Below are 121896 nucleotides of genomic sequence, written 5' to 3'. Positions count from 1 at the left end.
TGTCGATTTATAATTGTGCCAATTCACCAAGATTTGCCGAAAAATTCATTAGCCAAAGTTGACCAACTCTTTAACAATTAATTAATCATGATTTGCCAAACAGGACAATGGCCAAGGAATTGCAAAACACGAGCGCAGCTACTATGTTTTGGACAACTTTTCCTGACATATTTTTCCAAGTATTCAAATGGCCCCAATATAGGGAGATCTATAATACCACTACCACAAAAGCACAACATGATACACGTAAAAGGAACCAGAATGAAAAAGAAACCGATATAGATGGGGAATAGCAAATCTCGCAGAGAAGATTATGAACCAAAGTTTTGGCCATGACATACAATAAACAATATTATCTTTGACATTACATAGATTATAAGGCTTGAAAAATTGGCCATGAAACAATCTGAGATGTTTCTCAATGTGATGAATGACAAACAAGTGTTGCATGAAAGATATAGGAATTTTCCCTTAATAACTCCAAAATAAATTCATCTCAAAGATGACCAAAAAATTCATCTTACAGATGATATACAGAACCCAATCACTATAAAAGTGACTGAAAGGCAAGTTGGCATGATCCATAGTTCCACCAATAATTATAAGGGATAAAGCTAGAGGGCCTGTTGAATCAAAGATTCTGTAAGAGCCTTGGGCAATCCCATCACACTATCAATCGTTCCAACCTGCAGAAATCATACAAAAGTAGTGCTTTCAGAATCATGGAAAAACGATGTCCTTTTTGGCCACTTCTATTGTGGTACCCTTTATTACCTTTACAAGTTTCAGAAATCAATGATAGCCTTAATGATACCAGGAAGATTTTTCTTTCAAAGAATACCAGAACAGTATTTTCATAGTCTAATATAGCGTTTATCAGGTTCTTATTATGGAATCCTTTTCTGGAAAATGCATTTTCTATATCTAAAAATGCATTTGTTACAACTCAAGATGAACCAATATAATACAATTTTGGAAGGCTCACTTTCAAAACGTACCCACTTATTTTTCATTACTCAAATCCATTTCAAATACGTTAACCAAAATATTAGTTAGGATTAGTTCCATAGATGACAGTTTCTATTTTCACACAAAATCTTGATTTTATACTGATTTAGAAAACTGAAATTTACTCTTGACAATAATATTTCTTGCGTTCTCCCATCTCATTTGCTTTTTCAATTCACAGTTTGTCAATACAAAACCATACCCATCAAAAGTCAAAACATAATATCAGGTCAGCATGATCCCACCAATATCTGACCTACTCACATCTCAGTCGTAGGATGTACGATGGAGTTCATTGAATGGAGAGAGAGAGAGAGAGGTAAAATGGGAAAAGGGAAGGAATCTTAGAGGGTAAAATCGCCATAGCTACCAAAATTCAGAAACATGCCCTGAGTACAAATTCATGAGACAGGATAAGATCAGATTTGATAGGAACCATGGACTAACCATTGCTGCAACAAAAGATGATGTAAGTGGATGCTCAACCAGCAAGCCACCTGCAACGTTTAGCACGGCACCCTCTTCAATCTGATCAGAGGTCCACCAACATTAACTTTCACAGATAAATATGATCTAACATACATGATGAAGAGTTTAAATGGATTAAGAAGAATGACTACCAAGTTATCAATAACTCCATCAGGTATCTCATGGAAATAAACCTGCAGGAAGGAATTGATAATCATGAAAGAGTTCCGAGGGGAAAAATAAGGAAAAGGAAAACTCAGAGGAGAGTAGTCTAGACCTCAGTTTTGTCACAGCCTCCCTTTCGGCACTGTGTTTTAAGGTTGGTTATGAGAACAGACCCCACTGTAGATGCATGTCCTCCAGAATAACCTGAAATATTCATCACACAGACATCAACAGGAACCTCCAAAAGCAAAGCAATTACAAGAGGCGTCACCACTTATTTCTACTACCTTTAATAAATTCACGTGCTTCTTCTTTGCTTGATGGCTTTTCTCTAATCACACCACCATGGACAACAACCTCCAAAAATGATCAATCCATAGAAAACAAAAGCTTTAGTATCTCAAATATTTCGAATATACATAATTCCAAATTAAGATACATAATGTCCTGCTTCAGGCAGATGTTCCCTATGAAAGAATATCATCTGCATTGATGGAGTGCATGCAATTAACAGACATATATGGGCCAGTACCTGTTCAGCAGGTTTTTAGGCTGTTCGTATAAATAGCGTCAGAGAAAATGAGAGGGAATTATGCAATCCACACTGTCTTCAGGAACAGCAGAGACACGGAGGAACTGACAATGGCACACCCTCCATCTCCTCATTTTCAATTTCTTTGCTGAGAAGAGCTATTTGCTCTTGTAATTCCATTTTCACCTTTTCTACCATGCACCTGGAATTCAGTAAGGAATTCCTCGGTTGCTCCCAAACAGTGAATTTCTCCACCTAATTCTTTGGCTCAAATGCAGCCGTGTGGAAGTTCAAACGTTTGTGAAGAATAAAAGTTTTATTATACCTTGGTAAAAGTAGGATGCCTTGAAAATAAAATTAAATACTATAAAGGTTATTAGAAAATAAGAATTATTGTTAAATCAAATGAATGATCACAAAAATAACATTAGTACTAAAAGGAGTCAAACAGAATTGGTTACAGGTTTTCACTACATTACGTTTCCTTTCATCCTTGGAATTTCAGCATAGTTTCAAGCAGTATAGCTATCAGTATGCTCCAAAGATGAGCCCATTCTATAACCTCTTCATTAATGAAATTCGAGGAAACAGAATTGTAATGCCAACACAGAGATAAAGAAAGGCTAAGTTGGTAGCCTTCCAAATAGTCTAAAAAGGATCTAGTTAGATCGAGTAATGGTAATGACAGAGAGCATAGATTTAGAGTTAAACAGCAACTTGTTACATTGATTAAGCACTCTGCAATTTTTCAAAAGTAATATGCAACTGCCAACTATTCTACAAAAGATATACTACTAATGAGATATAAAATAACTCTATGAAACTATTCTACATGAAAGAGAATAGTATATATATACTAAAGTATAAAAAAAAGGGAAAAAAAGTGCAGGTGCTTAACATAGCCAACTTTTATCACAAGCAGATGGAGATAACACAAAAGAAATCTTTGAACTCCAATAATACTTGATTTAGTTTCACAATTTACTAGCAAAATGATTAAATAAGGTGCGGGAAATGCATTATGACTACCTTGAAACTCTAGTCATATACATATCAGAGCTTACGTGGGAGTTCTCGCCTATGAGGTTAGACAAGGAGAATGACCGATTTTTGCAAGCCATTAATGTTTGGTATCCAAACCTCAATCTCTAGTTATTCTAAAGTCCATGTTTATGTGATTTACATTGATAATAATCATATTCTACATATAACATATATCTGTTAAGACAAGCTTCTAATATATATTTATATGCATATATATAGATATATACATATATATCTATATGAATATATTAATATGTATGTATGTCCATATTATGTAAACTGAAATACCCCTATGGGGTATTTCGGTCATTTCAGTCTGTAATAGAAGTCAGCCCACTAGGGGCTGACTGTATAATTATTATTTTTGCTGTTTTTTTTGTGTTTTTGCTTTGGTACTTTTGAATGGGACAGCTCCAACTAGCTGTTGGAGCTGCTCCCAACGGTCACAACCCAACAGCTAGTTGGGCTGCTCCCTATTCCTTGGTTGTTATAAATAGGGCTTCAAGCCAAGCATATTGTGGAATACAAAAACTTTTATTTTTTACCCGTGGGTAGGTGGTTGGATCAATCAATTAGTGTTCTTATTGGTTGATTGTGTTATTGTAAGTCTATAAGAGACACTTGTCTTGCTTTTGTTTTTATTTCATTTCATGGTATCAGAGCTTTGGTGCTCTTGGGTTGTTATTCATTCGGAAATACCAAGAGGAGGATCATGAGATTGGTGGAGCATCGGTTCGTGGGAGCATTGCATTGGGAAGCACCGCATCAAAGATCTCCTCAACAAAATTCTTGCTACCTTCTTTTTCATTTTTTTTCTCTCTCTCATTATTGTAAAAATAGAGGATGAAAGAGAAGTGATCGCCTCCATTCCCGTAAGACTCAAATGATACTAACTATGTGATATGGGCATCAATAGTGAAACATAAAATATGGGAAAACGGTCTATGGGGTTTGGTTGATGGGACCGAAAGAGAGCCCAAACTTATACTCACTAAGATTGAAAATGAAAAGTAAGTACCTCTTCAAAGAGAAGAGATGTTTAAGGCCGTCACCGAATATGAGAAAAAATGAAAAGAGTGGAGGATGGGTCATTCCAAAATAATTGGATGGCTCGTCAATAGTGTTGACATCAAAAAATGCTTTAGCTTCGCAAAATTTGACTTTGCTAGTAACGCATGGAACTATCTTAAAGATATGTATAGTCTCAAGGATATTGCTCACATATGCAATGTGCAAAATAAGGTGAGAACTATGACCTAAGGAGAGATGGGCATTAGGGAATATTATAATACCCTCTATCTTCTTTGGGATGAATTGACTCTTCGAGAGCCAAAATGACAGTGCACCCAAGATATAAAACTCTGTGAAAAATAAATAAGAACGGAGCATTCTCATCAGTTTGTTAATGGGCTTAGACTCGAATTTGAAGGGACCAAATCGGCCCTTCTTCATAGAGGAGGTATACCTACCATAGTTGAAACCGTTGAAGAGTTAATTATGGAAGAAAATAGGTTAAAAAAACCATCATCTTCATAAGATGAAGAATCCGTGAAGATTGCATCATTGGTTAAATGAAATCCTTAACCTTTGGACCTGGTCATTTTATATCTAAAAATCCATTTGAGTTGGTACATTCAGATGTATGGGGACCGACTCCGGTTATATCCAAAGGGGGAGTATCTTATTATGTTTGTGGATGATTACAATAGACACTCTTGGATATATTTTCTTAAACACAAATCCGAAGTATTTGATTGTTAAAAAACTATCATCATTGTACAAAGACTCAATTTAAAACCAATATTAAAATCTTTAGAATCGATTCCGGAGGAGAATTTGTGTCAAAGGAGTTAAAAAATTATCTTGACTTACATGGGATTATTCATAAAAAATTATGTCTTTATACTCCTCAACAAAATGGACTAGCCGAAAGAAAGCATAAACATATTATTCAGACTACTAGAACACTTCTTATATCAAGAAATGTTCCAAAAAATGTTTTGGGCCGAAGCCGCTCTTATGGCAGTTTACTTGTTAAATAGGATGCCTTCAAAAACCATTAAAAATATTTCTTCAATTAAAAAATTATTTAAAACATCTCTTGATTATAAAAGGTTGAGAGTCTTTGGTTGTAAATGCTTTGTTCTTACCAACAAAAACGACAAACTTTCCCCAAAAGCAATTCCTTGTGTTTTTCTAGGCTATGCCGAAAATCAAAAGGAACAAATTATATGTTTCAAGAAATGTTACTTTTCTTGAAAATGAAAATGGATTTAGTAAAGAGAAAATCCAAGAGCATTGTGACTATTCATTTCTCTTCGACCTTAACAATCAACATGAAAGATGTGCTAACATTCATGATATGGATGAGTGACAATATGGACACTCATGATACACATGGGAATGTGAATGAGGGTCTTGATAATATAGACCTATCACATAATGAAATTCAAACCTATACTCGACGTATTGGAGACCATCCACCATGTACTTTAGAAAGATATTCTCAAAATCAAGATATAGATTCCTCTAGTATTAAAAAATCCATGAGAATTTTGAAAGCTCCTAGTAGATTCATATCCTATGACTCTTTTGAACCTAAATATAGAGCTTGTCTAATGGATATATACTCATATGTAGAACCATCATCTTATCATGATGCTAAAAACCATCAAGAATGGATTAAAACAATGAATGATGAATTAGACGCTTTAGAAAAGGTAAAAACTTGAGAAATTCAAACATTACCTAAAGAAATGAAAACTATAGGATGTAGATGAGTCTATAAGATAAAAACTAAAAGTGATGGGACATTAGAAATATATAAAGCGAGGTTGGTAGGCAAAAGATATAGTCTAGAATACGAAATAGACTATGATGAGACATTTGCTCCAGTAGCTCAAATGACTACGGTTAGAACCCTTACTTCTATAACATCAATTAAAAAATGGTCAATCTTTCAAATGAATGTAAAAAATGCATTTTTGAATAATAATCTCAATGAGGAAGTTTGTTTCAAATATTTGGGATCTATCCTTCAAAAAGTATGGAGAAATTGATGGAGATATAAATCATAGGATAAAGGTTGGGTGGATGAAATGGAAAAGTGCAACTGGAGTGTTGTGCGATCGTAGAATGCCATTGCGGTTGAAGGAAAAGTTTTATAGGACGACTATTAGGCCCGCTTTACTATATGGTACGGAATGTTGGGCTGCCAAGAGACATCATATTCAAAAAATGAGTGTAGCTGAGATGCGTATGCTTAAATAGATGTGTGGAAAAACAATAAAAGATAAGATTCGAAATGAGGAGATACGTAAGAAGCTAGGCGCTGCACCCATTGAAAATAAGATGAGAGAGAATCGTTTACGGTGGTTTGGACATATTCAGCGAAGGCCTAATGATGCTCCAGTTAGAAGGATGGAGAAATGAGAAAATATATTAGTTAAAAGAGGTCGGGGTAGGCCTAGGAAGACTTGGATGGAGATGATAGGAAAGGATATGAATGCTTTGAACCTCACCGAGGACATGGCATTGGATAGAAATGATTGGAGGAGAAGGATTCATGTGGAAGACCCAGAATGATTTTCTTTGTTGGTTCATATCGCCGACCCCAATTGTTTTGGGATGTAGGCGTAGTTGTTGTTGTTGTAATCTCAATGAGGAAGTTTACATGGATCCCCTGCCAAGTTTTAATTTAGCATATGAAAAAATTCTTCGGTTACGAAAAGCATTGTATGGTTTAAAGCAAGCTCCCAAGGCTTGGTACAATCGATTTAGTAGTGTCATGACACAACTTCACTTTAAATCTTGTTATGCTGATACTGCATTATTTATTAAGTCTTCTAATACATGAATAGTGATATTACTTCTCTACGTTGATGATGTGATTATCACAGGAGGTGATAAGTAGAGAGTTAGTCATATCAAAGATGATCTTAAAGCTAACTTTAATATGATAGATATTGATTTTTTACGATATTTTCTTAGAATAGAAGTGGCTTACTCACCTCGTGGTTATTTGTTATAGTAAACTAAATATGCAACAAAGATCATTGAACGGTCAGGACTTTCAGCTGAAAAACAAATTGATACTTCAGAAGTCATCAATGCAAAGATGAACAAAGAAGATGGAGAACCGCTGAAGGATCCAACTCCATATAAACAAATGATTGGAGTTTTGTCTTATCTCTCTATTACTCGTCCTGATATGTTTCATGTTATTCATTCTGTTAGTCAATTTCAGCATGCTCCCACTACAGTACATATGAGTGTTGTAATGCGAATTATTAGATATATTAGAAATTCTATTAATTATGGGATATTGCTTTCATCCTCTTCCTCGTTAGAGTTATTGCATATTCTGATTCTAACTGAGGAGGGGATGTTAATGATAGACGCTCAACCACTGGTTCTTGTGTTTTTAGGAGATTTTCTAATTTCATGGAGATGCAAGAAACATCAGAAGGTGCCCCTCTCTTCCATTGAAGCAGAGTACCATACCATGGCGACAACTACGTCTGAGTTAATATGGTTGAGACAATTATTAGAAGATTTGAGAGTCCATATTGTAGAACCCTCAAGATTATGTTATGACAACAAGAGTGCAATATACATTGCAAGCAATCATACATTTCATGAAAGGACCAAACACATTGAAATGGATTGCCACTACGTCCATGAAGAATTTCTGAAGAAGACAATCACGTTACCTTATGTTCCATTTGAGTATCAACTGACGGATTTCTTTACTAAGGCGCTCCCGTCACCTAGATTTCACTTCCTACTTGGCAAACTCTTGGCTGTTATGCCGTGAGTTTGAAGGGGGGTGCTAAGACAAGTTTCTAATATATATTTATATGTATATATATACATATATATATGTATATATTAATATATATGTATGTCCATATTATGTAAACTGAAATACCCGATCATGGGTATTTTGATCATTTCAGTCTGTAATAGAAGTCAGCCCATTAAGGTTCGACTGTATAATTATTATTTTTATTGTTTTTTTGCTTTGGTACTTTTGAATGGGACAACTCTAACTAGCTGTTGGAGCTGCTCCCAACGGTCAGCCCAACAACTAGTTGGGTTGCTCCTTATTCCTTTGCAGTTGTAAATAGGGCTTCAAGCCCATGTAAAATGCATTGCTTTCTAAGCATATTGTGGAATACAAAAGCCTTTATTTTTTACCCTTGTGGGTGGTTGGATCAATCAATTAGTGTTCCTACTGGTTGATTGTGTTATTGTAAGTCCACAAGAGACACTTATTTTACTTTTGTTCTTATTTCATTTCAATATCTACTGCTCAAAGAAAAATATGAGGTGTCTGAAGCATGTCTACAATGAAGGAGTTCTATTAGAAAGCCCGATAATCTAATGGAAAGATCATATCTTTTGATTTGTGAATGGAAGTAGTTATACCAGAGTTACCGGAAGCATGCTTCCCCGAAGCGCGTTTCGAAAGCGCGAAACGTCGTGCTTCCGAAACATGCTAGGAAGCACACAAAAAAATTGGGTGCTTCCCCCTTTTTTATTTTTATTTTATTTTTATTTTTTTTCTCTTTTTCGCTTCTCCCTTGCTTTCGGTTCGCTTCCCAGGTCGCTTCTAAGTTGTCCCACGCTTCCCGCTTCCTAAAATATTGAAAGTGCCTCGCTTCCCGTTTTCACTTCCAGAATCGCTTCTTGCTCCCACTTCCTCGACTGGCAACTCTGAGCTATACTAACTAAACAGCATGGATGATAACCTCCCCTCTTCTATTTACAAAATTAGGAATAATTGAAATCCTAGAAATGGAGGATGAAAGCTCTGGCATTATTGTAGGTTTGCCCCTACCAATGCCAGTCCCAAGCCAAACAAAAGAGGAGGATTGGCATCAACTGCAACCAACCCTGAACTTTTGTCATGTCATATGGAAATGAGTTCTAAGACAAATGACCCATAAAGCAACCTCATGTAATTGGGATAAGATTTGTTGATAATGATGATGAGAAATGGGGGCAAAACAAAGCAGCATTTAATACAATGACAGAAATAGAGGTTTCCATTGAAAAAAACTCAGATCAAGGAAAATCCATTGAGCTACACTGAGGGTTAGCTAGGTATTATGTACTCCTCCGATAGAGATCAACCACTGCTTATAAGGTTGAAAACAGAGCAGCGTCACAGAATTCACTGGTATTCATGGATTGAGAAGAACAAAAGCCCTAAAAAAGATGGCTTCCCTCAGTTAAGAGAGAGCATATGGCAGGTGGAGGTGGGGAGGGGGAAGTGGCGAAGTAGGAAGCATGGTTGGTGGGCAGAGTTGTACTCGAGAAGGAAAATTTGATGGTCAATGGAATGTTTTGCTTAACTTTCCCAATTAGAGAAGAAGCAAATATAACAATACTCTAGTCTTACTCAAACATTTCATTCCTACAAAGAGGCAAACTTTTGGTATATCACTTTCCCTTTTGGTGTCTAAAAGCTTAAATGACGTTGGAAGAAAATAGTTTAATAAGCTCAATATTATAATGCATTGTGATGATGTCATGTTTCAGAATGCACTTCTATGAATTGCATAAAACTAGTTCTATAGACCTATCTCATCCACCAGTGGAGGTGAATATGCAAATGATACTTAAAAGAGGAAGAGGTTACACAGACACAAATGGAGCATAGTAAAAGCAGCAGCATATGCACCACCTACAAATATATGTTTAGATGCTCATAGTCAATAAATATCTGAGCAAAAAGAAAATTGCACTATATTGCCAACTTCTAGGATTAATTGATGTTCTAGTAGTTTTAGTGCTTAAATTTGTTTTCTTTTTTTAAATTTTATGATTTTATTCTAAGATTTCTTTTTTAATTTTCAAATACTTTTTATTTTTTAAAATCTTTTGGTGTCATATCCCATGTTATAATGCTGATAGTCTGATATGCCGGTATCTTTAACCCTTCCAATCTAGTTTCCCATACAATTTCTACAACACTGATTTTACATCAGCTATGGTTGATAACAAAACAAAATTAATGCCACAAATTTTTTGGTCTAAGCAACCATGGCATTACAGTAGATTATACAAAGAATGTAATATCTAGATTTTTTTTCTATAATTTTAAGCCCAAAAATATGATTTTTATTAAATAGTTATATTTAATATGTCAAATTTTTTGAAAATAATTAAATATGACTGACGTCAATGGGGGTCTGGACCTGGTCTAGGGCCCATTGAAGATATCTAAATATGATATGTAACACATGTGAATTTTATTTATTTTTTACTTTTAAATTCGAGCAAAATTTAAGTTAAAATCAGGCGAAATTCAGGAGTTAAATGGATCTAGGACCATTGTTAGATCCGTTATTGAACATAGAAATCGTAGAAGATCTGATTTGTCAAATTTAGATATGGGTTGGTTCAGAAAATGCGTTTTTCTAATTAGACCCACTTCTATTTTGGGTCTTTTTCCAATTCAGATTGGAGTAATCCAGTCTATATACATTTGGATTGACGTCAACATGGATCTGGATCTAATCCAGAATCCATATTGACTAGTGCCTTGTATGGACTGAAATCCAAATGGATATAGATTTGGATCATAGGTCCAACCCGAATCCATGCCTTTTTAAAATAAATGAATTTAAAACTTTAAAAAGAACATATATATATATATATATATATATAATAGAAGTTATGATAGGGTAGAGTTCTACCTTGGGTAGAACTCTACCCCAACCAAATCCCTCTAGAAGAGGCGTCACCCCCTAAGGAGAAAACCCCTTCATTAAAAAAAGAAGAAGAAGAAAGAATGTATATAAAGGTAGAGTTCTACCTTGGGTAGAACTCTACCCCCAACCAACTCTATCTAGAATTGGGCGTCACCCCTTAATGAGAGAGTCTATTATTAGAAAAAATAGAGAGATTAAACCTCTCTAAAAAATGTGAGATAAAAAAAAGAAGAGAAAAGAGAGAGAGAGAGAGGAAAAAGGAAACAAAAGAGAGAGAGAAAGAGGGAAGAAAAGAGAGAGAAAGAGAGGGTTCTAACTCCTTTTCCGCGAATCTTCAAGACAAGGTACGGGATTCTCTCTCTATTCCGATGAGTGGGAAGATTTGCGTGGACCCAATCAAGTATGGGTTTGAAAGAGAAATCAAATTTGCATATGTAAATCTGGAACTATGTTGATGGAGTCAATTTTCTTTTAGACATATATATATATATATATATATATATATATATATATATATATATATATATATCTGTTAGTTGTATATGTAATATATATATATATGCTGGTAGTTGTAACTGACGATTTTTTTTTAGTTAGCATAAACACGATTTTATTGTTAAGTCTGCGTGTTATTGAATCGAGTCCAAGACAAAGGTTTTATGATTGGTTAACTGATGCGTATAAATCTGGCTTTTATTCACCGTTAACGTTGATGTTCTAAAGTCAGATTTATTTTCAGTTTAATAAAAAGAAAACCTAATGTTTGCTGTTGTAAGTTTTGTAGTTAAAGCGCCAGCAAGAATATGATGTCTTGGATGTGTTAAATCCAATGCCTAGGTACAGAAATTTTGTTTCTTCTTGTTTCGTTTCATGCCCAGAATTTCTGTGGATTCAAAAGTTTAATTTGTTAAAATGTACCTATTATATATATATACATATATATATATATACATAAATTCTGTTTATTACATCAATACCCGATAGGGGTATTTTTGTAATTTCACAGTTGTTTTAGAAAACAACTATTTTTTCTTTTTTGAACAAATGTAATTTTTACTTTTTATTTTTTTCATTTCTTTTTTATTATTTTTGAGGACCTAAAGGGGCTCCAACATAAGAGTCGTTGGAGCCCCCAACGGTCACAAATGTGACCGTTGGGGGCTCCCAACGACTCTATGGGAGCCCCCTTTTGGCTCTCCTTTTGAGGCCCTTTGGCCCTCCTTTTTCCTCCTCCTTCTCTTGTATAAATAGGGGTGATCCCCTTGTGTATTATCATCTTGGAGAGCTCCTCTCTCTTTTCAATAAGAGGCTTTGTATATTGTTGCCTTCTTAAAGGCTTGTGCTTGTATTGTCCCTTCGTGGACTTGTGATATTTTCTCTTTTATTCATTGTTGTATGTGCTTGTATGCACTCTTTATATTTCCGCAATATCTCATTACATGGTATCAGAGCCACTCGATTCTTGAAGGAAAGGTGTGGTTCGTGTATCTCTTATTTTGGTGGACATCTTCTCACTTCTTGGCAACATCATGGAGACAAAGATTGATCTTTCTTTCAAATTCAATGGAAAGAACTATATGATGTGGGCATCGGCAATGGAGAATAATCTCAAAGGGAAGAAGCTTTGGGGTTATGTCATGGGGACCGTTCCGGAACCTAAGCTTATGCTCACAAAAATGGAAGAAGATCAAGAAAAAGCTCTTGAGGGAGATGCTCGTCTCAAGGCCATTGAAAATCATCAAAAGGAAGTAGAAGATTGGGAAAGCAATCACGCAAAAATCCTTGCGTGGTTTATGAACAATGTGGAGCTTAAGGTATGTGCTAATATAGCTAAATTTCGTAGAGCCAATGAGGCTTGGTCCTTTATGAGGGGTATGTATACCCAAAAGGATCTTGCAAGAGCATACTTCTTGCAAGAAAAAGTTAGAACCACCAAACAAGGTGATTCTAGCATTCAAGACTACTATAGTGCCCTTAACCCACTATGGGATGAATTGGCTCTTTTAGAGCCAAAGTGGTTTTCTATGGAAGATGTTGATTTAAGACAAAAACAAATGGAACAAGAGCGATTGTTTCAATTTCTTTTTGGGCTACGCCCCGAATTTGAGCAAGTGAGATCCTCACTTCTCTATAGATCTATTTTTCCTCCTATTGAGGATGCTATTGCCGAAATCACTCAAGAGGAGACAAGGTTTGGCATGAGTAAGCATGTTGATGAAGTCATTGCCGTATCCAAACCGGGTAACAATGTTAGAACCTATAAGCCTCCTCATTTTGGGAAACAAGGGAACTACAATGGAGGAAGAAAAATGATTGTTTGTCATTATTGCAATGAGCCGGGTCACATTAGACCCGTTTGTCCAAAGCTTATGGGAGCCTTCAAGCCTAAAGTAGCCTCTCTTGAAGAAACCACCTCCAAAGAAGATGAAGGCAAAAACAATGACATTAAAGAAACTCTTGGACAAATATCTATGGCTCTCCAACAAATGCTTAAAGTTTCTTCCTCCACATCGGGTGCGGCCATTGCTTCAACATCATCACCCGATACGTATTCTTGGATCCTTGATTCTGGAGCTTCTTTTCATATGACCCCTCATGAGAATGCACTTAGTGATGTTTGCATCAATTCAAAGGACTCTTGTGTCTCAACGGCCGATGGAACCTTTTTGAAAATTTCAAGTATTGGCTCTTTTAAAGATTCTCAAAATTTTTGTGTTCCAAAAGTAAGAGTTGTTCCCAAATTAAATTTAAACCTTTTTTCGGTTTCTCAAATTGCCGACCATGGATGTGAAATATCTTTCTCATCTAATGGTTGCTTTGTGCAGGATCTCCGGTCCGGGAAGCGGATTGGGCAAGGCCATAGAAAGGGAGACCTCTATTATATGGACCATCTTGATCTCCCTACAAACTTTTTTTGTTCTTATGTCCAAGAAAAAAATATGGAAACTTGGCATAAAAGACTTGGTCATCCAAGTTATTCCAAAATGTATCTCTTTCCTTTTGGAAACAAATTTTGTAAGGAAAAAGAAATTAATTGCAAAGATTGCATTTTTGGAAAAATGAAGTCTATTTCTTTTCCAACTAGATCTTTTTTCTCATCAAGGCCTTTTGAATTGGTGCATTCGGATGTTTGGGGTCCTTCTCCGGTTATGTCTAAAGGGGGTTATTCATATTATGTTACGTTTATTGATGACTTTACTCGGTATGTTTGGATTTATTTCCTTAGTCATAAGTCGGAAGTATTTACTTTCTTTAAAGATTTTCATAAAAAGGTTCAAAATCAATTTCAAAATAACATATCTATTTTAAGATCCGATTCCGGTGGTGAATACTTATCTCACGAATTCCAAAACTATTTAAACCAAAATGGCATTTGTCATCAAAAGTCATGTCCTAGGACTCCTCAACAAAATGGCCTAGCGGAAAGGAAACATAGGCACATTATAGAAACCGCTAGAACATTGCTTGTGTCTAGAAATATTCCAAAAAAATTTTGGGTGGAAGCCGTTCTTACCTCAACCTATCTAATCAATAGAATGCCCTCTTCTAAGTTAAAAAATGCTTCTCCCTATGAGAAACTCTTTAAGTTTTCACCCGATTTTAATCGACTTCGTATTTTTGGTTGCAAATGTTTTGTACTACTACATAAAAGGGATAAGTTATCTCCCAAAGCAATTGAATGTGTATTTTTTGGATATGGTGAAAATCAAAAAGGGTATAGATGTTATGATTTTAAGAATGATAAACTATATGTTTCAAAAGATGTAACATTTCTCGAAGAAGAAAACGGTTTTGATAAAATAGAAGAAACAAATGAAATCGATTATGTATTCTTATATGATCTTATTGATGACATACAAGAAGATTTTCTTGAAAACATAGATGACACTCACGAGGTATCCCCTCTTGACATAACACTCTCAAATGATAGTAATTCAAATACAAATGTTCATGATACCAATGCTAATATAAATGTTTACTCAAGAAGAAATCAAGAAAAACCTATTAGTAACCTCGAAAAATACTCTCAAATTTCCGAATCAATTGAGGAACCACAAGTTAGGCATTCTTCTAGAATATCAATACCCCCAAATAGGTTTGTCTCCTATGACTCTTTAACTCCCAACTATCGGGCATGTTTGATAACTCTACACTCTTATTTTGAACCAACTCACTATAATCAAGCTAAATCTATACCTCATTGGGTTGAAGCAATGAAAGTTGAACTAAATGCTTTAAAAAAGGCCAATACTTGGGAAGTAGTTGATCTACCCTCACACAAAAAACCTATTGGTTGTCGTTGGGTTTTCAAAGTTAAAACTAAAAGCGATGGCTCTTTGGAACGATATAAAGCAAGATTGGTTGCTAAGGGATACTCCCAAGAATATGGTATTGATTACGAAGAAACATTCGCCCCCGTAGCTCGTATGACAAGTGTCAGAACCTTAATAGCTGTCGCATCAACCAAAAAATGGCCTATTTATCAACTTGACGTAAAAAATGCTTTTTTAAATGGAAGTTTAAGTGAAGAAGTTTATATGGATCCACCACCCGGAATAAATATTAAGCAAGGTCAAACACTTCGGCTTTTAAAGGCATTATATGGTCTTAAACAAGCTCCTAAGGCTTGGTATGATCGTTTTAGTGATATCATGATAAAATTAGGATTTCATTCTTGTTATACTGACACTGCTCTTTTTGTTAAAAATGCAGGTTCTAGTATCGTAATTTTGTTGCTTTATGTTGATGATATGATTATCACTGGAAATGATCAAAATAGTATTATTAATGTTAAAAATATGTTAAAAGATAATTTTGATATGTCTGATTTAGGTTTTCTCAGATATTTTCTTGGAATTGAGGTTGCATATTCTCCTAGAGGATATATTTTGTCACAGATGAAGCTTGCTGCAGATATATGTTCTAAGTCTGGGATTTCTGATGATAAGAAGGTAGAGACTCCCGAGGTTATTAATGCCAAGTTGCGGTTAGAGGATGGGGTTCTTCTGGAAGATCCTACACCGTACAGACAACTCATTGGGTCTCTTACATATTTAACCATCACCAGACCAGATATCACTCATGCGGTTCACTCAGTCAGTCAATTTCAGCATGCTCCTACAACCGTGCATATGAGTGCGGTTCTCCGAATCATCCGCTACATTCGGAATACCATCAATAAAGGGCTATTTCTATCCTCCTCTTCCCCTTTGAATCTTCTTGCTTATACTGATGCAGATTGGAGAGGTAATCCCAATGATCGAGTCTCAACTACTGGTTTTTGTGTCTTTTTAGGGGACTCATTGATTGCCTGGCGATGCAAGAAGCAGCAGAAAGTTTCACTATCATCCACTGAAGCTGAGTACCGGGCAATGGCCACCACAACAATGGAACTTGTATGGCTTCGCAGTTTGCTTAAAAATATGGGAGTTGATATTACTGAAGCCTCAAAGCTGTGTTGCGACAATAAGAGTGCCATCTATATTGCAAGCAATCATACTTTTCATGAACGTACGAAACATTTCGAAATGGATTGCCACTATGTTCGTGACGAATTTTTACGAGGAACTATTGCTCTGCCATATGTCACTTCAGAATATCAATTGGCAGACTTCTTCACTAAAGCTCTTCCGGCTCCTCGGTTCATGTTTCTTCTCGGCAAACTTTTCGTCCTTCCCCCGTAAAGTTTGAGGGGGGGTGTTAAAATGTACCTATTATATATATATATATATATATATATATATATATATATATACATAAATTCTGTTTATTACATCAATACCCGATAGGGGTATTTTTGTAATTTCACAGTTGTTTTAGAAAACAACTATTTTTTCTTTTTTGAACAAATGTAATTTTTACTTTTTATTTTTTTCATTTCTTTTTTATTATTTTTGAGGACCTAAAGGGGCTCCAACATAAGAGTCGTTGGAGCCCCCAACGGTCACAAATGTGACCGTTGGGGGCTCCCAACGACTCTATGGGAGCCCCCTTTTGGCTCTCCTTTTGAGGCCCTTTGGCCCTCCTTTTTCCTCCTCCTTCTCTTGTATAAATAGGGGTGATCCCCTTGTGTATTATCATCTTGGAGAGCTCCTCTCTCTTTTCAATAAGAGGCTTTGTATATTGTTGCCTTCTTAAAGGCTTGTGCTTGTATTGTCCCTTCGTGGACTTGTGATATTTTCTCTTTTATTCATTGTTGTATGTGCTTGTATGCACTCTTTATATTTCCGCAATATCTCATTACATAATTGTTATGCCGGTATGAGATGTCTGCGTGAGTTTTTCAGATCTGTTTCAATCCTTGTTTCACAGCAAGGTGGGTCGAACAGCAAGTAAACACGTATAACTATCTGATAAGATAGATATATGTGCATATATATGACAGGCAGTACACACACACACACACACATATATATATATATATGTATGCCGAATAAAATATGCCAATATATATATATATATATATATATATATATATATATATCCAGATGCCGAATAAAATATGCCAATATATATACATCCAGATCAGTATATGTACATGCTTTTATATATATATATATATATATATATATATATATATATATATATATTAACAAGTTAGAAACATATATATACCAGTCCGCCTATATTTATGCTGATCTGGGTATATATATATATATATTTCCAAACATTGTGCAAGACATATATATTTACTGAGATATATATGTATTCACAACAGGCCCAGATTTAATTATACTTGAACCTTGAATCTGGTTCATGTGTCTGATAATGGGGATGCAGGTTCAACGCCGTGGTTGGGTGCAATACATCGTTAATTTAATGATGTATATTTGTAATGAAATAGAACAAATACAAATAAACGTCACTTATGGACTCACAAGAACACAACCAATCAAGAAGAACACTTGATTGATCAAGGCACACTACCCACACAAGGGTCAAAGTATTTCTTGTATTGGATGAAAATGCTCTCCAAAGCATTGAAGAATACATGGGCTTTAAAGCCCTATTTATAGGAGGCAAAAAGGGAGCAGCCCAACTAGTTAAAGCTGCCCAATCAGCTTACATCAAAAAAGAAAAACAAAAAATAAAGAAATAAAAGAGAACCTTAATGAGTTGATGCCTATTACATAGTTAAATGATGGGTATTCGTAACACCTCCTCTCAAACTCACGATGTAACAACCAAGAGTTTGCCAAGTAGGAAGTAAAACCTAATTGACGATAGCACTTTAGTGAAGAAATCTGCTAGTTGATACTAAGATACAACATAAGGCAATGTAATGGTCTTATTCAAAAATTCTTTACGAACGTAGTGACAATCCATTTCAATGTGTTTGGTACTCTCATGGAATGTATGATTGCTTGCAATATATACAACGCTCTTGTTGTCACAAAATAATCTTGAGGGTTCTGCCATGTGAACTCCTAAATCCTCTAATAATTGTCTCAACAATACTAACTTAGATGTAGTTGTTGTCATGACACGATACTCTGTTTCAGTGAAAGACAATGACACATTTTGTTGCTTTTGGGATCACCATGAAATTAGAGATCACCTACAAAAACACAGGAACCAGTGGTTGAGCCTCTATCATTCGCATCCCCCCAACAATCAGAATCAGAATATGCAATAACTTCTAATGAGGAAGAAGATGAAAGAAATAATCCATAATTAATAGAACTTTTAATATATCTAATAATTCTCATTACAACACTCATATGTACTGTAGTGGGAGCATGCTGAAATTGATTAACAGAATGAATAACATGAAACATATCAGGACGAGTAATAGAGAGATAAGACAAAACTCCAATCATTTGTTTATATGGAGTTGGATCCTTCAGAGGTTCTCCATCATCTTTCTTCAGCTTTGCATTGATGACTTCTGAAGTATCAACTTATTTTTCATCTGAAAATCCTGACCGTTCAATGATATATGTTGCATATTTAGTCTGCTATAACAAATAACCACGAGGTGAGTAAGTCACTTCTATTCTAAGAAAATATCGTAAAAACCCAAGATCTGTCATATCAAAGTTAGCTTTGAGTACATCTTTGATATGACGAACTCCCTACTTATCACCTTCAGTGATAATCATATCATCAACGTAGAGAAGTAATATCATCATTCCTGTATTAGAAAACTTAACAAATAATGCAATGTCAGTATAACAAGATTTAAAGTGAAGTTGTGTCATGACACTACTAAATCGATCATACCAAGCTTTGGAGGCTTGCTTTAGACCATACAATGCTTTTCGTAATCGAATTTTTTTTTCATGTGCTAAATTTAAACCTGGTGGAGGATCCATGTAAACTTCCTTATTGAGATTATCATTCAAAAAGGCATTTTTTACATCTATTTGAAAGATTGACTATTTTTTAATTGATGCTATAGAAATAAGGGTTTTAGCAGTGATCATTCGAGCGACAGGAGCAAATGTCTCGTTATAGTCTATCTCATATTCTTGCCTGTATCCCTTGGCTACTAACCTAGCTTTATATCTTTCTAATGTCCCATGCCATTTAGTTTTTATCTTGTAGACTCATCTACATCATATAGCTTCCCTTAAGGTAATGTTTGAATTTCTCAAGTTTTTTGCATTTTCTAAAGCTTCTAATTCATCATTCATCGCCTTAATTCATTCTTGATGATTTTTAGCATCATATGTAACGACCCTAACTCGTACCCATGAAAAAGTGTCATTTTTTTTTAAAACAAGTGCAAAAACATTCCAAAAAACCCGAGGCCCTTACAGTTAAACACAACTACCACCACAAGGGATCTTATACTCATCTTTCAAACCAAATCAAACCATACTTTATCTATTAAAATGCGTAGAGTCTGACACATAAGCAAATAAAATGTAAATAAAGCAAAGGAAGAGTCACGCTGTCCAAAGATATCTGTCAAGCAATCGTGTAGTCCCCTCGTAGCTCCTCTCAAAAAAGTCACCTCACTGGGTATCTGAGACTGTGAAAAACACAAAAGTAGGGGTGTCAGAATCAAAAGAATTTTGTGTACGAATCCCTCTAATGAAGCAAATAAGTAAAAAGAACATAAATAAGATTCATGCAATATTTTAGAGGGATGCAATTATAACAAATTTACAACTCAATTAACTATTTATGCAATCAGTCACAATTAATAAGCATGAGGGAACAATTAATAAACAACATGGACCACAATTTAAGCAATAAAGACATGAAATATAAATTAGGAAACAAATATCATCATTCATCCATATATCATAATTAAAGGAACAAATAAATATGCATGATCTAATGCATAGCAGGAATATGCATGATTTCAGTGCAATACATGAATAAATTATTATCTTTTATCAGAGTTTTCTTTTCATATACATGTCTATATTAAATGCACACAATTTAAGTTTCTTTTTTTAATTACCGTTGCCCGCAGATACTCCGAACAGGTAAAATCCCTGAGGTTAAGTTAGGTTCCTAGGATAGCTTAGCACACAATTTGTAGTTTATTACTGGGTTTCAAACTTAGCCCTCGACCAAAACAGCCTTCGGAACATTAGACATCAAAATCTAATGTCGGAAACACCAGGGATATCCAAATCCACAAGTGTCACTTTCTTGGTATACCAAAACAACAAGTTGTGTCTACACATCACCCCCAGGCAAAATGACGAATTCTTCCTAAAACCGTAGCCAGAAAAAGAACCTCGATATCAGGTTCAAGGGTAACAACAACATATACGAAGTTTTAGTATCATCACGGTTCCCCAAAACCACTAAGCCCAAGATTACCTTTTCACAGAAGGAACATCAAGAAAACGTAAATTGCACTGTTCTCTTTATTTATCTTGTTATTAATATCAATTTTCATTATTTGCAATTCACCATGCAAAATTAATAACATAAGTTCACATATCCACATGCGAAGTTCTTCACGGTCCACCCGTGGCATCAATAGAACAGTGTAATTAGAATCACAATGTCAAATGAGATATTTGCAATGCATAAACAAGTAAAGTAAGAAGCACACCGGCTCAAGGCTTCCACAACCTACAATGATCCATCTTGACCATCTATGCATTCATATGCAAAAATCTTAAGGAACACGCCAATGCATTCTTATGCAAAAATCATGAATCACATGTCACTCTGCATTCATTCCACATGCCTTTCAAATGCACACCCACACATGCTAAACAGGAATGTACATGAATAAAAAAATCCATATCCATGTGTTCACGTGATCATGCAACTACATGTTTCTTGTCATGAGTCATTTCATGCTCTAATGCAAACAACCATGTGACTATACATATGCAAAACACATAAAAGTTCAAGATTCGAACATGCCACAAGATGCATATGTAAGTAACATTGCATTAGAATTATTGACCATGCATAGTCAATCGATCATAAGTATGCGAAACTAAATTTTCGCATGCGTATAACCTAAGCATTCATAATAGGCAAAATCTGAAAATTTAGTGCACTAAACTGAATTTTCATCAACACATCCAATTGTTAAAATATGTGTACTCGTACACATATATGTTGAAATATAATCCTTAAATGTACATATATATATATATTTATATATATATAAAGATACGTATACATATATATATGTATACGTATCTCTATTTATATATATATATATATAAATATATATATTTTATCTTCCTAAAATACCCTCAAGGGTATTCTTGTAATTTGTCATTTTACGCATATTCAAATTGGAATATGCATTGTAATATTTCCTTTAATTTTCTGTTTTTTATTTTTTAATTTTCGTATTCGTACCATATTGGGGGCCTCCCAATAGAGACGTTGGGAGCCCCCAACGGTCACAAATGTGACCATTGGGGGCTCTCCAACGTCTCCTTTGGGAGCCCCCAAGGTGGTCCCTTTTGTGCTTATAAATAGGGGCAAGGAGGAGCTTATGCTCCATTGTATAGGGTTTTTACCCTCTTCTAACTTTTTCTTCAATAATATTCAACTTATGACTTTAAGTCATATTTACCCCTTTTATGGGTTTATGTATTAGCACATGATGTGCTTGTGTTGTTCCCTTGAGTGGGTATATTCGCACTTCATGTGCATGTGTATGGGTTCATTATCGAACCTAAAGTATTCAAAGCCACTTTCTAACATGGTATCAGAGCAAGGTCACGATGGGGTTGTCCTTTGATGCAACAGAAAGCGTATTGATCAAAAAATGGTGAAGTATTCATTGTCCTCTTTTTCTTAAGTTTTCGGTATGTATCTCTTTCTTAACATATTATGCATTATGAAACTATTTTTTGCATATGTAGTGTTTATAATAGTTGAATCATTTCTTTTCACATTTCGCATGTTCAAAAATTTTAAAATATCTCCTTTTAAATTTAGTAAACTTGTTTGCTATTCAAATATATAATTCTTGTTTATATGTTTATCGATTACTCATCACATATAAATAGTAATTTATGTTTTTTTAAAATTATCTTCAATTACGTGGGATTTATGATGTTTACATAAGTATTTCATGATTGACCTATAAATTAACTTTTAAAAATTATATATGATTTCTTGATTAATGATCTTTGTTTAAAAACTCTTTTCTCTCATATAAAGTCTAATTTGTTTTGAGTTCCTCTCTTGTTTATGGATTTTAGTGCATATTTTAATGTTTTTGGTTTATTTAAAGGATTTTTGAAAAATTGTTTGTGATAAATAGGTTGTTCGAACCATTGTAAAAGATCTTTTAAAAGAATTTCCCACACTATATAGAATGCATAGTGTATCTATTGCATCCTTTGGTATAAAAGATTTCATTTATTTTTTATTTTTCTTCTAATGATGCAACTTTATAAACGTATTTGTTTGTATTTTTCACATAAGGTTTCAAAAACCTCTTGATTGTATCTCTAAGGATGCCTACATTGGCCATAATATGGTCTTCTTTGTCTTAAATTGCATTTATCAAGCATATAATTGCATAATTAAAGCTTGAGAGTCTCAAGCATTTGCATTTTTTATGAAATACATGCATTATTGCATGTTTGATATTATTACGCTTTTTGCGTATTTTGTTCAAGTGTTGTGAGATTGTCTTCGTACACTTCTTTTATAAAGTATTCATGCTTGTATGCGTATTGTCTATTCATAGACATTTTCACATGGTACTATCTTTTCAATAAAGAGATGTTTTTATTGCCTTCTTTAGGGCTAGTGTTTCTTTTTTTTAATGGACTTGTAAGATTGTTTCTTTTATCATTCCGCAATATCTTGGTACATGTTGTCCTAAATTTACACATTTAAGATTATTGTCATTTTACATCTTGGTATACGTATACTTGCAAATTATAAAGGCTTGATTTGTTTCTTGGATTATTCCAATTCCTTTCTCACACATGACATAGCTTAAATATTTCATGTTGTGTTTATTAAAGTTTTTTTTGTATAATGATCATGATTGAACATAATTTCGTATATATGCAACATTATTGTTATATGGCATATTGTTGTGATTAATTATGTTGGACCTTTGAATCGACCCTCTTTGTAAAATCACATATTTGGAAAATGTTTTCCCTAAGAGTTCATTGTCTTTTTATGGCATTTTATCTTTTATCCATCACATGTTATATGATGCATCAATCCTTTTTTATGGCCTTATTATTGTATTAGAGATGATTGTTGAGGTGAGTTATGGGCACCTTGTGTTATGTCATTTTAGATTGTTCACTTGCCATATTATAGATGGTGATTGAGGTGAGTTATGGGCACCTTGGGACTCTAGAATGATTTGGTATATGATCTCTAATTATGAGTGTGTCACTCGTTTGTTTTTTGCCATTGATTTTATGGATGCTCTTATTTATATATAAATGTGATGGATATATGATGTTTGAAACCTTAAATGTTTTAAGGTATATTAAAATCAAGGTTTTTGGGATTATTTCCCAACCTTTTATTGTTTATGAATCTTATGAGTGCATTTGCACATTTGTGTTTTGTGCTTTTGTGCACAAGTATTCTTGGTGTGTGTATATTCACACATTTATTCCAAAGCATTGTTGTTATGGGTATTCTTTTTGAAGAATATTGTTCTATTGATTCAAGGTTTTATTTATATGTTTGTCATTACAAGTTTTATTGCCTCAAAAGTCTTCTCCTTTTATAACTCTTATCTAAGTGTTATCATATGTAGACAAGAATTTTATTACACCTTTGTGTGTTGGTAGCCCTTTGTTGGCTTTGTTTCTCTTGGTCTAGTAGCTAAACACACTTGTCTTGAGTATTATCATATGTAGATAAGGCACGTTGATTCACACCATGGTGTGTGATCTTTAGTCCATGTTGGTATTTGTGTCCTTGTTCTAGTCGCTGAGATGTATGCACATGGTTGGCTTGATACTCTTGTTCTAATAGCTGAACATACTTGGTCTTGAGTGTATTTTTACGTAGACAAGAGATTCTTTTGGTCCATGTTGGCGTGTATTCTCTTGTTCTTATCGTTGATACACTCATTTTAAGTATTATTACATGTAGACAAGAGGTTCTTTTGCACACCTTTGTGTGTGTTATTTGGCCTTTAATGACATTATATTTATATTCTTGATCTAGTAGCTTATACACTTGATTTATGGGTTTTGGAGGACTAATGAGATAGTTGCTTGTAGTGGATGAACTACTATTGAAAATTGCAAAAATTTCATTCATAACTTGTGTTTTTAAGTAAATCATATCCACGATATGTTTTTAAATCAAATTGATATTGTAGCATTTAATCTATATATTAAGTGCTTACAGTTTTTCAGTGACTTTTTGATATGCAAAATGAGTCTTTTGTCTCAAATGATATTCATTTTTGAATCTAGGGTGAATGTTTTAATATACTTAGTCAAATCATGCTTCTTATTTATGACATTTGTTTGACATAGATCTCCCTAAAGATGTGAAAAACTCTATTATGCGTGTTAAATATACCTTCATAAAGCCCCTCTTATTGAAGATCATATTCGTCATGCCTTTGGACATTTGTATCCGTGTTCTTTTAAAAACCTTTTGAACTCTTGTGTTTATTTTGACTAAATTATGTTTGGAGCATGTTCATTAATGATTTCTTTAAGTGTTAATTCATTTTATGATAGTAAATGCATATGCTCATTATGGCCTTTTAGGCCCTCATTCAATAAAGCATATGTAGCTTATGCCTCTTCGTAGGCTTATTGTGGTGTCCCTTAGTGGACCATTTTGTTATTCCCCATTATGGGGTTGTGTTTGTCCAATATTAGACCTTATGAATGCATTATGCATTCTTGCAATTCGTTTCCGCTCACTCTTTAGCATGATATTTGTTTTTTGGATCTTTGGTTTTCTAAATTTTCTTTTCATACTAAAGTAATTATCCTATTATGCATAAATTTTGCACCTTGTTAGGAATGTTCCATTTGAGTAAAGTGCAAAGATATTTTTTATTTGTTCTTTGTTGTTATTCCACAGGATCTTGGAGATAGGACAAAGAGAAGTACCCTGGATGGTTCGGGAAATGTGTTCACCATTAGAAGACAATTGGAGGAAGGCATTTTCAAGTTTCAATTGCATCCTTGCCAAAGCCTCTTGGAGTCTTACCCTTTTTTCAATCTTTTCGTTTCCCCGCAAAGATTGAGGGGGGGTGTTAAAATATGTGTACTCGTACACATATATGTTGAAATATAATCCTTAAATGTACATATATATATTTATATATATTTTATCTTCCTAAAATACCCTCAAGGGTATTATTGTAATTTGTCATTTTACACATATTCCAATTGGAATATGCATTGTAATTTTTCCCTTAATTTTCTATTTTTTTATTTTTTTATTTTCGTATTCGTACCATATTGGGGGGCTCCCAATAGAGACGTTGGGAGCCCCCAACGGTCACAAATGTGACCGTTGGGGGCTCTCCAACGTCTCCTTTGGGAGCCCCCAAGGTGGTCCCTTTTGTGCTTATAAATAGGGGCTTGCCCCTTTGTATTCTTCACTCCTTGGAGGAGCTTATGCTCCATTGTATAGGGTTTTTACCCTCTTCTTCCTTTTTCTTCAATAATATTCAACTTATGACTTTAAGTCATTTCAAATATTTGGGATCCATCATTCAAAAGTATGGAGAAATTGATGGAGATGTAAATCATAGGATAAAGGTTGGGTGGATGAAATGGAAAAGTGCAACTGGAGTGTTGTGCGATCGTAGAATGCCATTGCGGTTGAAGGGAAAGTTTTATAGGACGACTATTAGAACCGCTTTACTATATGGTACAGAATGTTGGGCTGCCAAGAGACATCATATTCAAAAAATGAGTGTAGCTGAGATGCGGATGCTTAGATGGATGTGTGGAAATACAATAAGAGATAAGATTCGGAACGAGGAGATACGTAAGAAGGTAGGTGTTGCACCCATTGAAAATAAGATGCGAGAGAATCGTTTACGGTGGTTTGGACATATTCGGCGAAGGCCTAATGATGATCCAGTTAGAAGGTTGGAGAAATGGGAAAATAGATTAGTTAAAAGAGGTCGGGGTAGGCCTAGGAAGACTTGAATGGAGATGATCGGAAAGGATATGAATGCTTTGAACCTCACCGAGGACATGGCATTGGATAGAAATGATTGGAGGAAAAGGATTCATGTGGAAGACCCAAAATGATTTTCTTTTTTGGTTCATATCGCTGACCCCAATTGTTTTGGGATGAAGGCGTAGTTGTTGTTTGTTTGTTTATGACTTTAAGTCATATTTACCCCTTTTATGGGTTTATGTATTAGCACATGATGTGCTTGTGTTGTTCCCTTGAGTGGGTATATTCGCACTTCATGTGCATGTGTATGGGTTCATTATCGAACCTAAAGTATTCAAAGCCAGTTTCTAACACCAATATGTACGAATCTGAATAATAAATCCACATAGTCCGATGCACGATCCTTAACAACATTTTTAAATACATAACAGTCAGTCATGAATTTACATGCAACACTTGTGAGAGAATTCCAAATTTTCTAATTCAGCAAAAACCCCAAATGTTTTATTTCTTGGTTAAGCACATATATATATATATATATATATATTGTTTGAATCTCTATAGGTGCTGTCAAGCTGCCCGGCTGAGCATTACCAGTTCCGGAATCTGCCTAGCTGATTGTCAGATGGGCCCTCTTTCATTATAGTTCAACCAGCCCAGCCGAGGCAGTTGGCTGGACCCCATTGTATAGGGTTTGTGATAGGTAAGCAGGGGTTGGCAGACTTCTACCAGTTATGCAGGTGTACCATTTGGTGTCAATCCTGCAACATCCCTACACAAGGTGACGAGCACCGGCTGTTCTTACCAGACAAACCGAAAAAATTTAGCATGTACAAGCATTTCTTTCATGGATGCCACTGATTGTACTGCAGCCCTCCATCATACAAACCTAAGAAAAACCCTTTTACTACCATGAGCTAATTCAAATAATTCATGGTCCTTCATTGGACAATTTAGAATAGCATCCCTGATACTATCCACTAACCTCAAAATCAGTTCAAAGTTCTAACATCTAAATATTACATGAACATTATCGATTTAACATTAATGGGTAACATTTACTGGCATGTACCCTCAATATCCATAGGAAAAGGTTTTTGGATCTATATCACAAGAAAAGTTGTTGGAACATCTGCAGTACCTGATCATATCTTATGAAGAAGATATCTGAGTATTATTTTTCAGAGACTATTTACTTAATGTGATAAAAAATAAGCTTATTCACTTAACAGATCAGCAAAGAAAAATGAAAGGAACATTACAAGAGAAGCACTTCATGCCCCCTTCTAGTAAATGGACGAAAATACAGGTTACAAGAGTAACATGAGAAACAAAATGCAAGCAAAGGCTATCACATTACGAAACCCAGCAGATCTGACCCACTACCATACTTTTTTTTTTGTAACAGGGACTGAACAACAAGCATCGGCTGGGACAGGACAAAATTCTATCCGATCCCATATATATATATATATATATATATATAGTTATACACTGCTGATCCCAAGCCCGGATAAAGGAGGAGGGTTGTTGTAGGCCAGTGACAGCCAACATAAAAACTTAGTCATACCCTATGAATATGAATCAATATGAGAATTTCGTTGGGGCGTTCCCTACTGAGCGACGTGTTGTACTCTATAGGCCCAGAGGTAGTGATAAATGGGCAAGGGTTGCTAGGTCGTCGCTCAGAAGCGACGCGTCACACTGATGCCCGAATGTGGTGTCAAATAGGGAAGGGTTCCCTCACTTTGTTGGACGGGTGGGGGTAAAGAAGTTAGTCCAAGACCATAAAATTAGGTTAGCCACTTGGAACATAGGGTCTTTAACTGGTAAGTTGGTAGAATTAGTAGATGTTATGTGTAGGAGAAAGATTGATATTTTATGTCTACAAGAGACCAAATGGGTAGGTGAGAAAGCAAAAGTGATAGAACCTTGGGGATATAAGATTTGGTATACAGGAATAAATAGGAATAGGAATGGAGTAGGTATTGTTATGAGTCGTGAGTTTTTAGATAATGTAGTTGAGGTCCATAGGAAGGGTGATAGGATTTTACTTATTAAATTAGTATTAGGTACGGATATTATTAATATTATTAGTGTTTATGCACCTCAAGTAGGTTTAGATGATTCCATTAAGCGTCAATTTTGGGAAGATTTAGATGGAGTAGTATAAGGGATATCTTATGGAGAAAAGCTTTTCATCGGCGGTGACCTTAATGGACATGTAGGCATTAGTAGGGATGGATTTAAGAGTATCCATGGAGGCTATGGTATAGGAGAAAGAAACGAAAGTGGAGAAAGGATTTTAGATTTTGGTTTGTCCTATGATATGATCTTAGCAAACACTTGGTTTAGGAAGAGGGAGTCTCACTTAGTAACATTTGAAAGTGGGGTTAATACGAGTCAGATAGATTTTTTTCTACTTAGAAAGAGAGATAGGGGTTGTTGTATCGATTGTAAGGTTTATACCGAGAGAAAGTGTAGCTACACAACATAGAGTCTTAATTTTAGATCTTAGAATTAGACAATGCCGCAAAAGGGATAGAGTCATAGACATAGGATAGATCCTAGAATTAAGTGGTGGGCACTGAAAGGAGCTAAACAAGGAATGTTTGTAGAGCAGGTAGTTAAGGAAGTTGATTGGTTTCTCGAGAAGGATTCAGAATCAATGTGGAATAAGATAGCGAGTGGGATGAGAAAAGTGGCTAAGGAGGTATTGGGTGAGTCTAAAGAAGGTGCATCGCTAGGTAAGGATACATCATGGTGGAACGAGGATGTCAAATTAGCTATTAAGGTTAAAAGAGAGTGTTATAGAAATCTAAGTAAGAGTCGTGATAATGAGAATTTGGAGAAGTATATGATAGCAAAGAAGGAAGCTAAAAAAGTAGTTCGAAACGCAAGGGATAAGGTATATAAGGAGGTTTATGACAAATTGGATACCAAAGAGGGCGAGAAGGATATTTATAGGCTTGCAAAGATGAGAGATAGGAAATCGAGGGATCTGGGTATGATTAGATGTATCAAAGATGAAACGCAAAGGGTTTTAGTCAAAGATGAGGAGATTAAGGACAGATGGAAAGATTATTTTGATAAGCTATTTAATGGAAGTCATGCTCAGGATCTTGGAGACTTCTCCATTCCTTTTCATGAGATGAATCGTGACTTCATGCGCAAGATTAAAAAGAAAGAAATTGCAGAGGCTTTGAAGAAAATGAAATCAAGAAGGGCAGTTGGCCCAGATGGTATACCTATTGAGGCTTGAAAATGCTTAGGAGAGAAAGGTTTAGAATGGTTGACAAATCTTTTTAACAAGATTTGGCGGACAAATAAGATGCCTAATGAGTGGAGGAAGAGTACTTTGGTGCCTCTATATAAGAATAAGGGTGATATACAAGATTACACAAACTATAGTGGTATAAAACTCATGAGTTATACTATGAAACTTTGGGAGAGGGTGATTGAGTCTAGGTTGAGGAAGGTTGTCATGATATCGGAGAATCAATTTGGTTTTATGCCTGGAAGATCAACTATGGAAGTTATACATCTTCTTAGACAACTTATTGAGAGATATAGAGAGAGGAACAAAGATTTGCATATGGTTTTTATTGATTTGGAGAAGGCATACGATAGAGTACCTAGGGACGTTCTCTGGTAGACAATGATGAAGAAAGGTGTTTCTCTCAAGTACATTAGTATAATTAAATATATGTATGAAGGAGTAGTAACCAATGTCTGCACTTGTGGAGGGGTGACAACCAATTTTCCTATAACGGTTGGATTACATCAAGGATCTGCTTTAAGCCCTTTCCTATTTACTATAGTGATGGATGAGCTTACGAGATCAATTCAAGAAAATGTGTCGTGGTGTATGTTGTTTGCTGAGCATATTGTTTTGATTGATGAGTCTAGAGCTGGGGTTAATGCTAAGTTAGAATTATGGAGACAGACATTGGAAGCAAGAGGTTTTAAGTTGAGTAAGAGTAAGACAGAATATATGGAATGCCGGTTTAGTAAGCAATGAAGTAGTGATGGGAGTGTAGTGAAGCTTGGTGAGCAAGAAATACCGGTGGATGATTGTTTCAAATATTTGGGATCTATCATTCAAAAAGTATGGAGAAATTGATGGAGATGTAAATCATAGGATAAAGGTTGGGTGGATGAAATGGAAAAGTGCAACTGGAGTGTTGTGCGATCGTAGAATGCCATTGCGGTTGAAGGGAAAGTTTTATAGGACGACTATTAGGCCCGCTTTACTATATGGTACGGAATGTTGGGCTGCCAAGAGACATCATATTCAAAAAATGAGTGTAGCTGAGATGCGTATGCTTAGATGGATGTGTGGATATACAATAAAAGATAAGATTCGGAACGAGGAGATACGTAAGAAGGTAGGCGTTGCACCCATTGAAAATAAGATGAGAGAGAATCGTTTACGGTGGTTTGGACATATTCGGCGAAGGCCCAATGATGCTCCAGTTAGAAGGATGGAGAAATGAGAAAATATATTAGTTAAAAGAGATCGGGGTAGGCCTAGAAAGACTTGGATGGAGATGATAGGAAATTATATGAATGCTTTGAACCTCACCGAGGACATGGCATTGGATAGAAATGACTGGAGGAGAAGGATTTATGTGGAAGACCCAGAATGATTTTCTTTTTTGGTTCATATCGCCGACCCCAATTGTTTTGGGATGAAGGCGTTGTTGTTGTTGTTGTTGTTGTTTCTTTCAAGATTCCCAATATATATATATATATATATATATATATATATTTTGGACAGGAGCCCAATCCCAGCTTGGATAGTCTGCTGGAACTGGACAGCAGACTGTCCTATCCCAGCCGACTGTTCAGGCTGGGACTAGATAGCTATCCATCCTGTCCCGAACAAAAAGCACCAAAACTAAAAAAAATTCAAACATATATATATATATATATATATATATATATATATATATATATATAAATTTTCTTCGCATGTACATATTCAAAATTTCAAGCACCGCAGTCCCTTGTCCACCTGTCCGAAATTGTCCACTCGTCCAGTGGACAGAATAGACAAGAGTTCAAATCTAGCCAAATATGCCCATCATCACGATGGCCAAGATCTGTCCACTAAACATATGGGACAGATCTGTCCAAATATATATGTAAATACATACGTTCCACATATGTATATATGTATATATATACATAAATATATAAATATGCATGTAAACTAACGTAGGAATCAAAAATATGTATTCTAACCATGCATACATCGATTCCCACGAATCATAACGGTGAAACCAAAATAAAATCCATGGTTTTCTTCAAAAATATTGCCTAAAACTTATTTAGGCTCCTTTTCTCATCTGAATCAAAAAAGAACACTCGTACCTTACGCAAAGATGAAAAAGAAATATGGATTTGATGGTGGAAACGATGGATGAACGGAGAAGAAGTTCCCTTCTTCCAATTCCTCCCCTTTTCTCTCTTTTTCCTTCTATTTCTCTTTCTTTCCCTTGTTTTTGACTTATTTATAAAGCGCTAGATGGGCTGGAGAAGAGAGTGCAGCCCCAGCTGAAACTCTCTTTTCTCTTAGAGTTTCGAAAATTTCGAAACTCTCCAAGTGTTGATTTTTTCGAACATTTTAATAGGCTTTCTAAAACCTTCTTAGATGCTCCTAGGTGTGTTTAAGGGCTCTACTAAGAGTCCTAAACACTCTAAAAAATTTAAATTTGGAATTAAATAAAATTATTTATTTATTTATTTATTATTTATAAATAAATAAATACCTAGAAGCTTCCAAAAATCATATTATTGAACAAAAACACTTCTAAAGTGATTTTATATGGGTTTAAGGGCTCTACTTAGAGTCTTAAATAATTGTCAAATTAAATTTCTGGAATTAAATTATTTATTTATTTATTTAATATTAAATAATAAATAAATTTTTAGAAGCTTCCAAAAATTGCCAATTTAACTTGGGAGGCTTCTTAACATTAATTAACTTTAATTTAAAGGTTTCTAATGAATTTAAAGTTGGAAAAATCGTTGGGCATGGATTTGAATCCGGATCCGGATTCAAGATCCAAATCCATCTAAAAAATCTAAATGGGTCTTGAGATGGATCAATACCAGATTAATATGGGTCATGGATAGAGTCCAAATCCATATTAATTTGGATCAAATCCATCAGATCCGATTCGATCCAAACTCGGATCCAAACCGACAAACTGCTAAATTTTTTAAAAAATGCGATTTTTGGGCCAACCATAGCTCGAATCAAAGAAAATAAAATATCGTTACGCTCAGAATTTCGACCCGCATCCAACGATATATAACTCAAATTTTGCTTCCGAAATTCGCCAAAAAAATAACCTGAATTTCGCTTGAATTTCACTTGAATTTAAAGGTTGAAAATAAAACTTTTTCCTACATTTTAAATGGCTCGTTTAGACTTAGTTACTAAGACCTGGGCTAAGCCCAGACTCAAAAGCATCGGTCTAATATCGAGGTTAAAACGATTTTTTTTCTATACTTTGCCAAAATTTTGAAAATCTCAAATTTAACTAAGTGTAAAAATACATGATATTACATCATGATAGGATGTTGGTTCTATATACGAGTGTATATCCATTAGACACAATCTATACCTAGGTTCAAAAGAATCATAGGATACAAATCTACTAGGAGTCTTTGAAATTCTTATAGATTTTCTAATATTAGAAAAATCTACATATTGATTTTGGGAATATCTTTTTAAAGCACATGGTGGATGGACTTCGGTACATCGAGTATAGGTTTGAATTTCATTATAAGATAGGTCTATACCACCAAGACCCTCATTCACATTCCCAGGTGCATCATGAGTGTCCTCGTTGTCACTCTCATGCACATCAAGAATGTTTTCATATCTTTCATGTTGATTGACAAGGTCAAAAAGAAATGAATAGTCACAATTCTCTTAGATTTTCTATTTACCAAACTCATTTTCGTTTTCAAGAAAAGTAACATTTTTTGAAACATATAATTTGTTCCTTTTAGTGCCATAACATCTATATCCCTTTTGATTTTCGACATAGCCTAAAAAAATACAAGGAATTGCTTTTGGGGAAAATTTATCATTTTTTAGCAAGGACAGAACATTTACAACCAAAGACTCTCAACCTTTTATAATCGGGAGATGTTTTAAATAATTTTTCAATAAGAGAAATGTTTTCAATGTTTTTTTAAGGCATTCTATTTATCAAATAAACCGCCGTAAGAGCGAGCTTCGGCCCAAAACATTTTTGGAACATTTTTTTATATAAGTGTTCTAGTGGTCTCAACAATATGTTATGCTTCCTTTCAGCTAGTCCATTTTGTTGAAGAATATAAGGACAAGATTTTTTATGGATAATTCCATGTAAGTCAAGATAATTTTTGAACTATTTTGACACAAATTCTCCACCAGAATCGGTTCTAAAGATTTGAATATTGGTTTTAAATTGAGTTTTTGTATAACAATGAATTTTTTTAAAACAATCAAATACTTCGGATCTGTGTTTGAGAAAAAATATCCAAGAGTGTCTACTATAATCATCCATAAACACAACATAATAAGAAATTCCTCCTTTGGATACAACCGGAGTCGGTCTCCATACATCCGAATGCACCAACTCAAATGAATTTTTAAATATAAAATGTCTTGGCCCAAAGGGTAAAGATTTCATTTTACCAATGATATAATCTTCACAAACAAAATCTCTTTTTTTTATAACTTGTAAGAAATGGAAACAAGTGTAATTTGGACATACTAGGATGTCTTAGTCTTTTGTGCCAATTTTTTATATCTTTCTTTTTCATAAAATTACAAAATGCATGTTTTGATCACTCAAGATTGTCCATAACATAGAGATCTCTCTTCTATGGCCTCGCCCAATCGGCTTCCCGGATCGGAGATCTTGTATTAAACAATCATTAGATGAAAATAAAATTTTACATCAATGATCCACAATTTGAGAAACGAATAAAAGGTTTAAATTCAATTTTAGTACTATAATATTTGGTATAAAGAAGGTTTGTTGTTTTTTAAAAACCCTAAAAATTTTAATTTTTAAGGCAGTTTCATCGGCGGTTGAAACATAAGAGTTATTTGGGTTAGTATGACATTCGGATAATATAAACTCATTTGGAGTCATATAGAAAGACGCATCGGAGTCAAGGATCTAAGAAGTCTTACCAGGGTCACCACTTGTGGATACGGCCACCCTCGAGAAGGAAGAAGTTTGATTTTTGAACATTGATTGTAGTGCCTCTATTAGTTGCGCCAAAAACAATAAGCCAATGCATTTGGAGTCGTATACACCATTTTTTTCAAAGGATGGTCCTACCGAAGCAACCCTTTTATCATCTCTTTGATCTTCTTTCATTCTTTTGAGGCAAAAAGGCTTGATGTGTCCTGGTTCATAGCAATGGTAACATATGATTTTGTCACCCTTCTTGTATTTATGATCACTTCTTTTATCACCTTTACTTCTTCCATAGTCATTGAAATTTCTTCCATTCTCATTTTTTACAAAGTGAGGAGGTTTATAACTCCTAGTATAATTTTTGAGATTTGACATAGCAAGCACGGATTCTTCATCCTTTGAGGCGGATGGTTTTTTCAACCTATTTTCTTTCATAGTTAACTCTTCAAGAGTTTCAACTATGGTAGGTACACCTCCTCTATGAAGGAGGGCCGACTTAGTCCCTTCAAATTCGGGTCTAAGCCCATTAACAAATTGGTAGAAATGTTATGTTCTAATTTGTTTTTCATGGAGTTCTACATCTTAAGGGCAATATCATTTTGGCTCTAAAAGATTCAATTCATCCCCCAAAAAAAAGAGAGCATTATAATATTCCCTAATGCCCATCTCTCCTTGGGTCATAGTTATCACTTTATTTTGCACATTGCATAATGTGAGCAATATCCTTGAGACTATACATATCTTTAAGATATTTTCATGCATCACTAGCGAAGTCAAATTTCGCTAAGCTAGAGCACTTGTAGATGTCAAAACTATTGATGAGCCATCCAATAATCTTGGAATGACCCATCCTCTACTCTTTTAATTTTTTCTCATATTCGGCGACGGCCTTAGACATCTCTTCGCTATGAAGAGTCACTTCTTTTCCATTTTCAATTTTGGTAAGAATAAGTTTAAGCTCTCTTTCGGTACCATCAACCGAACCCCATGGACCTTTTTCTTATATTTTGTGTTTCACTATAGATGCCCACATCACATAGTTAGTATCATTGAATCGCACGGGAATGGAGATGATCACTTCTCTTTCTTTATCCATGTTTTACAATAATGAGAGAAAGAAAGAGAGTGAAAGGAAGATAACACAAGATTTGTTGAAGAGCTTTTCGATAGTGCGCTTCGCAATGCAACGATCCACGAACCCATGCTCCACCAAGCTCACGATCCTCCTCTTGGTCCTTTCGAATGAATAACACCTCAAGAGCACCTAAGCTTTGATACCATGTAATGAAATAGAACAACAACAACAACAATGCCTTCATCCTAAAACAATTGGGGTCGGCGATATGAACCAAAAAAGAAAATCATTCTGGGTCTTCCACATGAATCCTTCTCCTCCAATCATTCTATCCAATGCCATGTCCTCGGTGAGGTTCAAAGCATTCATATCCTTTCCTATCATTTTCATCCAAGTCTTTCTAGGCCTACCCCGACCTCTTTTAACTAATATATTCTCTCATTTCTCCATCCTTCTAACTGGAGCATCATTAAGCCTTCGCCGAATATGTGCAAACCACCGTAAACGATTCTCTCTCATCTTATTTTCAATGGGTGCAACGCCTACCTTCTTACGTATCTCCTCGTTCTGAATCTTATCTTTTATTGTATTTCCACACATCCATCTAAGCATATGCATCTCAGCTACACTCATTTTTTGAATATGATGTCTCTTGGCAGCCCAACATTCCGTACCATACAGTAAAGCGGGCCTAATAGTCGTCCTATAAAACTTTCCCTTCAACCACAATGGCATTCTACGATCGCAGAACACTCCAGTTGCACTTTTCCATTTCATCCACCCAACTTTTATCCTATGATTTACATCTCCATCAATTTCTTCATACTTTTGAATGATAGATCCCAAATATTTGAAACAATCATCCACCAGTATTTCTTGCTCACCAAGCTTCACTACACACCCATCACTACTTCGTTGCTTACTAAACCGACATTCCATATATTCTGTCTTACTCTTACTCAACTTAAAACCTCTTGCTTCCAATGTCTGTCTCCATAATTCTAACTTAGCATTAACCCCAACTCTAGACTCATCAATCAAAACAATATCATCAGCAAACAACATACACCACGGCACATTTTCTTGAATTGATCTCATAAGTTCATCTATCACTATAGCAAATAGGAAAGGGCTTAAAGAAGATCCTTGATGTAACCCAACCGTTATAGTAAAATTGGTTGTCACCCCTCCACAAGTGCGGACATTGGTTACTACTTCATACATATCTTTAATTATACTAATGTACTTGAGAGAAACACATTTCTTCATCATTGTCTACCAGAGAACGTCCCTTATACTAATGAAATAGAACAAATACAAATAAATGTCACTTATGAACTTACAGGAACACAACCAATCAAGAACACTTGATTGATCAAGGCATACTACCCACACAAGGGTCAAAGTATTTCTTGTATTGCATGAAAATGCTCTCAAAAGCATTGAAGAATACATGGGCTTTGAAGCCCTATTTATAATACAAGGAGGCAAAAAGGGAGCAGCCCAACTAGCTGTTGGGCTGGAAAAAGCTCCAACAGCTAGTAGGAGCCTGCCCAATCAGCTTACATCAAAAAAGAAAAACAAAAAATAAAAAAATAAAAGGAAAATACAGTCAGCCCCTAATGGACTGATGCCTATTACATAGTGAAATGATCGGAATACCCTTGATGGGTATTCCGGTTTACATATAATATATATATATATATATATATATATATATATATATATATATATATATATATATATATATATATTAACAATATGCAGTGTAGACTACTTGAAAAATACAATTTGCTGGTGCTGTAAGTACCAGACTTTGATCAGAGATGCCCAGCCTATTGAGGGCCTTTGTTCGATGTTTTGGACTGCACCTAAGGAATCGGTCTGGGCCGATTCCCTGTTAGGTATGAACTTGCCTCAGATCTGTTCAAAACCAATTGACGTTGGGGTTGGACTGATCATAAAAAAAAAATGTGTTTTGGTGTCACGGTCAGAACAGTTTTAAACCAAAACCTTTTTTATTGAAAAATATGTTTGCTAATGCTATTTCTCTTTTGGGCTAACACCTTTGACAGCCAAACAAACCTTAATCATATATATATATATATAGAGAGAGAGAGAGAGAGTGCTGCAGTTAATACATGCACGAAACTTTTTGATGTATAATTCTTTATCCAATCATGTTATGCTTTACTTTCTGTTTTAGTTGAGTCATGCATAAATTCAAACATGTGAATTACTATGTTGCAATCTGATTTCAGTCTTTTTGTATGTCATGCCATTAGAAGCATGACTATAGTAATTGTGGCATTGCATACATGATGGGGTTGCTTCCTTATATACCAGTAAATTGTTTTGTTGAATGGATTAGAAATCAGATCTGAAGGGAGTTTTTAAAAAACTGAAATTTTACTTATGTTATCTCTAAAATATGATTTCTTTTCGAATCATGAAATCTGGTTGGTCATGGATATTTTATTGAATCTGAACCTAATGAGTGTCGAAAATGGTCGGTCTCAAAAAGTTTGGATTCTAGACCAATGTGGTAGATCTGATTGTATTTGCATTCGCTCACTAGACATAATATGTTTTGGTATTATGTCTTGCGAACTGTGAACATTGAATTATTCTCGCCTATGGATGATTGTTGTTACTGCGAGATGTGCAATGCTATTTAATTTACGTAGTGGTTATGCGTGAACCGTTGATAGGCTTTTGGAGGCCAAGGGCATGTGTTGCTCATACAATAGTAAATAAATTGTAAAATACATTGCAAAGCTATTTTGGTATTGCTTCTGAAATAATTACACTATTGAAATTGATAGTGCAAGGGCTCGAATTTGTTATTGCATGATGATTTGCATAATTGTTCTTGTTTAAAGAACTCTTAATTAATCAAGATGGTAAAAGATACTGAACAGTGTAATAATTTTCTTTAATGGTGTCCCTCTGAAAGAGTGGAAACCATGGATGGCGGTCGTGGGGGACCGTGGGGATACTAAACACTGTGTCAATCTGTTGTTACCAAAAACCCGATGTGTAGTTTGTATTCGTGGCCACGGTTGTGGGGAACTTTCAACCACTTTGCCTAGAGGTGGTGTTGTTGACTCAGTTGTAGTTATTAGTATACCAAGAAAGTAATATCAATGGATGATGATTTATTTGATGTCCCGGCATTAGGTGATGATTCTTAATGTTCTGATGGATGGTGATGATTCCTGATATCAGTCGAGGAACAGGTCTACAACCCAGTAATTAAAATATAAATTGTGTATTAAGATATAACTGGGAACTTCCTTGAACCTTGAAAAATTTGCTCGTTTTGAGTATCTGCGGGTTGGTAAGAAAGTAAAAATTAAATTTGTGTGCACTAAATAGGGACATGAATGCAAAAGCAATTCTGATAAATTGACTTAAAAAGTTATTCATCATGTTGCATTGATTCATGCATCCTTAAATGTTTAACATTAATTTCATACATCCCTGAATGTTTGCTCTAGCATGAAATTGTTGAATGCTTGCTTGAACTGCTTAAATGGTAAGTTAGTTCTGATGATATGCTACCTGTGATTTCTCTTAAACTTGTGTTTGATTTACTTTATGTTATTTTCTTTACTGTTGAAAACAGTGTTATCAAAAACACGCCTTGAGGTGCAAAAGGCGCGCCTCGCCTTGAGGCGAGGCCCTATGTGCCTCAAGGCGCAAGTCTGAGGCGCAAAAAAAAAAATTTACAACAAGATTTCTGAGACATAATCAACAAAGTTTTTGTAGGTAAATCTCATATATTTTCCAGTTATTTCAGTTATGTAATAAGTTTATTAGTATATTACTATATTTTAACTTTTGTTGGTTAATCTCGTATATTTTTCAGTTATTTCAGTCATGTAATTAGTTTTTTAATATATTTTAACTTTTGTTGGTTAATCTCATATATTTTTCAGTTATGTAATCAGTTTTTTAGTTAATTTTATATGTTAATCTCATATTTTTTAGAATAATCTCATATATTTTAACTTTTGTTGGTTAATCTCATATATTTTCCAGTTATGTAATCAGTTTTTAGTTACTTTTATATGTTAATCTCACATTTTTTAGAATAATCTCATATATTTTAACTTTTGTAGGTTAATCTTATATATTTTCTAGTTATTTCAGTTATGTGATCAGTTTCTTAGTATATTTTAACTTTTTTTGGTTAATCTCATGTATTTTCCAGTTATATAATCAGTTTTTAGTTACTTATGTTAATCTCATATTTTTTAGAATAATCTCATATATTTTAACTTTTGTTGGTTAATCTCATATATTTTCCAGTTATGTAATCGGTTTCTTAGTATATTTTATCTTTTGTTGGTTAATCTCATATATTTTCCAGTTATGTAATCATTTTTTTAGTTACTTTTATATGTTAATCTCATATTTTTTAGAATAATCTCATATATTTTAACTTTTGTAGGTTAATCTCATATATTTTCTAGTTATTTAAGTTATGTAATCAGTTTCTTAGTAAATTTTAACTTCTTTTGGTTAATCTCATATATTTTCCAGTTATATAATCAGTTTTTAGTTACTTTTATATGTTAATCTCATATTTTTTAGTACTTATTTGAGATTTTCTATTTCTTATTGGTTGTTATTTCATCAATAAAGCATTTCTTTATTTATTTTATTTTTAGATATTTGTTTATAATTTTTTTAAAGTTTTCAAAAAAAAATTTGAGGCTTACGCTTTACGCCTCGCCTCGGTTTTTGGTGGAGCGCCTCGCTACGCCTCAACGCTTTTCACAACACTGGTTGGAAAGTTAAGAGGATCTCGTACAAGAACTTTGGTTCTTACCCGTTTTTTAAAAATGTTTTTCAGGCACCGAGGCTTCGTGATGATAGGACTGGGTGGCTGGAGGACTCGAGGTTTATGGTTTAGTGGCCCGAGTTCTGATGTGCACAACATTGGCTACAGTGGATTTTTGAAATTATAAACTTTACTGACATATGATTGATTTAATAAATAAAGTTTAGTTAATGGTTTAAATTTACTCTATGTCGGAAATGGTTGATGGGTTATGAATATTAAATCTGAAATGCGCTCTCGGTCCTTGGGAGGTTTTCTGTAATTGTTTTAAAAAAAATATGCATTTTTCGAGAGTCAGTTTGGAGTCGTTACAAAGAATGGAAAAAGCAATAAGTAGGTTGACTAAAAACGATACAAGTCATACATGGATTGGTGAAGCGAGCATGCTTTGTGATTTAGACTGTAGAAGCCTACGCTGCATGAACTGTACGCTTATGTTTTGCAGCACAAGACACCAGATAAGGGAGAAAGGTAAAAAGTGGGCCTTACTTGATCTGCAGTTATGAGAAGTGTTGGTACAGTGTCATCTTCTTTGTAAACGTCTCTTTGAAGCTTGGAAATGATTGCCTCTGCCTGTTAAAAGATGCACACAGGAAACAGGTAAAATAGTTGGATGGAATAAAACCACACTGAAGAGATCCATAATTATTGGAAAAGATAAAATGTGAACAACAAAATTTTTCTAACATGAGACTAACTAAGACTAGGCAAGGCTCAGATTGGAAGAATGCTTTGCAGGCAGAACAACAAATACAAGAAAGTGAGTCCTAGGCAACAATGCAAAATAAGAAAAGGTGTCCAAAAAAAGTGATTACCAAGACATTTTTAGGATACAAAACAAACACATTTTGGGTATGTTGGTTGCATCTCATACGATTTGGAATCACATGAGATGGAATACAAAATGTGATTTGAAGTCATATGATTTCAAATCACATAGTCCACCATGTGATTTGGAATCACATAATATTTAACTCAAGTGTATTTTTGGTTGGGCCTCATGAGATTCGAAATCTCATCCAAACGAGATTTCAAATCTCATATGACTCGATAACCAAACAAAAACATTTGTTTTCCGTGAGAAAGAAAATCATATTTGATTTGGTTTCTCTCAACCCATGAGATTTCGAAGCTCACTGGTTCATGTGTGATTTCAAAGTGTATGATTCGAAATCACATTGTATTTTCCCATGCAAAAGCATGTGAACGTTGAGGCAAACCCCAAAGTTCATCCTCTCGCCCTTCTCTATAATAGAGGGTGGTTTGGGGACGATGCCAGAGGCGGCAAGCTTGCTAGAAATTGTTGTCGTTCAGGTACGATTTTTTTTCAAAAATATCGAGAATATATCGTGATATTTTTAAAATATCGCCAAAAACAATATCGCGATAATATCGCAATATTTTTTGAGAAAAAATCTTTTTTTTTTAAGTTTGCATTTACTATTTGTTTATTTCTTTTATATTTTAAAACCTTTAAAACATGTTTCTTTATATTTTTGAAAGAAAAATAATGCAAAACTTATTATTTTCTTAGCTTTTTATTGTTATTTATAATTTTTTTTCAATTTTTTAAACTCCCAAGATTTATCAACTTTTGAAAATCTCTCTAGGAAATATCCTCACCAAGAAATTACCTTTAACGATATAGGTGACTATGGTTGGAACAACCAACTTGTCGACACAACAATTCAGGCGAGGTAGAGCTTGCCCACAAGCTCTAACCCTTATTTTCTTAGGTGAGCTGAGGCCGGGTGGAGCCTGTCAAAGATCATCACCGGCGAGCTCCACCATCCCCCTATTGGGGCTTAAGGGGCCCCTTTTTTCCTAATTTTTTGGTGAGGTGGAGTTCGCCGGCAAGCTCCGCCTCCAACCTTGCTTCTTTCTCTCTTTTTTTCTTATTGATGGCAAGTTTGAGCTCGTCAACCAGTGAGCTCCACTCTCTTCCCTCCCTTGTTTTCTTGGGTGAGCTGGGGCAGGATGGGGCTAGCTGGAAATCATTGTTGGAGAGCTCCATGTTAAAAATAAAATTGTATTCAAATACCCGATAAGGGTATTTTTGTCTTTTATCATATAGTACAGTCCACTAGGGACTAAGATGTAATTTAGCATTGTAATAAATAAACTGCCCAACAACCATATTATGACTGTTAGGCACAACAGTCATATTTGTGACTGTTGGGCACAACAATCAAAATATGACTGTTGGGCACACTCTTGGAAGGCAGTCCAAAGAGCTGGATTGCCTCCCATGTGTTAGAGTGAGGCTCCCTTGTTATTCAACAATGCTCTTAGAAGCATTTGAGGGTTTTCTCTAGAGTTTTTCCCATCTTATAGGCTTGTATGCCTCTTGTGTTGTTTGATATTTTTATCTCTTTTGAAATTGTATTTGGTCCATTAGTGACCAACCTTAAGTGAGTTTATTAAAGCCCTTTGTTGGCATTGTGTTTGTTTCACTATTGTTTCATTGTACGTTGTTTCGTTACATGGTATCAGAGCTAGGCTCTTGAAAGGAGAATCTCGTGAAGGAAGTGTTCTTCGATCATTAATCATTCCCTATCTCCTCTATTGTAAACTCAAGTATTCATTATGGGAGAAAGAGAGTATGCCACCGTCATCATCTACAAACTCAATGAAAACAACTACTTGATGTGGGCGATGGCTATAGAGAATCATATCAAAGGAAAAAAAAATTGGGGTTTTGTTAGTGGTTCTACTAGTGAACTATAACTCAAATTGACTAGAAGAGAAGAAAATCAAGTCAAAGCCTTGTCCGAAGAAGAAAAAGAAAAAACCTTGAAAGAATACCAAAATAAATTGAAAGATTGAGAAGCAAGCAATGCACAAATACTCATGGTTTATGAATACCATGGAGTTCAAGATCGCCACCAATATCATTAAATTCAAGAAGGCATGTGACGCATGGAGCTTTCTAAGAAGTACCTTTATCCAAAAAGATATGGCTAGGCTTTATTATCATCAAGACAAGGTACGTAATTCAAAACAAGGAGATAAAAGTGTAAGATATTTTTACGGTATTTTATCTCCTATTTGGGATGAATTAGCCATGTTGGAACCAAAATTTGAAGGTTCGACTATTGATATGAGAAGGACCCAAATCGAAAGAGAAAAACTTTTCTCCTTTCTTTATGGCCTTCGACCGGAATTTGAGCAAGATCTTCCTTACTTCATAGGACCACTTCTCCTTCTATAAGTGAGGCCCTTGCTCAAATTTGTCAAGAAGAGACAAGACTTGGAATGTACAAGTCTAATGATGAGGTCCTTGTTAAAATATGTGTACTCGTACACATATATGTTGAAATATAATCCTTAAATGTATATATATATATTTATATATATATATATAAAGATACGTATACATATATATATATATATGTATATGTATCTCTATTTTTATATATATATATATAAATATATATATTTTATCTTCCTAAAATACCCTCAAGGGTATTCTTGTAATTTGTCATTTTACGCATATTCCAATTGGAATATGCATTGTAATTTTTCCCTTAATTTTCTGTTTTTTTATTTTTAATTTTCATATTTCGTACCACATTGGGGGCCTCCCAATAGAGACGTTGGAGAGCCCCCAACGGTCACATTTTCTCCAACGTCTCCCTTGGGAGCCCCCAAGGTGGTCCCTTTTATGCTTATAAATAGGGGCTTGCCCCTTTGTATTCTTTACTCCTTGTAGGAGCTTATGCTCCATTGTATAGGGTTTTTACCCTCTTCTTCCTATTTCTTCAATAATATTCAACTTATGACTTTCAGTCATATTTATCCCTTTTATGGGTTTATGTATTAGCACTTGATGTGCTTGTGTTGTTCCCTTAAGTGGGTATATTCGCACTTAATGTGCATGTGTATGGGTTCATTATCGAATCTAAAATATTCAAAGTCACTTTCTAACATGGTATCAGAGCCCGGTTACGATGGGGTTGTCTCTTGGCGCAACGGAAAGCGTGGTGCTCAAGAAATGGTGAAGTATTCATTGTTCCTTCTCTTTTTTAGAAGTTTTTCGGTATGTATCTCTTTTCTTAACATATTATGCATTATGAAACTATTTTTCTTGCACATTTAGTGTTTTTTGATAGTTGAATCATTTCCTTTCACATTTCGTGTGTTCGTATATTTTAAAATATCTATTTTTAAATTTAGTGAACTTGTTTATTGTTCAAATATATAATTCTTGGCTATCGATTCCTCATCACATATAATAGTAATTTATGTTGTTAAAATTGTATTCAATTATGTGGGATTTATGATGTTTACATAAGTATTTCATGATTGACCTATAAATTACCTTTTAAAAAAAAATTTATATATGATGTCTTGATTAATGATCGTTGTTTAAAACTCTTTTCTCTCATATAAAGTCTAATTTGTTTTGAGTTCCTCTCTAGTTTATGGATTTTAGTGCATGTTTTTTTGAAAAATCTTGATATAATTCTTATATAAGAATCTCTCACATCTTTATCTTTGTTATGAATCATAAATAGTTCTTGTTAATGATAACTATTTATGAGAACTCCTAAAGATGTTTCAATGTTTTTTGTTTATTTAAAGGATTTTTGAAAAATTGTTTGTGATAAATAGGTTGTTCGAACCATTGTAAAAGATCTTTTAAAAGAATTTCCACACTATATAGAATGCATAGTGTATCTATTGCATCCTTTGGTATAAAAGATTTCATTTATTTTTTGATTTTCTTCTAATGATGCAAACGTATTTGTTTGTATTTTTCACATAAGGTTTCAAAAATCTCTTGATTGTATCTCTAAGGATGCCTACATTGGCCATAATATGGTCTTCTTTGTCTTAAATTGCATTAAAGCTTGAGAGTCTCAAGCATTTGCATCTTTTATGAAATACATGCATTATTGCATGTTTGATATTATTACGTTTTTTTTTTCGTATTTTGTTCAAGTATTGTGAGAGTGTATTCGTACACTTCTTTTATAAAATATTTATGCTTGTATGTGTATTGTCTATTCATAGACATTTTCACATAGTACTCTCTTTTCAATAAAGAGATGTTCTTATTGCCTTCTTTAGGGCTTGTGTTTGTTTTTATCCCTTAATGGACTTGTAAGATTGTTTGTTTTAAAATGCTTTTGTAATATCTTAGTACATGTTGTCATAAATTTGCACGTTTAAGATTATTGTCATTTTGCATCTTGGTATACATATAATTGCAAATTATAAAGGCTTGATTTGTTTCTTAGATTATTCCAAATCCTTTCTCACACATGACATAGCTTAAATATTTCATGTTGTGTTTATTAAAGTTTTTTTTTGTATAATGATCATGATTGAACATAATTTAGTATATATGCATCATTATTGTTATATGGCATATTGTTGTGATTAATTATGTTGGACCTTTGAATCGGCCCTCTTTGTAAAAATCACATATTTGGAAAATGTTTTCCCTAAGAATTCATTGTCTTTTTATGGCATTTTATCTTCTATCCATCTTTTTTTTATGGCCTTATTGTTATATTAGAGATAGTTGTTAAGGTGAGTTATGGGCACCTTGTGTTATGACATTTTAGATTGTCCACTTGCCATATTATAGATGGTGGTTGAGGTGAGTTATGGGCACCTTGGGACTCTAAAATGATTTGGTATATGATCTCTAATTGTGAGTGTGTCACTCGTTTGTTTTTTGCCATTGATTTTATGGATGCTCTTATTTATATATAAATGTGATAGATATATGATGTTTAAAACCTTAAATGTTTTAAGGTATATTAAAATCAAGGTTTTGGGGATTATTGCCCAACCTTTTATTGTCTATGAATCATGTGAGTGCATTTGCACATTTATGTTTTGTGCTTTTGTGCACAAGTGTTCTTGGTGTGTGTATTTATTCCAAAATGATATTGTTATGGGTATTCTTTTTTAAGAATATTATTTCAATGTTTTATTTATATGTTTTTCATTACAAGTTTTATTGCATCAAAAGTCTTCTCCTTTTATGCCCCTTATCTAAGTGTCATCATATGTAGACAAGAATTTTATTACACCTTCGTGTGTTGGTAGCCCTTTGTTGGCTTTTGCTCTCTTGGTCTAGTAGCTGAACACACTTGTCTTGAGTGTTATTATATGTAGACAAGGCACGTTGATTCACACCATGGTGTGTGATTTTAGCCTATGTTGGTATTTGTGTCCTTGTTCTAGTCGCTGAGATGTATGCCCATGGTTGACTTATTTCACTCATTTCAAGTGTCATCTTATGTAGACAAGAGATGTATTGTGTTTTAGCTCATGGTTGACTTGTTACTCTTGTTCTAGTAGCTGAACATACTTGGTTTTGAGTGTATTTTTACGTAGACAAGAGATGCTTTTGGTCCATGTTGGCGTGTATTCTCTTGTTCTTGTCGTAGATGCATTCATTTCAAGTATTATTATATGTAGGCAAGAGGTTCTTTGGCACACCTTTGTGTGTGTCTTTGGCCTTTAATAGCATTATATTTATATTCTTGATCTAGTAGCTTATACACTTGATTTACGGGTTTTGGAGGACTAATGAGGTAGTTGCTTGTAGTGGATAAACTATTTTTGAAAATTGCAAAATTTTCTTGTGTTTTTTTTTTTGATACAAGTGAATCATATCTAGGATATGTTTTTTAAATCAAATTGATATTTTAGCATTTAATCTATATATTAAGTGTTTACAGTTTTTCGGCAACTTTTGTATTTGATATGCAAAATAAGTCTTTTGTCTCAAATGATATTCATTTTTGAATCTTGGGTGGATGCTTTAACATATTTAGTCAAATCATGCTTCTTATTTATGACATTTGTTTGACATAGATCTTCTCCCTAAAGATGTGAAAAACTCTATTGTCGATCTATGCATGTTAAATATACCTTTATAAAGCCTCTCTTATTGAAGATCATATTCGTCATGCTTTTGGACATTAGTATCCGTGCTCATTAAAAACTTTTTGGACTCTTGTGTTCATTTTGACTAAAGTATGTTTGAAGCATGTTCTTTGATGATTTCTTAAGCGTTAATTCATTTTTTATAGTATATGCATATGCTCATTATGGCCTTTTAGGCCCTCATTCAAATAAATCATATGTAGCTTATGCTTGTTCGTAGGCTTGTTGTGGTGTCCCTTAGTGGACCATTTTGTTATTTCCCATTATGGGGTTGTGTTTGTCCAATGTTGGACCTTATAAAAGCATTATGCATTTTTGCAATTCGTTTTCGCTCACTCTTTAATATGATATTTGGTTTTTGAAACTTTGGTTTTCTAAATTTTCTTTTCGTACTAAAGTAGTTATCCTATTATGCATAAATTTTGCACCTTGTTGGGAATGTTCCATTTGAGTAAAGTGCAAAGATATTTTTTACTTGTTCTTTGTTGTTATTCCACAGGATTTTGGAGATAGGACAAAGAGGAGTACCCTGGATGGTTCGGGAAATGTGTTCACCGTTAGAAGACAATTGGAGGAAGGCATTTTCAAGTTTCAATTGCATCCTTGCCGAAGCCTCTTGGAGTCTTGCCCTTATTGTTCAATCTTTTTGTTTCCCCGCAAAGATTGAGGGGGGTGTTAAAATATGTGTACTCGTACACATATATGTTGAAATATAATCCTTAAATGTACATATATATATATTTATATATATATAAAGATACGTATACATATATATATATGTATACGTATCTCTATTTATATATATAAATATATATATTTTATCTTCCTAAAATACCCTCAAGGGTATTCTTGTAATTTGTCATTTTACGCATATTCCAATTGGAATATGCATTGTAATTTTTCCCTTAATTTTCTGTTTTTTTATTTTTAATTTTCGTATTTCGTACCACATTGGGGGCCTCCCAATAGAGACGTTGGGAGCCCCCAAGGTGGTCCCTTTTATGCTTATAAATAGGGGCTTGCCCCTTTGTATTTTTTACTCCTTGGAGGAGCTTATGCTCCATTGTATAGGGTTTTTACCCTCTTCTTCCTATTTCTTCAATAATATTTAACTTATGACTTTAAGTCATATTTATCCCTTTTATGGGTTTATGTATTAGCACTTGATGTGCTTGTGTTGTTCCCTTAAGTGGGTATATTCGCACTTAATGTGCATGTGTATGGGTTCATTATCGAATCTAAAATATTCAAAGTCACTTTCTAACAGTCCTTGCCATGACAAGACCCGAAAATTTTGTGAAAACATATAAACCACCTCACTTCGAGAAGAATCTCAATGGGAAAGGACACAATGGAGGAGGATACAAGGAAGGATACAAAGGAAAAATTATTTGTCATCATTGTAAGGAACCCGGACATATAAGACCGGAATGTCCCAAATTTAAAAAGGTGGCCGCCTTAAGTGAAGAACCTCAAGAATCAAGAAAATGGGGCAACTTCAATGAATTAAATCTTGCTCAAATAGCATAAGTCGTCTCACAACTTCTCAAGACTACACCTTCTACATCCGGGGGTTGCCATCTCTTCCTCGTCTCCTCCCGGTAAGACCTCTTGGATTCTAGACTCGGGTGCTTCTTTCCACATGACTCATAATGTGTCTCTATTATCCGATTGCACTAAATCATATTTCTCATGTATGTCAACTGCCGATGGTACCTCTTTAAAAGTCAAAAGCTTAGGAAACCTTGATGGTATTTCAAAAAAAAATTTTGTTCCAAAAGTGAGAGTCATTCCCAAACTGGATTTAAATCTTTTTTCGGTCTCTCAAATTGTTGACTATGGTTATAAAGTATTCTTCTCATCTAAGGCGTGTTGGGTGCAGTATCTCCAGTCAGGGAAGCTGATTGGGCAAGGTCATAGACGAGAAGACCTTTACTACATGGATTTCCTGTGTTTACCAAAATACTCGTTTTGTAATCATGTCAAAGACATTAATATAGATCTTTGGCATAAAAGATTAGGACACCCAACCCAAGTATAACTAAATTATCTTTTTTTCCATTTTTGAAAAAATTTTGTAAAGATAAAAATTTTGTATGTGAAGATTGTATACTTGGAAAAATGCAAATGATACCTTTTGGGTCTAGAACCTCTCTGACACATAAAATTTTTGAATTAGTGCATTCGGATGTGTGGGGTCCCGCTCCTGTTATGTCAAAAGGTGGTTATTCGTACTATGTTACATTTATAGATGATTTTAGTAGACATACTTGGATTTACTTTCTAAAACTTAAATCCGAAGTTTTTTCATGTTTTAAAAACTTTAATAATCTAGTTAAAAATCAATTTAAAACAAATATTAAAGTCTTCCGCTGCGACTTTGGGGGAGAGTTTCTTTCAAATGAATTTCAATTATATTTAAAAAATCATGGAATTGTGCATCAAAAATCATGCCCTAGGTAACCTCAACTAAATGGGATTTCTGAAAGAAAACATCGTCATATCATTGAAACTACTAGAACCCTACTTATTTCAAAAGAAAATCCAAAGCAATTTTGGGTTGAAGCTGCCCTAACCGCAGTCTATCTAATAAATAGAATGTCTTCTCAAACTTTGGAAAACAAGTCTCCTATTGAAAAACTCTTTAAAATTTCTCATGATTTAAAAAGGCTAAGGGTATTTGGTTGTAAATGTTTCGTGCTTCTTGAAAAATATAGCAAACTCTCTCCTAAAGCCATAAAATGTGTCTTTCTTGGTTATGCTGATAATAAAAAAGGATATCGATGTTATGATAAAACAAATGATAAACTTTATGTTTATAGAAATGTTACTTTTCTAGAAAATGACAATGGATTTGATTTTGAAGTTCCTAAGAAAGAATCCGAGTATGCTTTCTTATTTGATTTGTTACCCAATAAAGGTATTAGTAATGATATTGAAACCTTCAAGTCTATTAATGACTCAAGTAGCGAACCATCTCAAGATCTTCTTCAATACTCTAGACGAAATACTGGGGAGCAACCATGTGCCCTTGACAGATATAATCAACTAACAAATACTGAAGAAACTAGTGTTAGAAGGTTAAAACGAATACATAGGCCTCCAAATAAGTTTGTCTCATACGAATCCTTCTTACCAAACTATAGGGCATGTCTTCTAGCCATTCATTCCTATCATGAACCATCCAACTATAACGAGGCCAAAAATATAAACGAATGGGTTGAAGCCATGGAAATTGAATTAGATGCATTACATAAGGCTCACACTTGGGCAATTCAAACTCTTTCTATCGGAAAGAAGACAATAGGGTGTAGATGGGTGTTTAAAATTAAAACAAAAAGTGACGGGTCTCTTGAGAGATATAAAGCAAGACTTGTTGCAAAAGGATATTCTCAAGAATATGGTATAGATTATGAAGAGACCTTTGCCCCAGTAGCTCGTACGACTACAGTTAGAACTCTAGTTGTTATATCATCCATTCGAAAATGGCCGATATATTAGTTAGATGTTAAAATTGCATTATTGAATAGAAACTTAAATGAAGAAGTATACATGGATCCTCCCCCAGGTCTGTCTATTGAAAAAAGCATGGTCCTTCATCTTCAAAAATCTCTATACGGGCTTAAACAAGCCCCTAAAGCATGGTATGATCGATTCAGTGGTACGATATTAAAACTTGGATTTAAATCTTGTTACACTGACACTGCTCTTTTTGTGAGATCTACAAGTACATCATTGATCATTCTTCTTTTGTATGTTGATGATATGATCATCACAAGGAATGATCAAAAGAAAATTGAATATATTAAAATTTTGCTTACAAAATCCTTTGATATGACTGATCTTGGTTTTTTAAGATACTTTTTAGAAATTGAAGTAGCCTACTCACCAAGAGGATACATTTTATCTCAAATCAAGTTTGCAGCTCATATTGTTAAGCGTTCAGGAATCACTGACACAAAATATGTTAATACTCCTGAAGTAATAAATGCAAAAATGCGAGCTGAAGATGGAGTATTATTAGATAATCCAGCCCCTTATCGACAACTTATTGGATCATTGATGTACATGTCCATTATAAGGCCAGATATTGCGCATGTCGTACATTCTGCAAGTTAATTTCAACATGCGCCCACAACCGTCCACATGAGTGCAGTATTAAGAATAGTTCGATACATCAAGAAAACTATATCTAAAAGACTATTCTTATCCTCTTCCTCATCCTTAAGTCTTATTTCTTACACTGATTCTGACTGGAGAGGAGATCCCAATAGTCATTACTCAACTACTGGCTTTTGTGTGTTTTTAGGTGATTCTCTCATTTCTTGGTGATGCAAAACACAACAGAATGTGTCTTTATCCTCTACGGAAGCTGAGTACAGGGCAATGGCTACCACAACCACTGAAGTTGTGTGGATGAGAGCACTATTGTCCGATATGGGTGTTGATGTGTCAGAACCTTCAAAGCTATGTTGTGATAATAAAAGTGTCATCTATATAGCCAGCAATCACACATTTCACGAGCAAACAAAACACATTGAGATGGATTGTCACTATGTTCGCGAAGAATATTTGAAGGGGACTATTACATTGCCATATGTCCAGTCTGAATTTCAGATTGCAGACTTCTTCACCAAAGCTCTTCCACTGCCTCAATTTTTGTATCTTCTTAGCAAACTTTCGGTGATTTCCCCATAAGTTTGAGGAGGAGTGTTAAAAATAAAATTGTATTCAAACACCCGATAAGGGTATTTTTGTCTTTTATCATATAGTACAGTCCACTAGGGAATGAAATGTAATTTAGCATTGTAATAAATAAACTGCCCAACAGTCATATTATGACTGTTGGGCACAACAGTCAAAATATGATTATTGGGCACAACAGCCCAACTAGACGTTGGACTGCCACCCAACAGTCATAATAATGATTGTTGGAAGGCAGTCCAAAGAGCTGGACTGCCTCCCATGTGCTGGAGTGAGCTCCCTTGTTATTCAACAATGCTCTTAGAAGCATTTGAGGGTTTTCTCTAGAGTTTTTCCCATCTTATAGGCTTGTATGCCTCTTGTGTTGTTTGATATTTTTATCTCTTTTGAGATTGTATTTGGTCCATTAGTGACCAACCTTAAGTGAGTTTATTAAAGCCCTTTGTTGGCATTGTGTTTGTTTCACTATTGTTTCATTGTACCTCGTTTCATTACACTCCACCCCCTCCATGTTGAGGCTCAAAGGGCCCCTTTTGTTTCCTTACCTTTTTTTGATGAGGTGGAGCTTGCCGAAAACCACCGCCCGCAAGCTCCACCCCCTCCTTGTTGACCGTCGAGCGCAAATCTCCTCCCTTATTTTTTTTTCATCCCTTCCATGCAGGTGCTCGAAGGGGCCCTTTTCCTCACACTAAACAAATATGAAAAAGCGAATCACATGAGAATTGGAAACATGTGATTCCTTTTCATTTTTGAAAAGAGCAGCCAAAGTGCCAAACATAACCCAATGTGATTTCAAATCACATTCAGTTTCTCATTTGCATGAGATTCCAAATCACATGTTTGGTTAGATGTGCAAATGAGATTCACTCTCATTTGCATGAGTTTCCCAATCACATGTTTGGTTAGTTGTGCAAAAGAGATTCATTCTCTCATTTGCATGAGATTCCAAATCACATTGAATGCAACCAAACATACCCTTCTTTACCAATTGCTTTTCCATTGGATCAGTTCTCACACAAGATTCCACTTCCCAGTTTCCACTTTCCAAATGATGTTGCAAACTTAAAACTCCTAATTTCACCATCAGAATTTAGGATAACAATTCTTGAAAAGAGAATCCTGATGTCTAAGAACATGCCAGAACAAGTTTTCTAAAAGGAGTGAGGCATGGAAAGGATTACATAGGTGTTCTTGATATAAATATCTGCCTACATATAGAACCAATTATTTGACTAAAAAACTGTTCTTCTTCAATGGCAGCTCCATAATCCTTGATGCTCCTTTTATGATTATTCTCTTTTTCAATGTGTGTCTGCTCCTAATGAGATATATTCCTTTTTAGTCACGCCTCTAATGTTTGAAATAACAATGGAACAACTTTACCGATAACATAAGCAACAAAATTTTGATGGAAAAGACGAAGTTGAAGAACAACAAAAATGATAAAAAAATATGAGGTTATGTTATGAGCAAGACATATTCAACATCAAAAAGTATGACTAACCTTTGCTTCAGCTAGTGTCATCACAAGCTCTTCCGGAGTTTCTTTACGGATTGCTTTTTCATTAATATCTGCAGTCTGCAACATGACCAATTAACCAATTACTCAAAAAAGCCAAAAGATATAAAAAAGGCATATAAAAGGGGAAGAAGAATAAGAAGATGAGCATGATGGAAAGAGAAAGGGTTATGCACAAACCATCACAGTAAATTCATATCCCATTTCTGTTAAAATCTGCCTGCGAGATGATGAGGAAGAGCCTAATATAATCTGCACCAAGGCCTCAACATGTCACAACCCAAAATGGATGTGAATCAATAGACAGGCGTAAACAGAAGACAGAAAGCAAGGATGAAGAGGAATCAATTGGATTATATTATTTGGTAGCATAATTAACTGGCTCTACGATCTCTTTTAATTATCTTATGATAGTAAATAAATATTTTTTGACAGACGGTAGAAACAAATCTAAGAACTAGCATTAGTGCATAAAAGAACTCCAAATGGAATATGAGAACAAGCCTTGCAATAGCAATGAAGAATAACACCCCAAAGTTATCAGAGAATACAGCTTCAACAGCGAAGAGAAGAAGGATCTAGAAAGAACGCATCAAACGAATTCTATGTTATGAAAAGAGCAAAAATATATTGTGAACGCTCAACCTGTTTTCACTTCAGAGCTCTTGAAACTTCAAGCCTAATATTTAGACACTCTTAGAAGCAAAGCAGATTTTGATCAGCAGAAAGGATTTGTGACAAACGACAACACTTATGTAAGGACAAATTCAAGGACACATAAATGCTTGAAATGGCGATCGAATTGGTGAATGGTGAGTCGTTAGCCAACAAAGGGAATTCTTAGAACAAGGCCCAGAGAGCCACAAGTTGTTGAAACCCATATTACATAGCATTAAAAATCAAAAAATAAATAAAAATAGAAAAAAAATGTCATTGAAAATTCATAATGTTCTCGTTTCCCGTCATCTGCATTCCTAATTGCACAAGAAACAAAAGTGTCTTCCAAAAGGAATCAGAGAGAAGGTTTCTGCGTCGAAATGAGCAAATCCTTTTTGTGAAGAATGTGATGGATTTGCAATTGTTGGTGCAGCCTTTACTAGTAAATGGCGGAAGGGGCATCCTACCAAACCAATTTGCCATGCAGTGAGTTGTTGGAAACTTGCATTTTGATTCAATTTCTTTCAATTTTCAATAGAAATCTTCACCACCCACGATTGATATTTTGGTTCTTACGGTGATTTTATGCATAAACTGATGGAATGGATGACCACCTTGGTGGCTTCGATGCGGGAAGAGAGTTGAACAAAGAAGAGATGCAAATAGTGTCCTACCTTGAAGGAAGAAGGATCTGAAGGGGACATCTTCGGATTCTTTCTACTCTTCTGGGGAGGCGGATTGCTTCCTTTGTCCTGATCTGCCCTCAAGGGAAGGGAGGAAAAGGAAGAGTGAACTCGAAGAAGGGTGGTACTGCAGTGATTGAAAGGCCCTCCTTCCCTCACGCATGCATGAGAGAGTGAGAGTGAGTGTGGGAGAGGAGCCCATCTCGTTTGGATGGCTTTTGTAAGCGTGAGCATTTATGTGCGAGTGGCGATACGGAAGAAAGGTCCAACTGGCTTGGACAAGAGACGAGGTTATCTTTGCACAGCGGGTGGTCTAAAGGCAAATTCATTTTAGTGTTTCAAATGGGTAAAAAGGTCTTGCTTTGTGGGTGCCCTTGCTGGCCAAGATGCTCACCTCAGCTTTACTATCCAGTGCTTTGAAGGCAACTCATTTAAGCGTTTTCAAGTAGGTAAAACGGTTTTGTCTTGTCTGCGTTTTTGTGGGTTAAGATGTAAAAATCATAATTTTTTGTTATTTTATGAAAAATAATATTGAATTAAGGTTAAAAATATTATTTAAAATTAAGATAAAAATTAATTTATAATTTAAACATTTATTAGGATTCAGAATAAATTTTTAGCAGGAAATTTATTCTGAATTAGGGTTTTGATTTTTAATCGAATTTGGATTTGAATTTAGATTTAATAAATATATCTCAAATTTTATAATTAGATTTAACTTTGATTCAAATCAAAAATAAGACTTAATCGAATATTAATTCAAGTTTAAAAAATAAAATAAATTATATTTTTATTGAAATTGAATCTATGATTTTAAATTTAGTTCAAAAATAATATATATGATTTTTTAAAATATTTCTAATAAATAAATAATAACTTTTATAAGAAAGAAGTGTAAAAATATAAATTAGTCTAAGAGAAATTATAAGAGATATCATATGAAATCTTAAAGTTTATTTTTATGAAATTCTCATTCAGAATCGATATTATGAAAAATATTAACATTTAATAAAATAACTAATAAATTTCACTGAAATAAAATTAAATATGGTTTCAAAAAAATTTAGAATAACTTGATATGTATGTAATATAAATTCAATAAATTTGAATTTAGTTTTACGAGTTTGAAATCTAATCTACAAAAAAAATAAAATAAAATTAAACACTCAGAATGACATTGGGTCGTGTCGACCCTAGTAAAGATCGCTTTCGAAGTACGTTTATGAGAAAATATTATTTTTAAAAAATAAATTAAACAGTCTAGATGATGATAATTTGTGTTGAGTATAGAGTATGTAGGACTTAGACAAAATTTTCTAAATGTAAGAAACACCTCTACATGCCCAAGGGCCTCATCGACCCTAGTGAGTTTCAATTTCTCAAAAAATATTTTTGAAAATTTTGAATTAACTTCTTAAGAAATATTTAAAATAAATAATTTAAATACATAAAAATTCAAAATTTTATAGACGAAATCTATTTACATTTAAGCCTAATTCAGAGTCATTTAATGTCATTTTATCTAATTTTGTATTTGAATTTGTAAAGAATTGAATTTTAATTTAATTAGATATAAAATTAGAATTTAATCATAAATAAAAAAAAATTATATGGATTTGGACCTTAAATTAGGTAGTAGATTTAACTAATAATATTTAGATCAAACCCAATTAAGTTGGATATAATCATGACATTTAGATCAATTTATGAGTAGATTAGATTGGATACTCAAGATATTTTGAATCATATATCATTGGATTTGACTCATAGGGTCGTACACTTTAAAAAATATCATTATTGTTTCGACAGAAATTTTGGTTGATAAGTGGCTTATCTATTAAATCAGAGTTAACCTTGACATTCCTCATTTCAAGGGCATCAAAATCGATTATTTACATGCCTAAATTGGTGTTGATTTGAGCATTTTATCATCAACTGAAGTTCATGCCTAATTGTAGGTCAAAATTTAACATTCTTCAATGTCGACTAAATTTTCTTACCGATGCATATGCGTATGATTAAATCTAAGATCATCACGACAATATATGTTTTGAGAGATATTGAATCGACTATTTAAACGTCAAATTTTGATAAGTCTTTGGGTTTGTATGCCTCCCAAAAAGTTATCATATCACTAAAGTCCAACCAAGGTAAGAAGTCCCTACTTTTCTTCTCTAACTTAGTTAATTTCAAAATTTAATAAGTTATGACCAATAATTTATTTAGTTAATTTATTAATAAAATATATTAATAGATATTAACCTCTTATATTGGAGATGAGACTCTTGTTTAAACTCATCTATAAATAGAGACCCTCATAAGGAGGATTAACAATGTTAGTTCTTCCTCTTTCTCCTATTCTTATTATTCTTTTTCGTTCCTATTTTTTTTCTTCTTTTTTTCTTTCTTCCTTCTTAGAGCTTTTTCAACAGCCATTGAAGCTCCTCTAAGGTTTGAATTGAGGAGATGAAGGCCGATCAACATTTGAGAACCTAATTAAGGTAGGAAGTTATGTACTCTACACATAATACAAAATTCATGGGTATGAATTTGTTCAATTTTTATAAGTACAAACCCTAAACCATACCTCCCACATGTGGGTTTGAGTTAAGGTTGTCTATTCATGTGATTGGAAGGGGTTTTCGAAAGAAAACCCCTCTAAAAATCATTTTCTCTCAAAACTGATCTTCTCATAATTAAATTTCATAAAGTTTATAAGTTGTTTTTTAAATCTTATCCTACCATATTTTCCAACATTGATATTAGAACTTAATTTGATAACCTATAAGAACCTTTTGTGATATTTCATATTTATTAAAATTAGCCTATGTTATTTATCTATAAGACAGGTTGTAAGAGGTAATTTTTTACTATATCTTAGTCAATTATGTCATGTAATGTATGTTGGATGATATTATGTCATCATCCTTTATCTTTTAAGGTTAATGAAATTTTTTCTTGTTATTAAAAAATATCTTATTTATTGAAACATCATTATCATTATAAAAAACGCAAGTCATCCTAATGCTTAAAGTTTTTTTATTTAAAAATTAGAGAAAAAACTTTTCTTGTAATCCTTCGTACATTTGTGCTCTATGGCAATAATAAGTTTATGATCTGATTGTCACTATAACATTTAATGAAATATGAATATATAAGAAAAAATATATTATGGATTTGTGTTCTCTTGTGCATATATCAAAGTTTTTTTCTTTAATTATTTGAAATATCTTGGAGTCATTACAATTAGTTTGAGCAACATGTCATAGTGATATTTTGACTACAATAATGCAATTATTGATGTTTTCACTTTATCATTAGAGTTAATAATAAATATCGTATTAAACTTGATTATATATGGGTTGCATATACATGGTTATTTATTTTTCAAAAATATCTCGAGAAAGAGATATTTTATTCTTATTTTTATTAGGTTGTATTAAATAATTTATTTATTTTTGCATCTCATTGAGTTGTGGATCATGACGTGTATGTTATTTCATCCAATTTTGTCAAATAATGCAATTATGTATGTATATTACCGACTTTTGTATCAATGATAATAATTTAGTAACAAATGTATTTGTTGTTAATATTGATTAAATTCATATCATATGTTCTTATATATTATATGAATGAGTAACATAACATGATCGAGTTTGTTACTTAATGATCTATTATTGAAACAAAATATTTATCAAGTTACTTAATTATCAATGCAAATTATTTTATTTTTATACTATAACAAGTAACATATTCTGAGATGGCTCATTTGATTGCAACTGTAGTTGGACCAGTACTAAGGCAAAATTTATGTAAAGTAATTTGGATAATTGTCCAAGTAGATTTTTTATCTCTCGATTATGCTTTATATGTTATAATATCTTATAAAGGTACAAATAAATCATGTATTTAGATCCAACTTAATAATTGTTTACTTGCTCTTACTTTGTTTTCTTTCTCTTTTTTATTTTGCTATAAGTTTTGGATTCAAAACTAAGGCAGATTATAAAACCCGAGATTTTTCTTTGGTAATTAAAGTGAATAAATGATGAATTATTGGTATATTTATGACTATATTGTAAATTCTTAATTTTCTTAATTTTGATTAACTATGAATTTCGGTCTCAAGTTATGAAGAATATTGCAAGAATAATTATAAAATTTAAAAGTAAGTGATTTTAGATTTTGGACTTTTGTTTTGGATCCAATATGGATCTGAGGTGACATTTGGATTGGATCCAATTGAAAATATTAATTTGATCCAATGGTAATGGATTGGACCCTTATAGGGGATGTCCTATGTGGACCCCATTTGGATCCAAGAGTACATATGGGTTAAAATCTTGTCTAGTTTTAACAAATAAATAAATGAATGAATAAAAGAGATAATTAAGATTTTAATTAGAAAATTAAATTAAATTATTAATTAAGATATTAAAGAGGGCGAGACATCTCACACCTATTGAATATATGAAAATTAGTTGGAATTGTTAGTGGTTAGATGTAACATAGTCAAACTTAAGAATCTTAATCAAATAAAAATGTAAGAAAAATCAAATAACTAATGATGAAAGAGTCTAGAAGATAGAGTTTTTCTAAAAAAGGACTCCTCTCCCCCTCCACACAATTTTGGAGGGGAGAGTCCCTCACCTCTCAGGAGTTTAGGCTGGTGAGAGGGTTATTTATACCCCCTCACACACACACCTTCATTTTTTTTTTCAGAAAACTCTCTCTCTCTCTCTCTCTCCTCTTTTTCTTTTTTTGTTGTTCTTATACCTCTTCTCTTAAAAATGTTTAGGAGGTCTGGAGTAGTAGTGAGCATCCATTAAATCTGCAAAACCTTTGGTAGTGGTGGTGGTGTAGAGATCATACTACATATTTTTTTTTTAGAGAAACTATCGATTTTTCAGGCAAGATTTACGTAGTAAATGCTTTGTACATACACCAAGCATGCATATATGTATAATATATTATTTCAGAAGTATATTTACATGTTTAGATCAGTTATACATGTTTTCTTTTATGAAGAAATTGTTATTTGGATTTACAAAGGGTGAATCATGGGTTTTTCATCAAAACGGTTTTGAAAAGCATGTCTAAATAGGGTTTCTTTGATGATTTGAGTTAGATTCAGTCATAATGTGTTAATTTTTTGTGATATTCATAAGTTAATCCTTATTAGAAGTGGTTAAATCTAAAATACTGAGATTTCAAAGGTTTTATGGTCTCAAGAAGATTTTTAGCAAAAATGTTTTTTTAGAAATCTAAGTTTGAGATGAATGATATATTATTCTTGACAAGTTTAAGAAATAATTTGGTATCTCTTTGAATATTAGTTCAAAAAATCTAAATAAAAATACTAGGTTAAACTACACATCTTGGGATTGATTTTAGAATCTTGTTTTACCTAATTTGGATCCATATTAAGGAAGAAATGTCCATCCTAATAGAGCCCCAGTTTCAGGCTCTGGTTACAGGACTGTTTCGACCTATCTCTTTTGAAAGGTATAAAAGCTCAAGCAAAATCACTTTGAATATTTTATAAAACTTTTGGGTTAATTCTAACACATAATAAAAGATTGTGTAAAAAGGGTTTGGTCAAAAACGTTTTCTATAAATTCCAAGAAAACCATTAATCGGATAAAAATCATGTAGTTTACATATTCTGGGTTGAAACTCTGCCAGAACAGTTGTCAATAGAAGATTTTTAATTATTTTTCACTCATTATTTTTAAGATCGGTTTGTTGTATTCTTGACAGGTACATACACCAGCTTAAAAAATATGGTGATTTTATATGCCATCTATTATTTTTGGTGAATTTTGTAAAAACAAGTTATCATGGATCTGAATTTTCCTGACGACTTGTATTTGGGATTAGACAGTACCGTGTTTGGATCTTATTATTTTATTGTTTTTCTGTTATATTCTGCATATTATCAATGTTAAGACACCTTATTAAATCATAAAAAAGGGTCAAACATTGAGAAAGATCTGAATTCAAATTTGTGCAAGTTGTAGTTGAAAGATATTGCCAAAGCTTAATTGTTATGCAAGTTAACTATTTTGGTTGATTTCGAAGAAGAGTATTTCCATTTATATAATTGTATTCAACATGTTTCGCTTGTTAAATATCTAAAATCATACTTGACTTAATGGAAATTGAATGGTTTGTGTTTAAGAGAATCAAAACCCTAATTTCTCATAAATCGATTTAGGGTTTTGGGCTCTTTCTTGAAATTCAATTCTTATAAATGCATATGTTGTTGAGATGTAGTTTTTCTAAGTTATGTACAACATGAACTGAATTAAATTATGTGTATTTACCTTAAGTAAGCATGTCTATAACTAAACATATTAAAAAACATATAAGCCTTCTAATTTGGGCTTATGGGGGCATGGATAAAAAAATTTGACTTGTGCGTTTTTGGTTATGGGTTAGTTGTAATAGATTCATTGATTCAATATGATATCATGAATATTTTAATTAGGTTTGATATGATTTGGAGTACTGAAAAATCAATACATTAATTAGTGTCATGTCAATTTTCTCGGTAAGGGTTTATGAGAGCTCTTGTTGGGAAAGTCGGGTTTCGTGCTCTAATTATGTTTTGATGTTTTCTTCAATTTTTTTATAAATTCAGTTTTAAATTATATCAAATTTGATATAAATATTTATGATAGAGATAGATTTGAGTTGGATCTCAATCGGTAAGTTATGGTTTTGGTGTAAGAATGCCTTGTTTATTAGAAATAGGCTCCTACACAAATTGTATTTGATATTCACGATTTAATCTATACATGGTAGCATAACTGTGTTTATTTTCATGATAAATTGAGCATGAACATGATCTTATTTGCAAAGAATATGAAATTTAAATATGGACATGTTTGATTGCATTGTGATTTGGCAAAACATATTTCAGTTGTACGATTTCGGGCTACTCTAGCCACGAGACCTAAATAACTTGACAATGATTTAGAACTGTGGTTTATAGAATTATTTATATTTGTAATAATGATGCATACTGATTTCTATTAAAATCATGTCATATTGCATAAATAAATTATTAAATAACATGTTGACATGATTCATTATTTATGAGAATGCATTTAATGCTATGAGATGCAATATTTGTGAAATACATGCAGGGTGATAGAAATTTCATAGGATTGCATGGGCGTTTAGGTGGTCAATAAAATGCTGATTAAGGTTCCAAAAGAGGGAACAATGAGATGACAATGCACTAACCTAAATGATAAATACATTTACCTATGACCTAATTAATAAGATAACCCTGAGTAGGATTCTGGGTATGCCTTTATCGATGTATGCTAAACCAAAATGGTCCTTGGTCTACCTTAGAGAAGGTAGACGATATGAAACTCTTTGAGCCTTTTGTTTCTTGTTATGCTGCGAGGGGTAATGCCTCGATGACCCCCCAACCCAGAGAATTTAGAGAGGCCAAGACTGCCTCTTTTGTCCTAGGTAGGCACGTCCCTGAGTCTTCTGTACGAAACTATTCTCGTAGATAGATTCTCTTTGAGCACGCCGCTACGTTTCACGACCTGACTCCACTCCTGGGGGGATGACTCAGTCAGTTACTTAGAAAATTAAAATATATAGCATATTAAACACCCAAGTAGTCTAGTCTGTTTCGTAGAGGGCCTACTTGAGTAGTCTAATATGTTTCATATACCTGATAGACTTTTTAATAATCAAGTGAAACTTAAATTACATGCTCACTTTACTTTTTCACACTTTTATTTATATTCATATGATTATGTAGAGTCTTGCATGTGATTAAATGTCGTGATTTCAATTATATTGAAGTTGTGCATGCCTGAAATTGTACTATTGTGATTGTGCATATTTAGATAATTATAAATGCATGAACTTTACTGTTTGATCAATTATCTACATATTAAATGTTAAATTCTATATACTGTTGGATACATGTTATGCAAGCTTAGTGTGTTGTATATTTGTGTTATCTATATGAATCTTACTGAGACTCTTCAAAGTCTCATGCTTTCAAAATAAAATATTTTCCAGGTAACATGTAATCTGAGGAGCGAATGCAAGATGTTGTGAGTGTGCGGTGAGACACTAATGATTTCCAGATCCTCGGGGCTATTTGTCAAATTTTAATTGATACTTATTTGACTATTTAATTATATGTTTTTGGACAAATGCTTGAATGGTTTGTTATTTAGTTAGACTGTTTAATATTTCAATTAATTTCTTTTATGGGTGGTTGAATGAAAATATTTTTTAAATATAATGTGTTCGAGAGGTTTAACAAAAAATTCAGCATATTAAATTGATTTAAAATCAATATTTTCTGTTGTGTTTACTCACATAAATAAAGTTATAAGGATTTTGTCATTTAGATGCCTTTATCTCAAACTTTGTTTTAAAGAATTATTAAATGTCAGTGTATGCATAGGCTGACTCCCTAGAGCTTAATTCAGTTAACGCAATGCCAATGATGAAATACTTAAATTAATAATAAAAAATTATGTAATGGTTCAATCAGATTTATTAACAGTAGTTTCGTACTAGATCTGGTACTAGGACGATAAGACACGCTCGTGCTTGTGCTCAGGCAGACCGTCTAGTACTTGATATGGTTGAAACATGTCTGTTGGTGAGACCGTTGCATTATTACATATTAGAAAAAAAATCAACAACGTATTACCTTAAAAAAAATCTAGTATTTTTTGGTTGAAATTTGTCGAGCCGTTACACAGATAAATGAGCCAAATAAATCAAATAGGGCATATTCGGGTTGGACTCATTTAATAGTGGATTAAACTCGTAGCTTGGCTCGTGTTGATGTTTAGCTGAGTCGAGCTCAAGCGCAACTCATCACTGAATGAGATGAGTTGAACATGAGATGGCTCGTGTAAAAACATTCCATGTTATTTATACATGGTATATATAGTTTTATATATTATTCTTAAGTATATATATAACTTTTTATAAATTACACTTAATAGTCAATATTTCATGTATATATTTTCATTCATCCTTCTTCCTTTTATATTTTACATAATATATATATATATATATACACACACACACACACACACACACACTATCAAGCCAAGCTGAGTTGAACAACTTGTGTTATGACTCGACTCATTTAAGCTAAACGAGTTGCTCGTGGATTGGTTTGTCAACTATTATTATTGAAATTGGCATGAGTTTTTTGTTATAAGTAACACTAGCAAATTGCTCAAGACAAAGTCTTTAATAACATATTGTTTTCTTATATATCATGATAGTAAATAATGAATTATTTGTATTATAATTACAAATGATTTATATGTGAAATATTTTCTCATTTTTTATAACCCTCTATAATATTCTTGCATATGCATGATAATATAAAAATGAATATTGTCTTGAATAACAAAATAAATATATATATTGAAAAATAGGTAACTCATATGTCAAATATAGCAGGATCAGAGACCTAGCCACACTGGCTCTGTCTGCCGTACTTACAATCAATATCCTAGCAGCGTAAAACTCCGTGGGCTTACCTCTTGCCCCCAGAGAGCCATAATATAACATATTTATAATTTTAAATTTCTTGCATCACTAAAAATTGTGTTGGTTAGTTGTAAATCATTAAAGGATTATATTATATGAAAGTTTGTTAGTGTATTTTTCTGCGAATATGATAATATAATAAATTTAATTATATTGTATAGTTACAAGATCATAAACTATTTATATTCTAATCATGTTTCAATGCATCTCATTATTAAGATGATGAGATGATTTTTATAATGTTATCTATCTCAAAATTTTCAATAAACCTTTCATAAAAAATATGCGCTAGTATTTTTGATTAAATTATAAAATTATAAAAAACTATATATTAAAAATTTCAAGATTTATAGATGTGATGTTTATATTTGATTTAATCTCATAAAAAGAAAGTGTGAAGCGTATAAATTCTATAAGTATATTATGTAGAAGATTATGAAGTATTTGAATTTAGAGTAACTTATTTTTAAAAATAATATTTATAATTTTAAAAGACAAATATTTAGTTGAATGTGTAAGAATCTACATAGGGGTAGTAGCATTTAGATTTGATATCCAAGTAATTTTAGTATCATTGATATGTTTAAATACAAGACTACTATATATGACAAGTTTATGAATTTGCTTAATGGTAAAGAGTAGTTGGATGCAATGAAGGACGTTCATAACCACATCAATATAATAATGTATAGTTATTGGATGTATTAAATATATATACTTTGGCTTACATATGTTAAAACATAAATGTAATTATTTTTTTAATATTTACATAGCAAAACTACCCCAATAGTGAGAGACCTAGCCACTCTCACTCTACCTATCATACTTATGGCCATTTTTCTGGCAGCATAAAACTCCGTGGGCTTGCCCCTTGCCCTCAAGGAGTCACCATGCAATATAAAGAAAATTATTACATTAAAAAAATGCAAAAATATCATTTAGTAAGCCACTAATTATAATGAGACATTCTTAGAGATGTAAAATTTACATCTCTTCAAAATTTATTGTTTCAATAATCACAAATTGCATACAAAGCATGTTGAAACTGTTTTTCCTAAGGATGATTTTAAATGAAGATGTTCATAGGGTAAGCCACAAGTAGAAGTTTGTTTAAACTATTCAACAAGCACACAAGGTGTGCAACTAAATTCTTTTGGATAAGGCAAACATTAACATATGTTTCTTGTGGATCATTATATAAACTAACATGAATATTTTATATACCACAAGGTTAGTGAGAGCAATATCAACTATCTTTGTTTTTATATTGATGAATTGTGATTAGTCATTTGAACCCTACTAATGAGAACAAGATTTAAAATCATTGTTTACTTTTATTAAAACTTTGCTAGAGCTTATTGCTTGTTGTTTCTTTGTATTGAAATTATTTTCTTTATTTTTATCCCAAAGAAGCTACTTGCATTGGGATTAAATAAATATGACATAACAATTTTAAAAATCTCATAATATAATAACAATAAAAGTTTTACTCCTAGTGATGAGATGAAACTAAAAATAAGGATGAAAGATAACTATGGACATGAGTTTCATATGTCAATATTGTGCTTTAACTCATATATTTCATGTTTTTGAATGAGACTAAGTGTTGTTAGCCAATAAGCTTCCTTGTAGTCAGCATGACATTTGTAACGAGTCTCAGTCCACTCTACCCAAGTGTCACAACTAAGATGACAGATTGATAAAATGCGATGAGGCCCTAACACAATGCGTTAGTTGCAGACAATGAGACATGACATTAACATGTTCATGGTAGGCGATCAAGATGGGTGTGACACCTAAAAGGGTATCGAAGACCTTTAATCGGTTTCACCTAGAATGAAAAAGAATGTTGATGGACTAAGTCGGTCGGTTCTATACATGTGTAAGATGTGAAAATTTTTCTATAAAAATAAAGTTTGTAGACCAATCATCAATCAATATTCAAGTAATATAAAGTTACAACATTTTATTGCAAACAAATAGTAATGCATTAAAGATATCATATCACATATTTTGTATATAATGTCTAAAATCTTTTCTTGCGTGATTAAATAAATGACAATGGTAAAGTCATTGAAATAAGTCTTTTACCATTTTGTTTATTATGTATATTTTTTGTGGTAGAGGCACATGCATTCTTGAAATTATAAAAGCATTTACTTGCATGAATTGAGAACCATATGATTGACATGAATATCTGAGATATATTTATATGCATTATTCTTTTGTAATGATTCATGTGAGATTTGCTCCCAAAAGGAAAATATGTGAACATCACCAAGTTTAAAGCATGTCACAAGTTTGAAATTTATAAGTGAATGCTCCTTGTTGTGTCACTAAAGTTGGGCATACTCCTTGATGGACAAACAACAAGAACTTGTAAATTTTTTCTGATAAGCTTGTGAATGAGCAAAATAGTATTTATGAAAATTTGTGATTGTATGTCAAAACATATGACAATCAACTATTCATGAATTAAATTTATGAAGTATAAGTTACCCTATTTTTTTTAATACAAAAGCAATGCTTACAATTTTGTTAACTATAGCAATTGAAACGTGTATTCTACATGTATGTGAAATTATGTTGGCTTGAAAAAGTTATTTAGACCAAGTGGGAGATGTTAGATATATTATATGGCCTTACATAACTTTTAATGAAATCCATAGATATTCAAATATGATTGTGATTATATTCATAAACTGCTATTCTCGTATTGCATGTAACTATGACTTATGCAAGATCTTATCATGATTTTACCCATTTTTTTTGCATGATGAGCTCATCAGAACACTTACATTAGTTATGTCAATTTGAACAAGGGAAAACCCCAGCCATAGACCTTCGAATACATTGCCTTTGATGTCTCACAAATCAGTTTAGGGGTATAGTGAGAGTGGGTTAGGGTGATGCATTGTATCTTTTTCTTTTTTTGAAGCAGGGTTTCTTGAAGATGATGACTACAAGAGATAAACCTACCCGACACCAGTATGGAAAAATCACTTGAGGACCCAACAAAGACCGCAGATCATGACACACATGCTTGCAGTAGGCATGATATTGTCTCTCAACTAGTCAGGCAATTTGATATGTGTGGTGTCAGGCAACCCTATTGAGAGGCAATGGTTAATAACCATAATCGTTAGAAGCCTTCGAGATATGATTGGCTACGTAAACTTTAGTCTTAGACAATCAGTGTATCCTAAATTATTACCGTATGTTTATGTATTGGGTGAACAATATTTTTTGATACTTGTAATGGTAACTAGCGTGAGCGCATTATATTAACGACATACCTCTAGTATGTCTTTCAATGTGGTCCAAATTAGTATATCGTAAATATGCAAATATTGAGTCAAATTCATGATTTGCCAAATACTTTTTTTTTGTAGATCTTATTTTTTTGATAATTTTATAATTATTATATTTGTTAAAATTTATTTTTTATATCCCTAAAATCTCTACAATTTTTATAGTTTTATATTAATTAAAAGTATTACCTAATAAGGGATAACTTTGTTAATTAAGAAAGTGTGGTTGATGTTGACATCAACTGTGACTCATTTTCTTAATGAGATTGAAGCCCTAATACTCTATAAATAAAAAGTCTCACCCTAGGTAGGAGCAATGAAGAAATCTTTCTAAGTAGCCTTATGCCATGTAGCCAAGAGGCAAGCTCAGATCCGCCCTATTCGATGTACTCCTAAACCTAAGGTAGGTACAAAAGCTTGATCTTAATTCATTTTTTATGATAGTTCAAGTTAAAGTAAGTTGATTTATCCTTGTGTCTTATTTGTTTTTCAATCAACATGAAGTTGAGAGTTTTTGTCCAGTAAAAAGTATGTTTTTTCTTTTTCTTTTTCTTGATGTTATTATTAATTTATATATATTATTTAATCAAATTTTTGCTTGGATCCTCTACCTATATTTGAGTCAGAACATACCTAAAATTGAATAGCACTTGACATAATCAGCTTGCAGAAGCCATAACTTTGCAACCGTATACAAAATTTAGTGAATTTTGAAAATCTTACTAATTATTTAAATTTTATTTTTTAAGCAAAAAATAAATTCCTTCTCTTTCATGCCAAAAATTGTTTGACAATCAAACGGTTTTTATTTTGGCAAATTCGATTGCTTATTTAGATAAGCTTGATCTCAACTAAAATCATATTTAGGATTGTTGGTTATGATTACATGTTTGTTTATAATTATACGTGTCTATTATTTAAAATTTGATCAATCTAGATAAGTTTATATATTTTAATTGATTATTTATAATCATATATACTAATTTAGAACATTGATTTGGTCATAGAAATTTCATTTACATATTTAAATTGACATGTCATATGGATCATGTATAGAAGTGCATAGATAATTTAATTACTATGATTATTTTAAATAAAAAAATAAATATAATTATTTTTTATAAAAAGTAATAAAAAATTATACTTAATTGCAATCATACATGAATATATCATATTCGATTGATAATATTTCTTGTAATATTTGAATTTCATAAAGCTTATAGGTTATCTATCACCTTGAAAACTAATCCCCTCGTACGATATGTCCCTACCAGAGCCGTACCTGTGTTTTATGGGGCCTGAGGCGGAGGGAAAAAATGGCCCCCCTATTAACAGTAGGAGTTCGGTGGCAGTGCCTTCGAATTTTTTTTAAAGAATCAAAATATCAATAAAATTTGCATTCACATTAAACAAATATAATATTCCAAATATTTATATTATATTAAATAAAAATGTATAAAATATTTATATAAACTACCCAAACAATGGGCCCCTAAAATCTTTTTGGGCCCAGGGGCCCTGAGGCCCAAGCCTCATTGGCCTCTTTACAGGTCCGGGACTCCCTACAACTATGGGATGCAATCAACTCTGACTGTCCATGGGATGTTTACCCACCACCGTGGCATACATTTGTTAACTTCATAGGCTACCGTTAAAAAACAAAAAGCAATACAAAATGTCCATGCCCTCCTACCCCTTTTTGTGCCTCTTCCCAACCCCTACGTGATCTTCTCCTCTCCCAACCTTCTTTCCTCCCTCTCCCCTAACCTTCCATCCTTCCTCTCTTCTAACTTACCTTCCTTCCTCTTCCCTTCTGTCAACCTTCCACCCTCTTCCATATTTCTTTCGTTAATGGTGGTGGCAGATCCTCAAGAAGGGTATTTTTTATTTTTTAGAATCTTTTTGTTGTTGACTTCTGGTTGAATTTAGGTTTGATTGGATTAAAAATGAGTGATCCGTGGACATTTTTTTTTCCCCTTTTCAAGTTGTTTTCTTTTTCTAAAGATAAAGAAAAGGAATGCATGATGTACTGAAATTTTTTATTATTCTTAGTATCAATTGTCTGAAATTTAAAAGATGGGGTTTCATATACTTATCAAATTTGTTTTTTTTCTTGGGCGAATTTTACTCTAATTTAAGCACATGTCAATTGGATATGGTGATTTTTTTTTTCTCATGTATTCGAAAATCTTTTATGATATTGATGATAAAGAGGATGTGATGCATTCTTTGCTCTTTACTTTGTTTTGGACATCCAGGTTCTTTTGTCAAATTTGTGCTTAGACAAAGATCATTGAGATCATTCTTTCTTCTTATTCTTTGGATTTGCTTTAGTCATTGATGAGTTTCTTAGTTGAAACACAAAAATTTGAAAGTCTGTTGTGTTTGCTTACATCTAGGGATCTATATTTTCCTTTTCGATTGCTAATGTTGGAGTTGCTTTAGCTATCTGAACTTGCTCCATGATCCTCTCTCGTTCCCTACATCATTACATTTGATGGCAAGGACCGCAAATCTATAGATGAAGGATAAAGAGAGAGAGAAGAAAAAGAAAAAATGAAACAAGAAAAGTAAACCATAATCTAGTTTTGTTATTTTTCCCCATTTGAACTACATCCTTACAAAGTCGACCTCCGGCTCTCAAAGAGATTCACAATCTCATTCAAATGAGAGAATGAATCTCATTTGCACAACTAACCGAACATCAGAAAATGAAAATGAGACACTGAGTGTGGTTTGAAATCACGACTCTCAATCATATGTGATTCCATTTCATGTGATTCAAATCACACAAGATGCAACCAAACACGCCCTTAATCGAACTCAAGTCTGGTTTGATCAAACTTAGCTTGGTTTAGTTGAACTAGGTTCGAGCTCAAGCTTGATCATTGACTTCATCTCGACTGGGTTTGCCACCGATGGCCGAGGGAACAAGCACGATAATCACATACTGGATCACTTATGGTATCGTAGTCTAGTACCCAAGGAACTCTCCAGACTATGTTGCATCTGTGATGGATCATCTATCCTCTACAGCAATGGCTCATAAAGCGGCCCAACATGCACGGAAGAAGTCTCTAGACCGTGGCTTCTCTTAAAATTTGGCCACCTCTGCCACTTGTTTGCTGAAATTGCTGTAAAGCACCACACTTCACTTCTGCTTTCCTCCTCTCTGATCATCTTCCTCCTGACGAAAACCCACTGTTTTACCCCTCAAATTAGGGTTTTCTGGATCAGACCAACAATGGCGGACGGCTTCTTTGGCCACCCATTTCGGCGCTTCTTCTGGGGCCCCGCCCTCTTGGGCATCTCCTCTTACTCTGCCCTTGCCGATCGGTTCGAAACCCCCACCACCCACGTCCTCAAGATCAACGTCCCAGGCACGATTCTATCCCTAACCCTAGTTTCGGTTTTCTGTGTTGAATTGTGAGGTCTCATTCTGTTGTTTTTTCTTATTTTTTTATTACCTCTAGGGTTTCACAGGGATGACATAAAGATTCAGCTGGAAGAGGGGAACGTCCTGCAGGTGAGTGCGAAGGCCGCAAAGCCGGAGGCGCCAGGTGATGCGGTGTGGCACGTTAACGAGCGGGGCGGCCACCGCGAATTCTCACGGGAGTTCGTGTTGCCGGAGAACGCCAAGGTCGATCGTATCACGGCCCATGTTGAGAATGGAGTGCTGACAGTCACCGTCCCGAAGGCAACTGTCGCGAAGCCGAAGGCCAGGAGCATCAGTATCTCCAGCAAGCTCTGATGAGGTCCCGCCTCTGATCTTTCCTTGTAGTGATATATCGTAAGGGTGTTCGTGTAGATACGTGAAACTCTGTCCTAGGAATAAGTATGAGCTTGTGAATCATAGGTATACGGTTTGTGAATCGCCCATTTTCTGTGTTTTCTTTTTGCTAAGAAGAGCTATTTCACAAAGAAACACAGGATGTGGGGTTGTTGATCGAGAGCCCAAATTGAATTGCCCGAATAAATGGTCTAATTAATTGGACACCATTTTCGTGTTATTGTATCTTTTCGTTTAGCAATGCTAATAAAAACTTTCAGAAGGAACGGAAATTGAAGTATATATGCAATTTGCGAGAAAGTGCATATATGAGTCTGAGTTACTTGTTTAAAGTAAGAATAGTTATCAAGTCACAGATAGCCACAAGAGATAGAGTGATGATGGAGAATTTTAAGTTGGACATTCATGTAGATGGTAATTTTACTTGAGATCATTTGGGTGTTTCTCATAATTTCCTGTAGTTTTTGAATAGTTGATGCGATCTTGAGTTTGTATGTGTTTTAATAATGCTGGTGTGGGCTGTGAGCCATCTGTTTTATTTAGTCTCTTTTGCTGAAAACCAGGGTGGAGTTAAATGGAGTAAAAGAGAACAGTCTAAAACATCCATACTGCATTTATAATTGTATTTATACTAGATAATCCTGAGCCATCTGTTTTATTTAGTCTCTTTTGCTGAAAACCACTGTGGAGTGAAATGTAAATTGTAATAAAAGAGAACCAGTCGAGAAACATCCATACTGCATTTACCATGGTATCTATACTAGAAAAACCTGATCTTGTTGGTGCATTAGTTCCCATAAATTTGAGAAAGGTGTGAAGAATCATTCCATTTTCAGGATTTTTGTAACTGAACGGTGCATTCCACAAGGCTTAATGGCAGAGTGCAAGTTGTCTATGGATGCCTCAAAAGTTTGATTCCATTGAAATCTTCCTTATTGTTTCTTGTGCTAACTGCAAGACACTAACCCATCTCCTCTACCGATGCTTAAGAGCTGGACTTATCGAATTGCCTAATATGGCATAATCCATTCTCATCTTTATAATTGCCTCCTAACCACAGATTCTGGGCTAGACTAAGTGTTTCTCTTTCTGATCTATTATCTGCATTAATGGTTATAATTGGATATGGAATTTTCATTAATACGAAGCACTTAAAGTGAATATGAACAAGTTTCCTAATGATTTGTTTAATTCTTTTGGTATGTGGTTACAAGACATCGGAAGAGTAGGTTGAAGTTTTATTTCCTCTTGGTTCCTGCTTATTTGTTTTTCTCCATTATGCATTGGTAAACTTCGCTCTAGTGTATGGCTTGAAGATAAGGTTCGGAAGTAACCTTGGTTATTGGTAATGCCTGGGTATCAAGGACTTTGGAGACTGTTAACATGTGCCCATGATATTGATGGGATGAATAAGGGGCACTTTTCAAGAGATTCTAAATGGTGGATAATTTTTGAAGGGATGGATTGGGAAAGACTCATGAATGCTCTGGAAGGCAAGGAAACTGAGGAGGCTTTGGAGGATTACATCATTTTGGTTAGGCAACAAAGTGCAGAGGTGTCCCATGATGTAATGCTGATTATGTAGAAAATCTTGCTGCAAACATTTACTTTTTGGTGCTACCTTTCCCGAACAATTTAGTTTGCATCAAGCTTGATATTGATATTTAGTTGGAAGAAGTGTATTTTGCTTCTTCAAGCGATGAAAGAGTTATTCATATCTTTATTCATTTTGCTTGTTTTGGATTTTTTTTTGTTCTTACCTGGTTGGGAGATGAAGAATCTATTGGTTAAGCTACTCATTGCCACATGAACTTATTATGGGACAAGAACCACTGAAATGATTAGGACTGGACGCTTTCTCATTATACATTTGTGTAGGTCAGTAATCAAATGTACAAAAATGCCGCTGTTGATGATTGTAATACAGTAGAATTTCTTCATAAGGGATCTGACAACTTCATGAAGTTACAAAGCGGAACGGCAGATAGCAGTGCTGGAGATTGAATTAGAATGTGACAGAGAGGAGTATTGATGTACCTGCTTAAGGATCATGTAATGCTGATTATGTAGCTGTAGATGAACTGTGATGCAGCCTCTAATATTGGTTCAAAGTCATGCAAATCTCATGCTGTTTATTTAATTTGAGATAATGAAATCGGCATTGAAAATTCAACTTTTTGGCAACCCTCTAGATTGTTGTTACTCTAGCAAAATGTTGTGAGGAGATCCCTAGGCTTGTAAAACAGACCTTGCTGGTTGTTTCTGAGATTCATCCAAAGGGGGAGTATTGATCTATCTTTTATTTTTCTCATGGTTAATCTGACAATTAGGTTTGACTCCTGCCAGTTTGTGGAAAAGAAGAATAGAACCATGAAGGGCATTGGGGTGGGGCTGAGAAACGAGGCAAGCAACTCATGGCCCATCCAAAGATAAGCTTTACCAAGCCAAGCTTGCTCAACTTGGCTTAGCTCACGAGGACTCGTTAAGACATTTAAATATATGTTGTAAGAACTTTACATATTATGCTTTATAATGCAGCATTGCTGTTTGGCTTTTTAAGCTTGCAAGGTTTTGGGTGTTTTTGGGTTTAAATCCCATTGTTCTCACATTTGAAATGGACAGCATTTTTTATTGAATGAGTTAGCTCGAGCTCAACTTGTCTAGCTCAGGCTCATCATGAACTTGAGCTCGATTTGACTCAGTTCATCGTATGCTCAAGCTAGTATTCATCGTAAACAAGCCTAACATTTCAAGTTTGGTATGCTCGGCTCATTTACTAGCCCTAATTGGCAGCCTTTATTTTCTACTAAAAGTCCTGTCTTGACTTGTCATGACCAATGCCATTAAACATCAACCTGAAAATTCTATGCTTACTGCCTACCAGCTCCATGATCCTAGTCCATGTAGTGGCAAAACAAGGCGGTGAAGTTTGGGTGCTGTTCAATATTTGATGCTTTTAATTTAGGATTTCTTAATGTCATAGACTCATAGGATTTGGACTTGGAATAAGGTACATCCACTCTATTGGATTTTGTTCTCTTTTGCCTTTGAGATTTTGCTACTTTCTGTGGGCCGAGGCTTCCATTTTTTCCATATAATCTCACTTGATGGCTAAAATGATCTATAGGCAGTTGAATTAGTAATGACTTGCCAATAATATGGTGTTTTTGGCTTCTTTTGTTCAAAAAATTGTATGATCTCTAACATGAACTTTTCTGGAAGTTTGTGGAGGAGCAACGTTTTGCCTGCTATTTATCAGAATCAGGCAAGAGATCAGAATCTTTCAAAGATCAAACCAGATGAAGAAGATCCAATATCGTTTGTCTCTCTCTCTCTCTCTCTCTCTGCCTACAGCATTAGGATATCAAAAGTGAACATCCAATCCAATTACCAAAGTGGTGAAATTGCCAGCACTGATGACTCTCAAGCGTAATTAAGATCCATTGGAGGAGGAAACTGTATGATCTGTATTAACCTTGCTACAACTTGCAAGAATAATCATAGGTGGGCAGAAATCTTATGGTTCATCAAGCCATGCAACTGGTTTAAGTTAACAAGATCATGATCTTGTTCACTTCTTCGAACTGCCATGTGGACATGTCTTTTTGGTCTCATCGAAACAGCAAGAACCATATACCTGTATTCTTCATTAAGAAGATATATTTTACTGAAATAAGCTACCACGTCTGTGTCAATCCTACATGGGTATAACTTGTTAGGAAGGCGACTTTGAAACGACACTTTCCGGTAGTTGGTTGTGATTAAGATTAGGTTTCGCCCTCTGACAGCTCTTAACTGTTTGTCTTTTCTCTTTGCTTTTCTTCTCTTCTTGCATATGTTATCTGCCATCGTCTCTCTTCTTCCACTCGAACTGGAACTGGCATTTCTCTACCTCTGCTATCACCATTCTACTCGTTCTTATCCATCTGAAAGTTGTAGGTAGTAGATAATAATAGATCTTGATTCACACACGTTAGTATAGATGTTAATCCACTACGTTGGATCATGCACCTCTCTTACACTGGCGAGGGCCTTTTCCCCTCGTAGTCTTTTGCCTTTATTGGCCAGTGCAGGTGGTTTCTCTCCCTCTTCATCAAAGTAGTATATGATCTTTCTAATTTTTCTTAATGAGGACTACTGCTAAGGTTACAGATCTTGTCTACTTTCTTCGTAAAGGAGATGGGAAATGCATGGGCATGTTCCTTATTTCATGGCATCAGGTCTTTTCCACCAACGAAGCTAGGGTTGGGTAAATAGGTGATCAAAATTAATCTTATATGATGTCTTTATTTAGTAACCTTAAAGATTAAAAGAAATATCCATATATCCAAAAAAGGAAAATAGTTAAGCATGTAAATTTTTTAAAAATATCAGGGTAAAATGGTGTTATACTGTAAGTAGGTGATAAATTGCATTTATTGTGATCTTCACGTTTGAGAACTTATTGCAATAGGGCATGATTTTATTCAAATTATTGCTCATATTTGTAACTCTGCTAAGGTGAGATGTTTAGATTTGAAAGGAAAATAATTGTATGAATTCTGTTTGCTTGGGAAAATTCAGTCCACCAATGTGGTAAAAATAACCATTCGGATTGTAGGAGGCTTCTTGATTCTACGTTTGTTTGCTGGGCCGTGTGACTCCAAAGCAAATTTGATTTGGAGTCGTATGAGTCAGAATCACAAAGAGGCCTCTTGTGATTCTGATTCTCACGTAAATGAGAAAATTAACTACCATTTGCAAGGGCAAGCGAGAGTTGGTTTCTCGCTGTTCATTTTCTGTTTTCTGATGGTTGTTTAGCTTGTGCCAATGAGAGTCGTTCTCTCATTTTCATGAGTCCGGATCTCATGAGACAACTATATAGTTTCATCCAAACAGAATAAAATTCAAGTAATGGACTCACAGGTCATTGGATGAAAGTATACAACGACGAAAAAAGTATTGTATACAAAGGAAAGTTGCCTACATGTTCATTTGACGAGTCCGGATCGGGTGCAATCACATGGCACAAAATTTGTGCATTGCCCTCCATCAGGCCTTGGCCCCCATAACTGACAGGCTTGTTCCCAAGATGGAGGGTGATCAGGTGCTTAATGAACAAATATTTGTTCCATCATATTTCACCTGATCTTTTTCACTCATTTGACCGTTCAAATTTCAAGGTCTTCTTTTGAGTCTGAAATTCCCCATTTTGAAAATATGCCATGCAATATATTTTGACATAATGGGTGATATCCTAGGGAATATACCAGCTGAACTCTACTAAACCGTCTCTCTCTCTCTCATCAAGCCCTATTGTTATCTTTTACGTGGTTCATTTAGTCAAAGACATGTTTCGGATTATGATTGAATTGTGTAAATAGGTTTGTTTAAGAAAGTAAAATCAATTGTCAGAATCGTATCGTACCCCTAAATGATTTTCAAAACGATTCAGGGAATTGGCCGATTCCATTTTTGAACGAATTGGCCAATTTTTAGCCAGCGGATGACACGTGTTAGGAAAAATATTAAAATACTTTAAACACTTGCAAAAAATATTTTAGAAAATATGCAGAATCAGAATCAGCTTGTTCTGTATTGATTTTTGGGCAATACAATATGAATTGGCCGATTCACAATGATACTGAACGATGCCTAAAATTTTCAACCTCTTATGAGGCAAAATTTTCTCGCTGAAAAAGTTGTGTTTTTTTTTTTTATGACGAGGAACCCTCGCCGAAGTGTCATAACCCCGGGTAGGGGCCATGACCACCCACGAACACACCCCAAAAAAAAAGTTGTTTATTTTTTAATTCCAAGAACCCTCGCCGAAGTGACCAAAACCTCAGGTGGGGCCCATGACCACCCTACCTGCCTATGAACACACACAAAAAAGTGGTTTTACAGTGCATATATAATACTCTCAAAATTCTGACTTAAAATTTTCATCATAATTTTTTTATACACAGCTAAAAAATCTACTAAAACCAAATCACAATAATTATTTAAAAAATATTTCATTCCATTGAATGAATATCAGGGTTTATGCAAGCCAAAAACACAGACTCAAAGATACTTCAAATTATCTTAATCTATATTAAAATTTCTGTTGAGTCCTCATATAATGTAGTATTCATTTTGTTCATCTCTGTGAACCTTATTTTTTTTAATAAAAGCAAGTGAGACAACTTAATGTCAAAGTATGTACTAATAGACCTCTATCAGGTCTTTACAAAATTATAAAAATATGCCACACCTCTAATATGTGATATTACAATATATATATATATATATATATATATATATATATATATATATATATATATATATATATATATATATATATATATATATATATAAGACACATCTCTTTTATGTGTTTTTTTACAATAAATACATATTCTTGTTTCATTTCACATAACAATCTTTTTAACCTGAATCTAAATACTTGCAATTTATTGAATGATCATTGCTTGCATCTTACAATTCCTTATAACTTATATATATAACCAAAATATTTTAATCTAAATAATCAATAGAAATTTATTTATAATATCAATTTAAACAATTAATTAAACAGATAAATATGTATCTATATGCCTATCCTATATGCATGATTCATATTATTATCTTTCAAATTAAATTGCTTTTGCATTAAATGTCATGCTAGCAAACAATTCACATAGTTAAGTAAGCATTCCAATTCAACACTTGAGTCACCACTATCTTGGAATATTGTGAGCATTTGTACTTCTAGAGGGTGTTTATTCATACATTTTATTTTATAATTTTACCCCTAGCTAGCAGAGATGACAACACCAGAGTCAAGGATTCCTGCAAATGGCTATGATCACAGTACAACTACTAAACACACGTATGTGGTTGGACTACCGGCTTCTTTCAACTGAGCCCAATTTTTTTTTTTTAATTCAGCGTGGTTGAGGAAAATTATTTATTGTCCTTAAGATTTAAGGATCTTGGATTTTCATCCTCACAACGATCCTGAATCTTAGATTTTTATCATCACAAAAAAATTTGTCCAGACTACCTAGTATTGAGAATACCCTTCAGAGAGACTATTGAAAATTTTATGAGATTGGTGTTGATGGCAGTTTACATTTGACCGATTCGCTTGTCTACCATTTCTCAATGCGACAAGCTCTAAAATTATTAGTGCAACTTTTTTTTATCTATCTTAGAACATTTTCTCAATGTAAACTATTTTTATAATAAATGCAGCATGCCCAAAATTTACAATAATTTGCACTTTTGGGGTTAATACCCATAAATTTTTTCATGCATTGCACTATGCATCAATATGCATTTTAAAAAATAACTATGTTTGTAATACGAATAGCATGAATTTATAATTGAATTTTACATTTACTTCATCTCATATTTATGCATCACAAGATGCATTTCAAGTCATTTAAACATAAATGATTAGAAAAAATGATGCATATTTATATCAAAATAATTCAATGCATCATATTATACTTTTTCAGTCACGAATGGATCTCAAAAGAATTTTAGAGTTCTAGATTAGCACTCATAGCTCAACAATAATCTTACGTACTTATACTAATTTTAGCATACATAATATATACAAGTCTCATAAAATTATTTAATGAACCTAGGGTTCTGAACCTGTAATCCCTAAAAATAAGAATGTGAGATATTTTTAATTATATTAGGAAAAATAGTACCAAAACCTCAAGGCCTATGATTTTATTTTGTATCCTCCACAGTATATCAGATTAAATTTTAAAAAATAAATGATAATTTAAATAAATTCATATAAATCATTTTGAGATTCCTTTTTTCTATTTTGGGGTTTTATGAAATATCAAGAAGTACCTGCTATATTTCAGATTATAGTTTTAAAAATTATTTTAAAAAATTAGACAACACTTGCTCTATTTTTAAGCAATATTGATCAATAGCTAGCCTATTTAATTTAAAAAATTGATAAATTATTTTAGAAATTTTGATGAAACCTTCTCTATTTTAATATGAAAATTCAAAAGTTATTTTAAAAAATTTGACAGAATCTTCCCTATTTTAGTATGAAAAATCTAAAAGTTTTAAATTTTTGAGAGAATCTTCCCTATATAGGAGTATAATTGCATGAAAATTTTGACATAATTACTGCATTTTGGCCTGTAAAAAAAGGGTTCAGGAGAGAGCTAGGAGGTTCTATAAGTTCATATAAAGACCCAAACAAGTTTTACTGGTATATACCTTGTTTTGAAAATTTAAGCAGTATTTTTTCAAGTCTGCCTTTGAGTGTGACGATTTTGGCAGCGCTTTCACAATAGGGTTTCAAAAGACAGAGCTTCTACTATCGAACCGTAAACAGGGCATCCTAGCTAGTAGATAGGGGTTTTAAAGGTTTCTAACAGAATAAATCAAGAAAATAATAGAGTTTGGGTTTGAAAATTAGGAGATAGAAAGCTTGAATGGGCTAGAGAGATAAAAGAGGCTCAAAGGGAGAGAGGATTATAGTGAGAGAAATATACCCGAGGATATTTATAGCCCTAGGGGGTGTCACTCCTAGAAAAAAAGTTAAAAGGAGGCTATCATGCATTGTTTGATGATTAATATTTTCCTATTTTAATAAATTTTTTATTATTTTTATATAAATTTTAGAAGGTAAGTATATATTTTTTAATATTTCATTTAAACACCTAAAATTTTTACCATTTTGCCCATAGTTAATTTAAATATTTATAAGTATGCCCCTAAAATATGGATCCGAATAAATATCCAAATTCACTAAAAATATTTATTTGGATAGTATCTAGATCTATTAAAGGATCCATTTTTTTGGATATGGGTTTGGATCAATATCTGAATTTGATAAAAGATTCAGATCCGAATATTATTTAAATCGAGCTTCTGGACTTCGAATCATGTCCAGATCCGATTCAAGATCCGTATACTTTATATAATGGATTTATTTAACATTTAGAAATTACAGTTATTACATTCCTACCCTATAAAAAAATTCATCCTCGAAATTAACTATATACTCAATCAAATAGATATGGATATTTTTTTTGCATCTTTGTTTCTGGTTCCAAAGTACAATCTCTGATGCCATGGTGCTACCATCGATATAACACCTGCTATTTTGATTTAGTTTAACTTTTAAATTTAAGTAAAATTTAAGTTAAAATTTGACAAAATTCAAGAGTTTAAGATGAACTAGGACTCTAGTTAGATATGTTATGAGCTGTAGATCTTGTAGGAGATCCGATTTGGCAATTTTGGATTTTGGTTGGTTCAGAAAATGCAATTTTTAAAATTGACTGACCTCTATTTTGGGTTTTCCAAGTTGGATCATATTCAAAATTTGATTTTTCAAAATTGATCGGGTTGTGTTTTGGACTCAAACCAAGTTCCATGTGAGACACAAGGGGTCACATCCGGCTCAATGGGGTGCTATGTGATGATATGGTGGCCCACAGGGGTTCAGGGGTGACTCATGGTTTTTATGGATCCTAGATGAGTCATATTCAGATCCAAACATAAGTTTTGGATCCAATGTTTATTTGGATTTCATAAATGGATATGGATCTTTAATTTAAGTATTGAATTTGAATTTTATTTGGTTTCTGGATCCAACCCAACTAGGATTCAATACAGATCGGGGTTTTTGGATCCAAATTATTTGGATTTGGATCCAGGTGGGACCTACTTCACGTTCTAAAGACCTCACAGGGAGGTTTTCTATTTCTTGAGAGCGTTCTAGAAAGGGTGGGGCGCCCCTTTAGTGGACCCCACATTTAGTTAAAAGATCATTGTTTTATTTTTTAAAAATTCTTAAGAGACCTAGAGGCTTAAAACTCTTTTAGAGGAGTTTTATTGAAAATAGAAGACCCTCCTACAGGAACCTTCTAGGTGGGATGTCCCACCTTGTGGGGCTCACCTCTAGTTGGTTGGAGACAGAGTTTTAGGACCAATGGTGAAAATGGGCAATAGGAGGTCACCTCAGCAGCAACAACAACAACGATAGCATCGAGGGCAAAAGAAGTCTATTGGTTGAGTATATGTTACCACAACAGTTGAGTTGGAGCAGGATGCCAATGTCATCGAAGGTACCATTCCTATTATAGGTTTTAGTGCTAGAGTGTTGTTCGATACAGAAGCAACACATTCTTTTGTTGCCACACATTTTGCTTCTTTGTTAAATATATTGTCTATTACTCTAGGCTACACCTTAGAGATAGTTACACCTTCAAGTGATAGGGCTATCGCTCATGAATACCTATCAAAGGTAGAAGTTTTGATTGCGGGGCAAAATCTATCTGCCAACCTGATCATTTTGGATATGATCAGTTACAATGTGATTTTGGGGATAGATTGGTTACATGAGCATCATGCTTGTATGAAGTATCGTGGGAGGCATATATGTTTTGTTCGCTCGGACCAACCTATATTCGAATATAAAATGGGTAAACTGATGGAGAAGGCAAAGTTGCTTCCAGCAATAAAGGCCCAGCGTCTAGTTGAATATGGTTGTGAGGCCTTTTTTGCTAGCGTATCTTTGGTCAAGCCCAAACCGACCTTGATATAAGAGCTAGAAGTCATGAAAGAGTTTGCAGATGTTTTTTTCTAAGGAGCTATCTAGATTACCCCCTAGACGAAAAATGGACTTTGCTATTCATTGATGCATGAAACGACCAAAATCTCAAAAGCTCCATTTAGGATGGCACCAACTGAGCTCGAAGAGCTTAATAAGTAGTTGCAGAAATTGACAGACAAAGGTTTTATTCGACGTAGTGTGTCACCATGGGAAACACCGATATTGTTTGTCAAAAAAAAGGATGGTTTCATGTGGTTATGTATTGATTATAGGATGCTGAACCAAGTTACGATCAAGAACAAATACCCTTTGTCGCGAATCGATGACTTATTTAATACTCTATAAAAGGCTAAGGTATTTTCTAAGATTGACCTGAGATCAAGTTTTCACCAACTCAAGATTAGGGATGATGACATCCTTAAAACGACGTTCATGACCCATTATGAGCATTATGAGTTCATGGTTATGCCCTTTGTACTCATAAATGCCCCATCAACATTCATGGACCTCATGAATAGAATATTCCGACTATACTTGGACATATTTCTGATTATTTTTATCGATAACATCCTTATGAATTTTGACACTGAGGAAGAACATGAGGAGCACCTGAAGATCATTTTGAGAATCCTTAGAGAACATCAACTATATATGAAATTCTCTAAGTGTGACTTTTGGCTTGATCAAGTGATATTTTTGGGCCATGTGATCTCTAAGGATGGAGTTTCGGTGGATCCTTTTATGGTGGAGGTAATGTTGAAGTGGGAACAACCCAAGAATGTTGGTGACATTAGAAGTTTTCTCAGGCTGACAGGATACTAAAGATGCTTTATATAAGATTTCTCACGGATTGCTCTGCCAATGATGAAGCTTCTCCATAAGGAAGTGAAGTTCGTATGAGATGCCAAGAGCGAGGAGAGTTTTCGAACCTTGAAAGAGAATCTTATGACTGCACCAGTGTTGACTTTGCCGTCAGAGCAAGGTGGCTTCATCATATATACGATGCCTCAGGCACTGGTCTGGGGTGCGTTCTGATACAACACGAGAAAGTTATTGCTTACACATCTCATCAGCTGAAAGTTTATGAGAGAAAATACCCCATTCATGACCTAGAATTGATGACAATAGTCTTTGCTTTGAAGATTTAGAGACATTATCTGTATGGTGAGCAATTTAAGGTTTACACAAACCATAAGAGCCTTAAGTGCCTATTTGTGCAAAAAGAGTTGAACATGAAACATAGGAGGTGACTTGAATTCATAAAAGATTACGAGTTCATGATCACTTACCATTGAAGAAAGGTAAACGTCATAGCAAATGCTCTTAACCAAAAGGCAATAGGAGTTTTGGCAGGCTTATAGAGTTTGACACAAGATCTCATTGAGTGGAGACTTTTTGGAGCTAAGGACGGTAAGATCAATATCGTCAGTATGACTGTGATGATAGAGATCATGGAGTAGATCATAGAAAAGCAAAATGATGATCCCAAGTTTACTCAGATGGTAGCTACATGCCAGGATGACGAGTCAGCCCTACACCTTTAGGAGAATGGACGCATATGGTATGGGCAGAGGTTATGGGTACCCAGCGACCCTCAGATCAAGGAAGAAGTGCTTGGTGATGCACATAAGAGCAAGTTTACTATACACTCTGGTAGTGCTAAAATGTTTAAAGACTTGCAAATGAGTTATTGGTGGAGCGGAATGAATCAAGGCATAGCAGAATATGTTTTGAAATGCTTAAGCTGCCAATAGGTGAAGATAGAACATCAGAGGCCTCGAGGATTACTACAGTAGATTGAGATTTCATAGTGAAAATGGAAAGGTATCACTATTGATTTCGTAGTTGGCTTACCTAAGACTTGCAAAGGTAATAACACCTTATGGGTGATTGTCAATAGGCTTACTAAATTGGCATTCTTTTTTGCCAATTAGATTCAGTTGATCGTTGAAAAGTCTAATAAATTTATACATCAAGTAGATCGTGCGACTATATGGAGTACCTCTATCGATCATCTCTGATCGAGACCCATGTTTTATATTGAAGTTCTGGGGACAATTGCAGAAGGCTTTGGGGACTTAGTTGAAGTTAAATATGACCTTTTATCCTTAGACATATGGTCAGTCTAAGAGGACAATTCTGACTCTAAAGGATATGCTTAAAGCATGTACCTTGAATTGAAAGGGTGAGTTGGATAAGCATGTTATATTGACAGAGTTTGCCTACAACAATAACTATCATGTGAGTATTGGCATGACACCCTATGAGGTCCTATATGGATGATCGTGTAGATCACCAGCATATTGAGATGAGGTTGGTGCATGAACTTTAGACACACCAGTGGTGATAGAGCACTACACTGAGAAGGTGCACAAGATTTGTAATAGACTACAAACAACTAAGAGTAGATAGAAGAGTTATACGAACCGACGATGTCAAGTGCTCACATTCGAGATTGGAGATTTCATTTTTGTGTGAGTTTCTCCTACCAAGAGTGTGTTCAAATTTTGCAAGAAAGGGAAACTCGGTCCAAGATTCGTGGGACCGTTCAAGGTTCTGGAAAAAGTAGGCGCAACAACATATAGAGTGGAGTTACCACCCAAGTATGCAAAAATCCATGATGTGTTTCATGTGTCAATATTAAAAAAAGCATGTACCTGACCTGTCACCTGCGATTCAATATGAGGATATTGAGGTATGAAAAGATTTAACTATAGAGAAACACCCAATTGAGATCATAGACTGTAAGAAAAAAGTGTTGAGGATGAAGACCGTTCCCTTAGTGAAGGTGCGCTGGCAACACTACATAATTGATGAGTGTACATGGGAGCCTGAGACCAGCATGAATGAGAAATACCCTTACCTATTCGAGTAAGTACTAAATTTTACGGACGAAATTTCTTTAAGGAGGGTAGAATATAACACCTGCGATTTTGATTTAGTTTAACTTCTAAATTAAAGCAAAATTCATGTTAAATTCAGGAAAAATTCAAGAGTTTAAGATGAACTAGGACTCTAGTTAGATCCTTTATGAGCCATCGATCTCGTAGGAGATCCGATTTGGCGATTTTGGATTTTGGCTGGTTTAGAAAATGCAATTTTTAAAATTGACCGACCTCCCTTTTGGGTTTTTCAACTTAGATCAGATTCAAAATTTGATTTTTTTAAAATTGTTTAGGCTATATTTTGCACTCAAACCAGGTTCCATGTGAGACACAATGGGTCACACCCAGCCCGATGGGGTGCCATGTGCTGATATGGTGGCCCATAAAAGTTCAGGGGTGATTTAAGGCTTTTATGGATTCTGGATGAGTCATATTCAGATTCAAACCTAAGTTTTGGATCCAATGTTGATTTAGATCTCATAAATGGATATGGATTTTTAATTTAAGTATTGAATTTAAATTTTATTTTGTTCTTGGATCCAACCCAACTAAGATTGGATATATATCAGGTTTTTTGGATCCAGATTATTTGGATTTGGACCCAAGTGGGACACCACCTAGGTGGGACCCAATTTATGTTGAGACCTCATGAGGAGGTTCTCTAATTCTTGAGAGGGTTCTAGAGAGGGTGGGGCGCCCCTTGGTGGACCTCACATTTAGTTAAAAGATCAATGTTTTATTTTTTGTAAAACTCTTAAGAGACCTAAATGCATAGAACTCTTTTAGAGGAGTTTTATTAGAAGTAGAAGACCCTCCTAGAGGATCCTTCTAGGTGGGACATCCAGTGGGGCTCACCTCTAGTTGGTTGAAAATAGAGTTCTACCTCTAAATTGAAAGGGAGGCCAATAGGAGGGGACACCTCCCCCCATATTATGTTATTTTTAAGTCTTTTCTCTCCCAATCCCAATACAACTTTCATCTTTTTCTTTCTTGTTTCATCTTTTTTTTTTTTCTTATTCTTAAAACTTTTTCAGTAGTCATTGAAGCTACTTAAAAGTTTGAATATGGGAGACGAAGGCCATAGTTCATTTGAAAACCTGATTAAGGTATGTACATCAATCACATAGCCATAGATCTATCCAAACACATGAGATATGCGTATGATCAATTTTTAGATCTGATCAAATAGAGATTAGACCTGGAAAAACCTTTTTAATATTGGTTTTCAATTTAGAAAACTCATTTTTGGTGGATCCATGTCACCACAAAATTAAAGAGAAAAATGAATTTTAAAATGAGACTAGTTTTGGCTTCTAATATGAAAAATGATTTGGAAAGCCTTGTTTTTCTTGTTATTTATTAGATCTTCTTTGTTTCCAGCATGTTAGACATTAATATTAGATTATATTGATGCAATACAAGTTTTAAAGGTTCTGAAAATTAGTTATATGCTTAATTTCATGTTCTTGTACACAAAATCATTTTTGAAGAAGGGTTTAGCAAAAATATTTTAAGGTTTTTATGTTTTATGATAAAGAAAGGTTAATCTAAGCATGCATGATAGTTTAGTTTATGTTTAGTATGATTAATCAGTATGTTATTCAATAAATAAATCAGGATTTTATGTTATTTAAGGTTTCATGTGATTCTTGAATAAATAAAATTTTATTTGAGATATTCCATAAAGGCAATGTGATTCTTTGATGATGTGTGTTAATGTTTTAATAAAGTTTAGAATAAATATATTTAAAGATGTGTTATATGATGATATAAATATGTTTAGAGCAGTAAAAATCATGATTGAATAGATTTTAACATGATTCTGAATCTTGCTTAATGAATATTTCATGAATTTGAAATCTGGGATATTCTATCTTCATTTTTTGTTCTGACTAGTTTTAGAAAAAAATTGATATCTTTGAGAAAATGAAGTCAATAAAAAAATACTAGAGTGTTCTATACATTCGGGGCTTGAATGTAGACTCTTGTTTTGTTCTGTTTGAGTCAGTTTTCAGGCCAAAATATCCATTGCTATAGAGCATAGGTTTTCTGTCGTATCATCAGGACTGTTTCGATAAGAGATTTTGAAAGTTCTAAAACTTAATCAAAACTGATTAAAATAAATTATGAAAAATTTGAGTGAAAGGTAACATGTATAAGAAGATTTTGTAAAAAGAATTTTGTCAAAAGATTTCTCATTAAATCTCAAAAAATTCTCCAATTCGAGATGAATTTCTATAGTTGACATGATTTATCTTATAAATTTCTTGTATAGGGTTAAGTATTAGAATTTTCATAATTTTGTTACAACAATTTTTGCATTTCGACTTCTTGAACTATGTTTATGAGACGTTGGGGGCGATCCCAGTTAAATTTTAAGCACAAAATCTGATTCTTGAGACTTTTTATGGGTTTTCCAAAATCAAGTTAATAGGGATCCAAATTGCATAGTACGTCATGTGTTGGTGCCTAATTATTTTCTATATTAGGTAACATGATTATTGATGCTTAAATTAGAATTTTGGTCTGATAAGCATATTAATTGAATGCATTCCATAATAATCCTTGATTGATAACTATTCATATGATATGTTAATGAGCATTATGCATCATAAGGCATGATAAGTGGAAAATAAATGGTTACACATGTTGTTTTGCTTATTGAAGCATGATCATGATTGCATTGTGTGTGCAACCTTTATGTATGCATGTTTGCATATGATATGGTGTATGCGTGATAATAATGAATGTGTGATATGAGCACAAATGTGGCTCCGGAGTGAGCCTAGGTTCGATGAAACTTACGACTGCCTATAGAGCACCAAGGAAAAAAAGTACTGAATATCCATGCATATAATCATATAATTGCCTCGAGGAGGCTGTGCTTAAGGTCACCCAGTGATGAAGTGTGAACTGCAAGCTGTTTGAATGTGTCAGAACAACCTTGTATTATAGAATCTTCTCGTTTAGAGATTGGGCTAGTGAGCCCATGTGTGTATGCTGAAAGCACATAAAATTAATTCATGAGCTTAATAATTAAATAACACCCATGACCCATTCAACCTTGGGATCACTTTGAGAGTGGTGGCGACCAATTGATCGTTGTTACTTTTGGATTATAAGGCATCTCTGTTGGTCCCTAGTCTCCGGTCATAGGGGCCGGACTACCATGTGGCCTAGGTGGTATGTCCCGAATATCTGCAGAGTAGAAATCGATTTTGTATGGACCACTCGGAGATTCTCTCAGTTGCAGATCACTCCAGTGAAAATTCCATGGGAGTTCGCAGATTCTTCTAATTGATGAAGCTAGTAAAATATATGGCATAATAAATACCTCATTGAATTTATTGAATCGGAGTTAAAAACCTAATAGTGTACCTTCAGGGCAGGAAAAGAGAAATAAAAGATCAAGAATAGAATCATTGTATTATTTCAGTTTGTGCATGAATCGTTTATTTCATAAAGAAGAAAGACAAAACCTTGAGGTTGTGCATTGACTACAGAATGCTCAACCAAGCGACGATTAAGAATAAGTATCTATTGTCGAGAATCGAAGATCTCTTTGATTAGTTGTAGAGAGCCAAAATATTCTCGAAAATCGACCTCAGATCGGGTTATCATCAACTCCGGATCAGAGAGGAAGATGACTCAAAGACAACTTTTCGAACTGGATACGGGTTGTAAGAGTTCATTGTGTTACCATTTGGGCTCACGAATGCACCATCAGCATTCATGGATTTAATGAATCGTATCTTCCGTCCGTTCATGGATACATTCATGATCGTATTCATTGATGACATCTTGATCTACTTAGAGACTCCTGAGCAGCATCAAGAGCATCTGCATATCATTTTGGGAGTACTTCAGAAGCACAAATTGTTCGCTAAGTTCTCCAAATGTGAGTTTTGGCTCCAGCGATTGATGTTCTTAGGTCACGTGATATCCAATGATTGAGTGTCAGTTGATCTTACGAAAGTCGAAGCAGTGTTGGACTGGAAGTAGCCACAGTATGTTACTGATATCTACAGTTTTCTCAGATTAGCTGGTTACTACCGGTGTTTCATTTAAGATTTCTCTAGAATTGTACTTCCATTGATGAAGCTTTTGCATAAAGGAGTCAAGTTTGAATGAACTAACTCTTGCAAAGATAGTTTCCAGATCCTGAAGATGAAGCTGACTACCTCTCTGGTGTTAGCTCTACCTTCTGGCAGAGGTGGTTTTGTGGTGTACACAGACGCCTCAGGTACATGATTGGGATGCGTGCTAATGTAGCATGGTCGAGTTATTGTGTATGCTTCACGATAGCTGAAGATTCACAAAAGGAATTATCCGACTTACGACTTAGAGTTAGCAGCTGTAGTGTTCACCTTGAAGTCATGACAACATTATCTGTACAGAGATATATTCGAGGTCTTTTTTTACCACAAGAGTCTCAAGTATTTATTTTCTCAAAATGAACTAAATATGAGACAACGTCGTTGGCTCGAGTTTAGTAAGGATTACGAGTTCACATTGCCTTACCACCCTGGTAAGGCGAACGTCATGACAGATATGCTTAGTCGTAAATCGAGCGGTGTTCAGGCTAGTCTGGTGTGAAGCCAGAAGTTGATCAAAGATTTTATGGCTTGGAAGTCATTCTCCGTTGGAAGCGGATCGATCAGATTGTTTGGTCTGACCATTCGATCAGAGTTTTTGCCTAAGGTTATTGAGGCGCAGAAGCAAAATACACAGTATCAGAAGTTTGTCGATCAAGATCGTGAAGAGGGCTCAGTCTTTTGTGTTGATGACAACGGGTGTATCCGTATGGAGGATCGACTTTGGGTGCCATATGACCCTGAGTTGAAGAAAGAGATTCTTGATGAGGCACATCTGTCGAAGTACACCGTTCATCCTGGTGGTACTAAGATGTTCAAGGATCTTCAACGAAAGTATTGGTGGAACGGGATGAAACGTGAAGTTGCAGCGTATGTATCGAGGTGTTTGACTTGTCAGCAAATCAAGATCGAGCACCAACGTCCCGGAGGTTCCATGCAGAGGATCGAGATTCTTTAGTAGAAATGGAAAGATATCACGATGGATTTTGTGGTAAGTTTACCGCAAACTAGACGAAAGCATGATGCGATATGGGTAATTATGGACATACTCACCAAGTCTGCTCATTTCTTACCTATTTGGATCAGTTAGCCGCTTAAGAGCCTAGCCGACTTGTACATCTAAGAGATTATAGGGTTACATGGTGTACCTATGTCTATCATTTTGGATCGTGATCCTATATTCACGTCGCGACTGTAGGGACAATTATAGTAAGCTTTGGGAATGAAGTTGAAGTTCAGTATAGTTTTTCACCCTCAGACTGATGTCCAGTCATAAAGAACGATACAGACGTTAGAAGATATATTGCGAGCTTGTATGCTCAATTGGAAGGGTGAATGAGATTCACACTTGTGTTTGGTCGAGTTTGCCTAGAACAACAATTATCACGCTAGTATCGGGATAGCTCCGTATGAGGCTTTGTACGGGAGACCTTGCCAATCACCGTCATATTGGGACGACATCAGCGATCGATCCAGTGAATTGTTGATTGTTCTTCAGCACTGCACTCAGCAAGTGCAGAAGATTCAAGAGCGTCTGAAGGCAGCTCATGATAGATAGAAGAGTTACGCCGACAAGAGGCGGCAATAACTTCATTTTGATGTGAATGATATGGTTTTCATGAAAGTATCATCGATGAAGAGTGTCTTTCGTTTTGGAAAGAAAGGAAAGTTGAGTCCGAGATACATTGGGCCGTTCAAAATTCTTGAGAGAATCCGTGGAGCAGCCTAGCGGATTGAGCTACCACAGCAGTATACTCAAATTCATAATGTTTTTCACGTGTCAATGTTAAGAAAGTACATTCCTAACCCATCACACGTCATCTGATACGAAAATGTAGAAGTACAAGAAGACTTGACCGTAGTCGAGAAGCTTGTCGAGATTGTTGATCATCGAGATCAAGTTTTGCGTACTAAGACCATTCTATTGGTTAAGGTACGGTGACAACACCATGACATCGAAGAATACACGTGGGAGCCAGAGGTTAGTATGAGGGAGAAATACCCTGATCTTTTTGTGGCCTAGTGCTCGTGATTTCGCAGATGAAATCCCTTTTTAGGAGGGAAGGATGTAAGACCTACTGTGTTTCTGAGAAAATTTTATATGAGATATATTTTAGTGTTGGTGATTTCTTGTTTATCACGAAAATTTCTCGTAAATTATGCCTATATAGCTTTACGAGGTTCAGAATCGCATAAATGTGCTTTACGAGGCAATTCAGGGTAAACCGTGACGAATTGAACCTTGATATTTCTAGAGTAGATTTATATTATATCTAATAATACTCACTCTAAATTTGGATCCTAAACGATAAAAATATCTCATTATTTTATGTAATTTAACGAAAAAGGGTATATTGGTAAACTACAAGTCGTAACGAGGTCCAAATTCATCGAAATTGGGGATTTGAATACATAATATAAAAATTTAGGTCTTAATTCATGAAATATAAGTAGAAAATAAAATATTTGGATTATTTAAAACCTATCTATTTAAATAAGAAGCAAATAGGGTTTTAATTAATTAAATTATAATTTTTACAAAACCTAAAAGAGGTTTTTCAAAAAGTCTTAAAAAGAGAGTTTGTTTTGGGCATATTGAGAGGTGGTTAGCAGGAGACCCACCTCAGCCTTTGCCAATTTAAATTTAAATAAATGAAAATTTCAAAAAAATGCACTTTTGAAAGGTTTTTTGAAAAGCATGAAAAATGCAAGACTTGGGGTTGGGTTTTGGCATTCCAAGAAGTGGTTGGCCAAAACCCAACGTCCTTTTGGGATGGTATGGGTGCCCCTTCGGGGGTAGCCCCTACACCATTTAATGCCATTAAAAAAAAGTTTGAAATTCAAAAAAAAAATATCGATTTTTCCTAAGGGAGGTGGCCTTTGACAAGTCAAAGACCAACTCCCCCTAAATCAAGGACTGATTTAAAGGGAGTGGTTGGGGGCCAGCCCCTTGACCACCCTTGACCCCTTAGGCCCTAGAGAGGGGGTAGGGGGGGCGTGAAGATGGAGAACCCTCCATCTTCCCTCCTCTACTCCCCACCCCCCATCTTGTTGCCCCCTTATATAAATGAAAGGAGAGGAGAGAGAAGGTTGGCTCCTATCTCTCCTTCTCCTCTCTTCTTCCCCACCATTTCCCCTCTTCCCCTTCTAATGTGTGTGTGTGTGTGTGTGTGTGTGTGTGTGTGAGAGAGAGAGAGAGAGAGAGAGAGAGAGAGAGAGAGAGAGAGAGAGAGAGAGAGAGAGAGAGAGAGAGAGAGAGACTTGAAGTGCAGTCCAGCCTTAGCTGAAGAGGGACCTCAGCCTCCACTCCATCAAGGTGAGTCCCTTCTTTACTTTGTCAATTTTGTTGGAAGGTGTCTCGGTTTGGGCATGAGCACCCAACCAAACTTGCACACACCATATGCAAGTGATTTGGGGTGTTTAAAACCACAATCAGGCTAAAGGGAAACCGGGTGTTTCCCCCTTTCTTTTCCCATTTTTGCTTCACGTAACCTATAACATGCTTCCTTTGTTTTGCTTTTAAGAAAGGCTCAATGTTTTTTTTTTCTTGATGGGAACGCTCCCTTGAAAAGGTTGTGCTTGTTAGCAGCTGGACTGGGCTCTTTGCCAGCTAGCCCAGACTTAGTTTTGCTTGTTTGGGGCCCCACGACCCCACTTGAGGGCTGCTGCAACCCCTGTAGTAGGCTCCCAGACTGACCAAGGGTCAGTCAGTCTGAGCCCCCTACCATGCGCCTTGTGCGATTTTTAGCATATGACTGCAGCAACCTCAGCTGGGCTGTTGCAGCCTACATGATTTGGCTGGGTGGTCTGGGCCACCACGGACCCAGACCTACTTTGGTGGACCCACTCATAGAGTGGGGCCACCATTGGGGGCCATCCCCTACTCGTCTTGCCCATGGCATGGGAGCCGGGTGCACACTGCACCCGGGTGGTCACCCCTTGGCGCAGCCTTGTAGTGGGTGGCTTGGGTTGTGGCTGCCATCCTGGTCTGAACCCCTACTAGGTTCGAACAAGGGAGTTTGCAAAGCCTCCCTCTCCTCCTTTGGCACTGGACCCAGCAGTCTAGACCATGCTATGGGGTCTGGCGCTGGGGTGTTAGCCGAACCCCTCCCTTGGGTGCACCCACTGGTGGGCGCAGGCTCTGGTTTGGACCCAATCCCTGGGTCAGACCAGAGGGTATAGACCCCAGTCTGCGGCCCTCCCTTTTTGATCCAGCACAGTCTGAACCCACAAGGTCCAGACCATGCGCTTTGATCAGCACCACCCAACCGGGTGCTGGACCCCTTGGGCACACCTTGGTGCAGATGCATGCCCAACCTGCGCCCTGGTTTGGGCCCTTCTCGGGGTCAGACTAGAGGCACCTGTTGGGCACACCCTGGTGTGCCCTTGCACGGTTTGGCTTAGCAAGGTCTGGACCTACAGGGTCGAGACCCTGCTGATTTGTGACCCACCTCTTGAGGGGTCCTTTTTGGTTGTCGCTCTCCCTTTGGGGAGTTGGCTGGGCGCACTACTCTTGTCCGAACCTCATGGGTTCAAACTAGAGTCATGTTTTGTGACCCAGTTGGGTCTGGTCACTGTCGGACCAGACCCTGCTAAATGGTCTTGGCCCAGCCTGTTTGGGCCTAACCCTGCCAAGCCCACCATGGGTCTCCCCCTTCTTTTTGCTTAGCCGGGTGCTAGTGCACCCGGGTGAGCGGGGATTTTGGCCATTGGGCCGGTGTTTCAGCCCAACAACACTTGGTCTGCACGAGAGGTGCAGACCAAGGTTGACTTGGGCCCAATGGCCCAGTCAAACAATACCCTCCCTACGGGCCTTGACTTCCTCTTTGGAGCAAGATTGGCTTAGCACCCGGTAACCTTGCTGCTGCTAGTGCGGGTCGGTGTTGGATTGCACCCTCTTCCCTGGCCCGTAATCGGTTTCAAGCTGGTGGCTATGACCTCGTTGAGCTTCCTGTGGAAGCTCACCGATGGCGGCAACTGCTTCTGCATTGCCGCCAACCTACAAAACGGAGAATTAGTGGTTACACAAGGAATTTCGCTTTTGAGCAGCGAGACCGTTGCAACCTTGGGCATTGGATGCTCGTGCCCCGCTGTCCCATCATGACAGCGAGGTGGTTTAACTTGTAACATGTGTCACGCTACACACTTGCACGTTTTCCCACTTTCGTCGGACACTTCTGGCAAATAGCATCGTTTGTGCCCTGTTTGTGCAGGCAAAGTGCAGCCACACACTTGGATATGCAAATGTAATTCCTATACGAATAAGATTATGTTAGATCTCGCTCTCGACATTCGCAAGTGTCAATTTCGCGAAGGTCCTTCACAAAAGGCTTTGCTATGCGGGATTTGCCATGGTACGATGGTTGGGATACGTGTATTTGGGAAAATACGTATGCTAGGCTCTGGACACTCCTCGCGTATACAACAGTTATTGTATATGCATTTTGAGCCTCGTGCCGCTCAAAAATAGTGATTTGTGTCACTTTAAATATATATTGTTGTATCGTTGCTCATTGCACGATACTTGTGCGAATTTGAGACTTTGTGGTTTTTCTTGTTTTTGCACATGCACTTTGGCACATCCTGACACATATGCCACTAGTTTGGCTTGTTGAGTACTACTTGTTTGGCTCATATTCGTATGTTGGTCGATATATGATGCACCAAAGGCGTGCTTCACACTCGACGTGACATACACTTGGAAATTGAAACACCAAGAGGGTATAACACAATTTTACCTGTTGAGGTTTGGGACCCGGTTGGAGTCTTCGAGCAATGACCCGTGTTCGTGAGAGACAGAGTGCTCATGTATTGTGTTACCCTAGGCATAAAATGAAAATGGTGTTGGAATCGTCTTTGCAGGCGATGTGCTCTTTTGTGGCCATGTGAGCTGAGCACGTGTATGGGTAGGCTAAGTCCTCGTTTGCGTACCCCGAAGGAACCATGAGGCACAACTACCTCGAAAGGAGGTATGACTTGATGAATGAGCCTAAATAAGATAAACATGTCGCGCCCCATTCACAAAGATGGTCACCTAGGGAGAGGGTGAAAGGTAAAACCCTGAGTGACATGTCGTTACTACGACCTGTTCTTTGAGGACCTGTAGCGTCCTTTGACCTCCAATCACTCAGAGTTATGGAGGTCGAGGTTACCATCTTCAGGGGCCTCTACTATTGTAGTAGTACGGATTGCAATCCTTTGCCCCTGCGAAAGGTTTCTTCTAGTTGCGCGTTGCCCGCAGGTGGTTGACTCAGTTTGTATCATCCCCGGTTATCATATTAGAAATTGAATAATAGACGCCGGGTGCATGTCTCACAGAATGCGAGGTTCCTTCACGTACCCGAAAGAGTAATCAGAAGAACATAAGTACTAATCAGCCAGACTGACATACTGAAGTTGTTTACTTGCTTTAGCACTGCTTGTACTTCTGTTTAGCTGTTGTACTTTACTGCTTAGTTCTCGTTTTGTTGTTGTAGTTGTTGCGCTTGCTACTTACTTCGTTGTTTTACAGTCTTGTAGCACGTGCACCTACCTGACACACACTTATACTTTTATTTCAAATGTTCCTAACTATTCCATCATGCTAGTTATAGCTTGTTACTTAGCATAATTGTATCATGCTGCTTACTGCATGCTTTTCCATAAAAATGATAATATATGGATGATTTATCTCAACAACTCGCAAGAGTACTGACCCCGTTTTATGGGGATACAGGTGATGAGTAGATGCAGCGCGATGCGACAACGCACAACAGGAGACTTGAGACCCATACTCAGTACCAGATCTTGGCTCCCTCTGGTTTTGGGGTTTGAGGGATTTATCCTCTTATTTTGAGAGACTGCTTCATTTTGTTGTACCCATTCTCATTTTGTAAATTTGTAAACATTATGCTAATGAAATACATTTTGTTTGACTTGTGGTTTGCTTTACTTACTGTGGCTTGCTCAGACTTGTGGCCTTTGTTTTACCCCTGTTTCTCTTCTGTACTTTCGCTGGTTGGTTTTAAACTACTTATCTTTAATTTTTTTTTTTGCTAAAAAACCAAAGGTTTTTACAAGGTCAGGGTTTGGGGCATCATAGGGAGGGGGCTCGGCCCCTTCTTGACGAAAAAAATATAGGGAGGGGGTCGAGCCCCTCCCGCGACTCCCGTAACACAGGGCGGGGGCTCGGCCCCTCCTTGACAAAAAAGACATAGGGAGGGGGTCGAGCCCCTCCCGCGACTCCCGTAACGCAGGGCGGAGGCTCGACCCCTCCTTGACGAAAAAACATAGGGAGGGGGCCGAGCCCTTGCCGCGACTCCCGTAACACAGGGCGGGGGCTCGACCCCTCCTTGACAAAAAATACATAGGGAGGGGGTCGAGCCCCTCCCGCGACTCCCGTAACATAGGGCGGGGGCTCGACCCCTCCTCGACAAAAAATGTAATGGCTGGCCTGAGCATCGTGCGTCGACGGAGGGGAAGGTCGGTGGAAAGAGACAGGAGAGTCGGGGGTTACCTTAGCGTTGGGCGTCGACGAAGGGGGAGGTCAGCAGAAAGCGGGGGGGTCGGCGAAGGTGGAGCGTCGGGCGATGGGGGAGCGTCGGGCGACGGGGGAGTGTCGGGCGACGGTCGATGGGTGGTGGGCCAGAGGGCGACGGACCAGGGGGCCACAGGAGGCAGGCCGGAGGGCGACGGGAGGCGGGTCAGTGGGCGACGAGAGGCAGGCCGACGGGCGACGAGAGGCGAGCCAGGGGTAGATGGGAGGCGGGCCGGGGAAATGCGATGGAGACAAAACAGAAAAGAGAAAGAAAGGAAAAAAAATTAGGGATTTATGGGAAAATTAGCGATGGATTTGTGATGGCCAAATTTCGTCGCTACGTTATCGCTATTTGGCAACGACTTAGCGACGTAATAGTTCTGCCACTAATCCATCGTTAAGTTGCAACGAATATGGCGACAGAATAAAATCCATCGCTAATCCGTCGCAATGTAGCGACAGAATATTTTTCATCGCTAAAATTGCAAATAAATGATATTTTAGCGATGAATATCTTTCTCTCGCTACTCCTTCATCAATTTGTGATGGATTTTGTTCGTCGCAAATATCCGTCGCTAATTAGCGTTTTCTTGTAGTGTAGGAATACCCCTCGTAGAGACTATTGAAAATTCTACGGGATTGGTGTTGTTGTCAGTTCATATTTGACTGACTTGCTCGTCTATCATTTCTCAATATGACAAGCTCCAAAATTATTTGTGCAACTTTTTTTTTATCTTTTTAAGAATATTTTCTCAATGCATACCATTTTCACAATAAATGCAGCATGCCCAAAATTTATAATAAGTTGCATTTTTTTTGTCAATACCCATAAAATTTTTCATGTTATGCAATATGTATTAATATGCATTTAAAAAAATAATCATGTTTGTAATACGAATAACATGAATTTATATTTGAAGTATATATTTACTTCATCACACATTTATGCATCACAATATGCATTTTAATTCATTTAAATATAAATTATTATAAAAAATGATGCAATATTTGTATCAACATAATTCAACATATCATATTATGCTTTTTCAATCACGAATGAATCTTAAAAGAATTTCAAAGTTCTAGATTAGTACTCATGGCTCAACTATAATCTTACGTATACATACTAATTTTAGCATACATATTATGTACAAGTCTCATAAAATTATTTAATTAACTTAGGGTTCTGAACTCATTCTCTAAAAATAAAAGTGTTAGATATTTTCAATTATGTTTTCAGGGCCTATGATTTTATATCACATCTACCATAGTATATCAGATTAAATTTTAAAAATTAAACAATAATTTAAATAAATTCATATGAATCATTCTGAGATTTTGTTTCTCTATTTTGAGATTTTTTAAAATATCAGGAATTACCTGCCCATTTTTAGATTATAGTTTCAAAAATTATTTTAAAAATTTAGACAAACACCTGCTCTATTCTTGAGTAATAATGCTTATGAATTTACTGAATTTTGAATAGTATCTAGCTTATTTAATTTAAAAAATTTATAAATGATTTTTAAAAAATTGATAGAACCTTCCCTATTTTAGTATGAAAAATTCAAAAGTTATTTTAAAATTTTTGACAAAACCTGCCCCATTTTAGTATGAAAAAATCAAAAGTTATTTTAAAATTTTTGACAGAACCTCCCCTATATAGGGGTATAATTGGATGAAAATTTTGACATAATTATAGCATTTTAGTCTATAAAAGAAATCTTAAAGGTTTAAGAGAGAGCTATGAGGTTCTATAAGTCCATACAAAAGCCCAAATGAGTTCAACGTGTACATACCTTGTTTTGAAATTTTGGGTAGTGCTTTCTCAAGTCCACCTTTGAGTGTGACAATTTTGGCCGTGCTTCCGCAATAGGGTGTCAAATTTATCTTAAAAAAGACAAAGTTTCAGCTATTGAACCATAAATGAGGTACCCTAGCTAGTAGGCAAGAGTTTCAAAAGTCTCTTACAGAATAAATAAAAAAAATAATAGAGTTTGAGTTTAAAAATGAGGAAAGAGAGAGCTGGATTGAGCTGGAGAGAAGAGAGAGAAGTTGAGAGGGGGGAGAGGGTTGTAGTGAGAGAAACATACCCAAGGGGGGTGTTTATAGCAAGGGGGTGTCACTCCCAAAAAAGGAGGTTAAAAGGAGGCTATGAGGTATTGGCTAATTCTTATTATTATTTTTATTTTAATAAATTTTTATTAATTTTTTATATATTTTTTAAAAGTTAAGTATATATTTTTCAATATTTTTTTTAAGCACCTAAAATTTTTACCATTTTACTCATGGTTAATTTAAATATTTATAAGTATGCCCCCGAAACATAGATCCAGATAAATATTCAGAACTGCTAAAAGTATTCCTTTGGATAATATCCCGGTTTGTTAAAATATTTATTTTATTTTGAATATGAGTTTAAATCAGTATTCAGATTTGATGAAAAAATCCAGATCCAAATATTATTTGGTTCGAGCTTCTGTCTTTCTGATCGTCCAGATTCAGTTTAAGATCTATAGGTTTTATTTAACATTTATAAATTACAATTATTACAGCATCTGCGTGTTCAAAATGATCCAATGTCGAATATGCGGCTTTATGCTAGAGAGTGGTAATAGTTAGAGTGCAGCCAATGTTTTCCCTTCTTGTAAAATGGCTTGTTTTTTTTCTTTTTTGAAAGGCAAGCTGGGGTTAGTTAGACCCCTACCAATTATACCATTGGGTTTTGAACCTGCAACGTCCCAACACAAGGTGACGTTCACTAGCTGCTCCTACCAGACAAGCAGAGCCCCATTGGTAGTAAAATGGCTTATTATTGATTGATCAGGAGGTTATCCATGAGGAAAAACATATGAATGGTAGACCCGTCCCAACAATTTTTTTACTTAATAAAAACTGTTAGTTTTCACGGGATTTTGTAGGCAAGGTTAATCCTTGTCATAAACTGAAAAAAAAAACTGTTTTTTAAGAAAATATTAACAAATATTATTTATTAACGTTAAATATAAAAACTGATTGAACTTTTGATAATTAAATAAATGCATCACTTTAAATTTAATCATGATTTTATCATGTTGTATCACCATAAATTCTGTCTCAGTATTAAATTGAAGTCAACTCATAACTCAACTTGGGGAATTAACCCAGCATGTTGAGCACAACTGGCGAGCAGGGGGTGCATGAGACGCTTGAGTTTAAAGATGCCAGATCGAACCCCACTCCTGTCATGATGTACCCGGTCGATTTCATTGGTCAGTCTTTATGAAGCATGAAGGTCAGTTGACTTCTAGGGGTTTATTTCATCCCGCTAATGAATGTGGTTGACCGGGCTGGGTTTTGGCCTGGTTCTTAACGGGTTCGGGTTTGAAGAGAAGTCCATGGCCTGGCACATTGGCCCAACGGTCCAATGTGAAGCGGGCCGGGTTTGGCCCGGCCCGGCCCAAACTCATTTGTAAGTTATTTTTTAATAAAATTAATACATTAATTCTAAGAATACCAAAAAATTTAAATTAAATAAAAAAACTTAAAATTCAAAAGCACAATCTTAAATTCTAGTCATATGCAACACTTCATGGTTTCTTGGATCCATTGATCTGGTTTAACCCATTATGCAACATAACCTACAAAATAAAATAAAGCAAAATTATTTAAAAATGATTGCAGTAATTCTAATTAGAATTAAAAACCACAACAAATTTACCATCTTTCCACTAGAAATCTGAATTTGTATAAATCTAAATATCTCAATTACCAAAAAATTGTAAATAAACTTGCATCATGAACATTTGATTTACTCTGCCAATGTGCTTGTAACTTTTCTTATCTTACTGTTTACAAGCATATATTGTAATTTAATAAAACTTCTCATCCAATGCCTTTGCAGAGATGTTGAGGTCTGCTGTCTTTCCTGATAAGGTGACATTCAACACCTTGATTTACACTTGTGGGTCCCATGGGTACAAAGCAGAGTCTCTACTGTCTAAAATGGAAGAAAGAGGTGTTTCTCCTGATTCAACTACTTTCATCTTTATAGGTTTGTATGCAACTGCTGGATAATATGCTGAATCAGGAAAATTGATGAATGGGTCTCTTGCGGTCTGGCTTATGCTCAAGTATGTCTTTAGCCATGGGCTGGTGCTCTTGCCTGTTGGTTTGATGGAGGACTTGTAGGCTTGCAGGTTGCATAAGGTTGAATTAGAAAACCTAATTCCTAATTAACAAATAACAAGTTTTCATGCAATTAATCAAGTAAATAATAATAAGTTTTCATGCAACAGTTAGGTAAATAGTAATAGTTATCCAAGTTATTATATAATATTTAATTTTTAAAAATTTTTATGTTATTAAAATTTTAATAATGATCTTATGCCCATCTGGTCGCTCGCAGGCTAGCCCGAGCTCGGCCTACGTATATAACAGACCGGGTTTTGGCCCGGTACCTAATGGGTCCAAGCCTAAAATCATGGCCCAAACTCGACCCATGATAGGCTGGGTCGCTTGGTTCATATGGCCGCCCAGCCCGTTGCCCACCCATATTGTGAATACCTAACTCGGCCCATCCTTTCGTGTGTTCAATTGCTCGGGAAATCCGACTTCCAAGTCAATGTATTCAAACACCATCTAACTTCTTTGGCGATCGACCATTAGGGATGGCAGTGGATCGGGGGGACAATGGAGCCCCGCCCTTTGAACTGAGGATGAAGGGCATAAAACGGGGATGGAGGCAGGGATGAAGGTTAAAATCTATCCCCGTGCGGGGAGAAAGTAGATCAGGTCATGCTGAACATGAGCGTTTTTTCTCATGCTGACATCGTGGCCATCTTTTTTGCATTTTGGATGAATGCCACTTGGTTTTGTTGACTTTTGAGCTTTTTAAAATGCAAATCGGATGGCTACGATGTCGGAGTAAGCAAAAACGCTCATGTTCGGCATGACCTGATCTGCTTCCATAGGTCGAGGGGAAACCCCGCCTTGCCTCGCCCCCATTTAAACTGGGGGAGGACATGAAACGGGTATGGAGGTTCGGATTTTGAGATGGGGCAAGGGTGAAGACCTTCTTCCTGCCATCTCCGCCGAGACGATGGAGGGTTCTTTGCTTCGTTCCTAAGTTTAGGGCACGTCACCGTCTTTATTTACAACGTCGCTGTCATATAACGCCACGTGTATTCTTGCATTTCAAAAAGATACCCTCCGTATTACTGGTAATTACACAAATACTCTTCACCACATTGTCATTGATAAAGCTTGCCAATGGCGAAAATACCCTCAGGCTTTCCCAATTTTGTAAGGTCGGGGCAGATTATCTCGAATCGAGGGCTTTTCTGAACCGTGGGAAAGCAAGGACGCAACTTGATCGGTTTTAGTTGGATATCCGATCCAAACATGAGACGTTATTTTCAGCAGATCTTTTAGAATGAAAGCCGCGTATGAATTTTCATTGGATTTGCTTATTTGAAGTATTTTCGGATTCAGATCATATTTCAGATTAGCATCTTTTGTCAGATCTATGTTTAGTTTTAAATTAAATCCTGTCATTGGTCTTTTTTTGCTAGATCCGGTATTACCATATCTATTTTGGATCCAAATTCATCTCTACCCCATTAAATATGATTTGAAATCTGGATTTGGATCTATTACATGCATTTCAAGTTTGGATTTGAACCTAATAAGATCTAGCCTGCATCTGATCCGTTTGCCCCCTTATAAGAAAGCGAGATCCTAACTGAATCCAGTATCTTAGCATGCATTGATTTCCGAGGTTGGCAGTTTAATAAACATGCTTGTTTCAACCAACCACTGGTTCGCTGATCCATTTGCATTGGGGCGGGTTGAACCAACCAAATAAATATGGCTTAATTGAGCTTAACTTTTTAATAGTTGCTTAACAGGTGAATCCATTTTTTTTCATGATTCTAATTAACCTAGAATTATGCACAGATCGTTTAACTAAAGCTTTTAAGTAAGCACTCCGAGCCGAAGCGTGGCTAGGTCTCTGATCCTGAGGGCGGTTTCTCCGTGTAAATATAAAAAAGTAAATTCAACCTTCAAATCGCTTACCAAGCCAAGTGCTGAGCCTTAGTTCATTACCCACCATGGCTAGTGGAACCTATAAATACTAGAAACACTTAAGAGTAGGGCTGTCAACGCGTCCGGTTTGGTTCAGACCCAGGTGGAACCAGACTGGGGCCCAATTTTTGTGTACGGTATCGAGTCTGGTTCTGGGTCTAATCGGGTCCATTATAAAAAAATCATACCCAAACTCAATAAGAATTACATGAACCAGACCCGATAAAATAAATTTTTTTTTTAGCATTTTTACATTGAAAAATTGACTGTCTTAATCAGAACTCGAGTCGGGATTTGATATAAAATTTTATGAACTATACCCGGATCCATGTATTAATCACACCTTCGAGTTTGGACTCAGGTCTTATTATTTATCACCATACCATGATCCTATAGGGTTTGGACTGGGTAAACCCGACCAGTTGACACTCCTAGCTTTAGGAGGTTAGCAAGCATGTTTTTGAGAAAGCGCCACGTTTGGAAACCTCTTTCCATTAGTTGAAAAAGCTCGTCATTCATTTTTTAATAGCTTCCACCTTGCTTTCAATGCTTTGATCTTGTTTTATTTTTTTATATATTTAGTATATTTTGTTCTTAACCAATACATATTTTACATTTGCTTTCATGTTAATGTCATTAGCTTTCATTTTTTTTATGTTGTTTTTTTTTTATTTACTTTCACTTTTACATTATTTCTTGTGTTTTTTTTAGGTTTTTTACAGGACACTTTTAGAGGTGAGAAAATAGTAGGAACAGTGAAAGTGAGAAAGAAAAAAGTATAGCTCTTGCTTTTAAACGAGGGGAAATTTTTGAAAGAAAAGTTTTTTTAAAAAAAACTGATTTTTGATAGAAAATTTCCTTCACCTAGAGGAACGGAGGAATTTTTCTCATAAAAATTTTCTTTTGCATCAAAACAATCATTCAATCATATCACATCTCATTCCATGGGCTGCCATAAGAAGAGCTTTCTCTCGTCCACCACCATTTTCAGGCCTCTCTCTCATTTTTTCTCAGATTTTTTCACCTTATTTTTCTCATTCTATAACCATGTGATTTTTTTTTAATTTGAAAAAGTTATCATATCAAAACTTTTCATTGGCAATTTTTTTCTATGTGAATGTTTCTTTTGCTTCAGGTTTAAAAATGTTTTACAATTCTATTTAATTGCTACTTCTCGGCTTCTACTTCATGCATCGTTTCATGTGCCTGCTTTTGATTGTCCTAATTTTAGGAGAAATTTTCATTTTGGATGCTAACTTTTTAGGTCTAATTTTAATAAACCTTACTTTTAGAAATTTATTATATGGGGGTTTGCTTGAAAATTGTCAAATGTAGACCTTAAGTCTTTTGATGTCAGTATGAGCCAATTCCTATTGGATCGGCCACAAATTGAAACTAAACAAGATTTTGAATATTTTTTTAAAATTATTTAATGTAATATTTTTAATATTTTCCTAACATATATCATTAGCTGGTAAAATTCAGAACGAGGAGATACGTAAAAAGGTAAGCGTTGCACCCATTGAAAACAAGATGAGAGAGAATCATTTACGGTGGTTTGGACATATTCGGCGAAGGCCTAATGATGCTCCAGTTAGAAGGATGGAAAAATATATTAGTTAAAAGAGATCGGGGTAGGCCTAGGAAGACTTGGATGGATATGATAGGAAAGGATATGAATGCTTTGAACCTCACCGAGGACATGACATTGGATATAAATGATTGGAGGAGAAGGATTCATGTGGAAGACCCAGAATGATTTTCTTTTTTGGTTTATATCGCCGACCCCAATTGTTTTGGATGAAGGCGTAGTTGTTGTTGTATATCATTAGTTGGTAAAAAAATGGTTAATTCAGCTTGATTCCCTTCATAATCATAATCATAATCATATTTCCTTCAATCATTTTGAAAAATGGATGCCAAGTCTGATATGATTAAGGCAAGATTGCTCAGGTCACCTCGAAAAGAATACGATTCTTTTTTTGTTTTATGCATTGTCCTTTGAAATTAAAAATAATTATTCATTATGGCTAAAAACAAATAAATATTTCGAACATTTGATTGAAAGGGGCAGCTGTAAAACGGGGATTCACCCTTAAGGTTATTGCTATAATTTGTTTTATGATTTAACTTCAGTTAATAGATAATGATAAAGTTTTAACTTTTGTTTGGCAGTTTCTAGTACCAAGTGTTCAAGCTTGCCTCATTCTTGTGGTAAGCCAACCTGAGTTGGAGCTGACCTGTTTAGTGAAAAAAATACATTGTTTTAGAGCCTGAAGCAAAAGGATTACAAAAATATTGATTGTTTTAAAGCTAAAAGTAATAAGATTTTACCACTAAACTTATTTTTTTCAAGTAAAATAGTTCAATCATATATTTTAAATATACTTTATAATATAAAAAAATTTAAAATATATTTTCTTACTACCTAACAAACTCTCACGAGTCACAAGCAAATAATTTACATTCAGCTTGCCAAGCTTATTTTGCGAGCTCTTTACCAGCCAACCATGTGCCAAACCACAAGCAGCTGGTCTTGTTTCCAGCCCTGCATATCAACAAGGCAAGGCCCATGGCAAAAGGTTAGCCTTAAAAGCCAACTGGAGCTCTGCTTTTTTGGTAGGAGCTGTTAGTGCAAGTCACCTTTTGGTGGGATGTTGCAAGTTCAAATCCCAATGTTATGATGTTATAACTGGTGAGGTCTGCTTAACCCCAGCTTGCTTATATAAAAAAAAACAGTTAGCCTTTAAAAGGATATATGTTTTTATTATTATAAAACCGATGCAGAGGTCCTGCGGGCATTTTATCACATTAAGTGGTCTATTTTGTCATTTTATCAACAGACGGTGCTCGTAAAAAAGAATGACGTCAGGGGATAATTTTGGAAGTTCTGGGTTAGTTTCCAGATAGAGAGATCCGCGTTCGTTCGTATAAATACGCCCCAGAGTTCCCTACCTCCTCCAGAAAGGGTGTGGTGGTGTTTCCGTTTCTCTGGAGAAGGATCGAGGTTCTCTGTGTGCTTAGGGTTTCTCGACGCGGAAGCCTGACTCTCGATCTCCATTGAGGGCTGGGGCGCAGATCGGACTGTCCGGTTTTCTAGGCTTAGGGTTTTCCGGGAGAGGGTGGGGGGCAGATTTCTAGAGTTTCCGTGAGAGAAGAATGGCTTTGGAGTGGGTGGTCTTGGGGTACGCGGCCGGAGCGGAGGCGATCATGCTGCTGCTCTTGACGTTGCCGGGGCTCGATCGCCTCCGGAAAGGCCTGATCGCCGTCACCAGGAACGCGCTGAAGCCGCTTCTCTCAGTCGTCCCCTTCTGCCTCTTCCTCCTGCTGGACATATACTGGAAGTACGAGATGAGGCCGACTTGCGAGGGGCAGGCGTGCACCCCCTCCGAGCACCTCCGCCACCAGAAGTCTATCATGAAGAGCCAGCGGAACGCGCTTCTGATCGCCGCTGCCCTCCTCTTCTACTGGCTGCTGTTCTCCGTCGCCAATCTCGTCGTCCGGCTCGATCAGCTCAGTCAGAGGGTGGAGAAGCTCAAGAATCAGGATTGAGCGAAAGATAAGGCTCTGTCTTTTCGAATCCTTTGCTTTCCAGATCTATTTTAGTTCTAAGTTTTATTACTCTTTCTTCTCTTCTTGTGTTTTTACCCTTTTGAGAAGGGATGAGGTTGTTTGTTGGACGAACAGTGGTTTTATGTATCTGGAGATAATCCTTTTGCTTTGAATGTATTCATCTTATCTCTGTTGGTTTTCGTTATCTCCTGATTATGAGCATTCTGTTTGAATGATGCTGGCATTTTCTTTGAGGAATCCCTGTTTCTCTTGGGGAGATTTAATGGATTAATGAAACTTATGAGTTGATTGTTTTGCATATCAATTATATATGATGTATGAATGAGCATTGTTTCGATTTGTCTTCTGTTTGGAGGAAAAACACATCTTTTAACATATAATTGTTGATTAAGGGCATAGAAGTAAAAAAAAGGTTCAATACCTAAATGATTAATGGTACTGTAAGAACTTTGCTTCAGCTGGAGAAGAATCATATGGATTTGCGAAGGTTTCTCTCTTGTTGTCATCCCCTTGTGACAGTGCTGGTAGAGAGGCGATCCTGATTTTTGTGTGGAATCATGTGTCATTGAGTCTTCCTCCTTGGCTCAAGTCATGTGAATAAAAAAGGAAAGCTCTGATTAACAACACTGAATGCCAAATTGTCTGTGCAAATGTTTAAATCTAGCTGGTGTATGTATTAAAGAGCGAAAGAAGGAAAAACGAGTATTGGGCAACTGAGGCCCTGTTTGGATTTCTTGCATTAAGATGAAAATACCATTTCTATGTGTTGCCAACTTAGTTGTCAAAAATTGCACTAGGCCGCCTTGGCGGGTTACGCATGGGGCCACAGCCTAGGCTTACATGTCTAGGTGATAAGGCCCTATTTTTTGACTTAGTCTGCCTAGGTGGTCTCCCCTTAGGCTGCAGGAACATGATTATCATTTTTTATTTTTTTTGTCTTCTACCATTCATTTTTTTCTTCTTCCTCCCCCCCTCCCCCCAAAAGCTTTCTTTTTTTTTTGTTCTCTCATTTTTTTCTTCATCCTTTGCTTTTTTTTACCTTATTTTTCCTTTTTCTTTCTTCCTCCTTTAACCCATCCGGCTTCTCCTTTGATTCCTTCTCCTTTTTTTCTTTCTTTTTTTCCATTCTTTTTTTTTCTTCTTATTTTTTCTTTTTTCTTCTTCCTGGTCTCGCCCCTTCACTCTTCTTTTTTCTTCCTTTTTCTCCCTTTTATCTTTTTTTTCATTTTTATTTTTGTGATTTACATTTTTTTCATGTGTTTTTTATTCATAAAGTTACTTTTTTGAAAAAAGTGTGATTTTTCAATTCTTTTCAAGTTCAAAAGACCTATAATGCCATAAAAGTAAGCATGCTTTTTAAACAATATTATTTTTTTAATGGTGTTTTAGTCATTTTAATAAGGTTGAATCCATATAATATTAAACACAAGTAGTTTAATGTTAGATTAACCCATATATATATATATATATGAGGTTCATCCTATCTCCTTTTTTTACATCATCTTTAAGACCCTCCAAATATCAAAGTTTTAGGTGTTTTATGCTCAATTCGAACCATTAGATGTGTATCAATACTTATTTATTGAGAAGCAAACTTTGTTTCAAAGTGATTTGATGTAAAAAAATGTCAACATTTTATCATAAATTTTTTGTACGATATCAACTGATGATTTTTCTCTCTTTAAAATACAGATCTGAGCATAAAGATGCTTAATCAATTACATGTTCTCCGTTCAACAACAATCATAAACACATCTAACTGTTAAGATCGAATATAAAACATCTAAAAACTATGATTTTTGGAGGTTCCTAATAGTGATGTAACGAAACAGGGGCAGGATAATCCTCAATTCTCTTGCTCTCTCTATCTATATATCTGTCTATATATATGTTGGTGTGCCCTAAGTTTTGGTGTATGTTCATGCAATTTCATGAATTTTGCCACATGTTACACACTTACACTGAATTACACACTTCATCCATAGTTACTATCATATGTTTGCTACTAAATTTAAATATTTATTGTAAATTTTTTGCTTTTCTTGATGTTTTACTTTTTTGGTTCTACATATGCCAACTAGTCCTGCCTAGGCCTTGACTTCATTTTAAAGGTCTTCCGCTTAAGTTCCGACTAGAGCTTTTGAAAACTAAGGTTGCTAAGTGGTTTTGCCAAAATCTAGTGTGAGGATGGAGTTGTCAAAATCACCCTCTTTAGAATGGTATTGCACTTTGATGTTAGGGCTGCCAATTCCTTTACCAATGCATTGTTTTGGCAACACTACTTCTCCCAAACAGCGGAAAGCATGAGAGAATTGGGGGAAAATACATCATCTTTAATTCAAGGCTCCCAAAAAGACCCTAAATGACAATGGGGAGAGAAGACTGCATGGCGGAGAGATGCTCATGTTAAAGTAGATGTATGCAATAGCAGAGAAGGGTCAAGTTAGAAATGGACATATTAAAATGCTGCCCTTAGAAATTAAGGGGCATTCCTGGGATGGTCTTGGATATGTCATACAAATGATTTTCACATCACTGATAAAAAAGGTTAAACACGGTGCAGGTGGGGATTAGGATAAGTAGATCCAAATCTCGTTATATGTCGGAGCCTACAATTGCCTCGGTGGAATAGCTTGTTGAACAAGTTACCAGAAGCTTCTTAGATAGGTGGGAAGCCCACTTCTCAAAAACTTGCTTCAGAAGCGCGATACTCCTCGCTTTCGAAACTTGATGAAAATCTCGATTCTTCCACGCTTCTCCTATGTGTTGCACACACTTCATCTATTTTTCTAATGTGTTCTTTCACTCTACTTTTCATTTTTTTATGTTTCCTCTCACGCTTCTCACTCACTTTCATGTGCTTTCTCTAAATTGGTAGTCATCATTTTTAGATTTTGTTAAAAATTTAATTCTTGCACTAAAAAAATCTTGAAATTTAAAAGTCACTTTTATTTTACTTTTTATTTGTGTTCCATTTCAATTCCCATTCAATTCTTATATTGCTTTTTGTATTCCTCGCTTACTGCTTCCTATATATTTTAAAATGCATCGCTTTTCGCTTATGCTTTCAGTATCATTTTCCGCTTCCGCTTCCTAGTTTAGCAACCTTGTGTTGAACTACATAGAGATGATGAGCCAATGAAAATTAGGACAATTAGAGGTAGCCAAATAAAAAAGCACAAGTTTTGTATTGGCAAAACACTATAATAAAACCAAGGGTTTTTTGTTGATGAAATTCTTCAAAAGTTATCAAACGAACCTAACTTTGATCAAGATCCTGCAGAAAGGCCAGAATGTGCATAAATCTTCTTATAGCTATGCCCTTGGGGTCAAGAGGTCCCAATTGATGGACTATGTGCTAATTAAAGAAAGCTTGTATTTCATACCTGTATTTTCAGTTTGAGTGAATTTACTCACTACGTAACAGTCTATGTCACATGGGTGCGGCAGCGGCCCCCCAAGATTTTTTTTTTAAATTCTGCAGCCCATTTCATAGGGCAATTTAAAAAAAAATCCAAAAAATGGACCGAAATGACCCTGGGTGCAGTCAACGCACCTAGGGTCGGGTTGACCGCACCCGATGCCGCATCCGCACCCGCGTCGAGTCGCGTCGACGCAGGTGCGGCACCCTGCTAGCCGAATCCCTGTTACATAGGTAACAGACTATGTAGTGAAAAGCGCTAGGCGGTGCCTAGTTGGTGGACCCCTAAAAAGACTAGTTGAGGACTAGGCTAGACTAGTCGGTACCCCAATTAGAATATAAAAAAGTATACAAAATATACATAAAAATATGTTTAATTCTCTTACTAATAAGATATTTTCATCACACAAGTACAAAATTACACATGCTTTCACAAAATATATTAATATACATAACCAAAATATACAACAACAACAACGAACAACAACTACTCCTTCATCCTAAAACAATTGGGGTCGGCGATATGAACCAAAAAAGAAAATCATTTTGGGTTTTCCACATGAATCCTTCTCCTCCAATCATTTCTATCCAATGCCATGTCCTCGGTGAGGTTCAAAGCATTCATATCCTTTCATATCATCTCCATCCAAGTCTTCTTAGGCCTACCCCGACCTCTTTTAACTAATATATTTTCCCATTTCTCCATCCTTCTAACAGGAGCATCATTAGGCCTTCACCGAATATGTCCAAACCACCGTAAACGATTCTTTCTCATCTTATTTTCAATGGATGCAATGCCTACCTCCTTACGTATCTCCTCATTTTGAATCTTATCTTTTATTGTATTTTCACACATCCATCTAAACATACGCATCTCAGCTACACTCATTTTTTGAATATGATGTCTCTTGGCAGCCCAACATTCTGTACCATATAGTAAAGCAAGCCTAATTGTCGTCTTATAAAACTTTTTCTTTAACCGCAATGGCATTCTACGATCGCACAACACTCCAGTTGCACTTTTCCATTTTATCCACCCAACCTTTATCCTATGATTTACATCTCCATCAATTTCTCCATACTTTTGAATGATAGATCCCAAATATTTGAAACAGTCATCCACCGATATTTCTTGCTCACCAAGCTTCACTACACTCCCATCACTACTTCGTTGCTTACTAAACCGACATTCCATATATTCTGTCTTACTCTTACTCAACTTAAAACCCATCGCTTCCAATGTTTGTCTCCATAATTTTAACTTAGCATTAACACAAGCTCTAGACTCATCAATCAAAACAATATCATCAACAAACAACATACACCATGGCACATAACCAGAATATACATATATACTATGTCACATGGGTGCGGGTGCGGGTGCGACACGGGTGCGGCGCAATTTCAAAAATTTTGGACACGGGGACTCGACTATATATATATTAAAAAATAGAATATAAAAAAATATATATATATATATATATATATATATATATATATATATATATATATATATATATATATATATATATATAAGACTCGGTCAAAGTTGTGCCCATTAGGGGACAGGTGATGAGTTGTGAAGGCATTCTGTACACTTTCTTCATACATGAATAATTCACTTTTGGGCACTTTCTTCATACACTCTAATAATTCACTTTCTTCATACAGGAAAAAACCACAAAAACTTGAGTTGTGCCCATTCTGTACTTAAAACTTGAAAGTGTACAGGTTTTTTAGTTGTGATGGGTTTTTTTCCTTACAGCTGTAGCCCAGAAAATTTAAAAAAAAATTCAAAAAAAAAAAATCCAAAAAATGGACCAAAATGACCCTGGGTGCGTTGACCACACCCAGGGTCGGGTTGACCGAGTCCGAGCCGCACCCGTGTCCGCACCCGTGTCGGTGCGTGTCGACGCGGGTGCGGCGACCTTGGAGCCGAGTCCGTGTGACATAGCATATATATAATTGTACACACACATATATATTCAGTTATTCACAACATATTCATCATAATCAACAAAATATGCTTTCAGCTTTTTAGAGAAGCACAATACACATACATATATAAATAACATATTACATAATCCATACTACTAAACATGCATTCAAGCTTTTATAGAAAAATTCTTTTGAAACAAAGTAACACACGCATATATAAAAAAAACATAATCAATTAAAATTAACTATGCATGCTTTTAATGTTTCACAAAAAAAATCCCAAAAGCAAAGTAACACACACACACACACATATATATATATATAACAGAATAATAATAATAATAATAATAATAATAATAATAAATAAATAAATAACTAAACTGCCCTCGTGTCTAGGCAGGGGCAGCTTAGTCGTCGACTAGGCGCCTTAGTTGGTGCCTAGTCGGCAAAATTGGTACCTTTTAAGGTACCCACCTAGGAATTGCAAAGCCTAGGAATTTTACATATGCCTAGACCGACTAGGCGACTAGTCAGTGCCTAGTCATGGCTTTTGACCACATAGATAACAGATGAGTATTATTGTGGTTATTTTTGGAAGTTTTATGACCAACAAAAAATATGAGTGCTTAAAAGACAATTATCATACATCTGGGTTAATTGAACTGTGTTTTCTTATGTGGCAGTTATGCTAAGTATTGTTCAGACAAATAAAAAATTCCGTGTTTCTACAAGTAGTGGCCTCAATCAGTGTTGGTCCCATTGTCTTTGAGGCTCAAAGTGAACATGCACATGTTTAGTAGAACATAATGTGAATGAAGACTATGCATGTGCATCTCTGGAGTAATAAATTTTCTTATGAACTTGTGTTTCATAACTGTGTAGACATAAATAAATACCTTCTAAGAGTTCAAGAATCCGAATATATTGTTGTTATTGCACTAAGCTTTGTCCTAATTTCAAGTAAATTGTTGTATTATTATAGCACATTCAATATATAATATTTGCAGTTGATGAATGTCTGGTATCTTTTGTTAAAGTGACATCAATGGAAAACCCTCCTGATCCTACGATGTATTGCTTGAAATGACACAAATTAGTTCATGCTCATCTTCAAGGTTATGAGTTGGTTCTTGCATGTGTCGTCTTTTGGTTTGTGATGAATTTTGTGTTTGGAATTGTATTGATATCCTAGGTAATCCCTCTTGTTTCCATTATACTATGAGTAAGCTGACTGCATGCCACAAACCAAGTGAACGAACATCTTCTCATGGTCCTTAGTCAGGTGGCCTGAATGCTTAACAAATAGGAAATGGATAATATCAACATTAAAGAGGCTATCATAGGAAGCCTACTCAATAAGTTCTGGCTTCCTTGACCTACCATTTACATTCTTCTCAACCTCTCTTATGTTACTGCCTATAGGGTAGTATTGTCACTCGGTAGAGACCTTCACTGCATCTGTTTCTGCCCCTCCCACAGGTTATAGCTGCCAAGAAGGTGTGATCCTTCAAGCTCAAATTAGTTTAAGAAAGATTAAAATACCATCTTGGACACTATTTCTAGTTCAAGTGTCCATCTAGAAATTGACATTATTGCAATTGAATACCGGTCTTTTAACAGTATTGTGTCTAATTCAAGTGTCTCTTCTATGCTTGGTTCCTCTCTCGACCAGAATCAGTTTTCTGGAATTCATCTTATTTTCCATCTTCTCTGCACTGTGCATTTAGTCCTTTTTCTCCATGATAGTTATTATTGTATTCTTGTAGTACCAGTTTTTAAAGCTATTGGGGATTAAGATCTGTTGACCTAAACACGCTATGTTTTGGGATAAAAGCCTTGCATATTGTTACCCTTTGCCAAATCATCAAAATCCAGTTTTTGTCTGCCACCTTATTTGCGGTAGAAAAATTGGACTCAGATAATTAAGAGGCCTGTTTAGCAGTAACTGAAAAGTGACAATTTGGCCTAGGTTCAATTAGAGTTGCTTCAGGAGAAAATGATGCAAAGCAAGTAGAACATTGACAACCGGCTTAAATGAGCCTGTTGCTCAATATTTATCTTTATATTCTGAAGTAACTTGATTGGGTGGAAGGGATGAAAAGTCATTTGATAGGCGAACAGCTTGTAGCTCTATCAACTAAAGGTCAAGGTCCAAGTGGTGACCGATAATAAATTGAGCAGGCGTTACTTTTTAGGTCATCCTTTGTATTAGATACCTTGATTCTGACATCTGAATGAGTCACTTATTTAGGGGGTAAAAATTTGCTACAAAAGATCGCGTGTACCAACTCTCTCTCTCCCCCCCCCCTTTTTTTTTAACATCATGAGTGATTTACATTGCTCCTTTTAGTAGGAATTGACCTTCGGATCACTGGAATCTGATGTGTGTAGGTTATTTTTTGCGATGCAAAAAATACACTATTTTTTTATAATAAAATATGCTTTTTCATCTAACATGATCTGAGCATTGATTCTTACTAAATTGACTATGATGAGCATATCTGTGAGGTTAGAAACTACTTGCATCATGAGACCTAGCTAGATTGTAGGTAAAATCGGTTATAGCAAATCTATATCCTTATTAGATGTTCTGAAAGATTATTTAGTGCACATTTCACTTGTTATCACTCCATTGGCATCTTAGAAGTTGACAACGTTTTTTCCTTGATGTCACTTGGCTGTGTTTTGATACAGTAGCATGTGCTGGGGATGGTTGGTGTACAATAGTGTGACACCAGTTATGAACCTAAACTGTGTTCTGGCGTATGATATGATGGGATGACATTTTTTTTTCATGAGGAACGGGAAAACCACCCTCGGGATCAGGGACCTAGTCGTGCTGGCTGTGTCTTTTTGTACTTAATGGTCACTTTCTCGACAGTGTAAACCCGTGGTGCACCCCTTGCCCCCAAGAAGTGGCCTTGCATATAATTGGATGACAGTGCCCATTGTTTACAAAACCAGGTATTATAGAAAACCACTTTGAGAACTCGCATTGGAAAGGTTTTTCCCTTGTGAAAGCCTGGTTTACCAGGGCTGCTCTTTCGTCTCCCTTCACGCATGACTCTCTCCCTTCACGCATGATTCTCTCTCTCTCTCCTTCCTCCCCCACTGTCTTCACATGTTTGGCCAGAAATTGACTGCACGGTGCTATTCTACATGGACAACACCATCTTAATGCTTTTTTAGTTGTTGGATGGCTGGAAATGGCCAGCAATCTGTGCCAAACCATGGATTTTCAGCTATATTTTGGCAATCCAATTGCCAGAAAGTGGTCAATGCTTGGTTGTTTTCCGGCTAGTGATAATTGAAAAATGATTGAAGGCTTTTCGTTCTTTTTTGTTTTTTGCCATTTTTCGGATATGGTATGTGTTGTCTACACGTCTCTTAAGGTTTGCCTGATTGTGGACAATAACGTCCGTGGGTCATTGCTGTCTGTGCTTTACGCACCCAATGCAAATGGTGGACGCCCGGCAGCATCCCATGTGTCTATTTTCACATCTTTTTAGCTGTCGCAGTGTTTTCTTCCCTTGCCCCCTCCATTTGGACTAGTAGTGTCCTGAATACTTGGCACATAAAAAAAAAGACGGAGTGAAACACTTAGCTTGTTCCGGACAAATCTGTGCCCGGCCAACAGTGTCCAAACAAGGATGTTTTACATAGTCCTATTTGCATGAACAAATGAGCCCTGAACATTTGGTTTATATTTGTTTGGATGGCAAGCAGTAAACAAGCAGTTAACCTGAGTTTTTAGTGTGTTGAATGATTTTCCTAACACGTAGGTAGGCATGAAAAGATCGTCCGTTATGTCATGCTTTTCACGAACAATTTAATGAATTCACCATCACTATCAATTTTTAAGTTTGTAATTTGTGATTAAGGAGATCTACAACATTTACTTTCTGTTCATTTTAGGACTTCAACGGACAGTGAAAGTGTTGAACTAACTCATAATGAAGTGTTCAAGCTTAGCTCATTTTTTGTGGTGAGCTAAACTGCATTCGAGCTCATAATAAGTTGAAGTGAAACACGTCAAACTTGAGCCAACTTGTACGCAGAAAAAATTATATTGTTTTAAAGCTGAAAATAATAATATTTTTTCTAAACTTTTGCTTGTAAAACCAAATACTTCAGTCATTTGTTTTACACTATAGTGTATGACGTAAAATATATTATTTATTACTATTTAATGATCAGATGAGTCAAATCGAGTTGAGCGCCTATTCTATATGTTCAGATTGTCGAATTTACTTTTACGAAAAATGACCTTACAGGTAATTTAATCCGATTCCTTAAAAATCTTACAATTTTTTTTAGATTCTCTCGATGTCCAAAAATGCAGACATTGTTAGGACATTTTTGCAATAAAATTATATTGTCCATAGGTTAGGTTCAACTTTCACTTAAATACAGAATTATAGGGTTTTTTTATAAGAATTTAGTCTTCATGAGCTTACATAAATTTATTTGTGATTTTTTGGTGAAATTGAAACTACCATCGAATAACATACTTTCGAATATATCTTGAAATCACATAAATTTATGTGCAAAATATTTATATTAATTTCTTCAATAGCTTACATTTTTACATATATTGCATGCTCTCACATGAAGTTATTTTTGAATCTTTAGATATCGTAAATATCATACTTTTTATATTTGCAAAACTATGATAAATATGTGATATTTATTATTTTTTTGTGAATTTCTTGAATCATATATGTAAATTTGATATGGTTCTCAACTTGCTTATTTTTGCATAATATAGGTTTTTTTTTGTCTTTTCTTTTAAATCAATCGTGCCCAATTTGCTTCCTTTTCGACAACTAATTTCAACAATTATTTATAACTCATTCATCATACTTGTTTGCATATAGGTTTTTAAATCTCGTAAACTTTATTTGCGATTGACAAAAATTGAACAATTTTGTAAAATTGTTTTTTTCATGTATAGACAAGTCAATATCATTAACATATAACTAAATACAGTTGGTTTTCACGAAATCGAATAACTTGTAGTTTTGGTTTAACAATTACAAAGTTACATCCAATACATAGGTTGTATTACAAAGATATAGTCAAAGTTTAACTTGATCCATTTAATTAAATGTAAGTTTAAGTTGATCTATTATAAAGATGCGTGATTGTCCACAGCTCAACTAGCTGGATAGATTCTTTCGACACCTCTCTAATTGATGTTTTCGCCTTTTCATTGTCTTTTGCACCATTGAAAACCCTTTCTTTTATGTGCTTATAAAACTTGATTATACGATTTCTTATATCTATGACATCTTGCTAAAAATAATCTTTTATTATCTAACAATTAACTATGAACATCTAAAATTAGTGAACAATTGACATATAAACACATACCTGCTTAAAATTTAAATTTTTTTTTTTGCTCAAGTATACTCCTGTAAAACAAGGAAATATAAAGTGAAAAACATGTAGATATAAGAAATGAATTAATAAACAAATGCAAAGTGATTACTCATTCTCTTGTTGATGAATATCCTTTGTCCTCTACGCCGTCCAATCTTTGTAACAGTGGAATCCAAATTGTGATAAAAAAATGAACATGTAACACATATGCACGATAAGATGATGACAAACATACATAAAAATGAGACAATAAACATACACAAAAAGCGAGTACATTATTGAGTAAGTTATCGTACTATTTACTTAAAGTTTTTATCTGCTAAATATGTGTTCATCATGAAATTGTATAGTTTGAAGTCAATTTTATTCAGCTATTTGTTTAAGGTTTTTATCTGCTAAATATGTGTTCAGCATAAAATTGTATAGTTTGAAGTCAATTTTCTTCGGCTGCAACATAAATCTAGTGTAACGTCATTGTGCACATGAAAATTTATTTATAAGTATACAAAGTTGTGTAAAAACATACCTTGTCAGCATCAAGAAAATGATACATAGGGATGACAGTGGACCGGGGGAAAGCGGGGCCCCGCCTCGCCCCGTTTGGATCGGGGATGAAGGGTATGAAACGGGGATGGAGGTGGGGACGAAGGTTAAAATCCATCCCCGTTCAGGGGTGGAGGCGGGGATGGACGTGCACTTTTCCCCGCCCCGCCCCGTCCCCACCACGATCCCCGCCTCATCCCCGCCCCGACCACTTTTCCCCGCAATATCTCCGCCCTGCCCCGCCTCATCCCCGTTTGAACCGGGGATGGAGAACATGAAACGGGGATGAAGGTGGGGGTGGAGGATAAAATCCATCCCTGCCGCGGAGGCGGAGCAGGGGTGGAGGATAAAATTTTGAAGCGGGGCGGGGGTGGAGACCTTGTCCCCCGCCCCGCCCCACCCCACTGCCATCCCTAATGATACAGCAAGTCGTTGCTCTCCAAGCAGTCTGTTGCCCCACTTCGCTACCCTTTAGTTGTGATCATTTGTCGTGAACATATAAGGTTTACCAGTTAGTTTTTATTAATCAATAGTAAAACAACATAAACATCACTTTTATAACTCAGAGAAATACATACAGGATAAGGTAAAGGGTCTTCGACAAGTTGTATTTTTTTATGTTCTTGTTGTAAGCCACTTGGAGTCTTTCTATAAATTTTGCTAGACACTACATAGTAAATTCAATGTGATAACAAAAGAATAAACAAAATTATGTGCAAATGTAACAAAAAAATAAACAAATTAACGTGCAAAACTTACACTTACGTCACTTGCCAAGAAAGTTTTTTTGCCAAACTCATACTCTTTCGGTTCTGGGGTGTTCTCTTATATATATATATTTTTTTCATTAACATGTTCTTAACGACAAAATAAATTGTATACGATTAATATCAAATATACACACATGATTCAAGATATTGCTCATACCTCATGTACGATCAATTTTTTTTGTTCGAAACTCAAGGCCTTTTGAATCATTTTCTTTTATAAGAACGTGTACGACCATACATCTCAAACTACTTAGATATACATGTAAAGAAGCAATTAATTAAAAAATACTTGATACACATAAAGAAGCAATTAATTAAAAAACACTGAATATACAAAAAAAAAAATCATTAAACAATACTGGATATGTACACACTGTTATTCGTGGTGCCACTTGTTGTGACCAACCTCACCACATACACTGCACTTATATGGCACAACATCCTTGTGTTATGTTCTCTGTCTATTAACCTTAGGTTGCTTTGCAAACTATTTTTGATGGATAGACAACTATAAGAGTAGGTGGAGCGATATGGAGGACATTATCTGCAATCGAGAAGAATATATATTGATTATATGTAGCTCAATATGATTCAACTTTGAACCATTTATCGTAGTAATCCTCTGGTAGGTTACCCTCATACAAAATGCATGCGATCTCATGTTCTTAAGGAGCCCTGCTAACGTGCGACTCTTCACAAGAGCACAAGCGCCTCTAAAGATTAACATTGTAACTATGAGATCGGTTGCTGGCTTCGTACCGTTATCGGAGGTAATGTACTACTTGCACACGTATTTGTTTTGCCTTTTTCTTCAGGTTCTTTAGCTTTTTTTTTTTACTTTCGGCACTACCTCGCTTGTTAAATACTGCTCCATAATCTTTCTTTTCTCAAACAGTTGCATCAATATGAGACAAAGCTTTTTAATAAGTGGAATTAGAGGTTTATCACGTATGCCAAAAATTCATGAATTAAAGCTCTCTGTTATATTAGATGATAAGCAGTCATATCTTTTTGCTTGAAAGTGATAGTTAGACGAATGTTTTGGATCCACATCAATGACAATATAATTGTATGCATCGGTTCTTTGTTCCTTAATTTTGTCCAAAAAAATAATTGTATTATTGTTCTGTCGTTGTTTGAGCTGCACTCTACTAAAGTGCACTGAGTGGTAAACCAAATTTCTTCTAAAAGTTCTTCATTAAATGCTTCATGCAAAATCCAATGACATGTAGGCCATGTGTGGGGGACACTATACTTTAAGCTTGGATGCATATATAGATGCCTATATGAAATATCTGTCAATACTCTTCTCTCTAAACTCAGCGAAGTGTATGAATTTATGTTTTAATACCTTTAAAACTTATGCCTATAAATCTTTTGACTCATCAACAACTGTAATGCTACCAAAAATATCTTACCATATCGATCAATACTATGGGTCGACAACAATATACCCACGTATCTTCCTTTTAAGAATGTGTCATCTACCATAAGAACTGGAGGGCATCCTTTCAAAAACTTATCGATACTTGGCCAGAAGGATAAAAATATGTACTTAAATCGATCTTTTTAATCGGCTTAATGTCATAGCAATCCTCGATTAGCATTCATCAGATGATTTAAATAGGCGAGAAGCATTTTGAATGATTGTTCAAATGAACCATATAATGCAGTCTTAGTGTGTTCTTGTCTCGCTATGTTTTGTAAGTAACCTTCACACCTTCCTCGTGACTGATGTCATTCATAATTTCTCTTAGAGTTATATTCGGGTTATCGTGCATGTGTTTGTGAATAACACTTAAAATTTACTTAGAATACACTTTCTGCACTACAAGATTGCCCAGTGATCCACCACATGTATGCTTGCTATTGTACCTCTTTACTTAAAAGAAACCCGCTTCTCATACCTTTATGCAATGGATCTTCTAGGAGCAATCGATCGTCATATAAGCGTTATTCCTTGTGCATATGACAATGACTATGTTATTGTAGCTCTTTAAGAATTTTGTTTTATAGTTATTACTGATCACATAATCTTTTAAAAACTCGCTGCAATGCTGGAGATCATTAAACTTTTTGCCCAAAGCAATTTCTCTATCATTTGATTGTGTTGATAGCCATTGAAATTGTTCATAATCATTAAGCCTTTTATTACCTAATTGCTCATACAAATCAGATGTTTTCGCTTCAATGATTTTTAATTGCTTTTCATTATATGAGATCCCATTGAACAAGAACTAAGGGTTTGCATTCTTTAATGTCATTGGTGCATCGCTTTCATTCTCTCTTATCGATATGGTTTACTCATCATCATCGATATTATTTGATTCTGCACTATCAACATGGACATTGCTATTACTAATTGACTGTTCGATTGCACCAATTACATAAAAATTGATTGTATTTATCATTTCATTTGCTTTCATGCATGCATCATTCTTGCATTTTCAACATTCATGATTAAGCATCAAAATATCACATTCATCATTACACCTACGTATCAACTATAAATTAGATCAAATTATAACTTGTACCTAACATTGTTGTATGCTCGGAAAGGTTGCATGCCATTCAAATTATTGCGATAAAGATTACTGACACTTCTTTGCTTACGTGGTTCAATATTCTTTGCTCGTTGATCATGTACAATATTAATATCGTCCATTGTTTGGGACAGTTGGATAATCAACAAATGACTCATATTGATAGATAGTGCCTGAAATAGAATGCACATTCTCCACAAGATTTACATTATTGTATTGATCAACTATTCCTTCATTAACTTTGCATACTTCCAAGTGAACATCACCACTAAATAACATCAATTTTACATCATCATCATCTTCAACATCTATCTACATTTCTTGGTTGTTTGGAGAATAACTATACCAAATGTTCAAAGCTGCATATCTGATTTTATGAGACATCAAAGTTATAAATTCTTAAAGGTAATATTTTTGAAGACCACTATAATTTTTCAATTAGTCTAATCAGATCTATGGTAGTGTACTTTAGTCATTTTAGACGCTATCATTGACTGCCCACAATAACCATGATAGTGTACTTTAGCCCTTTTAATGCTTGTGCACAGTGAACCCTAGCTCCATTACACCAATACAAGAACAACAAATATTAAATAAAGGATAAATAAATAATCATAAATTATCTATAATAATATATATTTTTATAAAAAAATTATAAACATAGTAAACCCTAAATGTGAATCGATCACAAAGATGATACTGTAACCTCCTCAAAAATATGCATGGGGATACACAAATATATATTATATGAAACTCACATTTCAAACCTGTAAACAGGAAAGTCGATAATAAGGATGATACCACAACCTCCTTGAAATGCAAGAATCACAGCAAGGGTTTTACGGAGAAGTT

At 35.1% G+C, this 121896-nt stretch overlaps 3 protein-coding genes across 5 annotated transcripts; 2 read left to right on the top strand and 1 right to left on the bottom strand.

The window, feature by feature from the left end:
- Positions 1–331: 331 nt before the first annotated feature.
- Positions 332–55364, bottom strand: LOC149846986 (uncharacterized). Of its 3 annotated transcripts, none has more exons than XM_089996724.1 (9): positions 55073–55364; positions 53922–54005; positions 53727–53801; positions 41099–41182; positions 1929–1998; positions 1754–1845; positions 1629–1670; positions 1456–1536; positions 332–686 (listed from the first exon to the last, which is right to left on the bottom strand). In XM_089996724.1, exons 1-9 carry the CDS (start codon positions 55313–55315, stop codon positions 615–617), a joined length of 843 nt encoding a protein of 280 aa, XP_089852850.1. In that variant the 5' UTR covers positions 55316–55364; the 3' UTR covers positions 332–614. The 3 variants fall into 3 exon arrangements, with proteins under 3 accessions (XP_089852850.1, XP_089852851.1, XP_089852852.1); XM_089996725.1 differs by having other exon boundaries at positions 53922–53993; XM_089996726.1 differs by lacking the exon at positions 1456–1536 and having other exon boundaries at positions 353–686.
- A 15673-nt stretch (positions 55365–71037) lies between these two features.
- On the top strand, positions 71038–72149 carry LOC149846985 (15.7 kDa heat shock protein, peroxisomal-like). The gene is made up of 2 exons (XM_089998241.1): positions 71038–71336; positions 71430–72149. The coding sequence occupies exons 1-2, from the start codon at positions 71201–71203 to the stop codon at positions 71705–71707; spliced, it is 414 nt and encodes a 137-aa protein (XP_089854367.1). The 5' UTR covers positions 71038–71200; the 3' UTR covers positions 71708–72149.
- A 33692-nt stretch (positions 72150–105841) lies between these two features.
- Positions 105842–106765, top strand: LOC149846984 (uncharacterized). The gene has a single exon (XM_089996723.1). It carries the CDS (start codon positions 106034–106036, stop codon positions 106424–106426), a length of 393 nt encoding a protein of 130 aa, XP_089852849.1. The 5' UTR covers positions 105842–106033; the 3' UTR covers positions 106427–106765.
- The last annotated feature ends 15131 nt before the right edge of the window (positions 106766–121896 follow it).

The sequence above is a fragment of the Nuphar pumila genome, chromosome 2 (assembly GCF_984573655.1).
Source record: "Nuphar pumila chromosome 2, dmNupPumi1.hap1.1, whole genome shotgun sequence".
Taxonomy (NCBI): domain Eukaryota; kingdom Viridiplantae; phylum Streptophyta; class Magnoliopsida; order Nymphaeales; family Nymphaeaceae; genus Nuphar; species Nuphar pumila.
The sequence above is the reverse complement of the archived record's forward strand: the minus strand, read 5'-3'. Positions and strand labels throughout refer to the sequence as shown.

What these genes read in the sequence shown, in the direction of transcription:
- LOC149846986 (XM_089996724.1), bottom strand. Translation starts at nt 55,315, where the DNA reads ATGCTCACGCTTACAAAAGCCATCCAAACGAGATGGGCTCCTCTCCCA. An exon ending in GATATGAATTTACTGTGATG is followed by an intron (nt 53,802 to 53,921) that starts GTTTGTGCATAA and finishes GTCATGTTGCAG; the next exon opens with ACTGCAGATATTAATGAAAA. An exon ending in GAGGCTGTGACAAAACTGAG is followed by an intron (nt 1,671 to 1,753) that starts GTCTAGACTACT and finishes TCCTTCCTGCAG; the next exon opens with GTTTATTTCCATGAGATACC.
- LOC149846985 (XM_089998241.1), top strand. Translation starts at nt 71,201, where the DNA reads ATGGCGGACGGCTTCTTTGGCCACCCATTTCGGCGCTTCTTCTGGGGC. An exon ending in CCTCAAGATCAACGTCCCAG is followed by an intron (nt 71,337 to 71,429) that starts GCACGATTCTAT and finishes TATTACCTCTAG; the next exon opens with GGTTTCACAGGGATGACATA.
- LOC149846984 (XM_089996723.1), top strand. Translation starts at nt 106,034, where the DNA reads ATGGCTTTGGAGTGGGTGGTCTTGGGGTACGCGGCCGGAGCGGAGGCG.